This window comes from Salvelinus namaycush, chromosome 2, assembly GCF_016432855.1.
Source record: "Salvelinus namaycush isolate Seneca chromosome 2, SaNama_1.0, whole genome shotgun sequence".
NCBI classification, from domain to species: domain Eukaryota; kingdom Metazoa; phylum Chordata; class Actinopteri; order Salmoniformes; family Salmonidae; genus Salvelinus; species Salvelinus namaycush.
In genome coordinates, this window is record NC_052308.1 from 58,429,148 (window position 1) to 58,563,759 (window position 134,612).

At 42.8% G+C, this 134,612-nt stretch overlaps 3 protein-coding genes, 1 long non-coding RNA gene and 2 other non-coding genes across 8 annotated transcripts; 5 read left to right on the top strand and 1 right to left on the bottom strand.

Annotated features, from left to right (window-relative positions):
• The first annotated feature begins 8,371 nt into the window (after positions 1–8,371).
• Positions 8,372–11,243, top strand: LOC120026853. Its single transcript, XR_005473240.1, has 4 exons — positions 8,372–8,437; positions 9,575–9,642; positions 9,852–10,563; positions 10,730–11,243. It is a non-coding gene; the product is annotated as an uncharacterized LOC120026853 (long non-coding RNA).
• A 5,420-nt stretch (positions 11,244–16,663) lies between these two features.
• LOC120065022 (serum response factor-like) lies at positions 16,664–43,515 on the top strand. Of its 2 annotated transcripts, XM_039015674.1 has the most exons (8): positions 16,664–17,482; positions 27,956–28,225; positions 33,091–33,346; positions 33,923–34,084; positions 36,715–36,819; positions 41,893–42,069; positions 43,032–43,108; positions 43,224–43,515. In XM_039015674.1, the coding sequence occupies exons 1-8, from the start codon at positions 17,027–17,029 to the stop codon at positions 43,305–43,307; spliced, it is 1,587 nt and encodes a 528-aa protein (XP_038871602.1). In that variant the 5' UTR covers positions 16,664–17,026; the 3' UTR covers positions 43,308–43,515. The 2 variants fall into 2 exon arrangements, with proteins under 2 accessions (XP_038871602.1, XP_038871610.1); XM_039015682.1 differs by lacking the exon at positions 33,923–34,084.
• Positions 43,516–51,315: 7,800 nt separating this feature from the next.
• LOC120065038 (eukaryotic initiation factor 4A-III) lies at positions 51,316–59,231 on the top strand. The gene is made up of 12 exons (XM_039015694.1): positions 51,316–51,589; positions 52,134–52,206; positions 52,428–52,494; positions 52,798–52,860; positions 53,322–53,454; positions 54,279–54,359; positions 54,673–54,814; positions 55,460–55,598; positions 56,500–56,615; positions 57,434–57,541; positions 58,660–58,787; positions 59,005–59,231. The coding sequence occupies exons 1-12, from the start codon at positions 51,436–51,438 to the stop codon at positions 59,019–59,021; spliced, it is 1,221 nt and encodes a 406-aa protein (XP_038871622.1). The 5' UTR covers positions 51,316–51,435; the 3' UTR covers positions 59,022–59,231.
• On the top strand, positions 53,873–54,006 carry LOC120028457. Its single transcript, XR_005473453.1, has one exon. It is a non-coding gene; the product is annotated as a small nucleolar RNA SNORA54 (small nucleolar RNA).
• On the top strand, positions 57,121–57,254 carry LOC120028449. The gene has a single exon (XR_005473451.1). It is a non-coding gene; the product is annotated as a small nucleolar RNA SNORA54 (small nucleolar RNA).
• A 15,309-nt stretch (positions 59,232–74,540) lies between the features above and the next one.
• LOC120065044 (atlastin-2-like) lies at positions 74,541–102,626 on the bottom strand. 2 transcript variants are annotated; one of them, XM_039015708.1, is made up of 13 exons: positions 102,530–102,626; positions 88,336–88,619; positions 83,756–83,890; positions 83,302–83,406; positions 82,837–82,887; positions 82,211–82,267; positions 81,903–81,995; positions 81,107–81,245; positions 80,410–80,537; positions 79,899–79,955; positions 79,274–79,345; positions 75,829–76,260; positions 74,541–75,016 (listed from the first exon to the last, which is right to left on the bottom strand). In XM_039015708.1, the coding sequence occupies exons 1-13, from the start codon at positions 102,600–102,602 to the stop codon at positions 74,906–74,908; spliced, it is 1,737 nt and encodes a 578-aa protein (XP_038871636.1). In that variant the 5' UTR covers positions 102,603–102,626; the 3' UTR covers positions 74,541–74,905. The 2 variants fall into 2 exon arrangements, with proteins under 2 accessions (XP_038871636.1, XP_038871645.1); XM_039015717.1 differs by lacking the exons at positions 79,274–79,345; positions 79,899–79,955.
• Between the last annotated feature and the right edge of the window lie 31,986 nt (positions 102,627–134,612).

Sequence of the window (134,612 nt, forward strand, 5' to 3'; positions counted from 1 at the left end):
GCTCGATGCGAATGTTGCCTGTAATCCATGGCTTCTGGTTGGGATATGTATGTACGGTCACTGTGGGGACGATGTCGTCGATGCACTTATTGATGAAGCTGATGACTCAGGTGGTATACTCCTCAGTGCCATTGGATGAATCCCGGAACATATTCCAATCTGTGCTTGCAAAACAGTCCTGTAGCATAGCATCTGCGTCATCTGACCACTTCCGTCTTGAGCGAGTCACTGATACTTCCTGCTTTAGTTTTTGCTTGTAAGCAGGAATCAGGAGGATAGAATTATGGTCAGATTTGTCAAATGGAGGGCGAGGGAGAGCTTTGTATGCATCTCTGTGTGTGGAGTAAAGGTGGTCTAGAGTTTTTTTCCCTCTGGTTGCACGTGACATGCTGGTAAAGATTTGGTAAAACTGATTTAAGTTTGCCTGCATTAAAGTCCCCGTCCACTAGAAGCACCGCTTCTGGATGAGCATTTTCTTGTTTGCTTATGGCCTTATAGAGTTGGTTGAGTGCGGTCTTAGTGCCAGCATCGGTCTGTGGTGGTAAATAGACGGCTACGAATAATATAGATGAGAACTCTCTTGGTAGATAGTGTGGTCTACAGCTTATCATAAGGTACTCTACCTCAGGCGAGAAATGCATCAAGACTTCTTTAATTTTAGACATCGCGCACTAGCTGTTATTGACAAAAAGACACACATCCCCATCCCTGGTCTTACCAGACGTAGCATCTTTGTTCTGCCGGTGCATGGAGAATCCCGCCAGCTCTATATTATCTGTGTCGTCGTTCAGCCACGACTCGGTGAAACATAAGATATTATAGTTCTTAAAGTCCCGTTGGTAGGATAATCTTAATAGTAGGTCATCAATTTTATTTTCCAATATTTTCAATTTTATTGCATGTTAGCAAGTAGAACGGAAGGCAGTGTTAGTTTACTCGCTCGCCTACGAATTCTCAGAAGGCAGTCTGATCTGCATCTTCCTTTCCTCTGTCTTTTCTTCACGGAAATGACGAGGATTTGGGCCTGTTCCCAGGAGAGCAGTATATCCTTCTCGTCGGACTCGTTAAAGGAAAAAGCTTCTTCCAGTTTGTGGTGAGTAATCACTGTTCTGATGTCCATAAGTTATTTTCGGTCATAAGAGACGGTATCAGCAACATTATGTACAAAATAAGTCAAAACATAAGTTACAAACAACGCAAAATATATAACAAAATAGCACAATTGGTCAGGAGCATGTAAAACGTCAGCCATCCCTTTCGCCGCCATCTTAAAAATGTTTGCAGTGTAAACGAGTTGTATTGTGTTTTAGCATTGGTCAACAGTTCAATATCAACAAAAACATGTATGTGTAACTATTTGTATTTTTAAAGTGTTTTTAATGGTTGCAAAGGGACGCAAATGCCACTGCAATTCAAGAATGACCCGGCCAATAGCTACACTGAACAAAAATATAAACCCAACAATTTCAAAGACTTTTCTGGGTTACAGTTCATATAAGGAAATCAGTCAATTTAAATAAATCAGTTAGGACCTAATCACATTACTGGGAATACAGATATGCATCTGTTAGTCACAGATACCTTAAAAAAGGTAGGGGTGTCGATCAGAAAACCAGTGTGTCCACCATTTGCCTCATGCAGCACGACACATCTCCTTCGCATACAGTTGATCAGGCTGTTGATTGTGGCACGTGGAATGTTGTCCCACTCCTCTTAAATGGCTGTGCAAAGTTGCTGGATATATTGGTGGGAATTGTAACACGCTGTCGTACACGTCGATCCAGAGCATCCCAAACATGCTCAATGGGTGACATGTCTGGTGAGTGTGCAGGCCATGGAAGAACTGGGACATTTTCAGATTCCAGGAATCGTGTATACAGTGGGGAGAACAAGTATTTGATACAGTGACGATTTTGCAGGTTTTCCTACTTACAAAGCATGTAGAGGTCTGTAATTTTTATCATAGGTACACTTCAACTGTGAATCTAAAACAAAAATCCAGAAAATCACATTGTATGATTTTTAAGTAATTAATTTGCATTTTATTGCATGACATAAGTATTTGATACATCAGAAAAGCAGAACTTAATATTTGGTACAGAAACCTTTGTTTGCAATTACAGAGATCATACGTTTCCTGTAGATCTTGACCAGGTTTGCACACACTGCAGCAGGGATTTTGGCCCACTCCTCCATACAGACCTTCTCCAGATCCTTCAGGTTTCGGGGCTGTCGCTGGGCAATACGGACTTTCAGCTCCCTCCAAAGATGTTCTATTGGATTCAGGTCTGGAGACTGGCTAGGCCACTCCAGGAACTTGAGATGCTTCTTACGGAGCCACTCCTTAGTTGCCCTGGCTGTGTGTTTCGGGTCGTTGTCATGCTGGAAGACCCAGCCACGACCCATCTTCAATGCTCTTACTGAGGGAAGGAGGTTGTTGGCCAAGATCTCTCGATACATGGCCCCATCCATCCTCCCCTCAATACGGTGCAGTCGTCCTGTCCCCTTTGCAGAAAAGCATCCCCAAAGAATGATGTTTCCACCTCCATGCTTCACGGTTGGGATGGTGTTCTTGGGGTTGTACTCATCCTTCTTCTTCCTCCAAACACGGCGAGTCGAGTTTAGACCAAAAAGCTCTATTTTTGTCTCATCAGACCACATGACCTTCTCCCATTCCTCCTCTGGATCATCCAGATGGTCATTGGCAAACTTCAGACGGGCCTGGACATGTGCTGGCTTGAGCAGGGGGACCTTGCGTGTGCTGCAGGATTTTAATCCATGATGGCGTAGTGTGTTACTAATGGTTTTCTTTGAGACTGTGGTCCCAGCTCTCTTCAGGTCATCGACCAGGTCCTGCCGTGTAGTTCTGGGCTGATCCCTCACCTTCCTCATGATCATTGATGCCCCACGAGGTGAGATCTTGCATGGAGGCCCAGACCGAGGGTGATTGACCGTCATCTTGAACTTCTTCCATTTTCTAATAATTGCGCCAACAGTTGTTGCCTTCTCACCAAGCTGCTTGCCTATTGTCCTGTAGCCCATCCCAGCCTTGTGCAGGTCTACAATTTTATCCCTGATGTCCTTACACAGCTCTCTGGTCTTGGCCATTGTGGAGAGGTTGGAGTCTGTTTGATTGAGTGTGTGGACAGGTGTCTTTTATACAGGTAACGAGTTCAAACAGGTGCAGTTAATACAGGTAATGAGTGGAGAACAGGAGTGCTTCTTAAAGAAAAACTAACAGGTCTGTGAGAGCCGGAATTCTTACTGGTTGGTAGGTGATCAAATACTTATGTCATGCAATAAAATGCAAATTAATTACTTAAAAATCATACAATGTGATTTTCTGGATTTTTGTTTTAGATTCCGTCTCTCACAGTTGAAGTGTACCTATAATAAAAATTACAGACCTCTACATGCTTTGTAAGTAGGAAAACCTGCAAAATCGGCAGTGTGTCAAATACTTGTTCTCCCCACTGTAGATCCTTGCAACATGGGGACGTACATTATCATGCTGAAACATTTCAGATCATGAAACATGGGACCAACACTTTACATGTTGTGTTTATATTTTTGTTCAGTATAAATAGTACGTTTTTCCCATACCCCGAAACATCTGAACCCTTTTCTCAATGATCCACTCATTGTATGCCTAAGCCAGGAAGACACACAGTATGTGTGCATTCTATCTTTTTATAGTTTTGTAGTAAATCAAGGGTCATTTTCAACCAACTGATGGATATACATAGTTCAAAGAAACCCCAATTCTTAAAAAAAATAAAAATAAAATGTAGTACTGCACTTTAGTGTGTGTGGTTAGTTAGTTACAGTACCTATGGAAAGTCTACACCCACTTGAACTTTATCATTTTGTTGCGTTACAAAGTTGGATTGAAATAGATTCAATTGTATTTCTTTGTCATTGATCTACCCAAAATACTCCATAATGTCAAAGTGAAAATGTATAAAAAATATATAAGTAAAATGTAGTTGTTGCATAAGTATTCACACCCTTGTTTAGGCAAGCCTAAATTAGTTCAGAAGTAAAGTTTGGCTTAACAAATCACATAAGTTATATGGACTCACTCTGTGTGAAATAATAGGGGTTGACATTATTTTTGAATGACTACCCCTTCCTTTGTCCCTCATACATACAACATCTGTAAGGTCCCTCAGTCAAGTATTGAATTTAAAGCACAGATTCAACTACAAAGACTATGGAGCTTTCGAAAATCTCATAAAGAAGGGCAGTGATTGGTAGATGGGTAACAATAACAAATCAGACATTGAATATATCTTTAAAGCATGGTCAAGTTAATAATTATTCTGTTAATAATTATTCCGATGCAGTTGTCCTTCTGAACTAAGCTGCAGGACAGGAAGGAAACTGCTTAAGGATGTCACCATGATGCCATTGATGATTTTAGAACAGCTACAGAGTTCAATGCCTGTGATGTGTCACGCTCGTTGTAATGAGGAGACCAAGGCCCAGCGTGATATGCATACATTCTTCTTTTAATGAAGAAAGAACACAAAACAAACTAACAAAACGAACGATATAAAACGAGTGCTGACAGGCAACTACACATAGACAAGAACCCACGAAACCAAAAGGGAAAATGGCAACCTAAATAGGATCCCCAATCAGAGACATCAATAAACAGCTGCCTCTGATTGGGAACCAATTCAGGTCACCATAGACCTACAATACCTAGATTTACAAAAAAAACAAAATCTACAAAAACCCTAGACAAGACGAAACACGCATACCCACCCTCGTCACACCCTGACCTGACCAAAATAATACAGAAAACATAGATAACTAAGGTCAAGGCGTGACAGTATCCCCCCCAAAGGTGCGGACTCCCGACTGCAAACCTGAACTTATAGGGGAGGGTCCGGGTGGGCATCTACCCTCGGTGGCGGCTCTAGTTCTGGACGCCGTCCCCCATCTTTACACTGGTCCCTCCGCCTTTGTAGAGCTGAACCGTGGCTCATCGCCGGAGGCTCTGGACTGTGGATCATCGCCGGAGACCCCGGGCTGGGGACCGTCGCCGGAGACCCCGGGCTGGGGACCCTCGCTGGAGACTGGGGGTCCCCAGTTGGGGCTGCCTCTTGGGCTTCCGTACTAGCCATGTCCCCTCATATCTTCACCGTTCCGTTCCTACGCCGTGACTTTAAAATAATGACCTAAATGACAGACTCAAAAGAAGAATAAATATAAAGTAATACTGCAACAACAAAAAAGCACGTCAAAGTAATACACTTTTTGGCCAAAATGCAAAGCCTTATGTTTGGGGCAAATAAATACAACATGTCACTGAGTAACTGTCTCCTCATTTTCAAGCATGTTGGTGGCTGCATCATGGTATGGGTATGCTTGACATCGGCAAAGACTGGGGAGTTTTTCAGGATGAAAAGAAACGGGATGGAGCTAAGAACAGTGTTGTGAAATCTGTGAATGTATTGTAATGGTTTTAAAATTGTAAAACTGCCTAAATTTTGCTGGACCTCAGGAAGAGCTGCTGTTGCCTTGGTTGGGAGAGGAATTCACCTTTCAGCAGGACAATAACCTACAACACAAAGCCAGATCTATACTAGAGTTGCTTACGAAGAGGACAGTGAATGTTCCCCAGTGGCCAAGTTACAGTTTGGACTTAAATCTGCTTGTAAATCTATGGCAAGACTTGAAAATTGCTGTATAGTCATGATCCCCAACACCTTGACAGAGTGTGAAGAATTTTGAAAAGAAGAATGGGCAAATATTGCACGATACAGTTGGGCAAATATCTTATGAGACTTACATTACATAATATTTTGTGTAGATTGTTGACAAAAAATGACAATTGAATCAGTTTTAATCCTACTTTGTAACGCAACAACATTTTAAAAGAAGTTCAAGGCGGTGCAGACTTTCTGTAGGCACTGTCCGTCCAATGATGTGTATAAACCCTTGATTTTTCCAATGCTATGTAATGACCAATAAGAGGCTTTGAAGCCACCGGCCGCCATATTGGCACTCCCCAGAATGTGCAGTCCTCCATAGGAATGAATGGAATTCTACAGTATTTCAATAAAATGTGTCAAGGACAAAATTACATGTATTTAAATATTTATTTGTTGTAGTGGGGACAGTAATATTAGTACTCTCCTAAAAATATATTTTAAGGAATATGTTTATTGAGTGAATATGTTTATAAAAAAATGTAATGTTCAGTTCAATATAATTTAAAGTATGCGTCAAGGAGTCTGTAATAGAATATACTTGTCGAAAACTAATGTAGACAATTAATGCATGTCTCATCAGTGTGAGAAATTTGTCAGTGTGAGAAATTTGTTCACTTGAAAGGAGGCCTAAACTTCCTTATGCACATTGCAATAACACAACTAACAAGTTTTCTATTTAACCAATTCATAATTTAGGCATTGTCAACAACCTGTGAGAGGCAGCTATAACACTGAGGTAGATGCGGACGTCTCACTCGTTCGACATCCAGGTGCACTATACAGTCCGTCTTGGAGCCCTGGGACGTAACTGTCTCTTTCAACTTCCGTGTCCAGTTCAACATACACTCGAGGACTCCCCCTGGTGGGGCCGTCCTGGTGAGCTATACGGTCCATCTTCAGGGTCATGGCTAGAAGGGATGTGGAAGTGTAATCAGATCTGGACGGATTTGCATTGCCAAAATACCAAAGTATCCCTTTAAATTGAACAAGCCGCAGTATGGCTGTGATGGTGACCCCTGTCGTGCATCGACCCCTGACAAGCTGGCTGCCCTGCTGATGGAGAGGGGCGCCAAACTGGAGGAGGTCAACGATGAGGGATACATTCCACTCATAGAGGCTGCACGAGGAGATGGTGGCACTGCTTTTGGCACAAGGTATGGCCTTCTCTCTCTCCCTCCCTCTCTTTCTCTCTGGGAATTAAGCCAGTGCTTCTGTTTTCGAGATTTTACCTACCATGTCCAAGCTCAGTTTTGAGGCAAAATATAAAAAAACTCATTCGGAAACAAAATTGATTATATTCAGATACAGTTTAAAGCTCCTGATCTTATTGAGTTGACAAGCTGGCTTTTCCAAAACAACTTGAAATAATTTTCCTGGGGTCAATAGCCAACAGTGGGAATATATTAGTACTCCTTTAAAAGTGTGTTCCCTGCAAAACAATCTTGAATCCTCCCTCTGTTGTCTATGTTTTCTGCAACTGCCAACATCAACTGCTGGGGCCGACATCAAGCTGGGCTGCTCAACGTCTTGAGCTGAATACCTGCTGGATGCAGGTGAGCAGAACCTTTCCTAACTGGACTGCCTCTCTGTTAGGCTCTCTCAAACCAAACTACCAATCTCTATTTGAGATTCTCTCATCCTCAATTCATCCATTATCGAAATTCACTTGGCTATCACCAAAACCTCCAAAGTTTTGCTTTGTTAACATGATCACACACACAACCCTCTGTGTGTAATTTGACACCTGTGCTCTTGTCCTCAGGAGCCAATGTCCATGCCACAACGGCGACAGGATATACGGCGCTGACATAAGCCTGTGAGAACGGATGTGGCTGAGGTGCTGCTGCAGATGGGGGCTGACCTGGTAAGACCTCACCCTCTGGCCTCATCTCTATGGAAGCACAGTTCATGTCAATACACATCCTTTTTGCAAGAGTTGTTCACACGTTTTCATAAGTGTGGGTGTGCCTCCCGAATCTCACCATATTCCCTTCATAGTGCACTACTTTTTACCAGGGCACTCAGGGCTCAGGTCAAAAGTAGTGTACTTTATAGGGCATGTGTCAAAGACAAGGCCTGCGGGCTGAATCTGCCTGTGACACAATTCTATCCTGCCCGCGGCATGATTTGGGTTGTCAATTCATTTTGGCCCGCTTCCATACTGCCCCGCGATGCGCTGCACTACAAGCCACAGCAAGCACTGCCAACGTGATGCACGCCAAACAGCAATGCATTGCCACACACCTCCCAGACCCACACACACCCACACTAGAGCCAGCCAGTGCGATGTATCATATCATCACTAATGGCACTGACCAAATCTTCTACCGGGCCGAAAGTTTAAAGGGTTATAGGCTTAACATCCATGCCAAGTTTAGCTTCTGAAGAGTCATTGCTGTAGCCTACAGAAAATGTAATCTTGCTTGTCAACAAATTGTAAGATAAAGGATTCACACATGGGTATAAATAGCTACTTAATGACAATAGGACACACAAGCGACTATAAATGAGTCAACAGTTGACTCATCTACTTTATAAAATTACAGCCTGATGCGCTTGCATCTGTGAATTCAACGTCAATTACGCCGCTTTGTATGTCCTGTTACCAGCACGCAGCGGAGGGAAAGTGTACATAGATACATGCCACAGTCCTAGCTAGGCTACTAAAATGTTGCCTTCGGTTTTTAAACTTGACAATGAATAACCAAAAAACGGTATGTATTCATTTGTGAATGTTTATCACCCATTTCGTATAATATGTTACAAATTCAAAATTTGGATTATATGTTACGAATTTGAAAAACATACAATATATTACGAATTTGCAAAACGTATGACATGTTACGAATTCTAGCTAAGAGGCTAACGTTAGCTGGCTCGCTAACGTTAGCGAGCTGGTTAGGGGAAGGGTTAGCTAAAAGGGTTATGGGAAGTGTTAGCTAACATGCTAAGTAGTTGCAAAGTAGCTAAAAAGTAGTAAGTAGTTGAAAAGTTGCTAATTAGCTAAAACACTATAGATGTCCATGATGAGATTTGAACTCGCAACCTTTGGGTTGCTAGACGTTAGCATTGTACTCCCACACATCCACCCCAACCGACCACCCTATTTTGTTTTTGCCTTAAGTAAATCAAATGTATTTATATAACCCTTCTTACATCAGCTGATATATCAAAGTGCTGTACAGAAACCCAGCCTGAAACCCCAAACAACAAGCAATGCAGGTGTAGAAGCATGGTAACGTTAACCATCTGTCTTACGTAACCATACAGTACCAAACTTACCATATCATACTAAATTAAGTATTCCGGATTTACATACAGAATAATACAAAATGCTCTGAGACCAGGTTGGTGATCCATCCATACAATCCATAAAAACAATAAACATGTTTTATGTTTAAATGTTCACCAACCTAGCTATATTTTGGTTATTTGGAGTTTTGATTAGAGTCACAGCATATTATACACATCTAGCAACAAAGGCTGGACACATTATTTATCTCTTTTGTTTTAATATGCTAAATTGCTATATACAGTATCCTACAGCATGTACATAAGTAGACATTACAAAGGGCTATCTTTTTTTCTAACTAAACAATGGCCAGTTTGGGTGGCAGTTGTATGCATGTTGTTTTGTAAAAACAAACCTAATAGGCTATGTCTGGCCTGCAAATTTGTTGTGTTTTTCAATATGGCCTGTGTGCTGACTCAGTTTGACACCCTTGTTATAGGGAATAGGGTGCCATTTAGGGCGTAGGCTGGGTGTTGTTTAGATGCATGACTGCTTGAATACGCTCATGTGTTTCCATGTGTCCGTTTTACTCACTCCTGTTTTTCTGTTTGTCTTGCAGAAACATGAATCGAAGGGGGACAGAACCCCTCTAATGAAAATGGCGAAGTCATTTGAAGAATCCAAATTGTAAGCATTGTGTTTCCTACTTTTGTGTCAAATAGTTATGAAGAAATTGTGGTCAGTTAACAAATACTATGTCTAGTTTGATTTTTGCCCGGTGCTAGCCAAGGCCAATGTAAATATGCATGTATTTTTGCTAATAAAGTCTTACAATTGGTAACATTTTTAGCTGAATGCACATGCATTTAGATGTTATTGCGTGTTGTTTTTTTCAGTCACACTTTGGCATGAAAGGAGATCAATGAAGTTAACATCGACAGCATCTCTAAGCCTGAGTTCCTGTCGAGTAAACCTAAGGAGGGCTCACCTAGGGAACTCTGCACTCACAATTCCATTTAGTTCAGGAACTGAATGGCCATTCTTATGGGGAAATCAAATGTCTTATTCAACTGAATTGAGCTTAAATTGATCTGTAACTCTTGACTTGCTCTGGCTACTCCCAGTATTGAATGGGGCAGTGCATTTCCTCAAAATCAAGGTGGTCCCTGACAGTTGGAAGACGGACATGAACGAGATCTTAGAATCGTCCAGCAGCGACGAGGAGGACACGGAAGGAAAGGAGAGTGAAGAGGAGAAGGAGGTGCTAAGGTTGGTCACACCATTGTGGTGTCCTACCTCCTCAACTACCCCAACAACATCCTGTCGGTTCCCGCGCAAGACCTATCTCAGCTCACACACCCCTCCCATGACACCTCTCAGGTAGGGACCGCTAGTTTACTAACAGACAAATAACTACTGTACTTCTACAAACATGTTTGTTTATTTGTCTGGATGGAGTTGTATTGACACCAAGTTGATACCAAATATTGATACCAACTATACTTTTGTAATATCTCCTTACATCTTACGAGTTCCAAGCTCTGGCCATGGTGGAGCCAGACAGAGTATCTTCTGACATTACAACACCTGCACCCGTCATCACAAAAGGTCAGCCCAACAGTAAATATAGGTCTAACTGTTAATTCCCTGACCAAGAAGACAACTAGACATCAGTTGACTACACAAGGCATCAAAGCGTTATAATGATTACTGTAATATTAGATGGTACAACCTTGTAACTAACTAGTTGTGTTGTCCTGTGTGGCTGTCTCAGGTGGCCGCAAGCAGAGGCAGTGCCCCCTACAGGATAACCCTGTCATTGCAGACAGTCCAGACAGACATGCTGCCCCCATTCCACCCGTACCAGCCCTTGGAGTCCATTGTGAAAGAGACAGAGTGCAAGCTTATCTCCAGCCATAGAGAAGACCCAGCTGCAGAATAAGATGATCCTCAAGGAGCAGTAAACTAAAGAGTAAATGAAGGCCGAAGGCCTGAAGGATGACCCGGGCAGCCCCTTCTCACTTTGGCCTCCCAGCAGTCCAGACTTTAGTACAGCAGACTACCCCGACAGCTCCAGCCCTGACCTGCTGATGCTGATGGTGAGTCAGCAGTAGATGTTAGGGCAGCAGTTGACAGGCCTGGGACCGGCCTTCTCACCCAGGCCCCCGACGGACTACTAGTGGCCTTCCCCCTACAGATCGTCACAGACACGCCGGTTGACATCATGGCAGGTACAGTGCCTTCCGAAAGTATTCACACCCTTTTCAGCACATTTTGTTGTGTTACAAAGTGGGATACAAATTGATTTAATTGTCATTTTTTTGTCAACGATCTACACAAAATACTGTAATGTCAAAGTGGATGAAAAATTCTAACATTTGTAAAAAATAAAAATAAAAAAAAAAGAAAGAGAAAAAAAAGGAAAATAAAACACTTGATTAGATAAGTTTTCAACCCCCTGAGTTAATACACCTTTTGCAGCGTTTACAGCAGTGAGTCTTTCTGGGTAAGTCTCTAAGAGCTTTGCATACCTGAATTGTACAATATTTGCCAATTATTATTTTTTTAATTCTTCAAGCTGGTTGTTGATCATTGCTAGATAGCCATTTTCAAGTCTTGCCATAGATTTTCAAGCCGATTTCTAGTCAAAACCACTCAGGAACATTCAATGTCGTCTTGGTAAGCAACTCTAGTGTATATTTGGCCTTGTTTTTTAGGCAATTGTCTTGCTGAAAGGTGTCTGTTGGAAAGCAAACTGAACCAAGTTTTCCTCTAAGATTTTACCTATGCTTAGCTCTATTCTGTTTATTCTTATCCGATGACAAGAATACCCAAAAAATTATACAGCCACCACCATGCTTGAAAATATGAAGAATGGTACTTAGTAACGTGTTGTGTTGGATTTTCCCCAATCATAACGCTTTGTATTCAGGACAAAAAGTGAATTTCTTTGCCACATTTTTTGCAGTATTACTTTAGTGCCTTGTTGCAAACAGGATGCATGTTTGGGAATATTTATATTATGTACAGGCTTCCTTCTTTTCACTCTGTCATTTATGTTAGTATTGTGGAGTAACTACAATGTTGTTGATCCATCCTCAGTTTTCTCCTATCACACAGCCATTAAACTTTGCAACTGTTTTATAATCACCATTAGCTTCATGGTTAAATCCCTGAGCGGTGTCCTTTCTCTCTGTCAACAGAGTTACTGTCACATCCTGACCATAGAAAGCCTTTATTTTCTATGGTAGAGTAGGTCAGGGTGTGACTAGGGGTTAGTCTAGTTTATATTTTCTATGTGGGGTTCTAGTTTGTTCTTTCTATGTTGGTGTTTTAGTATGATTCCCAATTAGAGGCAGCTGGCTATCGTTGTCTCTAATTGGGGATCATACTTAAGTAGAATTTTTTCCACCTGTGGGTTATGGGATATTGCTTTTAGTAGTGCACCTCTGTAGTCACGGTTTGATGTTCGTTTTATTGTTTATTGTTTGTTGTTTGTTTTGCTAAGTTTCACTATTAAATATTATGTGGAACTCAACATACGCTGCGCCTTGGTCCGACCATTATTACGAACATCGTGACAGTTACTGAAGGATGCCTGTATCTTTGTAGTGACTCTGTGTATTGACAAACCATCCAAAGTGTAATTAATAACTGCACCATGCTCAAAGGGATATTCAATGTCTGATTCTTTTTTTACACATCTACAAATAGGTGCCCTTCTTTGCAAACCGTTGGAAAACTTCCATGGTCTTTCTGGTTGAATTCACTGCTCAACTGAGGGACTTTACAGATACAGTGGATTCGGAAAGTATTCAGACACCTTGACTTTTTCCACATTTTGTTACCTTACGGCTTTATTCTAAAAAGGATTAAATCGTTTTTCACCTTATCAATCTACACACAATACCCCATAATGACAAACAAAAACAGGTTTTTAGAAATGTTTGCAAATGTATTAAAAAAAACTGAAATTTCACATTACATAAGTATTCAGACCCTTTACTCAGTACTTTGTTGAAGCACCTTTGGCAGCGATTACAGCCTCGAGTCTACTTGTTATGAAGATACAAGCTTGGCACACCTGTATTTGTGGAGTTTCTCCCATTCTTCTCTGCAGATGTTCTCAAACTCTGTCAGGTTGGATGGGGAGCGTTTCTGCACAGCTATTTTCAGGTCTCTCCAAAGATGTTCAATCGGGTTCAAGTCCGGGCTCTGGCTGGGCCACTCAAGGACATTCAGTGACTTGTCCCGAAGCCATCTTGCGTTGTCTTGGCAGTGTGCTTAGGGTCGTTGTCCTGTTGGAAGGTGAACCTTCGCTCCAGTCTGAGGTCATGAGCACTCTGGAGCAGGTTTTCATCAAGAGTGTGCAAAGCTGTCATCAAGGCAAAGGGTGGCTACTTTGAATAATCTCAAATATATAATATATTTAGATTTGTTTAACATCTTTTTTTGGTTACAACATGATTCCATATGTGTTATTTAATAGTTTTGATTATTCTACAATGTAGAAAATAGTAAAAACAAAGATAAACCCTGGAATGAGTAGGTATGTCCAAACTTTTGACTGGTACTGTATTTTTGTACAATTTCAAGACAGATGCTGGATGTAACTCTGAACCGGATGCTGGATGCTGGATATAACTCTCAGCTGGTTGCTGAATATAACTCTGTGATAGATACTGGATGTAACTCTGTGATAGATACTGGATGTAACTCTGAGCCGGATGCTGGATATAACTATGAGCTGGATGCAAAATCCAACATCCAGTATCCAGCTCAGTGTTACAGACCCTACTGCAACCTGTCAGACCAGGGGTCTGTTCAGTAGGGTGCATTGTTACAGAACGTCAGCAGTTTAGATAGAAACATATTGCGTGAACAGGTACGCTATATATTCAAAAGTATGTGGACACCCCTTCAAATTAGTGGATTCGGCTATTTCAGCCACACCCGTTGCTGACAGGTGTAAAGAATCGAGCACACAGCCATTCAATCTCCATAGACAAACACTGGCAGTAGAATGGCCCATACTGAAGAGCTCAGTGACTTTCAACGTGGTCCCATCATAGGATGTCACCTTTCAAACAAGTAAGTTCATAAAATTTCTGCCCTGCTAGAGCTGATCCGGTCAACTGTAAGTGCTGTTATTGTGAAGTGGAAACGTCTAGGATCAACAACGGCTTAATCCCGAAGTGGTTCCAAACTGCCTCTGGAAGCAATGTCAGCACAAGAACTTCGTCAGGAGTTTCATGAAATGGGTTTTCATGGCCGAGCAACTGCACACTAGCTTCACCATGCACAATGCCAAGCGTTGTCTGGAGTGGACTCTGGAGCAGTGGAAACACTTACTCTGGAGTGATGAATCACGCTTCACCATCTGGCAGTCCGACGGACAAATCTGGGTTTGGCGAATTCTAGCAGAACGCTACCTACCCCATTGCATAGTGCCAACAGTAACGTTTGGTGGAGGAGGAACAGTGGTCTGGGGCTGTTTTTCATGGTTCGGGCTAGACTCCTTAGTTCCAGTGAAAGGAAATCTTAACACTACAGCATACAATGACATTCTAGACGATTCTGTGCTTCCAACTTTGTGGCAACAGTTTGGGGGAAGGCCCTTTCCTGTTTCAGCATGACAATGCCCCCATGCACAAAGGGGGGGGTGGTTTGTCGAGATTGGTGTGGAAGAACTTGACTGGCCTGCACAGAGCCCTGACATCAACCCCATCAAACACCTTTTGGGATGAATTGAAACGCCAACTGCGAGCCAGGCCTAATCGCCTAACATCAGTTTCCGACCTCACTAATACTCTTGTGGCTAAATGGAAGCAAGTCCCCACAGCAATGTTCCAACATCTAGTGGAAAGCCATCCCAGAAGAGTAGGGGCTATTATAGCAGCAAAGGGGGGACAAACTCCATATTAATGGCCATGATTTTGGAATGAGATGTTCGACGAGCAGGTGTCCACATACTTTTGGTAATGTGGTGTATGATTGTCTGTCAGGTAGAGTAGGTTAGAATTGAATACGAGACAAAGTGTTTTTATGAACTTGGTGCATGAGGTTGTAGGTCACACCACGTTCTTAAGGCATTAAGGCAGCATGTCTTGTGGCAGAATGACAATGCACAAGTGGAGGCTGCTGAGGGGAGGGCAGTTCATAATAATGGCTGGAACCGAGCAAATGGAATGTCATTAAACACATGGAAACCAATTGTTTGATGTATTTAATACCATTCCACTCATTCCGGTTCAGCCACTACCACAAGCATGTCCTCCCAATTAAGGTGCCACCAACCCCCTGGAATGCACATCTCGTTTGGAACCAGTGCTGGAGAAAGTGTTTGCAAGTTGCATCAAAATGCAGCATGAGTGCTATAACAGTTGTTGTATGTATGGTTACATGCAAAGTTTGCCTTGCATAAACCTGAACAAAAAAGGAACGTGGCTTGCCTTACAACCTCCCTGACTGTGGAAATCATACTTATACCGCCACCTTGTGGCTACAGCAAAGCCTGCAGTCTTTAGTGAAACTGAATTTGTTTGATTAATCTCTTCAAGACAACTCGTATAAAGAGACATTTGGAATACATGCACCCCAGAATTGTCTACTTCATGTTGCATGGTTGTTTTCCTTTTAATTCACATGGTGTCCCAAATATGGAATAAAAATCGATATGGGTCCAACACTGTTGACAAATGCAGTATGTCGTTTTATTTACTGTTCCAATATGAGTAAATAAAAAAGTACTGCTGTGATTAAAAATGCTAGAGAATTTATCATCACATTTACACTGACTTGACGTACTATTTTCAGAACACAGGAAAAGTTGGTAGTTTACGGGCAACACTATTCAAACGTCACTGGGGAAAAAAATACATTACATGGTTTGCCGTTTTAAAATAACTTTTATCCAATTAAAACACTCATTTTGTCTCTTTTCAATGACGAAACTATGTGGATGCATTTTCGTCCAATCACAACCAAGTTAAGGGCAAAGATTGTCTATTATATTTACAAGATAACCGAGTGGCCGCTCTTAACAATGGAAATACATGTCCTCAATGATTGAAGGCAGGCGAGATCAGGTGGGACCATTCTAGCAAATGAGAGGGCAGATACGCGTGATAATAACATGTACAACCACGTAGTTTTTCTCAAAGTTGCCGGAATGCCATATGCATCCACTTATATTAGTACATTTGTAACGGCCTAACCATGACGAAACTTCTATTCGATCAAATAAGCCTCACGCAATTCGACACTGGCATGGACCTTTATACAAAAAAAGGGCTGATCTCACGCAGACAGATTTTGGGCGGAGTAAATGCTCTCGCTTCTTCTCTTCCTCTCTGCTAGGGTTCGGAGCTATGACTCACCAAATAAGGAGCGACAACACCATAAAAGGAAATGTATGGCTGTATATGGCGGAAAGTAGATCTCGAAAGAACGTTTCCCCAGATAGAATTCATGCGCGCTAAATGTGTGACTCTTGTACATCTCAAATGTATTTTTAAAGGGAGACTATTTCCAGATGTTAATAACATAAATTATCTATTTTTGAAGAGAGAATGGGAATGGTCAAGCGTTTTCGTTGTGAACTATATGGGATCGCGGAGTAATACCAATGGGTGTAAATCGAAATGTCCTTATGTGGAGAAGAGTAGGGGGTTGGGTTTGATTGATTAGTTGTAGGCGGAAACAACTTCTAACTACAACTTTGCACAGTTATGGTAAATTATATGCCATGGACAATTTCTTTCGTTTACACTAATCTGTGCTAATTCATTTGATCGTGTTTCCTAAAGCTCACAGAGAACACGCAACAGCACTATATAGCTAGCTAGCTAGGCTTTACTTGTTGATAAAGTCGCTAGCTAAATGCCATTTAACTAGCTAGGTATCTCTCGGTTAGTTGGATTTCAAGGCAATTTGCACCAACAAATTGAGGAATGGACAGTTTTTGAATAATTTCTGTTCGATCACAACATCGCTCATTTACGCATAGACCCAGTGGGTCCATCGACCGCGGCGGCGCGAGAGGTTTGAAGGCCTGGGGGACAGGTTCGGAATGTTGGGGGGAAACGGGGCAGGAATAGGTACAAGAGCAGGGGGCGCACGACCTGGAAATGGGACTGGGTTGACCGCTCTGCAAGTTAATAACCCAGGAACGAACATGAGTGGTGCGGAAGGTGGAAGGTTTGACGACCGAATCAGAGAATATTCAGCCGAGGTAGTGTACAGCGGCTCTGAACCAGAGTCCGACTCCGGGGATGATGATGATACCATGGGTTCAGCCGGTGACCGAAGAGGGGTGAAACGGGAGAGAGCTGAGATGGAAGTCGCTGCATCGGCGACGTCTGTGGGGCAACCCCCGGGAGGTTATGGTGGTGTCACGGGAGGTGCAACTGGGGCAAAGCCAGGCAAGAAAACCCGCGGACGAGTCAAGATCAAAATGGAATTTATAGACAACAAACTTCGGCGGTACACAACTTTTAGCAAGAGGAAGACTGGCATTATGAAGAAGGTTAGTTGTCAGTAGTCTATCTCTGTTGTCATTGCAGACATGCTGCCAACCTGTGCTCATGCTCCCACACCTGCGCAGACGTTCCATTTCACAAGTGTTGGCGCTGTGGTAAAAATTCATAAAAACCTAAATGTGCTTTTTGGTCTTAATTTAAGGGTAGGCATAATGTTAGCAGTGGGCTTAGGTTTAAAATCAATTTTAAGAGAAATTGTAGAAATAGGCGGGGGCTATGGTAAAACCTAAATGTTGATGACCTGAAAGCTAACTAACGTTAATTGATTTAATCTTTATTTTATCACTGAGTCATACTGAGACCAAGGTCTCTGAATTGCATAAATTACAGGAAAATGCACATCAACATGCAAGCAGAAAGAAAAACACGGTCATAAAAAACAAACGCATTCATCAGTAATAAGGTCCTCAATCAGGTTTCTGAATTGCGCTAGAAGCACCAGAACATCACCTTTTGAAGATTGTTCAACAAATAAGGTACAAGAAAGGAAAATCAGCTTTTAGTTAACTCAGTAGAGACAGCCATCCCCGAGACTGGGTGTGGTAACTTGTATGACTCAAGTTTAGTAATGATGTTAGGTACAGTGGGACTTTATGTAAAAGGGCTTTATAAATGAGAACATAGCAATGTATCAACCTACGTGACATCAGAGGGCCAACCAACTTTCTGGTAGAGAATGCGGTGATGAGTACTAAAATTGTCGCCCGTAATAAAGCACGATGATAAACTACATCTAACGGCTTTAATGAAGTGGCAGCTGCATTCATATAGGTGATGTCGCCATAGTCTGTTCAGTCGACGTCGTCGGTCCTAATCTGCCTTCTACTATTTAGCGAAAGGCAGGACCTATTTCTATAGAAGCCCATTTTTCTCACCTAACTCATCAATATGCTTTTTAAAATACAGCTTTTATCTATCCAGATGTCCAGATATTTGTAAGCACGGACACGATCAATATGGACACCATCCAAAGTACATATGCTTAAATCATCAGACATTTTTTTTATGCGCTCTAGAAAACCACATATACTTACTTATAGCTGCATTCACTACTAATTTGACAAAGTTTTTCTGTAATACAATAAAGGCAGTCTGTGGTTCAGATAGAGCCTGGTCAACCGTGAGGGCAATAGCATACGCAACAGTATCATCGGCATACAAGTACAGGTAATTATTTTTACAGACAAGTCTATTGTTAATGTAAACATTAAAGTACAGGACCCAGAATCGACCCCCTGCGGGACACCTTTTGTAATTTCCAGGAAACCTGATTTTAACACCATCAATAGAGATTGAGGTCTATCTGCCAAGTATATTTATTTTATGTGGTAACTTACAGTGAACTCATTTGAGTTCAATGGCGCTATTATAGATGTTATTGATAACACAATGTTTTCATAAATGGTTCTTGATTAGGCTGTCCAGAGTAGCTACTTTTCATGAGCTGCTATATAGTTCCAGGACTTGATTAGCTTTGTAGAGCAATTCAGCTTCTACAGAGGATCAATAGAGACTGATGAGAAGAACATTTTAATGCATTCCAGCAATCACCTCCCCAAGTTATAGCCCAGTAAAAACCTGAGCATGCAAATACTTGCTGCCAAAGCCACTTTCTTTTCAAGGCAGCTCAATATTGTTTGATCTGGCCTGTTTGGTTAGGTATGACACTATTTGCGTTTAGGTTGGGTCATCATGTGTAGGCCGATAACCTCACCCTTGATAAGTCTGTCAAATGGGACTACAGGAGCAGCATGCATGTGTTCCTCAGGCCTGTGGTCACGTGTCAAGTTTTAATGTCACATGCACAAGTACACTGAAATGCCTTTCTTGCAAGCTCTACAAAATAACAAGGTAGAACAAAAACATGCAAAAGTAAGAAGCTGTATACAGGGTCAGTTCCAATAACATATTTACAATATGCAGGGATACTGGAGTGATAGAGGTAGGTATTATAACCTAAAACTTCTTACCTGGGAATATTGAAGACTCATGTTAAAAGGAACCACCAGCTTTCATATGTTCTCATGTTCTGAGCAAGGAACTTAAACGTTAGCTTTTTTACATGGCACATATTGCACTTTTACTTTCTTCTCCAACACTGTGTTTTTGCATTATTTAAACCAAATTGAACATGTTTCATTATTTATTTGAGACAACATCTATTTCATTTATGTATTATATTAAGTTAAAATAAGTGTTCATTCAGTATTGTTGTTATTGTCATTATTACAAATGTGTATATATAAATATCGGCCGATTTAATCGGTATTGTTTTTTTTTGGTCCTCCAATAATCAGTATCGGCGTTGAAAAATCATAGTCGGTCGACCTCTAGTGTAGAGTCAGTATAAATGTGTGTGCTGGAGTGTCAGTGCTATTTAGCAGTCTTATGCCATGGGGATAGAAGCTGTTCAGGAGCCTGTTGGTGTCAGACTTGATGCGGAGACAAGTCTTTGGCTTTGGTGGCTGGAGTCTAGCGATTTTCCTGGGCCTTCCTTTCACACCACCTGATATAGAGGTCCTGGATGGCAGGGAGCTTTGTCCCAGTGATGTGCTGGGCTGTCTGCACTACCCTCTGTAGTGCCATGCGATTGAGGGCGGTGCTGTTGCCATACAAAGCAATGATTATTTTTTAAATCTTTATTTAACTAGGAAAGTCAGTTAAAACTTCTTATGGCTGCAATCCCGGTAACGGGATGATATGACAACAGCTAGTCCGATTCTGACGTACAGTCTGCAAAGGCCTTCAGGAGTTAAACAATCCCGCTCAGGGCAGGGGTACTTCACTGATTTTTGTACCCAGGTGTGCTGTATGCAGCAGGGAGGGGCAGAAAAAAAGTTTGGCAACCTCTGTTACAAAACAGGCAAGGAAAGGGGCTACCTAAGTCAGTCAGTTGCACAACTGAATGCATTCAAACTGAAATGTGTGTTCCACTTTTAACCCATCTCCTCTGATTAAGGGAGTTGCAGGGGGCTGCCTAAATCTATATCCACTGCGCCCGGGGAGCAGTTGTCTTTGGGATGTGTTAGATAGAGTAAGGCGCTACTTTGATGTGCCACACATCTTTGAGCTATCACTGCTCCTCCATGGTGCACTGCCAACGCCCCCCCCCCCCCCCCCCCTCCTTACAGAGTGATACTGTGTGGGTGCCTAGGCAACCACAAGGTTTCTTCCCCTCTGCAATGCCACTTGTGCATATACTGTGTGGGAAAGGGTATACCTAGTCAGTTGGACAACTGAATGCATTCAACCAAAATGTGTCTTCCACATTTATCCCAAACCCCTCTGAATCAGAGAGGTGCAGGCAGCTGCCGTAATTGACGTCGTCAGCGCCCAGAGAGAAGTTGTTGTGTTGCTCAAGGGTGAACGGCAGATCTTTCCACCAAGCTGGTTCGGGGATTCGAACCAGCGACTTTTTAGTTATTGGCCCAACGCTCTTAACCACTAGGTTACCTGCCGACCCAGGGTTGGTGTGTGGGTGGGTGTCCGCACAAATGACAACCTACAGAAAGTGTTGCTGCAAAGTGGAGGGCACAGGAGAGCTAGGCCTGACTCGCTCAATCTCTTCAACTCTATATTCTCCTTCCTATCGTTTGCCACTTCCTGTCTTTGTAGCCTTCTTTTCTAATTAACACTGCTGGTTATCTGATGTCGTTCCAGTTTTATGAGCACCATAAAGTGCTTGAATTCATTGAATAGCATACACAGCTAACTGGCCAATGGCTGCTGCCAAAAAGATCCCCTCCCCTCCTACTACTATAGTGCCTGGGAGCCCTGAGCCATGCTTCCTGCTGCGTACACAGGCACAATGTTATGCATGGCTGTGGGGTTCCCCTTAGAAACAACAGCTTGTGCTCACCGAGATCCTGTTAAAAGCTTTTAAGAAATGGCTATGCATGGTGGAAGGAAGCTTGGTCTAGGCTGCATTAAGTAGGGCACTGGGTTGTGGTACTAATAGCCTGTGTAGAACAAACATGACCTTCTGACATGCTAAGTAAGGAATCCCGTTAGTTCTATTCATGACATTTCTATTTGCAATGTTCCACGACGTTTGCCATCTGGACTAGAGGTCGACCGATTATGATTCTTCAACGCGGATACCGCCACCGATTATTGGAGGACCAAAAAATGCTGATACCGATTAATCGGCCGGTTTTTATTTATTTACTTGTAATAATGACAATTACAACAATACTGAATGAACACTTATTTTAACTTAATATAATACATCAATAAAATCAATTTAGCCTCAAATAAATAATGAAATATGTTCAATTTGGTTTAAATAATGCAAAAACAAAGTGTTGGAGAAGAAAGTAAAAATGCAATATGTGCCATGTAAGAAAGCTAACGTTTAAGTTCCTTGCTCAGAACATGAGAACATATGAAAGCTGGTGGTTCCTTTTAACATGAGTCTTCAATATTCCCAGGTAAGCAGTTTTAGATTGTAGTTATTATTGGACTATTTCTCTATACCATTTGTATTTCATATACCTTTGACTATTGGATGTTCTTATAGGCACTATAGTATTGCCAGTGTAACAGTATAGCTTCCGTCCCTCTCCTCGCTACTACCTGGGCTCGAACAAGGAACACATCGACAACAGCCACCCTCGAAGCAGAGCAAGGGGAACAACTACTCCAAGTCTCAGAGCGAGTGACGTTTGAAACGCTATTAGCGCGCACCCCGCTAACTAGCTAGCCATTTCACATCGGTTACACCAGCCTAATCTCGGGAGTTGATAGGCTTGAAGTCATAAACAGCAGAGCTGCTGGCAAAACGCAAAAGTGCTGTTTGAATGAATGCTTACGAGCCTGCTGGTGCCTACCATCGATCAGTCAGACTGCTCTATCAAAGACTTAATTATAACATAATAACACACAGAAATACGAGCCGTAGGTCATTAATATGGTCAAATCCGTAAACTATCATCTCGAAAACAAAACGTTTATTCTTTCAGTGAAATACGGAACCGTCCCGTATTTTATCTAACGGGTGGCATCCATAAGTCTAAATATTCCTGCTACATTGCACAACCTTCAATGTTATGTCATAATTACGTAAAAGAGGAGAAGTAGGAGGAGAAGTGACACAATTTCACCTGGTTAATATTGCCTGCTAACCTGGATTTCTTTTAGCCAAATATGCAGGTTTAAAAATATATACTTCTGTGTATTGATTTTAAGAAAGGCATTGATGTTTATGGTTAGGTACCTTTTTCGCGAATGCGCACCGCATCGATTATATGCAACGCAGGACACGCTAGATAAACTAGTAATATCATCAACCATGTGTAGTTAACTAGTGATTATGATTGATTGATTGTTTTTTATAAGATAAGTTTAATGCTAGCTAGCAACTTACCTTGGCTTCTTACTGCATTCGCATAACAGGCAGGCTCCTCGTGGAGTGCAATGAGAGGCAGGTGGTAGATTGAATCCCCGAGCTGACAAGGTAAAAATCTGTCGTTCTGCCCCTGAACAAGGCAGTTAACCCATCGTTCCTAGGCCGTCATTGAAAATAAGAATGTGTTCTTAACTGACTTGCCTAGTTAAATAAAGGTGTCCAAAAATACCGCTTTCCGATTTATGAAAACTTGAAATCGGCCCTAATTAATCGGCCATTCCGATTAATCGATCAACCTCTAATTTGAACGTGGCCTTGCACTGCTCTAAGCAACTAATGCGCTTGTTCAGAAACATTTACCGCTTACTCTCCTCTAGCCTGACTCTCTCCACTCTTGGCCTTTGTAGGACCACAGCCCAGAGACCACGTTCATTGTTCTCTCCATTATCAATAAATACTTGTTAGTTAGAAGATGTGCTTGCTGCCACACCACGTTGCATCAGTGCTAAGGAATTCTGTGTGTTTGCGCCAAAACAGAGTTGTCAGAGCACATTTGTAGAATCTTTGCATTGAATATCAATGTGCTGTCATTTTGATTTAGGGATTAAGCTGGTTTGAAAAAGGAATAACTTGTCATACATTAGGGAAATGATTTGGGCTGTGTAGAGCTCAATGAAGCCAGATATGAGTGATTGTCTACAGGTAAAGGGAACAGTTTGTGTTGCTCATGAGTTTGTATGAAAGGTTTTGCATTTATATCAAATCAAACTTTATTTGTCACATGGCCGAATACAACAAGTGTAGATTTCACCGTGAAATGCTTACTTACAAGCCCTTAACCAACAGTGCAGTTCAAGAAGAGTTAAGAAAATATTTACCAAGTGGTCTAAAATAAAAAGTAACACAATAACAATAACGAGGCCATATACAGGGGCCACCGGTACCGAGTCAGTGTGCGGGGGTACAGGTTAGTTGAGGTAATTTGTACATGTAGGTGGGGGTGAAGTGACTATGCATAGATAATAAACAGCGAGAAGCAGCAGCGTACAAAAGGGAGGTGGGGGTGTCAATGTAAATTGTCCGGTGGTGATTTTATTAATTGTTTAGCAGTCTTATGGCTTATGGGTAGAAACTGTTGAGGAGCCTTTTGGTCCTAGACCTGGCGCTCCGGTACCGCTTGCCGTGCGGTAGCAGAGAAAACGGTCTATGCAGTCTCTGACAATTTTATGGGCTTTCCGCTGACACCGCACCGCCTATTATATAGGTCCTGGATGGCAGGAAGCTTGGCCCCAGTGATGTACTGGGCCGTACGCACTATCCTCTGTAGTGTCTTACGGTCAGATGCCGAGCAGTTGCCATACCAGGCGGTGACGCAACCAGTCAGGATGCTCTCGATGGTGCAGCTGTAGAACCTTTTGAGGATCTGGGGACCCATGCCACATCTTTTCAGTCTCCTGGGGGGGGGGAATGTTTTGTCGTACCCTCTTCACGACTGTTTTGGTATGTTTGGACCATGATAGTTCGTTGGTGATGTGGACAACAAGGAACTTGAAACTCTCGACCCGCTCCACTACAGCCCCATCGTTGTTAACGGGGGCCTGTTCGGCCCGCCTTTTCCTGTAGTCCACGATCAGCTCCTTTGTCTTGCTCACATTGAGGGAGAGGTTGTTGTCCTGGCACCACACTGCCAGTTCTCTGACCTCCCTGTAGGCTGTCTCATCATTGTCGGTGATCAGGCCTACCACTGTTGTGTTGTCAGCAAACTTGATGGTGTTGGAGTCGTGTTTGGCCATGCAGTCATGGGTGAACAGGAGGGGACTAAGTACACACCCGAGGGGCCCCAGTGTTAAGGATCAGCGTGGCAGATGTGTTGTTGCCTACTCTTACAACCTGGGGGTGGCCCGTCAGTAAGTCCAGGATCCAGTTGCAGAGGGAGGGGTTTAGTCCCATGGTCCTTAGCTTAGTGATGAGCTTCGTGGGCACTATGGTGTTGAACGCTGAGCTGTAGTCAATGAACAGCATTCTCACATAGGTGTTCCTTTTGTCCAGGTGGGAAAGGGCAGTGTGGAGTGTGATTGAGATTGTTTCATCTGTGGATCTGTTGGGGCGGTATGAGAATTGGAGTTGGTCTAGGGTATCCTGGAGGATGCTGTGGATGTGAGCCATGACCAGCCTTTCAAAGCACTTCATGGCTACCGACGTGAGTGCCACTGGGTGGTAATCATTTAGGCAGGCTACCTTCGCTTCCTAGGGCACAGGGACTATGGTGGTCTACTTGAAACATGTATTTAGACTCGGTCAGGGAGAGGTTGAAAATGTCAGTGAAGACACTTGACAGTTGGTCCATGCATGCTTTTAGTACATGTCCTGGTAATCTGACTGGCCCAGCTGCTTTGAATGTTGACCTGTTTAAAGGTTTTGTTACCGAGAGCCTCGTCACACAGTCATCCAGAACAGCTGGTGCTCTCGTGCATGCTTCAGTGTTGCTTGCCTCGAAGTGAGCATAAAAGGCATTTAGCTCGTCTGGTAGACTCGTGTCACTGAGCAGCTCGCGTCTGGGTTTCCCTTTGTAGTCCGTAATTGTTTTCAAGCCCTGCCACATCCGACGAGCGTCAGAGCCTGTGTAGTAGGATTCAATCTTAATCCTGTATTGATGCTTTGCTTGTTTGATGGTTCGTCTGAGGGCATAGCGGGATTTATAAGCGTCCGGATTAGTGTCCCGCTCCTTGAAAGCGGCAGCTCTAGCCTTTAGCTCGATGCTAATGTTGCCTGTAATCCATGGCTTCTGGTTGGGATGTGTACGTACAGTCACTGTGGGGACGACGTCGTCGATGCACTCATTGATGAAGCCGATGACTGAGGTGGTATACTCCTCAATGCCATTGGATGAATCCTGGAACATATTCCAGTCTGTGCTAGCAAAACAGTCCTGTAGCGTAGCATCTGCTTCATCTGACCACTTCCATATTGAGCGAGTCACTGGTACTTCCTGCTTTAGTTTTTGCTTGTAAGCAGGAATCAGGAGGATAGAATTATGGTCAGATTTGCCAAATGGAGGGCGGGGGAGAGCTTTGTATGGATCTCTGTGTGTGGAGTAAAGGTGGTCTAGGATTTTTTTTTTCTTCTCTGGTTGCACATGTGACATGCTGGTAAAAATGTGCTAAAACTGATTTAAGTTTGTCTGCATTAAAGTCCCCGGCCACTAGGAGCGCCGCTTCTGGGTGAGCATTTTCTTCTTTGCTTATGGCCTTATAGAGTTGGTTGAGAGCGGTCTTAGTGCCAGCTTCGTTCTGTGGTGGTAAACAGACGGCAACGAATAGTATAGATGAGAGCTCTCTATATACAGCTTTTCATTAGGTCTCAAATTACTTTGCATTGAGACGCTGTGAACAATAACTCTAGGCCTATATCCTAAATGCAATTTAGTAATTCATCCATTTTGTCTTACACCACTTATTCACTGCAACTGTAGGGTAATGCAATAGGTGCAGTATAGCCTATCACAAATGTTACAATATATTGATAAATATGCATGCAAGGGCCTGTATCTATTGACGCCCAACTGATGACCTCCGTATATCCATAGAAACATCAGTGTGCAAGTGCTGTTCGCCGTTAACGAAAGAAGTCTACTCAGACAAACGTCTGTCCGATGGGATTTTTCTTGATTACGCAGTTCCTTTTATTTATTTATGAGAATTTGGCTACTATTTCTAACATGTATATTGGCATTAAAATTGATCAATGGATGATTAATTTGTGCACTTACAATCACATTCTCTCTTTTTTATTGTGTTACTGTAGAGTGTATTGCGGTTTCAAAGGCATTTTAGCCCCTTACACTCCCGGAATTTGGCCTATGTGGATAGGGCCCAATTGAAATGTTTCTCACAGAAGAACTATAAAAAGCATATGCAGAACCAGAACACGAGATTATGGGGAAATTATTACATTTTGGTTATTTCAGATCAAAGGTGAGGACACAAGACTGAATCCAAACCCAATCACAAAACTGTTGATTTTGTGCATTTAAAATTTATTGTACTTTTCACAGCATTTGTCAATAATGACATATAATAATACTTGGATACTGCACATTCAGTAACATAATAATATTAATTTACATTTTGGAGTAGGTGCAAGATAAGAAAACGATTACAATGCTTTTGAGTGAGAGGTCGAACTGGTGTCTCCAAGAGGTCACACACCTCTCCAAACTGTGTACGGTTCCTAAGTAATTTCAATGCACTTTTGACTCAAGGAAAGAACTTTCAACTATTAAGGTGCTTTTTTTGAGCTCTCCTAGCTTTGCCATTGAGGAACTGAGTCAAGCACACTTGTAGTTTTTTATTTTTGAACACTGCTCTGTGTCCCCACCGTCAAACAATTTCTGTTTACATTTATATATCGCAATCTGGGTCAGGTGGGCATAATTTGAAAGCTTATTCTATTGCCAACATGGCTAGCCACGTTATAAAATACAATCTCAGTGTTAGGCTTTCAAAAGGCACTTCAGAGAAACAGATTGTAATTTTGGTGCATATAGAATCAGTGCATTCAAGTGCGTTTTCACAACACAACAAACATATAAGCTCATTGTGTTCAGGACAACCCAGGGTATAACGCATATCATCCTTGTAACTGTGGATCAAACATAGTGCTCATAAAGCTTGATACTGTAAATTACATGTCTTCAAATATGGAAATGTGAAGCCCACATCAAAGCGGTATTTATTATAACCCTCAACGTCTCATCTTTCAGAACACATCGACACCTCTCGATTTACAGCATTTCCCTCACTCAGACAACAAATGTGCAAAAGTAGCCCAGTTTAGCCGGAAGGATGGGGGGCATCTTGTTGTTGCGCACATGGTCAAGTTTAGAACAGCTGTCAGTCAACCCATACAGCGCTGTGAAGTGGTGAACCTGAGCTCTGTACCATGTATAGCATGTTACTCTACAGCCACTGCGTTCCGATGTAGGCACTTATCAATGACAAACTCTGCCATTTTTCAACCCGTATACGGGATGACAGGGACAGTGGGTGGAAAGGGCTACATTAAGTTTGATTTAATGCCTGACGCTCTCTCATCCCTCTTCCCACTCCCCCAGGCCTACGAGCTCTCCACTCTAACGGGCACCCAGGTCCTCCTCCTGGTGGCCAGCGAGACGGGCCACGTCTACACGTTTGCCACGCGCAAGCTCCAGCCCATGATTACCAGTGAGACGGGCAAGGCGCTCATCCAGACGTGCCTCAACTCGCCCGACTCGCCGCCCCGCAACGACCCGTCCACCGACCAGCGCATGAGCGCCACAGGCTTCGAGGAGACGGACCTCACCTACCAGGTGTCGGAGGGTGACGGCTGCGCGGAGCCCATCAAGGTGAGGTGGTTCGACAGTCTCCTGGGATTAACGCAACGGATAGCTGCTTCAGAGCACCTGGGTTACCACGCATCGAGTTGCCTAATGCTGTCTTTATGTGGTGATTTTAGCATAGCAGTTGCATGGAGGTGATTTTCAAACTAATAGATCAACAAACATGTTGATGTCACTCTTTGGCCTACTGTGCATAATAATAATGATAATGTGGAAGAGGTGTATTGTTGCTCTGTTCATTCTTTCTCCTGTTGGGAAATGGGTACAGGCTTCAGAACCGAAGAGGTTTGCTAGGTTACTATGCAGTGCCGGAAAGAGAACCAGTGTAGAATGTCTTAACTTGTAGTAGCATTCAGCATCCCTTGAAAAGGGGGTTGGCTGTCTTAATCTCAGACTGTGTTAGAATTAAAGGCACTCGCCAGTGGTAGTTTCACTTTCTTCTTCTGGTAAAAAGTGTGTGGGAGAACAAACTTTCCAGCCAGAGAAACCTTTTGTAGCCACCAAATAAATGTATTTACGCAACAACAAAAATTGTTGGATCAAAGTCACAGTACAACCTCACGGGATATAATATTGCTTAAACGGTTGACATCACTACAGGGTCCTTTAACCAAAGCTGACCGATGGGTTAACTGTTAAGTCTCCTTTAGACTTCACTGTTATTCATGAGCATATGAAAAATAAACACATCTGAAATGCTTCACAGCAGATTGATAAAAATAAGATTTGGCCTCTTTGTCCATATATGGGATGGTTTCCTCCAGTTCCTCTCTTGGCAGAGGGCTGCTTGCATTCCATATAAGCTGCAGCTGTTTTCAGTGTTGGTTGGAGACCGTGATTTTCAAGGAAACGTGGTGAGCTCTATGTTGAGGAGGTTCAGCGACGTACACCTACCCGAAGCTAAATCTTTTGCTTGAGTAAATAAAAAGGCCCTCGTTGGGCTAGTCTTGAGCTTTATTGTCCACTTGAGGTCAAAGTTTCATCTCTCACCTGGTTTAATGCAGAGGGGAAGAAATGGTAGCTTCCTCGGATGGTCATGTAGTTGGCTTCATTTACCAGGCACAGGCCTACACTTTCACTTTGGAATTATAGCGTGAGCTACACAAGTTCACATCAATATTTTTTTTATTCATGGCCGGCCCATTGACCCCCATTTTAGAGCAGAAAAGCTTATGACGAGTGGCAACAAATCATGTCATCATGATGCACAGTTAGTTTGAAATGGAAACTAATTCTGTGTTAGATTATCAGTGTTTGTGACTAGGATTCGGGGGATTTTTCAGCTCATTAAGCTTCTTTACTCAACCAAGAGCCAGACTTGCTTTGAAATACAGTTGGTTGTTGATGAACCACGGTACTACTTCGGCTCACAGCTGATGTGGCGGGAGGTATCCTCACTGTTCACTCTGTGGAGAGGAAATTGCTTTTTATACGAGGTTAAAAGGGTTGTCTGTCTGACTAGTCACCTCTCAGTCGTGGTGTTGTGCAAAGCACTGATAGAAAGACAGTACAGACGACGAGGTAGATCCGCACGCTGGTGCAAGGAAGCTATTGTCAGGAACACTGAAATACAGATGGCCTGGGACGCTATTCAGGAGCAAAAGTGGGCTTGGCTAGGGTTCTGGACTCAATCAATCAGACCACAGCCAGACAGACGCCCACAGTCAGTGTCATAACTAGAAACAGGCCATCCAACGCAAACTTAGTAGGGCATAACACTCGTAACCTAGTTTTTCATTGTTTGCTTTACTCTCAGTAAAGTGAGCTCGTTGCGTGGTGGTATTCCCTGACAGAAGGTGAGCCGCGAGGCCCCCGGGTTGTTTGTTTGCTAGTTTTGTCTCCTCATCTCTTTTGGAAGAGACTCGTTCAGCAAATGTTTATGGAGGAGGAAATGGACTTATGCTCAGAGGGATAACTTGTTCAAATAGGCTTTTTTTTCTTCTCGGTTAAGTCGGTTAAGAACACATTCTTATTTACAATGGCGGCCTACCAAAAGGCCTCCTGAGGGGACGGGGGCCTGGGATTTAAAAATTAAAAACAAATACAGGCTAATGTAGATGTCCTCGAGAAAGAAAAGGAAACCAAGTGCCCTAGACTAGAATGCACGATAATTAATGCGGTCAGTTGAGTCGGTTTCTTTTTGCAAATATGTTAGTACATACTAACTCAAACACTCCATTCCCCAACAGGATTGTGTTCAGTAGGGCACACCGTAGCAAAACGTTTTGCAAACAAGGAAAGCAACAATTTTTGTTCTAATTGGACACATTCGGGTAGTACACGTGTCAAACTCATTCCACGGAGGCCCGAGTGTCAGCGGGTTTTCGCTCCTCCCTTGTACTTGATTGATGTATTAAGGTCACTAATTTATTAAGGAACTCCCCTCACCTGGTTGTCTAGGTTTTAATTGAAAGGGGAAAAACAAAAAACTTAGACACTCGGCCCTCCGTGGAATGAGTTTGACACCCCTGAGGTAGTACCTCCCTGTGTGCCCCCAAAACGGCCATGGTTAAAATGTCCCATCGTTGAGAGTTTGATACAGGTTCATTTTACATGCTGTACCTTCAATTCGATAGTGTTTTCTAAAGATTTTTTTTCTTCTCCTTTTGTATTTTTTGTGTGTGTGTGTGTGTGTGTGTGTGTGAATCATTTAATTAGGTTTCTGACTGTATATTCAATAGAAATGAGTATCACCACTAACAAATGTTATTTTGACATTTCCATAAGCGCTTCAAACGTTCATTTTTAGCGCTGCTGGAACAAAGGTGCGGCTGAATGCAGCATTGCTGTCGGCACACTTGACATGTCCTGCAGTTGAGTAGTAGCCAGCCAGCCTACTGCCCAAGTATTGCTGTACAAGTTTCCCCTTTGCATGATCTTTTGTTGCGGTTTTTGTTTATTACTAAGTCAAACAGTCACATCTTAGTAGAACTGCGGTACACATCTGCATTTTCTCTCCGCTGCGCTACAAACAGGACACACGTTAACAATGCAGTTGACAGTGAATAAGTACATGGCGACTATTAAAGTGGCACTCCAGTCTCCTTTTCGTCTCATTTAACACCTGATTCACTTAAAGCTGCAATATATCACATTTGGGCGACCTGGCCAAATTCACATAGAAATGTGTGTTATAAATCTGTCATTCTCATTGAAAGCAAGTCTATGAAGCAGTATATCTGTTTTATATGTGCTATTTCTATGCTTGCTGTACTTAAGTTTTTTTTTGCGTCTTTGACTTAAAAACCTCATAAGGATCGTACCCTTTTTTTCTTTCCTTTTTTTCTCCCCAATTTCGTGGTATCCAATTGTTAGTAGTTACTGTCTTGTCTCATCGCTGCAACTCCCGTACGGACTCGGGAGAGGCGAAGGTCGAGAGCCATGCGTCCTCCGAAACACAACACAACCAAGCCACGCTGCTTCTTAACACAGCGCGCATCCAACCCGGAAGCCAGCCGCACCAATGTGTCGGAGGAAACACCGTACACCTAGCGACCTGGTCAGCGTGCACTGCCCCCGGCCCGCCACAGGAGTCGCTAGTGCGATGAGACAAGGATATCCCTACCGGCCAAACCCTCCCTTACCCGGATGACGCTAGGCCAATTGTGCGCCGCCCCTCAGAGTTCAGAAACATTTAGACATCAACTGTTCAGAGCAGACTGTGTGAATCAGGCCATCGTAGTCAAATTGCAGTGAAGAAATCACTACTAAATGGCACCAATAAGAAGAGACTTTCTTGGGCCAAGAAATCTGCTGAATCCAAAATTTGAGATTTGTCTTTGTGAGATGAGATGCAGTGTAGGTGAACGGATGATCTCCGCATGTGGGGTTCACACCGTGAAACATGGAGGAGGTGTGGACGTGCTTTGCTGGTGACACTGTCTGTGATTTATTTAGAATTCTAGGCACACTTAACCAGTATGGCTACCACAACATTCTGCAGCGATACGCCATCCCATCTGGGTTGCGCTTATTTCGGTAAAAAATAATAATAATAATTAGCAAACATTTCTAAAAACCTGTTTTTGCTTTGTCGTTATGGGGTATTGTGTGTAGATTGATGAGGAAAACGTTTAATTTAATCCATGTTAGAATAAGGCTGTAACATAACAATGTGGAAAAAGGAAGGGGTCCGAATACTTTTCGAATGCACGGTATATTATCTTAAATATATTTTTAATATATTTTCATTTTATTATTTACTAACCCTACCATCCCTCCCCTAATTGGAGTAAACTAATGGACAACACTACTTAGGCTTCTACTTTCAGCTTATACATACTATATACATTTTACGGACAGTATATATTTTTTACTTGACAATTGCTACCAAAGCAAGCGAGCTATTTGGCTTTGATCTTGGTGAGCTACATGAGCATATTTAACTATTTTCTTTGATAGTTTGCCAATTCAAGCGAGGGGTCTTACGCCTCAATTATTTCCCAGCATTGTTTGTTCGAAATTGAATCTCATCTCATCATTGCTGTCTCTCCCCTCCCATCCCCAGACTCAAATCTGCTTTGCTTGATTTTCATAAAGATAGTTAGCATGCCAGCTTGCTCACAAACTACTTGTGTCCAGAAGTTGAAGCTTAGCCCTTCAATGGAATCCTTGACGTGTGTCAGTCACTTGTCAAATCTAAAAACACTCCAACTGTGCTGACTGAGATGGACAGAGCGCATAATTTATCTGCAATCTTTTTCGGCATGAGAGAACTCAAATACATTTGGTTGGTACATCCCCTTATCTGTACAAATTTGCCTATCAAATTATCTACATATCATAACCTACGTAAGTAAATACTCTCTCCAAATGCACTGTTTACAGATCAGTATCGTAAATATATCTCTCCTGCTTTCTCCATTTCTCAGGACATGATGAAGCCGACGTTCACCATGGCCAATCTGTCTGCCGGTGTCAACACCCAACCCACGTCGACCTCCTCATCCTCCACTTCCTCCTCCTCCGTGGCCATGCACTTGCAGAACAGCATCCCTGCCACCTGCTGGCAGGTCTCGGCAGGCATCAATACTCACAGTGCCACCAGCAGTGCCAACGGCACGGTGCTGAAGACCTCGGCCACGTCAACGAGCGTCATGCTACCCGGAGGGTTCACCCTCATGTCCGGTGAGTGAAGGGGGGTCTCCTGTTTAAGATTTTTTTTTTCTCTCTCTCACTTTCTTTGCCTTATCATTTACCCCCTCCATGTTGCACCCAACTTTATTTACTTCTATTCACCCACCTGAATTGTTCCCTTGCTTCAGAATTGTCTTTTTTTAAATTATTGTTTTTGAGAATATTGCACCCCAATAAAAAAAAATCCTCTGGGGCTTTTTGGCTGTGTGTTTGTGCATGTGGTTTGTCTGTTTTGTGTGTATGGCTGTGTTTTTTGTCTGGCTGTGTTTTTTGTCTGGCTGTGTTTTTTTTTTTTTTTTTCTCTATAACGCTTTATTTTTCTGTGAAGATGTCTGTATTTTGTCTGAGGCTTTGTTCTGTCTGTGAGCCTGTGTTATGTCTGACTGTGTTTGAGTATGTTTTGTCAGTCATGGTGTGTTATCCGTGGCTGTTTTGTTTGTGTGGCTGTGTCCGTTTTCCCCCTCTCTTCGTCTTTCTCACTGTGTTGTGTGTGAGTTTTCTTGGTCTATGCGACAGTTCCACTGCGAGAGACCTGTGCACTGCTAATCTTCTTTGCGTGTCCTCTAGGCGCAACGCTTCCCCCTGGCACGCACACCATTCCTTTCAGTCAGCTGCAGGCCCTCCAGGGCCCTTTGGCCCAGACCAGCATCACCACCTCTACCGCAGGGCACACACAGCAGGGCCAGCAGACCACCCTGCTCCGCCTACCTGCAACTGTCTCGCTCACAGGTCAGGGGCTTCTTCACCCCGCCGTGTCGTGTTTTGTTTCCATGCCACGATACTTCCAAGCATCAACTCTCCCTGAATTACAAATCAACCCCTAGCTCCTACACTTTTGGCAAGAAATATGGCACCAATTCTGCCTTTTTAATGAAAGAAATGGTCTGCACAACATAAATAATCTTCAATTATTAATTTATTCTCTGTACGACCGCAGCCGCCTTAAGTGTACAGCTTAACCAATTTTGCTATTTTTTTGACCATTCTGCCTCACCTATCAGAGGACATGATGGAGCTACCACTATTGCTACACACATCCGATCTACAACAAGGGGTTGATTTGGGATTTAGGGTCTCGCTCTCTGTCTGCATGCATCTCTCACTCTAAGATTGTGTCGAGTGTCTTCAAATTGAGCCCGGTTTGTTTGCATCTAGGATCCCAGTAATTTCTCTGTAGCTATCTCTTGTTGCTGTTCAGAACTGTATCTCCCAATATCTCCATGCCTGTCTGTTAGCGTCCTTTTCTAGGTTTGTCTTTGCCTCACTGTCTCTCTATGCATCTCTGTCTCTCTCTGTCTCTCTCTGTATGTTTGTTTGAGCCTGCATCAGTGTCCCTTCCTGGGCTTTAGTCTGTATCTCTTTACATATTGATAAAGGCAAAAAAAACTAACATTTACAATGCAGTGAGAAAGCAGGTTTGAATGAACTCTTATGAGGTTTAAATATGGTGCTCTGCTTGCAAGCAGTCACAGGAGAGGCCTCATTTGTTGACGGGACAAAGGGTGGATAATAAAGAGTCATGGAAGGGTAAACGGTAGCTATATTTTAGGGACGAGGAGCGGGAGGAGTAGCAGTCAGTGTGTAGATAGGGACAGGAATATAGGAGAGAGGATATTTTGGTCTGTTCACTGGTCAGTGTTTGTTACTGAACGAGGGTGCGTGTGGGGGGGGGGGGGCGCATTAAGGCTGTTACTGATTGTGTGTCGCACCACTTATCACAAGAAATAGAAAAGATGGCTTTGTCCACATATGCAAGCCGACGCCCCAAGTTATTTTTGGAGCAGGGTTAAAAATACCCCCCCCCCCCCCCCCCCCCCCCCCCCCAGGGTTTTACCAGTTGTCTTAGCGAACGGAAAAAAGCGGGAGTTCCACACTTGTGTTCCACACTTGTGTTTTTTTTCTGCACTTGAGCGTTGTGAAAACTTACAGCGTACGGTTACTGTGAACACTGAGGCTGTAGCTACTTTAAGTTACAGTTTTAACAGTGGCCAAGTAGGCTACTGTGGCTATTTGCGCATAAAGTAGGCCTACCAGAGTGGCCTACCATCAAAAACAATGGAGAAAATGCATCCCATAAACTTTTAGCACAGAGATAGAACAGCTATCATTCAGCCTACAGTAGCAGCCAATGGGTGGTGTTCAATGTAGGCCTACATTCCATGAGACTGCAGGGTTTGACATTAACCTGTTTATCCACTTGTCCTTCAGACAAGGAGGTGACTGAAAATCTTGTTGTGGTGTTTGATGCAATAATGCACTTTACAAAATTAAATGCATTATAATTCCCATACCATTATTACAGAGAATCAGACAAAGTATGCTGCCTATTGGCTACTTAACTTATTCAAGCCTGTCTCAAAATATAACTCTACCCCTTTTAAGAATATGTTTAGAAATGTTAGAAACGTTTTGTGCTCTTGTAGGAAGCAATCACTACCATATTGCTGACTATAAATTATCTATAACTGGGCTAATAACTCACTAACTAGCAAAGGATATGAACAAAAAGGTGCTACATGCAGCTCTTGCTTTGATCTCAAAACAAGGTCATCTACTCAGTCGCTCATGCTGTAAACACAGTCCAGTTCAAAGTAAATTGCACAGATTGATCTACTGTATGGCAATGGTCTATTTGAATATAGGCCTACTGCAGCTCTGATTGGTTATGCTGCACCGGTCTGTGTAGAGTATGGGCTGAGTCGTGTGTCAATGCGATAGATTCCTACTCTGGTGCATTCTGCCTACAACAAAATCTCTTAGTTTGTTTTGCATACAAAGTCTTGCATAGTTTTTGTTTCGGTATGTTGCGTTAAAAGTGACTAATATTGTGTTGATTCGATCACAATTAACACAGTAAAGGGAAACAATGATAGTGTTAACGAACAGGGAAAACTCTAGAAAGTTGAGTCTCGTGCTTCTCTCAGCGGACGCGCGCAGCTTAGATGGAACATTGCTTGTGTCAGTTTTATATCTCACATGGTGTTCATCTTCATGAACTGTAGTGAAAGTAGGCTAACAGCTGTGCACATTCTTTAAAATTGTCAGTAGTAATATCCCAAGTACTTCATTTGTAAAATCACATTTTTGTGTTAAATGGCATATATGACAGCTGTATAGATGGGGATTCTGTGTTACTTTTCAGTAGGTCAGTTAACCCTTGCTCAGCCACTCAACTGGTCCACACCACTTCACTGGTACACACTCATAACTAACCCGTTCATATTTACCACCCAACTGTAGTGATGTACCTAGCAGAGGTAACATGCAAAGTTGGCCTCTATAATGAGTGTGCAAAAATAGAAGAATAGTTGAATGGAAAATTAATATTCTCACTCTAGGTGTGTGTGTGTCTTTCTCAGGTGGAGGGATGGGCCAGCAGCTGCAGGCCATTCAGGTTCACCCCAGCAGTCAGCAGAGCTCTGTGAGCCAGTGTGACCTCTCCCACATCACAAGCAGCTCCACAGGTAATCAACAACCATCATACAACAACACTCTCACAGCAGCCTGTCTGTGCTTATGAGCCCCTTTTACTATTATGCCAATGTGATTTGAGGGTGGGAAACAGCACTGCGATAATATTATTAGTATTATGAGGAGAGGGGGGAAAAGTTTCATGTTAAATTGCTATATGATGACTAGCTATATGATGACTAGTAGGCTATTTACCCCACTCTCAAATGCGACAAAGCAGTGGTCTGTTTACAAGTTGATGTAATAATGAAATGGGCTCCTTGATGGACCCAATCCAAAGGAGGAGGGTCTGGAATGACGGGTGCAGCAGAGCCGTAGCCCCATCTAGAGGGGAAAATAGAGAGACTGACATGAGTGCTACTTCTCAGTGGCAAGTGAATCCGAAATCGACCTCTAGGCTCTAGCTCTTCCTCACTAGGCATTCCTGTAGTTCTGAAAGGACTGGACAGGTATGAACATTATGGTAATTGCTTCTCCTTGCCTTCTCATAGGCAGAGATACTGTATATAATGATGAGATGGTCTTGTCTCCGCCCTAACAATGGGGGGAGTCCCAATGGCGATAAGGCAGGCGGTCTGCTTATCTTTGACAGATTTTGATGGAGTAAACTTCGCTATTGGGCCCAATTTTTCAAAACTTTTCTGATTTCGGCAATCGGATTGGATTAAATGTTCGATTTTGGTATTTCAAAACAGAAAAACTAAAATGATTCATATTTGGATTGGGATTTGGTAATCAAATCTTACCTTTAATCAAGATTAACCAATGACGTGTGTGTATATATAAACCCTGGATTGCTGATGCTATGTATTGACCAACGGGAGGCTTTGAAGCCACCGGCCGCCACATTGGTACTCCTCAGAAGGAGCAGTCCTCCATAGGAATGAATGGAATTCTACAGTATTTCATTAATGTTTCAAGGTCAAAATTATGCATATTTCAGTATTTCTTTGTGGACAGTAACATTAGTACTCTTTAAAAAAATTACGTTGAGGAATAGGTTTTTAAATGTTAATGTTCAGTTCACGTAATATAATTTTAAAAGTATGCATTAAGGTGTCTGTAATAGAATATACTTGTCAAATGAATGTCGACATTTAATTAATGCGTTTCTAAAGCAACCAAAATGGCTGCGTTGTGGCTTCAATACAGCGCTCCCTGTCAGTCATCCGGGGTTCATACACATCGTTAAAATTATTTAAAGGAGAAGTTTCCTTTTTTACAACCAAATCCCTATTTTGATGTAAATGGCATGTTATAGAAGGGTCCAAACACCTTTTTGTGTTTCACATGTTTTTGAGAAAGATTAGTGAGGTAAGGCAATAAATAGGCCGTAGTGGCGAAATGGTATGATATGTAAATAATTACCATTTTGCAAATTAACACTGGAGTGATAGATGTGCAGAAAATGAATGTGAAAGTAGAGATACTGGGGTGCAAAGGAGAAGATAATTTTTTTTATTTAAATGAAATAGATAACAATATGGGGATGAGGTAGTTGGATGGGGTATTTACAGATGGGCTATGTACAGGTGCAATGATCTGTAAGCTGCTCTGATAGCTGATGCTTAAAGTTAGTGAGGGAGATATGTCTCCAGCTTCAGTGATTTATTTGCAATTTGTTCCAGTCAGTGGCAGCAGGGAACTGGAAAGAAAGGCGGCCAAAGGAGGAATTGGCTTTGGGGGTGACCAGTGAAATATACCTGCTGGAGTGCGTGCTACGGGTGGGTGCTGCTATGGTGACCAGTGAGCTGAGATAATGTGGGGCTTTACCTAATAAGGACTTATAGATGACCTGGAGCCAGTGGGTTTGGCGACGAATATAAAGCGAGGGCCAGCCAACGAGAGCATACAGGTCGCAGTGGTGGGTAATATATGGTGCTTTGGTGACAAAACAGATGGCACTGTGATAGACTGCATCCAATTTATTGAGTAGGGTATTGGAGGCTGTTTTGTAAATGACATCGCCGAAGTCAAGGATCGGTAGGATGGTCAGTTTTACGAGAGTATGTTTGGCAACATGAGTGAAGGAGGCTTTGTTGCGAAATAGGAAGCCGATTCTAGATTTTATTTTGGATTGGAGATGCTTAATATGAGTGTGGAAGGAGAGTTTACAGTCTAACCAGACTAGAGGTCGACCGATTAATCGGAATGGCCGATTTTAATTAGGGCCGATTTTTCAAGTTTTCATAACAATCGGAAATCGTTAATTTTGGAAGCTGATTTTGCAGATTTTAAAAAATATATATATATATTTTTTTCACCTTTATTGAATCTTTATTTAACTAGGCAAGTCAGTTAAGAACACATTCTTATTTTCAATGATGGCCTAGGGACGGTGGGTTAACTGCCTTGTTCAGGGGCAGAACGACAGATTTTTACCTTGTCAGCTCAGGGATTCAATCTTGCAACCTTACGGTTAACTAGTCCAACGCTCTAACCACCTGCCTCACGAGGAGCCCGCCTGTTACGTGAATGTAGTAAGAAGCCAAGGTAAGTTGCTAGCTAGCATTAAACTTAATCAATCATAATCACTAGTTATAACTACACATGGTTGATGATATTACTAGTTTATCTAGCGTGTCCTGCGTTGCATATAATCGATGCAGTGGGCATTCGCGAAAAAGGACTGTCGTTGCTCCAACATGTACCTAACCATAAACATCAATGCCTTTCTTAAAATCAATACACAGAAGTATATATTTTTAAACCTGCCTATTTAGCTAAAAGAAATCCAGGTTAGCAGGCAATATTAACCAGGTGAAATTGTGTCACTTCTCTTGCGTTCATTGCACGTAGAGTCAGGGTATATGCAACAGTTTGGACCGCCTGGCTCATTGCGAACTAATTTGCCAGAATTTTACGTAATTATGACATAACATTGAGCAATGTAACAGGAATATTTAGACTGATGGATGCCACCCGTGAGATAAAACACGGAACGGTTCCATATTTCACTGAAAAAATAAATGTCTTTGGATTCGACCATATTAATGACCTAAGGCTCGTATTTCTGTGTGTTATGTTATAACTAAGTCTATGATTTGATAGAGCAGTCTGACTGAGCGATGGTGGGCACCAGCAGGCTCATAAGCATTCATTCAAACAGCACTTTCGTGCGTTTTGCCAGCAGCTCTGCTGTTTATGACTTCAAGCCTATCAACTCCCGAGATTATGCTGGTGTAACCGATGTGAAATGGCTAGCTAGTTAGCGGGGTGCGCGCTAATAGCGTTTCAAACGTCACTCGCTCTGAGACTTGGAGTGGTTGTTTCCCTTGCTCTGCATGGGTAATGCTGCTTCGAGGGTGGCTGTTGTCGTTGTGTTCCTGGTTCGAGCCCAGGGAGGAGCGAGGAGAGGGACGGAAGCTATACTGTTACACTGGCAATACTAAAGTGCCTATAAGAACATCCAATAGTCAAAGGTATATGAAATACAAACGGTATAGAGAAATAGTCCTATAATTCCTATAATAACTACAACCTAAAACTTCTTACCTGGGAATATTGAAGGCTCATGTTAAAAGGAACCACCAGCTTTCATATGTTCTCATGTTCTGAGCAAGTAACTTAAACGTTAGCTTTCTTACATGGCACATATTGCACTTTTACTTTCTTCTCCAACACTTTGTTTTTGCATTATTTAAACCAAATTGAACATGTTTCATTATTTATTTGAGGCTAAATAGATTTTATTGATGTATTATATTAAGTTAAAATAAGTGTTCATTCAGTTTTGTTGTAATTGTCATTATTACAAATAAATTAAAAAAATTGGCTGATTAATCCGTATCGGCTTTTTTGTCCTCCAATAATCGGTATCGGCGTTGAAAAATCATAATCGGTCGACCTCTAAACCAGACACCTATTATTTGTAGTTGTCCACATATATTCTAAGTCAGAACTGTCCAGAGTAGTGATGCTTGTCGGGCGGGAGGGTGCGGGCAGAAATCGTTTGAAGAGCATCCACTTAGTTTTACTTGCATTTAAGATCAGTTGGAGGCCACGGAAGGAGTGTTGTATGGCATTGAAGCTCGTCTGGAGGCTAGTTAACACAGTGTCCAAAGATGGGCCAGAAGTATACAGAATGGTGTCGTCTGCGTAGAGGTGGATCAAGGAATCACCCGCAGCAAGAGCGACGTCATTGATGTATACAGAGAAAAGAGTCGGCCAGAGAATTGAACCCTGTGGCATCCCCATAGAGACTGCCAGAGGTCTGGACAACAGGCCCTCCAATTTGACACACTGAACTCTATCTGAGAAGTAGTTGGTGAACCAGGCGAGGCAGTCATTTGAGAAACCAAGGCTGTGGAGTCTGCCTATAAGAATGTGGTGATTGACAGAGTTGAAAGCCTTGTCCAGGTCGATGAATACGGCTGCATAGTATTGTCTTTTGTCGATGGAGATTTATGATATCGTTTAGGACCTTGAGCGTGGCTGAGGTGCACCCATGACCAGCTCTCCCCCTTTTGACGAGGGAGATGACCGCGGCAGCTTTAGAGGTTGTACAAATGAAATTCTCATTCAAACTTTATCCGCAATGTTATATTCCCTTTTGTGTGTTTCTCAAAAACATGAAATCACAAAGGTGTCTGGACCACCTTCTATAATAGAGATTTGGTTGTGAAACAGTTTATCCAAACTCAAAGGTACTGATTAGGATAGTTTTGCTAACATAAATGTGGATAATGTTGATCCCACTGGAAGGGTGGATATAGAAATGTGAAAGGTACTACAACCGAGAAATGTCAATGTCACTAAGGTGGGGAGATCAAACAACAGTATTCCATCTGAAAACCAAAGGTAACTAATTGTATTAAATGCTTGATTGCGGTATGTATGTGGTCATTTGTTACATTGAGAAGTGTCAAAGAAATGTAATGTACTTGCAGTACAAGTGATATGCAGGCTCTGTTTTTAGTCTTAGTTGCCTTTTTTATGAACAGTTTTCTTTTTCACTATGACATGTTCTACATGTTGAAGTCACCATTCATAATTGTATAACTGAACCTTACAGAATATTGATATGCACACCTCATTGCCCGTGTTGTCCTGTCTCCCTGCTCCAGTGAGCCTCCCCACCACCATCGTCACGTCCTCGGTGCCCTCATCGATGGGTGGTCACATGATGTACCCCGGCGCCCACACTGTCATGTACGCCACACCTACGACCTCGTTGGGCGACGGCAGTCTGACCGTGCTCAACACCTTCCCACAGACAGCCCATACGCAGTCCCATGACCCCGGTGAGCCAATCAGAGTCCAGACACCACAACTGGCTTAACGGGGCGCTGATATACAGTGAGCTCCAAAAGTATTGGTACAGTGACAACTTTTTAGTTGTTTTGGCTCTGTACTCCAGAATTTGGATTTGAAATGATACAATGACTGAGGTTAAAATGCAGATTGTCAATAATAATTTGCAGGTATTTTCATCCATGCTGGGTGAACCGTTTAGAAATTACAGCACTTTTTGTACATTGACCCCCTCCGTTTTGGGGCACCAAAAGTATTGGGACAAATTCCCTTATGTGTATTAAAGTAGTAAAAATGTAAGTAGGAAGGTGTTCCTAGTGTTTGGTATAGTCTATCTATGTCAGCTGTAGAGAGACTTGAGCGCATGAGAAAACAACAAGTTTTGATCAGTCAGCTATAGGATAACAAATACCAGCGTTTAGGTGCAGGTAGAGCCGGTTAGCGCTAGCTAGTTGGAGTCAAATATCTATACTGTCGTCCAAAAATATTGCAATATGTAACAATTTTTTTTCTCCCCATTTAGTTTTTAGCGTGTCCGATCCTATAGAAATAGAGTTCGGATTTTGGTCCAGATCATCTGACATTTGAGAGAGGACATTCTGACCGGACATTTTATGCTGCTTCGGTGAAACTCTTAGCTCTGTCTACATTGTTCTCTTGCATTCTGTAAATATAACATTTATTGAAATGGGCTATAACAAATAGGAATATAGGCAATTTTCTCAGAATGTCACCCATGCACTACCCTGCTGTGTGCTACCTGACTCTGCTCTTTACTGCATGGTGGCATGCAGTCAAGTTGAAATAGCTTAGTCTCGTCTGTCATGTCATGATGTTGTCGCTGTCGACGATGGCTGTCAATCATCCTCAATAGACGATACTATCGTAATCTCGGCCAACCCTACTGGCTCGTATATGCACGGTTCATTTATTGGACTCTTTCCCCCCCCAGGTGCTGTATCGCAGGTGTTCCTCACAGGACATCCTGGGACAGTTCAGATCCCTATGTCAGCAGTGCAGCTCCACCCGGTAATGACACCCATGTCCCTCTGTCACCACAACTCTACTGTCATTACTGTCACCTCAACATTACTGTCACCTCAACATTACTGTCACCTAATCCCCTCACCTTTTTGACTTGTAGATGGTGATTGGTCAGCAGTCAAGCAGCAACCTCACAGAGCTTCAAGTGGTCAACCTGGATGCCCATCACTCAAAGGACGATTGACCCGCCCACATATAGACTGCTTTACCCAGACACACATTTGAATGCACACACGCCAGGGGATCACTGACGCCTTGCCAACAGACTGCCACCCGCTAATTATTACTGCCTTTTCACCGCAATCATTTTGTTTTTTTAAATAAACCTTGTAAGAATATGCACACACTTACAATGGTTTTACAGAGAATTGAGGTGTGGTGCCGCCATTTTACTTTGTATATTTGTCTTTTTCTTTCTCTCCAAGAGTTTCTTGGCTTGACATATCCACGTATTGCTGGAGCTACAGCTTCACATTTCAATCAGAGACGTGTAGTGTGTGCACATACCGGTTGTATGTATTTGAACTGAAGAGGTTTTGATATTTTGTTTTTCTTACGAGTGTATTCTCTTTTAAGCCCCCTGTGCATCCTAATGTTGATTACTTATATTTTTCTTATCTTGGCATATGAATGATAACTTTACAATACCAGTTGCTGTCATTAGGGTAATCATATTTTTATTTCATTTCTGGGGGGAAATGTGCAATTGATGCCAGTATCTACTCGCTGATAATGCTACAGGTAAGTAAATATGTACAGTTGAAGTCGGAAGTTCACATACACCTTAGCAAAATACATTTAAACTCAGTTTTTCACAATCCCTGACATTTAATCCTAGTAAAAATTTCCTGTCTTAGGTCAGTTAGGATCACCACTTTATTTTAAGAATGTGAAATGTCAGAATAATAGACAGGGATTTATTTCAGCTTTTATTTCTTTCATCACATTCTCAGTGGGTCAGAATTTTACATACACTAAATTAGTATTTGGTAGCATTGCCTTTAAATTGTTTAACTTGGGTCAAATGTTTCGGGTAGCCTTCCACAAGCTTCCCACAATAAGTTGGGTGAATTTTGGCCCATTCCTCCTGACAGAGCTGGTGTAACTTAGTCAGGTTTGTAAACTTCCTTGCTCGCACACGCTTTTTCAGTTCTGCCCACAAATTTCTATAGGATTGAGGTCAGGGCTTTGATGGCCACTCCAATACCTTGAGTTTGTTGTCCTTAAGCCATTTTGCCACAACTTTGGAAGTATGCTTGGGGTCATTGTCCATTTGGAAGACCCATTTGCGACCAAGCTTTAACTTCCTGACTGATGTCTTGAGATGTTGCTTCAATATATCCACATAATTTTCCAACCTCATCATGCCATCTATTTTGTGAAGTGCACCAGTCCCTCCTACAGCAAAGCACCCCCAAAACATGATGCTGCCACCCCCGTGCTTCATGGTTGGGATGGGGTTCTTCGGCTTGCAAGCCTCCCCCTTTTTCCTCCAAACATAACGATGGTCATTATGGCCAAACAGTTCTATTTTTGTTTCATCAGACCAGAGGACAATTCTCCAAAAATTACAATCTTTGTCCCCATGTGCAGTTGCAAACCCTAGTCTGGCTTTTTTTATGGCGGTTTTGGAGTAGTGTCTTCTTCCTTGCTGAGCGGCCTTTCAGGTTATGTCAATATAGGACTTGTTTTACTGTGGATATAGATACTTTTGTACCTGTTTCCTCCAGCATCTTCACAAGGTCCTTTGCTGCTGTTCTGGGATTGATTGGCACTTTTTGCACGAAAGTGCATTAATCTCTAGGAGACAAGTGTCTTCTTCCTGAGCGGTATGACAGCTGCGTGGTCCCATGGTATTTATACCTGCATACTATTGTTTGTACAGATGAATGTGGTACCTTCAGGCGTTTGAAAATTGCTCCCAAGGATGAACCAGACTTGTGGTCTACAATTTTTTTTCTGAGGTCTTGGCTGATTTCTTTTGATTTTCCCATGATGTCAAGCAAAGAGGCACTGAGTTTGAAGGTAGGCCTTGAAATACATCCACAGGTACACCTCCAATTGACTCAAATTATGTCAATTAGCCTATCAGAAGCTTCTAAAGCCATGACATCATTTTCTGGATTTTTCAAGCTGTTTAAAGGCACAGTCAACTTAGTGTATGTAAACTTCTGACCCACTGGAATTGTGATACAGTGAAATAATCTGTCTGTAAGCAATTGTTGGAAATATTACTTGTGTCATGCACAAAGTGGATGTCCTAACCGACTTGCCAAAACTATAGTTTGTTAACAAGAAATTTGTGGAGTGGTTGAAACACTTAGGTTGGAGTCCTAAAACCTAATTTATGTAAACTTCCGACTTCAACTGTATATATTACGCTCAGATACACACAGAAACAAAGCATTACCTTTCAAAATCAAGCTTATGTCAGATTCACATATTTGTACATCTATGACTCTGCACTGACTCTGCCATGTAGCTTGACTGTGCTATGCTAGAGTGGGCCGATACACTGACTTGCCCTTGTACACTGGCAGGGTACCACCACTGGTTTAGGTAATGCTCTATCATTCTGTAGGTTAAGGAATTACTTTAGAATTAAGGTTAATCTGGATGACTGACGCAGGCACTTTTTCCTCATTCTCTTCTCTGTGTAAATCTACAGCATTTGCTGTGTTGCTGCATAGATAGTACTGTATTTCCCATCAACTACTGAACTATTACCCCAATTTGTAAGGGGGTGTTTTCAGGATGCTGGTTATGATTTCAATATTGAAGGACATTGTCTTAGTACCTACTTACAGTATCATACCCTATGCCAGTCTAGATTGTCGTAGACATATTCCAGGATTTTGAAGATTTAACTATCTGTGTTGTGTTCCTTAGGCACCAAATGGAAGAAAAACTATCATATCAAAACCTGTTTAGCCCATATTTTAGAAATCTGCTCTGCATGTTGGGTGTTTAGTAGAACTGCACAAGTGTGGTTTTTAAAGAGGAAATCATCAAGCCAGTATTTATCGGTGTGGTTCTCTTGGGCTCAACCATTGCCTTCATGAGGGAAAAGCAACAACATCAAACTGTTTAATAGGTAATAATGTTAATTTACTTTTGTGCGAATCCTAGAAGGGCAAGCACCACTTTCTATCACTTGGCTTGCCTGAACAAAGACACAGCTTTATGCCCACATTCTCTACCACTTGAAGATCTTCTGAGATGATTTTTGACTGTTAACCATTGTCACCTATGTCAAATATCTATTCTTTAATTTAAATGTATGAATAAAAATGTTTGTAGTTGGTCACCAATATTTCCCCGCTTCCTGTATGAAACAAACTGAAAAAGAAAGACCGCTGCGCCACTCGGGAGCCCATATTATGGTCAAAGGCACTACAGACCCCGGTTCGATTCCAGGCTGTATCACAACCGGCCGTGATCTGGAGTCCCATAGGGCAGTGCACAATTGGCCCAGCGTCGTCCTGGTTAGGCTTTGGCCGGTGTAGGCCGTCATTGTAATTAAGAATGTGTTCTTAACGGACTTGCCTAGTTAAATAAATAATTTGTACACTTTAAGTACATTAATTTCCATTGGAACGCTGCGTTTGCCTTGCAGCATTGCCTTGCAGAGGCCGTTTCAGTGCTTTCTGTGTGGTGCATAGGTTGGGTTTATTCAGCTTGACAGAAATGGTAGCAGAAGGTGAATGTTGAACTTTTGTTGCACATCCAGTTGATATTGTTTACCATTTTGCGCAAATAATGCTGTTGGTGTGATCAAAGCGTTATTGTACTTCTGGTGTACCAAAACGCAAAAAATACTGTAGGTGTGATCAAGGCATAAACCAGAAACAATAAGAAGACGGTGGCAAAATAAATAGAACGTTTCATCATAAAGCCTGAGAGAAACATCTATTTGGAGGATTCCACAACGCATATTGCATGTAACACAGTAATATGACCGACAGCATGGTCAATCAAGTCAATGTTTCCCACATGTTCGGACTACTAAACAACTAATCCAGTACCATTTCAACATTATCAAATCGCTTATGCTTAGTCTAATACAGTGACAACTAAAATATACCAAAAACAATTTAGTCCAATCAACGTAAGCTAAATATCATGTGGCTGTCCATGTTCTGTGTGTGTGTGTGCGTGCCTAAGTAGAAAAACATGTTGACTCACCCTACTTGTAGAGAAACGCCAATGCCATCCTCGTCCTAAACTACCTGGCTAAAATGCTTGCTCGCTAGTCTAATTTTATTTAATGTGCAATGACGAGCAAGCTAGTTAACATCTAGCTCCAGTACCAGTCAAAAGTTTGGACACACCTACTCATTCAAGTTTTTTAAAAACTATTTACTATATTGTAGACTAATAGTGAAGACATAAACTATGAAATAACACATATGGAATCATGTAGTAACCAAAAAAATGTTAAACAAATCAAAATATATGTTATATTCTTCAAAGTAGCCACCCTTTGCCTTGATGACAGCTTTGCACACTCTTGGCATTCTCTCAACCAGCTTCATGAGGAATGCTTTTCCAACAGTCTTGAAGGAGTTACCACATATGCTGAGCACTTGTTGGCTGCTTTTCCTTTACTCTGCGGTCCAACTGATCCCAAACCATCTCAATTGGGTTGAGGTCGCGTAATTGTCGAGGCCAGGTCATCTGATGCAGCACTTCATCACTCTCATTGGTCAAATAGCCCTTACACAGCCTGGAGATGTGTTTTGGGTACTTGTCCTGTTGAAAAATAAATGATCGTCCCAATAAGCGCAAACCAGATGGGATGGCCATGCTGGTTAAGTGTGCCTTGAATTCTAAATAAATCACACACAGTGTCACCAGCAAAGCACCAGCACACCTCTTCCATGCTTCACGGTGGGAACCACACATGCGGAGATCATCCGTTCACCTAATCTGCGCTTCAGAAAGACATGGTGGTTGGAACCAAAAATCTCACATTTGGACTCGTCAGACCAAAGCACAGATTTCCACCGGTCTAATGTTCATTGCTCATGTTTCTTGGCCCAAGCAAGTCTCTTCTTATTATTGGTGTCCTTTAGGGGAAAGAGGGATACCTAGTCAGTTGTACAACTGAATGCATTCAACTGAAATGTATCTTATGCATTTAACTCAACCCCTCTGAATCAGAGAGGTGCGAGGGCTGCCTTAATCGACATCCACGTCATCGGCGCCTGGGGAACAGTGGGTTAACTGCCTTGCTCAGGGGCAGAACATCAGATTTGTACCTTGTCAGCCCGGGGGTTCGATCCAGCAACCTTTCGGTTACTGGCTCAACACTCCTACCCACCAGGCTACTTACCGCCCCTAGTAGTGGTTACTTTGCAGCAATTCGACCATGAGGGTCTGATTCACGCAGTCTCCTCTGAACAGTTGATGTTGAGATGTGTTTGTTACTTGAACTCTGTGAAGCATTTATTTGGGCTGCAATCTGAGGTGCAGTTAACTCTAGTGAACTTATCCTCTGAAGCAGAGGTAACTCTGGGTCTTCCTTTCCTGTGGTGGTCCGCATGAGAGCTAGTTTCATCATAGTGCTTGATGGTTTTTGCGACTCCACTCTCAAAGTAATTGAAATTTTCTGTATCATCTAAAAGTTTCATGTCTAAAAGTAATGATGGACTGTCGTTTCTCTTTGCTTATTTGAGCTGTTCTTGCCATAATATGGACTTGGTATTTTACCATATAGGACTATCTTCTGTATACCACCCCTACCTTTTCACAACACAACTGATTGGCTTAAACGCATTAAGAAGGAAAGAAATACCACAAATTAACTCTTAACAAGGCACACCTGTTAATTGAAATGTATTCCAGGTGACAACCTTATGAAGCTGGTTGAGAGAATGCCAAGGGTGGCTACTTTGAAGAATCTCAAATATAAAATATATTTTGATTTGCTTAACACTTTTTTTGTTACTACATGATTCCATATGTGTTATTTCATAGTTTTGATATCTTCATTATTATTGTGCAATGTAGAAAATAGTTAAACAAAAACAAAAACCCTGTTATTAGTAGGTGTGTCCAAACTTTTGACTGGTACTATACGTATTGAATCTCCATCCTCTCAGGCCAGTGGAACAATGTATGAATATATGGTTGGATCAGAATCACAATTATAATCATTGGCCAGTATAGAGAATCACATCAAATCAAATGTTATTGGTCACATACACATGTTTTGTGTTCCTAGCTCCAACACTGCAGTGATATCTAACAATACACAACAATACACACAAATCTAAAAGTAAAAGAATGGAATTAAAATATATATATTGCTAGCTATCTTGCCACCGGAGGACAACAACAGAATGAGATGCAACAATTCAAAATGTTTCTGTTTATGATGTTTGGCTTTTGATGTGATGTGATTGGTGTGAAGCTAAATCATGAAACACAGAGAGACGAAGGATACATTGATTTATTTTTTGGGACACATTTTTTTGTGGAAGCCTGGCTTCCCTTGGCATCCGTGAATACATGCCATTGACTGTCATTAATACATTTAGACTATTAAGATCTTGGCGAAAATAATAATGAACAGACTAAATGGGGTTCTTGATACCATAATAGAAAAAGAGCAAAGGGCGTTTCATGTGGGACAACATCTGTACGGTGAAAGATATTACTACATCCACATCTGAATTTGATTTCTACATTTTGTGTCTTGTTGAGAAAAATGCTTTTAATGATATTTCATGTGAACATTGACGGTTTGTAATGAAATGTTATGGGTTCCCAAGTCCATTAATTGATATGATTAAGTTACTGTATGCCGATCTACTGTCCAAGTTAATGTAAATGGTTTCCTGACCGAACCTTTTGAAATTGAAAGGGGGGTGAAGCAGGGTTGCCCACTTAGCACAGCCTTGGATGTAATAGCTATTAGCCCTCTCCTAAAGCGAATTAAAGAAGATCTAAGTATTCAAGGTACTATCACCAGCTCTAGACAGCCCATTGTCGCACTTGCTTATGCCGATAATGTGTATGTCATAATCAGAAATCAAGATGAGTTGAATAAATGGAACAATCATTTTAATTTATACAAAGAAGTCGCTGGAGCTAAATTGAACCAAGATAAAATGGAGGGTGTTTGGATTGGAACTCCAATAAACATACATGTAAGGGATGAAATTAGAATTTTGGAGGTATAAATATGTAAATTAAGCGCATATCGAATGGTCTGCTCTACCCATAACAGTCATTCAAAGCATAGGGTTGCTATATGATTGAAATTGGAAATGTAACCGTGAAAAAACTATGAAATTGCTCCCCAATACCGTCTGATGTATATATTTAAGGTATTACATGAATGGTGATGACAGATCTTACGAAATTTTTAACCGTGTTTTAATGCGATTTTTTCCAACCTGCTCCATGTATTCAATCTATTCCATTTCAAATTTGGCTCCTAGCGCGGCTTTACTTCCGGGCTATTATGAAGCATCTGACATGTCCTTCTCAGTATTGCCACGTTCCTGTGCTAGTCAGAACTAGGAAGTCAGAAATAGGAACTCTGACTTTTCTGATTTGCTAACTTGGTACAGTTATACACGTGCTGTGTTCAACCAGTTAGCAAGTCAGAAATGTTCCGAGTTTTCTTGTCCCGACTAGTACGTGAACGCCGCATATATTCCTAGTTCGCAACCAGGAAATGGCGGAGCGATTTCTGCATAGAACAAAGATATTTCACTGGATGTATAAATGTGAAGCATCCGGTTGGCATTTCCACTCAATATGGGAGGGGATGTAGTTTGGCCGACATTCTGCACATTTTCTCATCTATTAAACATTTGATCTCAATACAGTTTTCTGTTCGCAAACTAGAATATGTTATGAACAGAATGGACAAAGTTTTGTAGACTACCCTTTTCACACGTTTTTAAAAATCGCGCTGTTTAGAAGGAGTGCAGAGGAGAATTGAGTTATTGCACACCGGGACTTCACAGAGTAGGCCTTCCGTAACGGAAATATGCAAATACATACTACAACACGCCTATAGGATATAACTAGCGCGTGCTTGGCTCTGCCCATCTCCTTGTTTGTTCTGCCCACTCTGACTCATTTGTTTCCATTGGAAACGACAAGTTGTGGTCTATCTTGATTTACTTCTAAAAAATCTTTGGTACATCTTTACTGGTCATGCAAATTATTGTCTCTTGCTTACGGCGTCACTAAAGCGACGCATGCGGCGGTCTTTTTTCTACTTCCCGCAGCAGAACTCGAGTTGGTGAAGTTGTCGATTTCCTTATTTTTTTGTGAAAACGCTCACAAAAGTCATGGAAGTAGCCACCGTACCGCGCACGAGGCGTCTATTGAAGGAGGAAGACATGACCAAGATCGAGTTTGAGACCAGCGAGGAGGTCGATGTTACGCCTACCTTCGACACAATGGGCCTACGAGAGGATCTCCTCCGTGGGATCTACGCATACGGTAGGTCTGAGGTTTTGTTTGGTACAGTGGGCCCATATAGGAAACTACCCAAGTAAGTTATTTGGACACATTTTCTGTGCTTCATGACTCAGTTGCACACCCAGAACAAACACATACTACGAGTATTGTAATGGGAAAAAAAGCCAGAATGTTGTATTTGTTTTTCTTTAGTTAGTCAACTACCATGCTAACGTTAGCTTCTTAATTAGCTCCATTAAACCGAGCTAACTCGCTACCTAAGTTAGCTGATATTAGCTAACTGGCATGCTCCACCCCATTTAGTACATGTTGCATTTTCCTCACTTGTTGCTTTAATATTTGTGTGTGTGATCATTTTGCTCTACTTGTAGCGCCATCTGATCTAGCCAGTGCTAATACAATTTGACACTGTCTGCACAACAGGCAAAAATATTCAGTACTACCAGCTATATTTTCCAGTTTCTCAAAGGATTACATGAATAGTATGTAATGTTTATTGAAATATTTCACTGGAAAGAGTGTCATGGGCCTACATAATTAACCACCTTTTATTTATTATTCTTAGGTTTCGAGAAGCCTTCCGCAATCCAACAAAGAGCAATTAAACAGATCATCAAGGGTAGAGATGTCATTGCACAGTAAGTAGTGACTGTTTATGCTAGAGAACCACAACGTCCAGAGCTACAGACCAAAGATATGTTTATGCTGTTTGGAACTTTGGCTATTCACCAGGGGTGTATTCATTAGTCGGATTCTGTTGCAAAAACATTGTCTTTTGAGCCCTTGTTCAAATGTTTTATAGTGGCTGTTGAATACCATCTTTCTCTGTTCTGCAACACTCTTCTTTTTTTTCTTTCAGGTCTCAGTCAGGAACAGGAAAGACTGCCACGTTTTGCGTATCAGTGCTGCAGTGTCTTGACATTCAGGTATTTGAGTAAGGTTGTTGGTATGTGCAGACTAGGGCGTCTCAGAGTAGGAGTGCTGATCTAGTATCAGTTTTTCCTTTTGGATCATAATGAATAATTTTATATGATGAGATCCTAGATCAGCACTCTTACTCTGCGATGCAACATGAAGTCAAGCCCTGTTGTAGGTACTGCTGTGCCGTTATCACATAGCAGTTATGGATCATCCAACAACATTTTGTGTTGTGAAGTTTTCTCGCACTCTGAATATGTGGAGTTTGGACAGCGTGAGCAAAATATGATAATTTTTTGTTTTTGTAAAAGGTGCGTGAAACCCAAGCACTGATCCTGGCTCCCACCAGAGAGTTGGCTGGACAGATACAGAAGGTATGTGACTGAATATCAAGTGTCTTCTGATGGACTGGGGAAAAACTGCTTTGGACGATAAGGGTCGTGTTCAGTAGGGCACACAGTAGCAAAATGTCTTAAAACAAAGTGTTTCCATTGGACAGGTTCGGGGTCCTGTTCATTTGGAAACACTGTAGCAAATACTTCAAAACGCTGTGCAATGGAAAATGGGAACAAGTGTTTATTTGATATGTTTAGATAGTACCTCCCGGTTTCCCTCAGTTTCCAAAACGTTTTCTCCTGTTCTATGCCGACTGAATGCTGCCCAGATCAGAACACTGGCAAAGGATTTGGATTGGTGAAAGCCTTGGCTGGAGGGAGTTTCCACCATTGTTAAATCCATGACTGGGAGTGTGCAAGTGCACACTGGTAGAAAATTTGGACGCAGCCATTATCTCCTAATATTCAGATGTTAACCCCCCCCCCCCCCCCCCCTCCAGGTGCTCCTGGCCCTCGGTGACTACATGAACGTCCAGTGTCATTCCTGCATCGGAGGGACAAACGTGGGTGAGGACATCCGTAAACTGGACTATGGCCAGCACGTAGTAGCAGGGACCCCTGGGAGAGTGTTTGGTGAGTTCCCTGAACCCTAACCTTCTAGTGTCTATCTCCCATCCACAGGTATCTCTCAGAATTCTGTCACAGGATCAAAACTGAATTTCGCTGTTTCAACATTGTTTCACTTTGTGGGTTCAGTCTGGATCTGCCTTCGTTGAAACTTTTTGTACCTTATGTAATGAGCATACTCTGCATACTCAGGACAACAGTATATATATTTGTATTTATTAAACTAGGCAAGTCAGTCAAGAACAAATTCTTATTTACAATGACGGCCTACCGGGGAACAGTGGGTTAACTGCCTTGTTCAGGGGCAGAAGGACAGAATTTTCCCCTGTCAGCTTTGGAATTCAACCTTTCGGTTACTGGCCTAACACTCTAACCACTAGGATACCTGCCGCCCAAAAAGTAAAAGTCAAGAAAATCATCCTTTTTGCACTGTTCGTAACCTGGCTCAGTCCTCAGTGTGAGCTTTGGGTTCCATTCCAGTGCCACAGTAAAGCCCAGAGAGTGGCAGAGGTCCAGTACGTCTTGTACCGTTGCTCTGTTCACTCTCTGGTAACATGACGCCCCCTGTAACACACAGGGGAAAGAAGGATGGTAAATCAATGACTTAAGGTCCCACTATAGTCTACTGATCTAAAAAAAAATCATGATTTACCTGAGACCAGAACATTTCATTTCAAAGGAAGGTAACTAGAAAATATGCATGAGTAGACAATCATGAATTAGGCTCACTGTAGTCACCCCAAGGGTTGTGTATGAGTTGAGTAGCCTCCATTTTCCCACAGCAGGCAGACTAATGCAAGCACTGCTCTCTCTCTCTCTCTGTTCTTTAGATATGATCCGCAGGAGGAGTTTGAGGACGCGTGCCATCAAGATGCTGGTGCTGGACGAAGCAGACGAAATGCTCAACAAGGGTAAGCCAGACACGCTATTGTGCATTACTGAGATGACGTCTGCCAGTTTGTGTTTCTGGTCTCTCCTAAACAACAACAACGAGGTCTCATGGTAAAGCAGGATAAGTTACAGTGCCGCTTTGTCGTTCCCCCTGCACACATCAACAAGTTTCCTACTATCCCTACCTGTCTGCATCCCACGGCAGGCAGGGACACTTGGGCTCAGACACTTTTCAACAGGAAAGTCGTTTTGACGGTCTGCGTGACTTTTCCCTGGAAGTCTAGTGTAATATGAAGGGGGATACTGAATAGCTTTCCTTTAACCGTCCGGCAGGTTTCAAAGAGCAGATCTACGACGTGTACCGGTACCTGCCCCCCGCCACCCAGGTGTGTCTGATCAGCGCCACGCTGCCCCACGAGATCCTGGAGATGACCAACAAGTTCATGACCGACCCCATCCGCATCCTGGTCAAACGGTGAGTCAAGCGTTACTCGGCTGTATATATTAGGAAGTACCATCCACCCTCATCGCTGTTTTGAGAATGACCAGGCTGGTTCAACCAGGCTACCTTGTTCCTGGAGTTAGTCTGAATACATGTACTTAGTCTGAATACAAACCCTCATATAGTCATCAGAGAATCAGCCATGCTTAAATCAAAAAGGCCCTCCACCTTTCCTGTGGGACCTTTCAGAAGAGAAGGACGAAATATTCTATCTTATATATAAGATAGAATCAAGTAAATCTTTCTTTTTGGCACTGTTCGTAACCTGGCTCAGTCCTCAGTGTGAGCTGTGTGTTCCATTCCAGTGCCACAGTAAAGCCCAGAGAGTAGCAGGGGTCTCGTACGTCTTGTACTGTTTCTCTGTTCACTCTCTGGGAACATGAACCAAAACCTCCTGTCATGGCAAACTACATGCTGCTCTCCTTTTTTTGTTATTTTTTTGAAGGTATGGTTGTTATTTTTGGGGCCTTTGCACCCTGCCTAGAAAATATTTCTATGGGAAGAACGGAGTTAACTGGAATAGGAAGACCTCCACTCACTGGAAAAGGCCTTTGTGTTCCTTTAGCAGCAGAAGAGGTCCAATACCTAGTTAACCCCTCTTCCTTTTCCTTCTCCCAGTGATGAGTTGACTCTGGAGGGCATCAAGCAGTTCTTCGTGGCAGTAGAGAGGGAGGAGTGGAAGTTTGACACCCTGTGTGACCTGTATGACACCCTCACCATCACGCAGGCTGTCATCTTCTGCAACACCAAGCGGAAGGTCTGTACACAACTAAAACCAAGTTGCATGTATTGCAGAGTTGCCCCTAAACACTGATTTTCAGTTCGTTTTGCATTTCTCCCAATAATAGTTCAGATTAGGGGAGGGGAAGCTGACCCTAGATCTGTGCCTAGGAGAAACTACTTGGGTTGTTGGCAGCTGTTGATAGTTATTGTATGTTTTTCCTCCTAGTGAGTACGGTCTCCCTTTCCCTATATGTACGGGTAAGAAATAGGGATGGTCAGGAGTACGCCATTGAAGGTTTGTATTCAATCAGTAATGTGTACTTGGCATTTTAAATGCAACTATTTAGCAGGTAATTTATAAGCACTGTCAATGTCCCAACACGAAGATGTTTGTTTGTGGAATATGTCAAGCGCAGTGAAGATGTGTTACGTTTAGTTTTTCAGTTGTGTATCATAACAAAATACATTCTTTCAAATGCCCACCATTGTAATTATTCTGATTTTAGTTTAATAGATTTCTATGAAATGAAACAGAGGTCCCAGCGCTTCCGTCTCCCCGGGGCCAACATGCTTTGTTTGACATTGTTAGTTTGACAAATGAAGAATGCCAGTCTTTCTTCAACATCTCATTTATCTTGCCCATCACACCGATGAATGTCAAGAAAATCTTTGTTTGCACTGTTCGTAACCTGGCTCAGTCCTCCAGTGAGAGCTTTGGGTTCCATTCCAGTGCCACAGTAAAGCCCAGAGTGTGGCAGGGGTCCAGTACGTCTTGTACTGTTGCTCTGTTCACTCTCTGGGAACACGACGAGTCCTAAATGGCACCCGATTCCCTACATTGTACATTTCAGGGAGCATGTTTTGGCAGGATCCCTGAAATGCATTGTCATGAGTTTGGCCTGAGCCTCTATCTGTCCTCGCTCTGCTTGCGATAGGTTGACTGGCTGACTGAGAAGATGAGGGAGGCCAACTTCACTGTTTCCTCCATGCATGGAGACATGCCCCAGAAGGAGAGAGAGTCCATCATGAAAGAGTTCCGGTCCGGCGCCAGGTAATAATGATGAAATAGTGTTTTTAGCATCCCAATGAATCTTTGAAGGCTATTCAAGAATATTTGAGTGTATTTCTCTATTTTTTATTTTTTACATTTTGGGTGTATGACCACTGGGTCAATATTTATCAATAGTGAATGTGCTCTCGTGTCAGTTACTGTGTCATACTTCTATGATAAAGTAGAAGCTGGTCTTATACTCATTTATTTTTTTACTGTTTATAAAGGGTGCAATCACCAACAATTTGCACATGTAGCTGTGTAATCTAGAGTCGTGTCCATCTTGTGATGGCCAGAGACATTAGCTTAGTTGTTTGGACAGTTTGTTGAGTCTCTTAGCGGGAGGAACATTTAGATCCTATTACATGACAATGTACTGTATCGGGTGGATTCTTTCTGGTCCACCTGATATAGCATTTGCATTTCTTTCCTATACAATACCGGACAGTTTCCCACACTAGATAAAGCATACTAGTGGACTAAACACTTAAACGGACATTCTTCATTGCACTGTTCGTAACCTGGCTCAGTCCTCAGTGTGAGCTTTGGGTTCCATTCCAGTGCCACAGTAAAGCCCAGAGAGTGGCAGAGGTCCGGTACGTCTTGTACCGTTTCTCTGTTCGCTCCCTGGGAACAAGTCTACGCATTGTTCTTTTAAACCTCCCAGGGGTTGACGTGGGTCGTTTTTAATTGGTGCCCACCGTAATAAAACGTTTTGCAAAGTTCAGATAGTCCTTCCTTGTTTGTGCCCGTTCGGGTTCCAAGTGAAGACGACCTTGGTTTGGCCTAACATGGATCTCTTTTCTCTCCCCCCATAGCCGAGTGCTTATCTCAACTGATGTGTGGGCCCGAGGTCTGGATGTGCCCCAGGTGTCCCTCATCATCAACTACGACCTGCCCAACAACAGAGAGCTGTACATCCACAGGTACGTCTGGCTGCCCAGCTCAGAGAACAACTATAGAAACTAAGCGATATTAAGTATTTAATGTGGCTATTCGGTCAACAGTGAAGTCGAGGAAAATCATCCTTTTTGGCACTGTTCGTAACCTGGCTCAGTCCTCAGTGTAAGCTGTGGGTTCCATTCCAGTGCCACAGTAAAGCCCAGAGTAGCAGAGGTCGAGTACGTTTTGTACTGTTTCTCTGTTCACTCTCTCAGGACACTAGAAGCCGATTTAATTTTTATGGTCAATCCGACATCTGCAGTGGTTACAGCTAAGCGAATTCTGCAGAAGTCAGAGCATTCATACTGCTTGTGTTTCGGCGAGCTGTCATATATACGCATGCAATAAATTGGTCTCCACGGCACCACTTGTAGTGATTCAAAACCATCCCGCTAACTGTGAGCAACTGGCTAAACGAAAAGACAAGACCGTACCTCTTCAGATGTTGGAGTCCATTTCCCGGTGCTTGACATAGGAGCTCAGCCAAGATGGCATTAAGTAAAAAAGGCGTTTTTCCCACCTGACTCTCCCCATTGCCTCCCAGAGAAATGTGCCTACATTTAGACAGTTTGTGTATTTCATACTATGTTGGGTTAAAAATCTGAGTATAATGCTTGTTTGAATATCAACCCAAGTACATGTTCTTGTCATCAATCAACTGCATTAGTTTTAAAAAACACTGACTACTACCACAGATTTCTGTATGCTAGCTATGCTAGCAGCTTATACAAACGGAAGTTAGCATTTAGCAGTCACGTTTTCTAAACTTGGAAAGGGACAACTTCTAAATGTTACGCAGCGAAAACAGCCAAATATATCCAAATTGGATTTTAATAACCACATTGTGGTCCTGTTTAAAATACATCAATCATAACAAATTTGACATATCTGCATAGATCAGATTTGTTGAATGTAGGCCAATCCAGCGTCCTTCTCTCCACCATGGTCTGCATTCCATTGACCTCTTTACCGCATCTATCCTCTACCTCCCCAATCTCTTTCCAGGAGCTTCTGGCCCGCATAGCCGGATCAAGCAAAAATCGGTTTGTCAGGGCAAACATTTACTGGCGTTTTTGTCCCTCAACCTCTCCTCTCTTCATAGGATTGGCCGATCGGGTCGTTACGGCCGCAAGGGTGTGGCCATCAACTTTGTGAAGAACGACGACATCCGTATTCTCCGTGACATTGAGCAGTACTATTCCACACAGATCGATGAAATGCCAATGAACGGTAAATTAGCATTTGTTAATCTTCTGCCTGAATATTTAATTGACAATGTTGATATGTTTAGTATTGATGTTTTGGTTGTTCAAGCAACTAAATGTAAATTTTGTTTCAACCATATACTGGGTTTACAGATTTTAGGGCCATAAAGAACTGGGGTTCTTTTACAAAATGGGCATTGACATTAGGTGGTTGTCATTAACATAAAATATTTTCTCCTCAGTGGCTGACCTGATCTAAGGCGGTGGTGACGGAAGTGGAGAGACCGCTTTGATTACACTTTGGACCCCTTTTTATTTACTGTTGGAATTCTTGTCTCATTTGTTTTGTTTTTAATAGTAGCTTTGGAACAGCCTTTACATTTGTGATGACTATTGTATTCTTAGGGAAATGCCTACTGCAACCTTCCAGTTGTTTTGTAAATAAAGAACATTTTGTTTCCCATTTGAATGCCGGTTGATTTCTTTTCCCAGTTTTTTCTTTAAGGGCATTCCGGGATTTGAAAGTAACAAAATGGGCAACCCAACCATGTTTCGATAAACAGTTGAGGGATTGGGCTGGAGAAATGTAACCACTTTCAAATTCATAGAAAGAGCTATGCTATCAAAGTATAGTTTTAACCATGTTATGAGGATATAGTATTTGTTTTTAATTACATCGTTTTCTGATGGGGTATGACGGATGAACTAAGATCATGAGATATATTTCTAAGTTAAATTACTTTACAATCACATCTTCTGTTAGACTTCCATAGGCCTCCAGGTGCAACTGTCGGTCATGCCAGGATTCAATCCAATGTGCGTTATAGAGCAGTGCGTTGGACAGCCGACAAAGGCATAATTTAAATGCAGTTTTCCCAGGCGTTTGCAGTGATCCCTGTGAATGTCAGATCAAGCGTTGATTACCTGTTAAAATACACTTTATTGACTGTCCAATGCGCTGCTCTATAAAGTGCCTTGGATAGAAATATGGCCATGGTTTCATATTTTTGAGTTTATTTACCAGATCTGTTGTTTGATGATGATTAATGGGGGTGCATGTGATGCGGAGGTGGCTGTGACTGGGGTGATGGAGTTGGTAAAGCTGAGTCTAGTACTGTTGTACTAGATACTGGAAAATATGCATGAAAAGTTTAATCTATAGGGCAGTGGTTCTTAACTGATTTTGTCTCAGGACTCTCATTTCAGTGTGTCACTTCAGTAGTGACCAAATACTTGCGGAAATGGAAAATTCACCAAAGTTAGGTTTTGGGCCAAAATGCAATGTGGGAAACTAAACTCAGCAAAAAAGAAACGTCAACTGTGTTTATTTTCAGCAAACTTAACGTGTAAATATTTGTATGAACATAATTCAACAACTGAGACACAAACAGAACAAGTTCCACACACATGTGATTAACAAATGGAATAATGTGTCCCTGAATAAAAAGGGGGTCAAAAGTAACAGTATCTGCTGTGGCCAGCAGCTGCATTAAGTACTGCAGTGCATCTCCTCATGTACTGCACCTGCAAGTTCTCGGACATTTCTGGGGGGAATGGCCCTAGCCCTCACCCTCTGATCCAACAGGTCCCAGACGTGCTCAATGGGTTTGAGATCCGGGCTCTTCGCTGGCCATGGCAGAATACTGACATACCTGTCTTGCAAGAAATCAAGCACAGAACGAGCAGTATGGGTGGTGGCATTGTCATGCTGGAGGGTCATGTCAGGATGAGCCTGCAGGAAGGGTACCACATGAGGGAGGAGGATGTCTTCCCTGTAACACACAGTGTTGAGATTGCCTGCAATGACAACAAGCTCAGTCCGTTGATGCTGTGACACACCGCCCCAGACCATGACGGACCCTCCACCTCCAAATCGATCCCGCTCCAGAGTACAGGCCTCGGTGTAATGCTCATTCCTTCGACGATAAACGCAAATTCGACCATCACCCCTGGTGAGACAAAACCGCAACTCGTCCGTCAGTGAAGAGCACTTTTTGCCAGTCCTGTCTGGTCCAGCAACGGTGGGTTTGTGCCCAAAGGCGACGTTGTTGCCGGCAATGTCTGGTGAGGACCTGCCTTACAACAGGCCTACAAGCCCTGTCCAGCTTCTCTCAGCCTATTGTGGGCAGTCTGAGCACTGATGGAGGGATTGTGCGTTCCTGGTGTAACTCGGGCAGTTGTTTCCATCCTGTACCTGTCCTGCAGGTGTGATGTTCGGATGTACCGATCCTGTGCAGGTGTTGTTACACGTGGTCTGCCACTGCGAGGTTGATCAGCTGTCCAGCCTGTCTCCCTGTAGCGCTATCTTAGGCGTCTCACAGTACGGACATTGCAATTTATTGCCCTGGACACATCTGAAGTCCTCATGCCTCCTTGCAGCATGCCTAAGGCACATTCACGCAGATGAGCAGGGACCCTGGGAATCTTTCTTTTGGTGTTTTTCAGAGTCAGTAGAAAGGCCTCTATAGTGTCCTAAGTTTTCATAACTGTGACCGTAGTTGCCTACCGTCTGTACGCTGTTAGTATCTTAACGACCATTCCACAGGTGCATGTTCATTAATTGTTTATGGTTCATTGAACAAGCATGGGAAACAGTGTTTAAACCCTTTACAATGAAGATCTGTGAAGTTATTTGAATTTTTATGAATTATCTTTGAAAGACAGGGTCCTGAAAAAGGGACGTTTCTTTTTTTGCTGAGTTTAGTTAGAATGCTCTATTGATAATAAATGTAACATGAAAACAAAATGCTTTGCTGAAGGGCACTGCTACAGATTTTTTTATCTTTGTCAGCTCAGGTATTCAAACCAGCGACTTTTTGGTTAGTGGACCTAACACTTTAACCTTGAGGCCACCTGCCACCATATTGACTGGAGAAACCATTTCCATTTTCAATAATTCTGTACTGCTCAACCTCCCACCACTCAATTTTGGTTGAGAATCACTGCCTGCGCTACACACGGCTATATTGGTACGGGACTAGTAAAGGCCCAGTGCACTACCTTCGTGAAACTTTTTATTTTTTTTATTTCCGGCGGCTATGCTCATGTCCAGGGCCCCTGACCTCCGGGGGCCCCCACTGATTCTGTTAATCACTCTCCCTCAGATATATTAGTCAAGGCAAAATATGTAGAATTGCAGGAAATTTGCTTTTTAAACTGCAAACGTCTTCTGCTAACAGATCCCTCGTGTAGCGGCTAATTGTATAGCTAATAGGCTATGTTTGTAGATCGACTGAGGTGAATGAAGCTACAGCAGTCAATGTGATAATTTATTTTATTTTTATTATTTTAAATTCTGTTCTCCAAATAGCATTTTTAAGATTTTAAATTGTATAAAAATGCAGTAAATGAGCTTCTCTTAATTGTTTTTGTTATGTAGCTCACTCCTGCCTATGGATGTCACGTTCGTTTCACTGCTTAATCAATCAGCTTAAGCTGATCAAGATGGGTAACATTGTATCTGAAACCATTTTCAAAGTTAGATTTTCTAGTGATAAGGGATGGAAGACCAACACCTTAGTTGAGGCAGTGGTGGGAAAGTATCACATTTTCATGCTTGAGTAAACATAAAGATACCTTAATAGAAAATGACTCAAGTAAAAGTCACCCAGCTGATCAAGATGGGTAACATATTGTATCTGAAACCATTTTCAAAGTTGGATTTTCTAGTGATAATGGATGGAAGACCAACACCTTATTTGAGGCAGTGGTGGGAAAAGTATCACATTTTCATGCTTGAGTAAACATAAAGATACCTAAGATACATAAAGAAAATGACTCAAGTAAAAGTCACCCAGTAAATACTACTTGAGTAAAAGTCTAACTATTTGGTTTTAAATATACTTAAGTATCAAAAGTATAAATAATTTCAAATTGCTTATATTAAGCTAGAGTCACATTACAACATGCAGACATAATTTACAAACTAAGCATTTGTGTTTAGTGAGTCTGCCAGATCAGAGGCAGTAGGGAGGACCAGCGATGTTCTCTTTAAGTGTGTGAATTGTATTTAATTACTTAATGCTAATTAATGCTATATGATACCTTGGGTAGCCTACCTAGGTAAACGGGAGTTGGCATTTCGTGGCAGTGATGTGTGGCACTCATCAAACAGGTGTAACAGTTTAACTTTACGTCCGTCCCCTCACCCCGACGCGAACCAGGGACCCTCTGCACACATCAACAACAGTCACCCACGAAGCGTCGTTACCCATCGCTTGCATAGCAAGGGGAACCACTACTTCAGGGTCTTAAAGCGAGTGACGTAACCGATTGAAACGCTATTGGCGCGGACCACCGCTAACTAGCTAGCCATTTCACATCCGTTACACAGGCACAGGGACAACTATGTGGGACTATTACATGCCTTTGCTGAATTTTTTTTAGTTACCAACCCATTTAGAGGCCACCACCATGTTTGCTTTTTGCTCATGGCCTATGATGGAATTTTCAATGAAACTGATGCGCTCTTCCGTCTTCTGCAGAACAAAGTGATGGATAAGGATTTCTGCCGTACCTGTATCAGCGACACAATGAAAGCTTTAATCGTTTATATGATTTGAGCAGAAATGTAAACAGTCAGAGTAGAGAGGGTGCGAATCTACTATAACATACCGGACAATATCAATGTTCAGATGATAGCCACGTTTGACCACTTTGGTGAACTTAATTTCCTTGGCTTAGTGCAATGCAAAAAAATGTACAGCTGCAGCTATCGTTAAGCTGCTCAGATAGCTGATGCTTAAAGTTTGTGAGGGAGATATAAGTCTCCAACTTCAGCGATTTTTGCAATTTGTTCCAGTCATTGGCAGCAGAGAACTGGAAGGATAGGCGGCCAAATGAGGTGTTGGCTTTGGGGATGACCAGTGAGATATACCTTCTGGAGCGCGTGCTATGGGTGGGTGTTGTTATGGTGACCAGTGAGCTGAGATAAGGCGGAGCAAAGACTTATAGATGACCTGGAGCCAGTGGGTCTGGCGACTAGAGCATACAGGTCGCAGTGGTGGGTGGTATAAGGTGATTTGGTAACAAAACGGATGTTACTGTGATAGACTGCATCCAGTTTGCTGAGTAGAGTATTGGAAGCTATTTTGTAGATGACATCGCCGAAGTCGAGGATCGGTAGGATAGTCAGTTTTACGAGGGTAAGTTTGGCGGCGTGAGTGAAGGAGGCTTTGTTGCGAAATAGGAAGCCGATTCTAGATTTTATTTTGGATTGGAGATGCTTAATATGAGTCTGGAAGGAGAGTTTACAGTCTAGCCAGACACCTAGGTATTTGTAGTTGTCCACATATTCTAAGTCAGAACCGTTCAGAGTAGTCGGGCAGGAGGGTGCGGGCAGCGATCGGTTGAAGAGCATGCATTTAGTTTTACTAGTGTTTAAGAGCAGTTGGAGGCCACGGAAGGAGTGTTGTATGGCATTGAAGCTCGTTTGGAGGTTTGTTAACACAGTGTCCAAAGAAGGGCCAGATGTATACAGAATGGTGTCGTCTGCGTAGAGGTGGATCAAGGAATCACCCGCAGCAAGAGCGACATCATTGATGTATACAGAGAAAAGAGTCGGCCAGAGAATTGAACTCTGTGGTACCCCCATAGAGACCGCCAGAGGTCCGGACAACAGGCCCTCCGATTTGACACACTGAACTCTATCTGATAAGTAGTTGGTGAACCAGGAGAGGCAGTCATTTGAGAAACCAAGGCTGTTGAGTCTGCCGATAAGAATACGGTGATTGACAGAGTCGAAAGCCTTGGCCAGGTCGATGAAGACGGCCGCACAGTACTGTCTTTTATCGATGGCGGTTATGATATTGTTTAGTACCTTGAGCGTGGCTGAGGTGCAACCGTGACCAGCTCCAAAATAGAGGAGGGTTGTTAAACATTGTTTTTGCTTTGTGGATAGTTGTGTGTTTTTTTTTATTGGGCATAGTGGAGGGTAATGCATTTTTCCCCTGGTTTATATTTGCTCTTTTGCAGGTTTTACTATATAATTTCTTCCATCCTAGCCAAATTTCCTCATCTGCTTGCATTCACCTCCCCTATATCAAGGTGTTTTGGTACTTCCCTTATACCACAGGTCAATATAGTCTACCAGTCTAACGGTCTATCCTCCCCTCTATCCACCATTCATAGTGACAATAGTGCAGTGAAAATGTCATTTGAATAACGACGCAAAAGCCCTGTGATTTGAATGTTTCATTCGATTTGGACCAGTTGTGGATCTACGCTCAACAGTTTATAAGGTCTAGAAAGGCACAGTAGCAGGCCTGTCGGGCTGCATTTTTCCTTCTGATACTGAATCCTCTGTCTGTTACAGATCGTCATTCTCCCATGTTGTCCAATATACAATGTGGCCACGTGTTCCCGGCAGGCCCAGTTATTCAAGAAAAGCTTAACACAGGTCTGCCTCCTCTCCAATCCGAACGGCTATTCCTTGCGCGCCTAGAACCTTCAATATAGCCAAAATATTTATAATTTTACTTTTTCAATGTATTTATTACCTTTTATATGGGGCATCAACACAACCAGTCACTTTTTTTTTCTATCTGATTAGGCTACTTCAAAAGTCTCCTGTAGGCAGGTGCATGTTCATCCAAAATATAATTCCAGCGTCCTCAAAATGGCTTGATAACCAGGTTTCCATTCAACCTTTTTACGCTAGTTAAGTAGCCTATATGAATTTGACCTTTCTGGATAGGATTGATGAGTTTCATATGGAGAACAATTTTGGTGGGGTGAATAATTTGAGTGCAACAATCCCTACATCAATTTATATTATGAGCAATTTGAGGGATATGGAAATTACATCTACATTTTGACAAAGTCCTCAATCTTACTTGATAGCCTAGGCAGCCGATAGTGGGCGCTAGATCTGCATTATCATCTAGGTTTGATTTGCCCAGGTGGTAATACACTTGTGTCCCCCATGGATCAGCTCCTACATAAAGCATCATCACTTTCAGGCTGCAAAGGCATCATTTCCCTCCTTAACTAAATTTAATGGCGGGCCGACCCCCCCCCCCCCCCCAAAAACGGGGAAAATATTTGTACTGTCTTAATAAAACAACATTTTCCACCAACATTTTCGTTTTTTCTGACAATTTAGGATGTTGCACACCCTTAGCTTACTTGAGGTGGCTAATATTTGGGTTGTGACATCATTTCTACAAACCAAATAATATCCTCAAAACTCTATAATGTCATTCCTAAGCATATTAACAATAGCCTAAATAAAAAAGATGTATTGCTATGGAGTTGTTTTAGATTTTCTTTTCTACACTGAACAAAAATATAAATGCAACATACAACAATTTCAAAGATTTTACTGAGCTACAGTTCATATAAGGAAATCAGTCAATTGAAATAAATGTATTAGGCCCTAATCTATGGATTTAACATGACTGGGAATACAGACATGTATCTGTTGGTCACAAGGTAAATGGCCCCCCTCGGGTTCGTGCCGTGGGGGAGATCTTCGTGGGCTATACTCGGCCTTGTCTCAGGGTAGTAGGTTGGTGGTTGAAGATATCCCTCTAGTGGTGTGGGGGCTGTGCTTTGGCAAAGTGGGTGGGGTTATATCCTGCCTGTTTGGCCCTGTCTGGTGGTATCATAGGACAGGGCCACAGTGTCTCCCGACCCCTCCTGTCTCAGCCTCCAGTATTTATCCTGCAATAGTGTGTGTCGGGGGGCTAGGGTCAGTCTGTTATATCTGGAGTATTTCTCCTGTCTTATCCGGTGTCCTGTGTGAATTTAAGTATGCTCCCTCTAAATTCTCTCTCTCTTCTCTCGGAGGACCTGAGCCCTAGAACCATGCCTCAGGACTACCTGGCCTGATGACTCCTTGCTGTCCCCAGTCCACCTGGTCATGCTGCTGCTCCAGTTTCAACTGTTCTGCCTGCGGCTATTGAACCCAGACCTGTTCACTGGATGTGCTACCTTGTCCCGGACCTGCTGTTTTGACTCTCTCTACCGCACCTGCTGTCTCTAACTCTGAAGGATCGGCAATGAAAAGCCAACTGACATTTACTCCTGAGGTGCTGACCTGTTGCACCCTCTACAACCACTGTGATTATTATTATTTGACCCTGCAGGTCATCTATGAACATTTGAACATCTTAGCCATGTTCTGTTATAATCTCCACCCAGCACAGCCAGAAGAGGACTGGCCACCCCTCAGAGCTTGGTTCCTCTCTACGTTTCTTCCTAGGTTCCCGACCTTTCTAGGGAGTTTTTCCTAGCCACCGTGCTTCTACATCTGCATTGCTTGCTGTTTGGGGTTTTAGGCTGGGTTTCTGTACAGCACTTTGTAACATCGGCTGATGTAAAAAGGGCTATATAAATACATTTGATTGATTGATTGAGATACCTTAAAAAAAAGGTAGGGATCAGAAAACCAGTTAGTGTGACCACCATTTGCCTCATGCAGCATGACACATCTCCTTCGCATAGAGTTGATCAGGCTGATGATTGTGGCCTGTGAAATGTTGTCCCACTGTGCGAAGTTAGTGGATATTGGCGGGAACTGGAACACGCTGTAGTACACGTCAATCCGGAGCATCCCAAACATCCTCAATGGGTGAGTATGCAGGCCATGGAAGAACTGGGTAATGTTCAGTTTCCAGAAATTGTATACTGATCTTGTGACATGTGGCTCTGCATTATCATGCTGAAACATGAGGTGATAGTGGGGGATGTATGGCTTGACAATGGGCCTCAGGATCTCGTCACGGTATCTCTGTGCATTCAAATTGCCATCGACAAAATGCAATTGTGTTCGTTGTCCGTAGTTTATGCCTGTCCATACCGTAACCCCACCGCCACCACGGGGCACTCTGTTCACAACATTGACATCAGCAAACTGCTCACCCACACGACACCAGCTGCCCGGTACAGTTGAAAACGGGATTCAGCCGCGAAGAGCATACTTCTCTAGCATGCCAGTGACCATCGAAGATGAGCATTTGCCCACTGAAGTCAGGGCCAGTGGGCAAAGACCCTGGATAGCACGCAGATGAGCTTCCCTGAGACGGTTTCTGACAGTTTGTGCAGAAATTGTTTGGTTTCATCAGCTGTCCGTGTGGCTGGTCTCAGATGATCGCGCAGGTGAAGAAGCTAGATGTGGAGGTCCTGGACTGGCGTGGTTACACGTGGTCCACAGTTGTGAGGCCGGTTGAACGTACTGCCAAATTCTCTAAAACGACGTGGAGGTGGCTTATGGTAGAGAAATTAACATAACATTATCTGGCAACAGCTCTGGTGGACATTCCTGCAATCAACATGCTAATTGCACGCTCCCTAAAAACTTGAGATATCTATGGCATTGTGTTGTTTGACAACCCCATTTTAGAGTTGCCTTTTATTGTCCCCAGCACAAGGTGCACCTGTGTAAGGATCATGTTTAATGAGCTCCTTGATATCCCACACTTGTCAAGTGGGTGGATTATCTTGGCAAAGGAGAAATGCTCACTAACAGGGATGTAAACAAATTTGTGCACAACATTTTGGAGAAATAAGCTTTTTGTACGTATAGAACATTTCTGGGATCTTTTAATTCAGCTCATGAAACATGGGACCAACACTTCACATGTTGCGTTTATATTTTTGTGCATTCAGGAAATTTTCAGACCCTTGACTTTTTCCACATTTTGGAACGTTACAGCCTTATTCTAAAATGTATGAAATAGTTTTTTCCCCACAACAATCTACACACAATACCCCATAATGACAAAGCAATTTTTTAAAATGGTTGCAAATGTATTCAAAATAAAGAACTGAAATGTCACATTTACATAAGTATTCAGACCCATTACTCAGTACTTTGTTGAAGCACCTTTGGCAGCAAATTTCCCAATTCTTATGTTGAAGCATGTCGGGGTAGGTTCCTTATTGGTGAAATCAGCAGTCAGACAATATCTTCTTTAAGTAAATCAATCAAACCTTTATTAATGCAATTGCAGACAGAAGTTAACAATGGAAACACAGCATGTATGTCTCAGAGTAAGTTCTGCGACCAAGCAAAGGGCGCATCTGATTATATACCTGTTATCACTCCAATGAGTTGAGGTTATCTTAATGCAGATACCTAGAACAGTAGCTCCTCTAAATTCTAAGTATCATCAGCATTTTCCACTGTCGCACGAGATCAAAGTGGCCAACCTAGACAGTGTTTACTTCTCAGCTCTTTACCTAGTTCTGGTCTGTCTCTCACCTAGCCTGCAGGCACGTTCTTGCAACAGCTAGGCCGTAACCGCAATAACTAATATAGATAGCTTGTGCAAAGTATAGTGGCAGAGTTCAGACACATCGCAACAGTATAATAGTGAGACCTGCTATTATAAGGCCTGTACCAAGCATATGAGTCTTAAGGTCCCCTTAATCAATAATGGGGAGGGTCTTTGGGACCCTTCCCCTACAAGCACCTTTGGCAGCTGCCCCCACCATGCTTCACCGTAGGGATGGTGCCAGGTTTCCTCCAGACGTGACGCTTGGCAGTCAGGCCCAAAGAGTTCAATTTTGGTTTCATCAGACCAGATAATCTTTTTTTTCTCATGGTCTGTCCTTAAGGTGCCTTTTGGCAAACACCAAGCCGGCTGTCATGTGCCTTTTACTGAGGAGTGGCTTCCGTCTGGCCACTACCATAAAAGCCTGATTGGGGGAGTGCTGCAGAGATGGTTGTCCTTCTGGAAGGTTCTACCATCTCCACAAAGAAACTCTGAAGCATCGTTAGAATGACCATTGTGTTCTTAGTCACCTCCCTGACCAAGGCTCTTCTCCCACGATTACCCAGTTTGGCTGGGCGGCCAGCTCTAGAAAGAGTCTTGGTGGTTCCAAACTTCTTCCATTTAAGAATGATGGAGGCCACTCTGTTCTTGGTGACCTTCAATGCTGCAGACATTTTTTGGTACCCTTCCCCAGATCTGTGCCTCGACACAATCCTGTCTCGGAGCTGTACGGACAATTCCTTCGACCTCATGGCTTGGTTTTTGCTCCGACATGCACTATCAACTGTGGGACCTTATATAAACAGGTGTGCCTTTCCAAATCATGCCCAATTTACCAGAGGTGTACTCCAATCAAGTTAATAGAAACATCAAGGATAATCAATGGAAACATGATGCACCTGAGATCAATTTTGAGTCTCATAGCAAAGGGTCTGAATACTTATGTAAATAAACATTTGCTAAGAACCTGTTTTCACTTTGTCATTATAGGGTATTGTATATAGATTGATGAGGGAAAACATATTTAGTCAATTTTAGAGTAAGGCTGTAACGTAACAAAATGTGGGAAAAGGGAAGGGATCTGAATACTTTCCTAATGCACTGTAGGTAGGTGATAGAAATGGCTTATTATTCCTCACCAGGAGAGGGCGTACTCCCCTTGTGGGATAAAAAGTACTTGACCTAGGCCAAGGAGGATTGTGGAATCATTCATGTTCCAGACAGTCTTGAATGTAGCTATTGAAGTGATACGTTTAAGGTGAGCAGAGTTGTACTAAACATTCACCATTGACGTTAGAGGTAGCAGGTAGCCTAGCTGTTAAGCGAGTTGGGCCAGTAAACGACACTGTCTCTGTTTGAAGGTTGTGGATCTTCCAGAAGGATTACAATCCCAAACAAGCATCAAAAGCAACCTGGAATGGTTGAAGAAACACTGGACTGTTCTGGAGGGGCCAGTGAAGAGTCCAGGCCTGAATCACATCCATTATCTATGGTGAAAGCTGAAAACAGCAGTTGGTGGAGGGCACCCCTCAAACATTGAAGAATTAGAGCAGTTTTCTCCTGAAGAGTGGGCCAAATTGCCAGTAGAAAGGTGCAGCAAGGTCATTGATGGTTACAAGAAACATTTGTTGACAGTTATCTTGGTTGCACAGCCTTTGGCCAAGTATGAGTGCCCGAGGGACAATAATTTAGTCCATGCTATATCTTTATTTTCTCAATCCATATTCTAAACTTAAGTTTACAAAAAAAAATGTTCTGCCATGTTGAAAGTTCAATAGCAAGGAGTGGAGAATGTTTTTTATTTTAAATTTCAACTTATTTTAGAAGAAATAGGGGATTATTTAAGAAGGTATAGGGGTGCCAATATATTTGGAAGCAATACTGAAGTGTCAGCTGAGATTACACATAAACATTCTCCAAATGACTATGATGGATCAAACATGAATTTTGGAGAAGTCAATTCAAATATATTTATTTATAAAGCCCTTTTTACATCAGCAGATGTCACAAAGTGCTTATACAGAAACCCAGCCTAAAACCCCAAACAGCAATTAAGAGTACATGGCAATTAAAGCCTGACTGTTATTCAAGATGTTCAAACGTTCATAGATGACCAGCAGGGTCAAGTAATAATCACAGTGGTTGTAGAGGGTGCCAGACATAAATGTCTGTTGGCTTTTCATAGCTGATCATTCAGAGGTCAAGACAGCAAGTGCGGGAGAGAGAGAGAGTCAAAAACAGCAGGTCCGGGACAAGGTAGCACGCCTGGTGAACAGGCCAGGGTTTCATAGCCGCAGGCAAAACAGTTCAAACTGGAGCTGCAGCACAAACAGGTGGACTGTGGGCAGCCAGGAGTCATCAGGCCAATTAGTCCTGAGGCATGGTTCTAGGGCTCAGGTCCTCTAGGAGGAGAGGGAGAATTAGAGGTCCTGGCAGTTCTGTGCAGACTTAGGACAACTGAGCTTGTAGAAATAAGCAGATTCAAATATGAGTCCGTAATTCGCTTTCTAATGATCATGATCCTTTCGTCAAAGAAGTTTATGAATTCATCACTGCTGAAATGAAGGCCATCATCTCTTGGAGAATGCTACTTTTTTGTTAGCTTTGCGACAGTATCAAAAATACATTTTGGATTGTTCTTATTCTCAATTAGGTAAAAAAAAAAATTGGCTGATCGAGCAGCAGTGAGGGTTCTTCGATATGGCACGGTACTGCCTTTCCAAGCTAGTCGGAAGACTCCCAGTTTGGTGGAGCACCATTTCCGTTCCAATTTTCTGGAAGCTTGCTTCCAGGCTCGAGCATTTTCTGTATACCAGGGAACTCATTTCTTGTGACAAATGTTTGTTTTTAGGGGTGCGACTGCATCTAGGGTATTACGCAAGGTTAAATTTAGATCCTCAGGTGGTTAACCGATTTTTGTAATCTGACATCCATGGGTAGATGGAGGGAGTTTGGAAGGACATCTAGGAATCTTTGGTTGTCTGAGAATTTATAGCGCTGCTTTGGATAATCCTTGGTTGGGGTCGGAGCAGATTATTTGTTGCGATTGCAAACGTAATAAAATTGTGGTCCGACAGTCCAGGATTATGAGGAAAAACATTTAGATCCACAGGACAAAACTAAATCCAGGGAATCACTGTGGCAATGGGTAGGTCCGGAGACATGTTGGACAAAACCCACTGAGTCGATGATGGCTCTGAAAGCCTTTTGGAGTAGGTCTGTGGACTTCCCCTTGTGAATATGGAAGTCACCAAAAATGGGAATATTATCTGCCATGACTACAAATTCCGATAGGAATTCAAACATCTGCTTTCGCAGGATATGGGCACTAGTGTAACCAGGAGAGGCCTCATTTAACACAATCAATTCATCAGGCTTGAGCCATGTTTCAGTCAGGCCAATCACATCAAGGTTATGATCAGTGATTAGTTCATTGACTATAGCTGCCTTGGAAGTGAGGGATCTAACATTAAGTAGCCCTATTTTGAGATGTGAGATATCACAATCCCTTTCAATAATGACAGGAATGGAGTAGGTCTTTATTCCAGTGAGATTGCTAAAGCAAACACCACCATGTTTAGTTTTGCCCAACCTAGATCGAGGCACAGACAGTCTCAATAGGGATAGCGGAGCTGACTACACTGACTGTGCTAGTGGCAGACTCCACTAACATGGCAGGGTGACTAACAGCCTGCTGCCTGTCCTGCACCCTGTCTCATTGTGGAACTAGAGGAGTTAGAGACGATTATCAACTTCCTCACTATACGTTACACCATGAAGCCACAATTCAAGACAATTTCCCCAACATTCTTGCCCCGTATAGCTAAATTGTACAAATGACATGCAACCAGTGGAGGCTGGTGGGAGGAGCTATAGGAGGATGGGCACATTGTAATGGCCGTAATGGAATAGTATGAAACCACATTTGATGCAGTTCCATTAATGCCATGCCAGCCCTTACAATGAGCCCATCCTTCTATAGTATAGCCCACCAGCCTCCTGTGCGTACAACGGTTGTGATACAATGGAGTTTCTCTGCACAAAACTACAAGTGTCGTGAAGACACAAATGGCAGGGTAAACATTGCATAAACAAACTTGATAGTTTCTTCGAAAAAGTAGTTCACTACATCCTAAACTACTGCTTGATAAATGATATCGACAAATCGCAAGAACGGATCATGCTGGAGTCCGATGTTTACAGTGTAATTTTGCCTGTTAAAACAAAAACGGTTTCAAATGATAATTAGGCAGGTCTGACGCCAAAAAAGGAAATGGCCTACTTCACCTATATTTTATTTTATTTTGCAAAAAAAGGGCCTCCGTCTGTACAAACAAACCAATCAAGCATTACTTCATATACTGTAGTATTGTTTTAATCTCGTCTTGAAAAATAAATTAACGAAAATAACTTTAAACTGCAACAGAAGAAAATTAAGTTCACAGACATTCGTTGCCAGCAGGGGTGGAATTGCAGTGCTCAATGTAGATTACTTTACAAATGTATATAAAAAAGAATTTATTGGACATACACAAATCACGAAAGCATTCATTTAAATACAGTAAACTGCAGTGGCCTACCACGAAACCATTGTTCTCCCAGCTACAAAAAAGGTATAGAAAATGTATTTATATATGTATATTTCGTACACATGCCCCATTAGGGATGTGTTAAAAAATTAAATAAAAACTGTACAAAACAGCACACATTGGCGGTAATGGTCTGGATGGAATAATTGCAACAGAATAACAATTCTAATACTTCAATAGAAATATACAAAATGATTCACCTTAAGAGCAGCTGGTTGAGAGATGTAGTGGGAGGTGGGAGGGTGACGCTGAACTAATAGGCAGGCTACAACTAGCTATACCTCGATCGGTGTGTAACTGTGTAGTCGCGAAACGCCAATGACAAGTGTTAGTGAAACAGAGCAGTGGTTGTTCTTACATTGATTGATATTCCATTCACTCAGACAAGTAGGAAGGAAAACGAGAAAGCTCTTAGAGAAGACAAGGAGTACATTGTAGCTTAAATAGTCCTCTAAACGCTGCATGTCCCAGACAACCACTAATAAAACTACTGAGCTGTAAATTGGCCCCGCTTCAATAAAACTACCACAAAATGTCCTGTCACTATAACAATAATCAGTTTCCATTGGCTGGAGGGGGGAAGATGCATCTCACAAGACATCCAATCAGCAGTCTGATCAAAGAAAAGGAGGCGGGCTCATCCTTCTCCACACTGCCAACCGCTCGTAATACCGCCTTCTCATTGGGTGTCTGAGTTAAGTGACGAGCAGCTAGGACCAATTACAGAGGGTAAAGCTGTAAACTTTGGTTCTACGGGCGAGTTGGCAGTGTTAGTGTGGGCAGTGGGTCTCCCATTTACTCTAACTTGCCGTGCTGTGACACCGGCTCGCTCAGACAAGCAGAGACTGTTGACCACACTCAGCCTAATGTTACCCTCCATATAGTGATCGCCCAGAGGCTTCAACACCTGGGGAGAGAGACAAGAGTGGTGGGAAAGAAAAGGAGGAGGGGAAGACATCAGATGAAAGGGAGGGGAAAAGGATAAAACCTACAACTGGAGGTGGAGAGAAAGGAGCAAAGAAAAGAAAGCAAGCTTCATTTGTTTGTTCGTACATTCATCCATACCAAAAATGGAAATCGTGGCAGCTTATCATGAACGCGCACACACTCCCCGATGTCACCCTACCCACCCTAAACCCCACAACATATGAGAATTCAACCATGAAAGTGCCAACCTGTATTCTACATTTGTGGTGAGAACCAGGTATAAAATGCCGCTTTTAAATACTAAACCAGCATGGCATGGGGACCATGAGCTATCAAAAAAGAAAACATTTATATATAGTCCTAAAAATGGACACCGGAAACTAAGCGAAGGGGGGGGGGAACGGCAGGTGCTAGTTTTTCTTCTTGACATTGTTGTTCGAGGCTAGTCTCGTTCTCTGGGCCGTTATCAAGGAATCCAATGGGACTCGACTCCTCGCCACCTCAAAGAGTTTGGAAAAGATCTGAAAACAAGGCAAGGGAAGTATTGCGGCTGTGTTAATGACATTAGTAGTGACGTTTGAAGTTATTTCTGCCTCAAATGACAAAAGGAGCCTTTTTCCCCTCTGTCCACCTCTCACCTTTCGTGGCGTCCTCTGTGGCAAGCACAAAGTAATAAAAAAAGATAAAGAGGGAAGACTAATTAGTGGGGAAAGTAGTGAGGGAGGTTTTCCAATTCTTTCCCTTCTTCCAAAGTGTGCACTTGCACCCTCCCTCTCATGGATTTAACAATGGTTGAAACTCCCTCAAGCCAACGCTTACACAAATACATTTATTTTAAATCCATGGCGGGCGCACACTTCTGGAGAAAGGGTAAAGAATCAGGGTGCAACCAGAGAGACAAAGGCAGATAGGGAACAAGGAAAGGGAAGAGATAGGCTGATGAGGACAATAAACTTGATTTGGGAAGATTCTGGTTTGAGGGGGAGGAAAGAGATGTTTGGGTGAATCACATTTCGGTCACATCCAAGTAGGTTAGGAAAAGAACAGGACAAAGAGTTTGGGAGCAAACACTCTCTGTGAAAGAGTAAGCAGGAGAGGGACATGGTGTGAGACAGGGAAAGAAAAGGGAAGAGTGAGGGGGTAGAAAGAAAGAGCGAAAGGGAGGAAAAGAAAAGAGAAAGAGGCGTTACATTAAAAAGGGAGATAATAGGTGTTCAAATAGGAGTGAAAGAGCCCGAGCAAGAGAAACAGAACATGCATAATATTCTGATTGATCAAGAGACGTGCGGCAGTCATTTCTTGCCCCCCCACCCTCCACTCCCGGGTCACCCACCTGCTCCCACAGGGTCTCGGCCACCTGGTCGATGACACTGCCCACCTCGCGGAACTCGCCGGAATACTTCACATAGGCCCAAAGGCAGAGCGCAGCCAGTGCCACGCCCATAATGAGATTACACACCGTGGCCACTGTGTTGATACCCAGGAAGCCCGTGACCAGCGACGCCACGTACATGGCGAACATGACGGCGAAGAGCGTGGCGGGCGTGCGCGCCGCGTAGAAGATGTTCTTGCCATCGTTGTGTTTGATGAAGTTAGTGAAGGCCTCGTCCAGCTCCGCTTCCAGCTGCTCCTGGTAGCACCGGCAGAAGTCCTCGCCGCCCATTTTCTTGACCGAGCGGAAGTGTTTGACCGCCACCTGCCGCAGGTTCGCGTGGCCGCACTCCAGTTGATCGGGGGCCATGTAGGGCTTGTCGCCTCCGCACACCTGGGAGAAAGGAGAGTTCGCCATGAGGGACAAACATACTGCAACTCATTTACTTATTGACTATTCAGTGTTTATTAAGCCCATATGGGCTGGGCATCTGCCAGATGCAAGACAATTTAATAGCAATCAATTATACACGCATTTCCAATCGCAAATCAACCCGTACCCTCTAAGTCTAGACACGTCTCTTTGCCACTCAGATCTGGGAAAACTACAATACCGGTCAAAAGTTTTAGAACACCTACTCATTCAAGGGTTTGTTTATTTTTACTATTTTCTACATTGTAGAATAATAGTGAAGATATCAAAACTATGAAATAATACATGGAATCATGTAGTAAACAAAAAAGTATTAAACAAATCAAAATATATTTTATATTCTTCAAAGTAGCCACACTTTGCCTTGATGACAGCTTTACACACTCTTGGCATTCTCTCAACCAACTTCACCCGGAATGCTTTACCAACAGTCTTGAAGGAGTACCCACATATTGGCACTTGTTGGCTGCTTTTCCTTTACTCTGCGGTCCGACTCATCCCAAACCATCTCAATTGGGTTGAGGTCTGGGGATTGTGGAGGCCAGGTCATCTGATGCAGCACTACATCACTCTGCTTCTTGGTAAAATAGCCCTTACACAGCCTGGAGGTGTGTGTTGGGTCATTGTCCTGTTGAAAAACAAATGATAGCCCCACTAAGCGCAAACCAGATGGGATGGCGTATCGCTGCAGTAACCATGCTGGTTAGGTGTGCCATGAATTCTAAATAAAATCAGACCGTGTCACCAGCAAAGCACCCCCACACCACAACACCTCCATGCTTTAAAGTGGGGAAAAACACATTTACATTACATTTAAGTCATTTAGCAGACGCTCTTATCCAGAGCGACTTACAAGTACATACATTCATACTTTTTTGTACTGGCCCCCCGTGGGAATCGAACCCACAACCCTGGCGTTGCAAGCGCCATGCTCTACCAACTGAGCTACACGGGACTTATGCGGAAATCATCCGTTCACCCACACCGTGTCTCACAAAGACACAGCGGATGGAACCAAATCTCTCCAATTTGGACTCAAGACCAAAGGACAAATTTCCACAAGTCTAATGTCCATTGCTCGTGTTTCTTGGTGTCCTTTAGTGGTTTCTACGCAGCAATTCGACCATGAAGGCCTGATTCACAGTCTCTTCTGAACAGTTGATGTTGAGATTTGTCTGTTAATTGAACTCTGAAGCATTTAATTGGGCTGCAATTTCTGAGGCTGGTAACTAATGAACTTATCCTCTGCAGCAGAATTAACTCTGGATCTTCCTTTCCTGTGGCGGTCCTCAGAGCCAGTTTCATCATAGCGCTTGATGGTTTTTGCGACTGCACTTGAAGAAAATTTCAAAGTTCTTGACATTTTCTGTATTGATTGACTTTCATGCCTTAAAGTAATGGACTGTCATTTCTCTTTGCTTATTTTGGCTGTTCTTGCCATAATATGGACGTTTACCAAATAGGGCCATCTTCTGTATACCACTCCTACCTTGTCACATCACAACTGACTGACTCAAACTCCTTAAGGAAAGAAATTCCACAAATTAATTAACCTGTTAATTGAAATGCATACCAGGGGACTACCTCATGAAGCTGGTTGAGAGAATGCCAAGAGTGTGCAAAGCTGTCATCAAGGCAAAGGGTGGCTATTTGAAGAATCTCAAATATATTTTGATTTGTTTAACACTTTGGTTACTACGTTATTTCATAGTTTTGATGTCTTCACTATTATTCTACGATGTAGAAAATAGTTTAAAAAAAAGCTTGAATGAGTAGGTGTTCTAAAAACTTTGACCGGTAGTGTACACTGAACTAAAATATAAAAAGCAACGTGTAGTGTTGGTCCCATGTTTCATGGAGCTGAAATAGAAGATCTCATAAATGTTCCATACAAAGCTTATTTCGCTTAATTTCATTCACAAATTAGTTTATATCCCTGTTAGTGAGTATTTCTCCTTTGCCAAGATAATCCATCCACCTGACAGGCGTGGCATATCAAGAAGAGGATTAAACAGCAATAACCATTACACAGTTGCACCTTGTGCTGGGGACAATAAAAGGCCACTAAAATGTGCAGTTTGTCACAACAGCACCACATACATCTGAAGTTGAGGGAGCGTGCATTTGGCATGCTGAGTGCAGGAATGTCCACCAGAGCTGTTGCCAGTGAATTTCATGGTTAATTCTCTACCATAAGCAGCCTCCAACATTGTTTTAGAGAATTTGGCAGTACGTTCAACCGTCCTCACAACGTGTAACCACGCCAGCCCAGGACCTCCACATCCGGCTTCTTCACCTGTGGGAGAGTCAGACCAGCCAACCGAACAGCTGATGAAACTGGAGTATTTCTGTCTGTAATAAAGCCTTTTAAATGGGGAAAAACTCATTCTGATTGGCTGGGCCTAGCTCCCCAGTGGGTGGGCCTATGCCCTCGCAGTTCCACCCATGGCTGCGCCCCTGCCCAGTCATGTAAAATCTATAGATTAGGACCTAATGAATTTATTTCATTTGACCGATTACCTTATGAACTGTAACTCAGTAAAATCATAAAAATTGTTGCATTTCTATTTTTGATCAGTATAGCTCAATACAGAAGAAACAACGTAAATGTGAACATCAGCACACCAGACTACACAGGAGTGCTATACACGGGACTAAATCAACCAAATCCTTTCAGATCTACAAGGAGCCATCGCATAGCTAGATGTAGGAGCTAGGAGGGCACAACTTTGCTGAGGGCAAAAGCAGAGCTATTTCCCCGAGTTTATTTAGAGCCGTCTAATGAAGATTGATGGTTAAATGGACAACAAAAAAACAAAACAAAAAAGCTTTACGACTAAATCAATCTTGAGTCAAATGTAGCTAGTAACACACGCCACAACTCATCCGCACAGATGAAAACGCTTCGACTGCTTTTATTAGTCAGTCATATGCTAAATTGGATGCTTAATATGGAAAGTAATTGTTCAATTACCTGCTCCATGCCTTTGTTGTAAATGTCTTTTGCGCCTGCAACAGCTGCGAGGTTGTTGGCTTCAGCCGTTGCCTAGGTGACAGCGGGAGAAAGCAGGGGGGGGAAAGCAGCCGTCCTGAGATTAGGTTCCTATGGTGCATCAACGATCTCCTACAGTCACATGAAATTCTACTCAAGTTTTAAAGAGCCTATATGGAATACGTGTTGCCTCTGGAGGTATTCTTGAGCCAAAAGGGCCCTCTAAATAGACAAAAATTGGTCAGACATGACTTCATTAGGACAGAAAGGGGCACAACTCCCCACACCCATGAGTAAAAGCATATATTGTTTGCTAATCTCTCATTGACTAAGTAACATAAATGGTATCAAAAGGCGTCAGGATGCAATGAATGTTCATGGCACAATACATTTGGTCAACTACAAGTGAAAACATGAGAATGTTTCAGGGTTGTATTTACAAGAACATTTTGCAACAGAAAACAAGCTTTCTAATTGGATAAATTCAGCTAGTGCCTCCCCGTTTTACCCCTCGTCTCAAACTATTCTATTCCATTTTGTGCCTACTGAACACAATCCAGTTATTTGTTAGGGGAATTTATCATTGACTATCTGGAGAGTGAACTACCTGTAACATTGACTTGGGATGAGGCAGCTCCTCCCCTTGGTATATTTTCATGTATGCCTGTGTCGAAAAAAATAAACAAGCAACAATTCTTTCAGAAGAAGAAAAGGTATAGAGGAGGAAAGGGTATATGAAAGTTGAGGCATAGAGAAAATAAAATGTTATTGGTCACATACACATATTTAGCAGATGTTATGGCGGGTGTAGTGAAATGCTTGAGTTCCTAGCTCCAACAGTGCAGTAGTATCTAACAATGAACACGAATCGCAAAGTAAAAGAATGGAATTAAGAAATATATAAATATTAGAACGAGAAATGTCGGAGTGGCATTGACTAGAATACAGTATATACATATAAAATGAGTAAAACAGTATGTAAGCATTATTAAAGTGACCAGTGATTCCACGTCTATGTCCATAGGGCAGCATCCGCTAAGGTGCAGGGGTTGAGTAACTGGCCGGCTAATGATGGCAAGGTATAAGCTCAGAAGGAATGTTTGAAACGATCAACTTACTTTAAAATACTGTACAAGGTCTCGGCACGTCACTTTGGATCCTCCGATTTCTTTCTCCACCAAGTTCTCCGGGGACAACAAGATTGGCACTAGGTTGACTAGCTCAGTCTTGAAATCGTCATCAATATCTAGAGGGGGAGACAAGTGGGAAATGCATTTCTTAAAGGTCTGTTGACATTTTCCTTTTAAAAACACCATCGGACCTTAAATGCAACTATATAAAGGCAAATCTGTTTGAGAACTTTGAAAGGTGACCTTCGTATTGTAATAGATGGCATTTATGTAGCACTTCTCTAAGATCCAAAAATACAAGTCCGCAGTGAACCATCTTCCCTAGGCACACCTGGATATCTGAGATGATTGATAGAGCATTACGGTAATAGCTTCACCTTACCTTCTGATTGGCTAGGTAGACATTTGACCATAGTGATTAGACCTATCCAATCGCTTCAGATAGACAGGAGTGCCTTGGGGTAGGGGCTGGTTTATTTGGAATTGACAGAGTTGGCTAGGGGGTACATTGACTAAAGCCTGTTTTAACATGGGCAGCGCCATCAACTGTCAACACACTCAGAAGTAGAAGAGGAAATCGACTACTTTAAAATAGAGCCAGCCCTCAATGGCGCTGTTCATGCTCTGAGACAAGGTGCACAATCTTTCCACAAGGGTAATTGAGCAACCTTTTCCTTCAGCGTACCTGTGAGTCTGCCATCAAAGTTGGGGTTGGTGGCCACCTTGAGGCCGGGGTGGGGCAGGAGGAAGCAGCCAATGTTAGAGAAGCAGGAGTGGATGTGCTTCCTGACATTCTGCAGCTCCTCGTGCTGGTTCTGTTTCACCTGCACACAGTGGAGAGACCCTTGCTTATTCAAGTAAATGGTTGGACAAATATAGTTCGAATTGGCCTGGTCTCACATCTGTTTGCGCTAAAAAACATGACGAAGGCAGCATAGCTTCCATCTATTCCTTCAGAACCCAAGTGTGCAGCTTTTCCTCTCCATGTGCTGTATAGTCTACTACTGGTCGTTGTCACGCCAATGTCATGTGCTGTATAGCCTACTACTGGTCGTTGTCGTGCCAACGTCATGTGCTGTATAGCCTACAACTGGTCGTTGTCACGCCAATGTCATGTGCTGTATAGCCTACTACTGGTCGTTGTCATGCCAATGTCATGTGCTGTATAGCCTACAACTGGTCGTTGTCACGCCAATGTCATGTGCTGTATAGCCCACTACTGGTCGTTGTCGTGCCAACGTCATGTGCTGTATAGCCTACTACTGGTCGTTGTCGTGCCAATGTCATGTGCTGTATAGCCTACTACTGGTCGTTGTCGTGCCAATGACCATAGGAGTTGGCAAGACTGCACAAACATAGGACAACAGGCTGTTTGAACAGCGTATGCAAAATTAGAACGTGTGTAAGTGCTTTAGTTCCTGAAATGTCAGATGTTAAAGCTCTTATTTTCTTAGAATGGAGCAAGTGAAAAAAATACGTACTTGTAATCTCTTCTCCAGGAAACTCTTGCCTCCCTCTAAGCCGTAAGAATGCTCGTAAGGGTAGCTCCAGTCTCGTATAAGAAACATTAAAGTCTGTTGTGAAAGTCAAGGAATAAATATTAAACAAGATTCTACAGGACTAATGATTTCACAAAATGTCAAGTAATGGCGGCCATATTGAATAAGACTCTAGAGATGCCCATTAGCTCCATCACAATTACTTAAAAATCTCCTCTTCATTATTATCCAATAAGAACGGCATTGCAGGCCATTCATTCAGGAAAGGCAGCAGAGAAATGCGATCATACCTGAAAGGGTTTCTCATAGATTTCTTCCAAGGCCAGCCTTCCATATTCAGTAAAGAGCTAGGTAGGGGAAAAACAAAAAGTCAGGGATAAAGCAGAGTAATACTCCACGTCCTTGTCAAAAAGGTCAGTCAGTCAGTCAATCTATTAATAACAAGGAGCCGTCTTGCAGCGGACTGTTGCCATCTAATAGGATAGTCATGTCAATAACACGCTTCATTTCAGAGTCGTCTGTTGAGTAGGTTTTAAAGAGGCTATATATACACATACATATATAAATAACTTTTGCTTCTAGGGGTGCTCTTGAGTCAAAAGGGGTACAGTCACATTTCAAGTCAAAATGTGACGTTCATTTAGCGTTTCAAACGTCCATATCTTTAACAAGGGAGGAAGCAGCTATACACTTCCATACAAGCGCTCTAATTGTGACCCACTAAGTACAATAGTTCCAACTGCATGGTCGATCATCAAAGGAACATCATGTAGACATTTCCCCCCGGAGGGCTGTGATATAACCTCAAAGTAAAGATCCTTTTCAAGTTGTTTGTGGAGTTCAACAGTCCAAGGCAGTGTTGAGGATTGGATTGTTCTGGAAGGGGGACTTAACAAACATGGACACACACACAAACCTGGAGATGTTGAAGGTCGTCTTCCTGCACATTCTGAGACAAGTTGTAAACCTAACGGGTGACAAAACATCAATAACCTGAAGTCTACATAGATCACATTTTTCAATCAATGTTTTGCATGAATTGAAAAGTTGGTACAGGGAGGGGGAAAGTCTGGTATTCAATCATAGTCTAGAACTAGCACATGACAGTATAACTTCATCAACTGTTCATTTAGCATGCATTAACACGCACGTCTCAGGAAAATCGCACATTTTTCAATTCCTCAATCCAGATACTTACTGGCGAAAAGGGGGATAGGTAGAGTGACATTCCTCGTCCAAACAGCTTAGAATCACCCATTATTGTTTGTTCAATAATGGCAATTAAACATACGCACATTGTAGATCTCCCCTACTTCTTTGAGCAGTGAATACCTTAATATAAAGGGTACACAATACTGTGAGGGGCGGGGGGGCATCATACCTGTACAGAGCTGGTCATGGTGCTCAACGCAAACAGCGTCGCACAATCTTTGATGGTCGATTGGCTGTCGAAAGCCCCCTGTGTGTCGATTAGAAGAACAGCAACCTGCAGAGAAAGGATAAATCAATTAATAAGTTGTATTCTTTACCAATCAAGGGGTATTAAATCAGTTGAAATAACCAATGGACAACTGGAAATCTTAAAATCGTGTCTTTAAAGGGACAATGCACTCCAAAATCGAAGTTTGTAAATCTGTTTTGTAAATGCAGCTATATGCCGCAATCCAAAATGAATCGAGACAATAAACGGCATATAGTTTACACATTTTACTGGTGGTGTTTGATATGGACTCATCTTGATTGTTTTAGCGGTCTGAAAATATCAAACTAACTTTGATTTTGGAGTGCAAAGTCTTAACTCAAACCTTAGTTGGGAGAAGCGACTTTGTATTTACCTTGCTCCCGTCTGGCTTGTCCACCACAAACACCTCGCTCCAGGCCAGGATGCCCGTGGTCTCCCTCTCGCAGCCCCCCCGCCAGGTGAAGCCCGTCAGTGGCTCCTCGTGCCCACCCAGCCAGGAGCAAGATGTCTGAAGAGTACACATCAAAGCAGGAGATTGGCGATCATATGAGCCATGTAGCTACAGTACCACGACTCTCGTTGGCTGAAACAGTCCTCTCAGAAACAACCTCTAGCCATCTCCCCTAGACAATTCATGTAAAACTGAAAGGTATAAGCGAGCAATATGGTCAAGGCCCGACCAAGCCTATTAGAGGGCAAGAAATACTACCATCCACTACAGTACCTGCTTATACCCATCATATATATTCCAGATATCCTTGTCTAGAAGCAAGATATTTTCTCTCTGGACCCTACTCTCATATTGAACACCCCTAACCCAGGCCCTCCCGTTTGCTAGCATACCCGAGTGGCATATTGATGGCGAACCCCGCTCAAACCTTGAGGGCCACACACACAAAAGAAGCCTTTATGCCTGGAATAAAGTTCTTGCAAAAGCCGGCCACAGTCCCAAGCATTGTGCTGCCCAAAAATCAGCTATAAGCACAGCTCAAATGGATTACGGTCACCCACCCTAAATGAGTTATGAACAGCAAACAGGTTTAGCAAGTTGTGGCAGAAATCCTGATAAGTTTACTCCCTAAGCATCCAATGAATGGAGTGAATTAATTCCTCACAGCTTGTAGTTTCACTGAGTGAAAAGTATGAGGACAATGTTTTCCAACTCAAGATAAGCATCTCTGGTTGGTTGTGTGATTTAATCTAATGAGTTGTTTGAAGTCACTGTAACATTTTCAAGCAGGGCCAATAGTGTACTGAATTTCAAAGGACACTTCATGTTAGCAGATGTCCCAAAGCACCGCCAGGTAGCCCAACAGGCAATATTTTCAATAAGTGATACTGGATCATTTCACAGCGCATCTGCAGAAAATAGCTCTTCAATGCGGCGAAACACCACAGGTCATAAAGCACTCAAACTCACAAAGTTCACCAGACATGTGACATGAGCCGTGGTCCAGTTCTCACAAGGGTTTGACAATGGGTTTTCTCCGGTCGGGGCAAGTAGGCCAGACCTGTACTGGGTCACCAAGTGAATTTCTACTTGGAAATCTACTGGCGTCTATCTACTTAGCCAAAAGCATGAGTTTACTTTCAACAACAACAACGGGCGAGAGTTAATGTTGAACCCTGCCTCATATTCTAGTATGTTCCAGACTGGCAGGTTGAGAGCCACTGTGTTTGCATTGTAACCTGTGTATTTCCATATCTGGTGGGTCAGAGCAGGTGTGTTGTCAGTATAGGCTGCACACACAAACACGCACGCGGCCACATAATGTGTTGTGAAAAGTGTTTTAAATTGTATTTGCCTTAACTTCTTGAGGGCCGGGGGCAGTATTCGGAAATTCGGATGACTGACGTGCCCAAAGTAAACTGCCTGTTACTCAGGCCCAGAAGCTAGGATATTGGTAGTATTGGATAGAAAACACTCTGAAGTTTCTAAAACTTAAAATGTCTGAGTATAACAGAACTGATATGGCAGGCAAAAACCTGAGGAAAAACCATCAAACATTTTTTTTTTGTGGTCTCTGCCCATTCAAATCCTTGTTATTGGGAAAACCTCCCAGATTGCAGTTCCTAGGGCTTCCACTAGATGTCAACAGTCTTTAGAAAGAGTTTCAGGCTTGTTTTTTGAAAAATTAGCTAGAATTTGTAGTTTTTCTAGGTGGCTCCCATTTTGACTGTAGTATTGTGTCACGCGTGGATGAGGGCGCGCACTTCGTTATTTATCTCCGGTAATGAACATACTATTCTCCGTCTTAAATTTGATCGTTTATTTACATATTAGGGTACCTCAGGATTGATTAGAAACGTTGTTTGACTTGTTTGGACGAAGTTTATTGTTAACTTTTGGGATTCCTTTGTATACATTTTGAACGAAGGAAACAGGTGGATTACTGAATCAAGCGCGCCAACTAAACTGACTTTTTTGGGAAATAAAGGACTTTATCGGACAAAACGGACATTTGATGTGTAGCTGGGACTGCAAACAGAGGAGGATCTTCAAAAGGTAAGTGATTTATTTTATCATTATTTCTGACTTTTGTGACGCCTCTGCTTGTTTGGAAAATGTTTGTAATACTTTTGTACGCGGGGCGCTGTGCTCAGATAATCGCATGGTATGCTTTCGCCGTAAAGCCTTTTTGAAATCTGACAAAGCGGCTGGATTAACAAGAAGTTAAGCTTTTAAACGATGTAAGACACTTGCATTTTTATTAATGTTTAATATTACGATTTTGTATTTTGAATTTGGCGCGCTCCGATTTCACCGGATGTTGTCGAATTTGATCCCGTTAACAGGATTTCCGTACTAAGAGGTTAATGTTGCTGGTCCCCAGGAAGAGTAGCTGGAATCCTTAATAAATACAAAATACAACTAATTCTACATGTAACGATGTATGCCTATGTACATATACTACATAAGCCTGTGTGTTTCCTCTCCTGGTTGTAGGTCACATGTATAACAGTCCTGGTTATTAGATATAGGCCGGTGTGATGAGAAATTACATATTTACCTGATTTGTTTGATATTAGAGGTCGACCGATTATGATTTTTCAACGCCGATACCGATTATTGGAGGACCAAAAAAGCCGATACCGATTAAATCGGCCGATTTTTAAAATGTATTTGTAATAATGACAATTACAACAATACTGAATGAACACTTATTTTAACTTAATATAATACATCAATAAAATAAATTTAGCCTCAAATAAATAATGAAGCATGTTCAATTTGGTTTAAATAATGCAAAAACAAAGTGTTGGAGAAGAAAGTAAAAGTGCAATATGTGCCATGTAAGAAAGCTAACGTTTAAGTTCCTTGCTCAGAACATGAGAAAATATGAAAGCTGGTGGTTCCTTTTAACATGAGCCTTCAATATTCCCAGGTAAGAAGTTTTAGGTTATAGTTATTATAGGAATTATAGGACTATTTCTCTCTACGATTTGTATTTCATATACCTTTGACTATTGGATGTTCTTATAAGCACTTTAGTATTGCCAGTGTAACAGTATAGCTTCCATCCCTCTCCTCGCCGCTACCTGGGCTCGAACCAGGAACACATCGACAACAGCCACCCTCGAAGCAGCGTTACCCATGCAGAGCAAGGGGAACAACTACTCCAAGTCTCAGAGCGAGTGACGTTTGAAACGCTATTAGCGCGCACCCCGCTAACTAGCTAGCCATTTCACATCGGTTACACCAGCCTAATCTCGGGAGTTGATAGGCTTGAAGTCATAAACAGCACAATGCTTGAAGCATTGCGAAGAGCTGCTGGCAAAACGCACAAAAGTGCTGTTTGAAAGAAATACGAGCCTTAGGTCATTAATATGGTCGAATCCGTAAACTATCATCTCGAAAACAAAACGTTTATTCTTTCAGTGAAATACGGAACCGTCCCGTATTTTATCTAACGGGTGGCATCCATAAGTCTAAATATTCCTGCTACATTGCACAACCTTAAATGTTATGTCATAATTACGTAAATTTCTGGCAAATTAGTTCGCAATGAGCCAGGCGGCCCAAACTGTTGCATATACCCTGACTCTGCGTGCAATGAACGCAAGAGAAGTGACACAATTTCACCTGGTTAATATTGCCTGCTAAACTGGATTTATTTTAGCTAAATATGCAGGTTTAAAAATATATACTTCTGTGTATTGATTTTAAGAAAGGCATTGATGTTTATGGTTAGGTACACGGAGCAACGACAGTCCTTTTTCACGAATGCGCACCGCATCGATTATGTGCAACGCAGGACACGCTAGATAAACTAGTAATATCATCAACCATGTGTAGTTATAACTAGTGATTATGATTGATTGATTTTTATAAGATAAGTTTAATGCTAGCTAGCAACTTACCTTGGCTTCTTACTGCATTTGCGTAACAGGCAGGCTCCTCGCGAGGCAGGTGGTTAGAGCGTTGGACTAGTTAACCGTAAGGTTACAAGATTGAATCCCTGAGCTGACACGGTAAAAATCTGTCGTTCTGCCCCTGAACAAGGCAGTCATTGAAAATAAGAATGTGTTCTTAACTGACTTGCCTAGTTAAATAAAGGAGTAAAACAATTAATCGTAATATCAATAAAAAAAATATATAAACTAGTCAGACTCAATCTCACAGGCAGAAAGTCGCATTACCAAGGTAACCTGTGAACATTTGTCTCATCGGTGATATTTTTTGTTAAAAAATAACTCGGTCACAAACATATGAAATATACCACATTACTTCTTACTAGTAATACATATGTTTTAGAAACATTACAAAGCACGCGCAGCCATTTTAATGGGTTTTGTGTCATTTCACCGAAAAAATATTTTGGCTGGTCAAAAAAAAAATCTGGCTGGTAGATTTACCTGCCACAGCGACTGTTGGAACAAAAAGTTAATTTTAGGCCCTGATTTTAGGCCCCTCATGTAGCCTGTACAAGGAAAGCCTGTGTATAACCTCACCTGGTTGTACATGAAGCGCAGCATGAAGTCCAGCAGGAAGGACTTGCCCTTGCGGAAGGCACCGGCCACCGACACCACCACCACGTTGAGGTCGCGCACATGCTCCTGCAGCAGGATGCGCTCCAGCGCCGCCTCGTCGAGCTCAAAGGCGTGGTCGTCCTCGTGAGCCACAACGATCTGGATCGGCCTGGCCGACAAGGCATCTTCTTCATCTTCCTCCAACAACAGGGCCTCCTCTTCCTCAGGGCTCATCTTATGAGGCACACCCTCCACCCCATGCTCACCTGGTAGAGATGTTTAGAATCATTAAAGGGAAGATCCTCAATTCATAGAGAATGTCCACCCCAAATCAGAGTTTGTTAAACATTTTCAAACCTGAAAGTGGTTACTGGTTAGATAAAGTGGATATTGCACACAGATACCTGCATATGCCTACTAGTTCACCCACAATATAAATTAAACTCCTCTAACTCTTAAACTCCTCTAAGTTGTGTCATACTGCGGCACACCTTGCGGGCTGATGCAGCATGTTATTTGTCAGCCATTTTTTCTATTAATGCAAGTTATTACTAGTTTGACTACCAGAGGGCATCTTTGAGAAGCATTTGATAGTCTTCCGTATCGACATTACCAGAGAATTTAAAACCTTTTGTAATAACATCGTATTGATTTTTAAAAATGTAGCTTAATTAATATTATGGTGTTTCTAATCAGAGAAAAACGAAACCATCAGGGTTTCCGTTAGGATGGGAATGGAAAATATGGAGCTGTACAACGGGACGAAGGAGTAGGCTGTCCTTGTATATAAGAATTTGTTCTAAATTGACTTGCCTAGTTAAATAAATGTTACACTAAGAGCATAACATTTCTGCACCCTAATTTTCTAATTCTTGTCTAAACAATACCCATCTCATTGATTTATCAAGACCAGTCCCCATGCTTGTCTCAGAGGAGCACGAAACAGTGCTAAAATGTTTGTAGGCTTTTGCTTCTAACTTCAATATGCTCTTTAAAAATAAGACCTACAACATTTAACAGTATATCTATAAAAAAAAATAAAAAAAAAATAAAAATTCTATGATTACAATAATTAAATTTAAAGGATTGGAGGACTATATTAACATCTAACGGGCATTTTCCGTTAGATGTTCTCCGATATTCTCACAGATCCTAAGGGGCTTTTATATAATTCAAAATTAATTAATAATAAATCGCTTTGTTTAAAAAGTAACGATATTGGAGATTTCGTTTTCATTTAACCTGGAGTGAGCGAGAAAAAGGCCATTCTTTAACATGGGGTGAGACACTCACTAATTTGTAAATAAAACCAGTTTGTCATTTAGAATTATTTCTGGAGAAACCTAACTTGATTATTTAGCAGATATCACTTCCTTAAATTCAGTCAACACATATCTTAAGAATATTATGGAATATTTGAAATAGACATCCACAGCGGGAAGGCTATGTATTCTGTGCCCATTGGTGTTCTCTCTTCGGTTACACATCCTTGGAATAGCAGAACAGCATAACGGTCCGGGCAGCCCTTGTTGCGCCTGGTGAGCAGTTGGTCAAGTTTTGTTGTCAGAAGAGGAGTGGAAATGTCAGGGTGAACAGAAGACCTGACGAACCCGCCACGTATGTTGACTCTGCCCGTCGGAGTTGTAGTTCCAGAGCTCACAGTTGTGCCTGGCATGGATTGTGACTCCATCTCGTTCCTCGCCCTTTTCAACACGAGTGAGTCAATGATTCGTCTGACAAACAAAGAACTTTGTGTCCTGCAAGCCCAGGCATGGATCAAATCTGGCGGAGACATTCAATAACGTCATCTTCACAGACGAATCAACCGTGGCTTTTGAGCAATTTGATCAAAATTGCCAAAGAAAAAAAAGATCAAGAAGATTAACGAAAGCATAAAGACGTTGAACAAATGTTGTTTTGAGTTAGAAATGTAACACTTTAGAGTACTTAAGCATTGAATACATTTCAAATTGAGGGATTTTCACAACAGTAGCCGGGCTATAAAAAGTCTATTGTCCTGATAATAGGAAACATTTGCATGATGGGCTACATTATTGTAACCAATGTCACAAGTTGTATCTACCTTTCCAATTACTTTTAGAGTTTGGGATTTACAAATGTGCGCTTTCATTAATTAGTTACATTGTTTTAGTTCGAACGAGCAGATTCTTTAAATTATTGTTTTATGTAGGATGCTACATTTGACCAGTTGCAATTGTAAGTAAGCCAAATAAATAAAAACATCCTACTTCTATTAGGCTGTTAAGCCTCAGCCTACCACAGACAGTTAAGTTATTTTATATAGGTCTAGGCTCCGAAGAAATAGACTCCAATTAAGCCCTTCTGTTGTTTGTAAAGTCAAATTAAAATGAAGATAGTTGAAATGAATTGCTCGACTGGTGTAGGTTCTCCATCTATTGGTGTGCAACACTTGCATAACACGTTAGCTATATTTTAAGCACCAGGCACTGTTCTTCACTTATTGATTGCGCTGCGGTTGCAGACAGTTGTTTTTTGAAATTGAACCTTTATTTAACTAGGCAAGTCAGGTAAGAACAAATTCTTATTTACAACGACGGCCTACCGTGGCCAAACCCGGAAGAGACTGGGCCAATTATTCGCTGCCCTATGGCACACCCAATCACGGACGGATGTGATACAGCCTGAATTCAAACCAGGGACTGTGGTAAAGCCTCTTGCACCGAGATGCAGTGCCTTAGACGGCTGCGCCACTCGGGAGCAATGACCAAAATATATAACCACAACAAAAAAAAGAAACGTCCCCTTTTCAGGACCCTGTCTTTCAAAGATAATTCGTAAAAATCTAAATTACTTCACAGATCTTCATTGTAAAGGGTTTAAACACTGTTTCCAATGCTTGTTCAATGAACCATAAACAATTAATGAACATGCACCTGTGGAACGGTTGTTAAGACACTAACAGCTTACAGACGGTAGGCAATTAAGGTCACAGTTATGAAAAATGCTCAGGTTCCCTGCTCATCTGCGTGAATGTGCCTTAGGCATGCTGCAAGGAGGCATGAGGACTTCAGATGTGTCCAGGGCAATAAATTGCAATGTCCATACTGTGAGACGCCTAAGACAGACCTACACGGAGACAGGTCGGACAGCTGATAGTCCTCACAGTGGCAGACGACGTGTAACAAATGCACAGGACCGATGCACCCAAACATCACACCTGTGGGACAGGTACAGGATGGCAACAACTGCCCGAGTTACACCAGGAACGCACAATCCCTCCATCAGTGCTCAGACTGTCCGCAATAGGCTGAGAGAGACTGGACTGAGGGCTTGTAGGCCGGTTGTAAGGCAGGTCCTCACCAGACATCACCGGCAACAACGTCACCTATGGGCACAAACCCACCGTCGCTGGACCAGACAGGACTGGCAAAAAGTGCTCTTCACTGATGAGTTGTGGTTTTGTCTCACCAGGGGTGATGGTCGGATTCGCGTTTATCATTGAAGGAATGAGAGTTACACCGAGGCCTGTACTCTGGAGCGGAATCGATTTGGAGGTGGGGTCCATCATAGTCTGGGGCGGTGTGCCACAGCATCATCGGACTGAGCTTGTTGTCATTGCAGGCAATCTCAACGCTGTGCATTACAGCGAAGACATCCTCCTCCCTCATGTTGTACCCTTCCTGCAGGCTCATCCTGACATGACCCTCCAGCATGACAATGCCACCAGCCATACTGCTCGTTCTGTGCGTGATTTCCTGCAAGACAGCACATCTGGGACTGGTTGGGTCGGAGGGTGAGGGCTAGGGCCAATCCCCCCAGAAATGTCCTGGAACTTGCAGGTGCCTTGGTGGAAGAGTGGGGTAACATCTCACAGCAAATAAATGCAGTTGACAGTGAGAGGATGTTTGTGTTTTTGCAGAGTGTACACACACACTTTTTTCCCCCAGAACATTAACCATGTGTAGTTAGATGTGGAAAGATGGATACAAATGTTTTGTTGCAAGTTGGGGGGGGGGGGGGTTCACACCTGACTTGGCTATTAGATAATTATTTAGTAAAGGTTGAACAGTCTACTGTTCTGCTACGCTTGTGAAAAAGTATTATTCGTTTTTCCCCTTTCCACATGTTAAAGATTCCAATTCATAGTGTTTTTTAGCCACAATCGGCCCCAACATCAATTAGTACATTTTGGCACAGTCGATAGCATGCTGGACTTCGGGCTAAAATGATGAGGGTTCGAAAACCTGCTCCCTACTTGTTTCATTACATTATGCCGTCTCAGAGCAAATAGCCTGGATTGTTACTCCCATCTCATTCATCGTCCTCTTCCACGTGTCATTCTTCACCTGAGTGGCTCGCTTGTGGGCGTGCTGGCAGGATGTACTGTTTTTTATTCTGTATATATGAATTACAAATCAGCCTTTACTTAAATCATGTTTCTAGTCTATTGCATAGTTACAATGTGTAATCATTGATGTCCCAGGCGCGGTAAACACTGTTGAAGTGTATAATTGTAATACATACATGCAAACACAGCATCATTCAAATAATGGAGTTTGATACACCCGGTATTGGATATGGCTGAAAAACTTGCCAAATAGCAATTTCTGTAAATTAACTCGATGACAAAAAAATATGCACAATCATTTGTCTTGACATCAACTAACATTCCTCTCAATTGTACATTTTTTGCTTGACTCGTTATGACGTTATAATTATTTAAATTTGCTTCCACCGTAATGTTTTGTCAGCAATCTTTGCTGAAGAAAGTCACCATGGAAGGGTGGCTCGCGTCAAATTTGTCATTGGAACCACTCGATATGATTGGACATATAAAAACCTTGGGACCCAAAAGCATAATGAGTGCTCTAACTCCCCCTTGCGGTGGTCTGGAGCAATGAAGCAGTGATGCTGGTTACCTCTAAGTCCTGTGGTGTAAGCTCGCAACTTTTAAAAGAAAGTACCCCTGTACTCTGCAGTGAACCAGATTAGAGGTCGACCGATTAAATCGGAATGGCCGATTAATTAGGGCCGATTTCAAGTTCATAACAATCGGAAATCGGTAATTTTTAACACACCTTTATTTAAACATCAATGCCTTTATTAAAATCAATACACAGAAGTATATATTTTTAAACCTGCATATTTAGCTAAAAGAAATCCAGGTTAGCAGGCAATGTTAACTAGGTGAAATTGTGTCACTTCTCTTGCGTTCATTGCACGCAGAGTCAGAGTATATGCAACAGTTTGGGCCGCCTGGCTCATTGCGAACTAATTTGCCAGAATTTTACGTAATTATGACATAACATTGAAGGTTGTGCAATGTAACAGGAATATTTAGACTTATGGATGCCACCCGTTAGATAAAATACGGGACGGTTCTGTATTTCACTGAAAGAATAAACGTTTTGTTTTCGAGATGATAGTTTCTGGATTCGACCATATTAATGACCTAAGGCTCGTATTTCTGTGTGTTATTATGTTATAATTAAGTCTATGATTTGATAGAGCAGTCTGACTGAACGATGGTAGGCACCAGCAGGCTCGTAAGCATTCATTCAAACAGCACTTTCGTGCATTTTGCCAGCAGCTCTTCGCAATGCTTCAAGCATTGTGCTGTTTATGACTTCAAGCCTATCAACTCCCGAGATTAGGCTGGTGTAACCGATGTGAAATGGATAGCTAGTTAGCGGGGTGCGCGCTAATAGCGTTTCAAACGTCACTCGCTCTGAGACATGGAGTAGTTGTTCCCCTTGCTCTGCATGGGTAACGCTGCTTCGAGGGTGGCTGTTGTCGATGTGTTCCTGGTTCGAGCCCAGGCAGCGGCGAGGAGAGGGATGGAAGCTATACTGTTACACTGGCAATACTAAAGTGCCTATAAGAACATCCAATAGTCAAAGGTATATGAAATACAAATCGTAGAGAGAAATAGTCCTATAATTCCTATAATAACTACAACCTAAAACTTCTTACCTGGGAATATTGAAGGCTCATGTTAAAAGGAACCACCAGCTTTCATATGTTCTCATGTTCTGAGCAAGGAACTTAAATGTTAGCTTTCTTACATGGCACATATTGCACTTTTACTTTCTTCTCCAACACTTTGTTTTTGCATTATTTAAACCAACCATTATTTGAGGCTAAATTTATTTTATTGATGTATTATATTAAGTTAAAATAAGTGTTCATTCAGTATTGTTGTAATTGTCATTATTACAAAGAAATAAAAATTGGCCAATTAATCGGTATCGGCTTTTTTGGTCCTCCAATAATCGGTATCAGCGTTGAAAAATCATAAATTGGTCGACCTCTAAACCAGATCAAGATGCCCGGATGTCAAAGGTTTTTGTTTTCTAAATGTTTGGAGTGTTAGCTAGCAGCGAGTTGGTGTCTGTCTGGTGTCCTTTCTGCTTCCTGTTTCTCTACGGTGTGGTTAAGACAGGCAGTCTATGGTCTGAGAGGTAGTCTACGCCCACTCCGATCACACCAGTAAGGTTCTTGAAAGAGATGAAAATAGTTTAACTTGTGGGAACCGTCTTTTTAAAACATCAGAAACAACAGACTGCAGTCATAACAATAATGGGTCCCAGTCATAAGTCACAAGCTTGGATGTCAAAAGTTCTTGAAGCCAAAGTAACAACTTTCAAGTCAAATGATACGAGAGCAGTAATCATGAGTAGGCCTAAATGACTATCTATTCACGATTCATTTGATGGATGCAATTCAATGAAGTTGAACTACAATAATATGCTGATGTTCTCTGAATAGTTGAGCTGCTCTTTGGGTGAAACTGAGCTGAAAGAATACTGTCTCTGTACCATACGCTCACTGAAATGCACAACAGGAAACAACGTGGCCGGAACTGGGTTGCCAAGTTTGTGAATGGGTAAGAAACAAACATTGGTTAGAGCAGTTATAACACACACACACCTAGATTGCAGACTGTGCAGCCCTGCCAGCGCGACATCAACTCGGCCTCCTCGGCCCATTGTTTCGTTAATAAAGTCTGTGGGCTCTGGTTCAGTTCCCCCTTGTCCTTTCAAGGACAGTTAGCCCATTGGGGGGGGGCACACGCAGCCACCCTCATCACATTACAGTAGATGACACTGCAGTAATCGCCAGCCAGTCGGGGAGGATGGGAGACAACTAAAGCCCCCGTCGTTTCAGACTACATGAGTACGACATTTAAGGGGGTTTAAAGGCAAAGCAACCAGTCATGTGCTAATCGCTATGCTAATCGAACAACTTGATAGACATCTACACAACAAGCAACTGTTCATCATATCCATGGCCTTGACTGACCATGACAGTGGGGGGGGGGGGGGGGGGGGGTTTTGACCACCATGACCGGACCCATCGTATATACTTCATATGGGCAATAAGGGTGCTTGACTGGGCAACTCAATGGGCATCTATTAGGCTTCAAATAAATACTTGTCTCAGACCAAGTCAATCAATCAAAACACATAAGTCTCAGACCAGGGCACAGCAGGTAACATCCGGACAATTCCGACACAAACCTAAACCTGAACTAAAAAGCACGTTCAATGGAGAATCCTGTGGCCGGAAAATGTCTGTAGAGGCATAGGCCGACACCTAGCGTGGCACCAGAATGGGCATCCACAGCCGTGGAGGGTTCAAAGTGTGCCTTTGTTCGTGACCAGCACCAGCTAAACGCACCTGGAGTCGCACTGTTACAACTGGAATGGAACAAAAACCCGCACACGGCAGCCCTCCGGGAAACCTAATCTAGAGTAACTGCCAGAGGATGACCATTCACAATGTCTCCATCTGGCTAGGCTGCATTCCAAACTTGAAAGCCTACTCACTAGCCTCCGTCACTGTCTACTCCACCTTCAAAGAGCTGAAAGGACTGAATGTGTTTAGGCCTATGCCATAGCTGGCTGGGCAATATGGCTTTCAGATTGCAAGGGGAGTTGGAAGATGGACTGAAAAGGGTTAGCAGAGGGAAGGAGATTTAAGATGGGATTCGACACAGTTTCATAAAACTGGTGAACTCATTGGTTCTAACAGTAAAACAAACCCCCTATGAGGATAAAAGCTCCTTTGGCCAAATTAGCAGCTGGAGGTCAATGCTGCTGGGAGGAGCGAGTGATGAACGATTTGACTAAGTACAGGATGAGAGCGAGTTCTCATGGCTGAGGACGACTTTCTGCATTATTTAGAGCGCTTTGCTCATATACCAACGTGTCATCATGCCAAACGTCAGGGGACCAGCCAAGATGGGTGCGAGTCACAAAAGAAGAGCCAACTAGAAGGTGCTTTTTTTGAGCTCTCCCAGCGGTGCCGCTGAGGAACTACAGCAAGCACACTGGTTTTGTTTGGAACACCGCCTGCATCCCCACCATCACGCAATTACTGTTCACGCAACCCAAAAAACATCTCATTATAAATAGCGCAATTTGGGTCAAGTGGGCATAATTTGAAAGCTTGTTCTATTTATTGCCAAGTTCTAAGATACGATCTTAGTTTTAGACTTTCACAGGGCAGTTCAGAGAAAGCGATCGTCATTTCAGTGCGCATAGAAAGGAGTCATGTCAGTAGTGACAAGGGCAAGAAAAGAAAAAAAATCTATACAGTTACATTATTTGAACATACATATCGTTTTGATATTATTGCAGTATTATTTTTTTGCACTAGTTGCCTGTACCTTCACCAAAACTCCAGGATACTTCCTTCATAGCTTATAGCCCTCTTTTTTAAAATAGGGAACCAAATGGTTTCCAACACTTCATTTCCATGACTGATTTTCTCATGGTTCCCTAGTCCCTCTGCAGCAAACATATGGTGATCAATAGCCTGTTTAGTACGTCGCAATAAAAACCACAGTATAGAATCGCAATACATATCGTATCGACACAAAAGTATGATAATATTGTGAGGTCCCTGGCAATTCCCAGCCCTAGCATTCAGATGTGTTCTGTGGCAAATTTTCTTTACAATAGACAAACTGAAAAAAAAGCGCAGTGTTCAGAACAACCCAGGATATGACGCCATGTCATCTTGTAACTGTACATCAAACATAGCGATCATAAACACTGACACTGTATATGACGAGTTTCATGATACGGAAATGTGAAGTGCACATTTGGACTCATAGCTGTTTGGCTGAAATGACATCAGTGGCATGTATTATAGCCTAATCTTCAACATCTCCTCTTTCAAAATACTGGTCTCTTAAATTTACAGAATTTCCCTTGGACAACAAAACATTTGCAAAAGTCGCCCAAATAGCGGGAGGGACGGGAACAACTTGTCTCGTGCGATGCTCAAGTTCAGAACGGCAGTCAGTCAAAACCCACACAGTGCTTATGGTGAAAAAAAATACATAATTATCAGTCTCCAAATATGCCATTTTCAACCCCTATGCGGGTACGAGTGTAAAGGGTTGGAGAAGTCCAGGTGTTCTATTGATCGGTGTAGAGGGACGTGCATCATTCCCCTTCAAGACGATTTGATATGCATCTAGATACATGGGCTCTGATACAGGACCGAGACATTTAAATTTGAAATGATTTGGTGCGATTAGAGAAAAAACCTAGTGGATGCACTAACACATTGCATAAACATTCATTTTCCAGTCAATTTTTTTTTATTAAATCGGCTGCTGATGCAGCTCATGAGCTGAATCTGTGAGCTGACGTGTGTGTATAAATTATGTAGGTCTATGGTGTATATGTGTACCGTGAATTATGTATGATTATAGCGTATGAACCATCTAGGCACCTGATCTGAGCCATAAAAGGAGATTATGCATCTACCACCCCACCACCACTGTCAGATTAGGGGGAGCAATTTAGTCTGGTTTTTGTTGCTCTATTTTGGTTCTGAAATCACCCACTAATTAACTTCTCATTTTTGCAGATTAAGTGTTTGAGCTAGTAATGTATGAATATTTATCAATAACAATAAAAGCTATGACATAGCCAACGAATATATAGCGCAACTTTGGATTTCACCCCATCTCAAAATCAAATTGTTTTGACCGTTTGGAAGTTTAGTGAGCTATTTTCTCGTCCTGCTGCTTTGGCCATGCAGAGTGCCTCGCAAAGTGATTGCTGTCTACGTTATGAAAAAGGTCAACATTACCCTGTATATCTAAAAATGACCATATACACGGATTGCTTAATGCAAAACTACCAAAACTATTGCTGATGGTGAACCTGAACAATCAAAATAAAATTAAGCCCTGTTCAGCAGGTAGCCTATAGCCAGATGAGAGTTGTGTCTACGGTAGCGTACTACACAAAATGTTTAACAGAGCATAGATAAATTACATAGGTTGTCACTAATAAAGCCAAATATTGCGCAAGCCATTTTAGCATTTCAATGCTGAAGATGTGCAAGGTCAGGAACAGGCCACCTACTGCACGTTGGTCAGCGTGCGAAACTGGGCACAGTTTGAATAGGCTACTGATAATCACTGGGGTTGTTTGGCATGCAAAATGACTTTTAGATCAATGACTGTCAAGCACAGTTACATGCTTAGTTCGATACTGAAGGAGAGGACCGATCAGTTATCACAAAACAGGAGGACTTAGAGGTAAAAGGTAGAAAAGTAATGAGCAATAGAAAGTGAATCGGTGAATTATAACATTCAAAAATCTATTTTCTGACCAATGCATGCTACATTTGGATCGGTTTTGGGACCGATGCAGTCTTAGCGCAAACATTTGAAACGGTGAATCGTGACATACCTAGTGTAGAGCGGGACTGGTTTTGTGAGCTTTGGAAGAGTGCCTCATCAAGCCCTTTATCCAAAGGGCATCAATCAAAACGCATCAACACCAGAGAGAGTTGTCAAGGTGGGGAGAAAAAGTACAGGAGGGATACAGTGATGGCAGTAAACTCTAGGCTGCTGCGCAACTAGTGAACAGCAGTCGTCGCCACAAAGCTGAGAAATCGATATCGATCAAATACCATAAACATGAAGCAAGATATTGGGCAAGATGAGACCTATAACCCGTATTACATCTCAACATCAGAAAAAAACTGGGAAAAAACGATCTAGGCTAGAGTTCAATGGCACTTCAGATGTGCTGGTATGACTCCCTGCCAACAGTCTAGAGGAATCAACCATTCTTAATATGTTAGTGCTATGAGCTATTCTTGGGACATCCCTACCCTAAACACTAACCTTAACCACTTTAAAAGTTAAACGTCAATGGGGTAGGGACGTTAATCTGTTAATCCAAACGAAACCGAACAAAATCATACCATAGGTCAAATGGAGCTAACCTAGACCCTGCAATGTTGTTCACTTAGGCCAACGTTCTCTTGCTCACTTAAGCACTCTGTTCAGATGCATGCGAAGATACCAGTGTCGGCCAAAGTTGCAGACATTGCTCTCGTTCAGTTTTGTATTTTCCCTACTAATGGTTAAGGTTAGGATTATGAGGGGAAGCTGATCCTAGTCAATAAAATGCATTTATAGAGCCCTTTTTCATCAGCCGATGTCACAAAGCACTGTACAGAAACCCAGCCTAAAACCCCAAACAGCAAGCAATGCAGATGTAAAAGCCTGGTGGCTAGGAAAATTTCCCTAAAAAGGCCGGAACATAGGAAGAAACCTAGAGAGGAACCAGGCTCTGAGGGGTGGCCAGTCCTCTTCTGGCTGTGCCGGGTGGAGATTATAACTGAACATGGCCAAGATGTTCAAACGTTCATAGATGACCAGCAGGGTCAGACAATAATCACAGGTTGTAGAAGGTGCAACAGGTCAGCACCTTAGGAATAAATGTCAGTTGGCTTTTCATAGCCGATCATTCAGAGTTAGAGACAGCAGGGGGGGTAGAGAGAGAGTCCAAAACAGCAGGTCCAGGACAAGGTAGCACGTCAAGTCAACAGGTCAGGGTTCCATAGCCGCAGGCAGAACAGTTGAAACTGGAGCAGTAGCATAACCAGGTGGGCTGGGGACAGCAAGGAGTCATCAGGCCAGGTAGTCCTGAGGCATGGTCCTAAGGCTCAGGTCCTCAGAGAAAGAGAGCGATAGCAAGCAATCCTAGAGCCAGAGATCTCTTCCATCAGCAGTTGTCCACTGAGACAGCTGTGTCAGAGATAAATGCCATGTTAGGATGATGACGGGACTCCCTTTTTAAGAGTCTGTGCCTTGCAGTGATGCAACTCGCACAACTGGAACTCGCCTCAGTCAAGCACAATTTATTGCTAGTCAGTAGACAGTCTAAGCGCACAAATTAAAGCATACTCCGTCATTACTGCAGGGGAGGTATGTTGGTTGAGAGAGTAAGCTAGGCTAAATGCCTACTCCAACTAAGCTAGCTAGCTCATAAAATGTTTGCCAAGAGGTGCAAAAGCTTGGCCTAGGTCTTAAAGGTGGAAATGGGGAGAAAAATTGGATAAGAAAACATTTAATTGGACAGCCAGACAGAAGACCGTAGCCTCAAGTTGCCTATAGAAACAGGAGATGGGCTCCTGCCCTATGGTCCATCCTAGCTTCTTAGACGGAGGCAAAAGATCCCAATAATAGTTTTCCTATTGCCATCCCCTTAATCTCCCATGCTTGGATGGATGGTCAGACAGTTCTCTCCTTGTATAGGAACATTTCTATTCCTAACAATTCGAAAAAGTTTTAATTTCTACACCTCTGACCTTGCCTCATTTCAAGAAGTCCAAATTAAGAAGTCCAAATTAGCAGAACCAACTTAAAGGGATACTTCAAGATTTTGGCAATGAGGCCCTTTATCTACTTCCCCAGAGTCAGATGAACTTTTGGATGCCATATATATTTTAAAATGTAAATATATGTTAGTTTGAAGGAAGTTGCTATTACAATTACTAACTAACATTATCACAATGACTGGAAGTCTGTGGGTATCTGCTAGCCAACGCTAGTTAGCATTGGCTCACAAAACTACCTCTAACTTCTTCATACTGGACACAGATAAAAATGGTATCCACGAGTTCATCGGACTATGGGGAAGTTTCCCTTTAAAATATGAGCTCGAGCGCCCCCCCCTCCCCCCCCCCTCCTCCTCCCCCCCCCCCCTCCATCCATCAACCATGCAATCCCATGGTATGACTGGCTAGGTCAATGTTCAAAAACACACCATGTAGAATAGCCCCTAGACTTGTGCAGCAAAGCAGCGGAAACAACTGCTGCAAGTAAACAAACGTGTTCTCTAGGGCTTAGTGGAAGCAGTGAAAGTGTAATGGCCTACTTCAATGCTTGTTTGTATGCAGTCAGTACTGAAACAGTTAATGATACAGTAGTTGGCAAGCTAAAGTATCACAAGTACGCACAGTATTCCAACATCGATGGTCAACTGGCTAGGCAAACTAGCTAGCTAATCCTCTTGAGAGGTTGCGTAAGAGAGATGATCAGCAACTATAGCAGCTAACTAACGTCTAGCTGGCCAAATTAATTCCAAGTAGGCAAGACAGTAGACTAACGTTAGAGCATAGGGTCCTTGGCCTCTTTATCTTCTAACAAACCTTTAACAGGTTAGCTAGCTATCCATTTAAATTAGCTAGCTAACTACACAAAACACTTATGCCACTTGTGTCATCCTGTACTTAGGCAGATCATTCATTTTAAACTAGGCAATAATACTAGCTAGCTAGCAGTCTCAAACGTTTACAAACTCACGATGGCTAATAGTAGTAACGTTAGCTATCTAATAATGGCATTGACACCTGAAGAGTACCGTTAGCTTTGACAATCATCATATATGATCATGCCTTCACATATTGTACGGTACCAGTGTTGGCTAATTGGTAGTTCGCTAGATAGCAAAACAATTAGATTAGCTGGATTTACTAAAACTAGCAAGTAAGACAGAAAATGGTCAGCCACCTAACATCAATTAGCTAGCATTACAAAAAGGAACACCCAGCTTATTGTGTAGCGCTAACTTATTATTAACTGCTAGCTAGCTTTGACTTTGTTGGACCGAGACATTTGGGATATCATATTTAGTTTGACACAAACAAGATGTTAATGTTAATTCAATATTTTCTTCGCAAAATTGAAACGTGATGTTGAGTAGGAAACGAATAATGGGATGGGATGCTCTACACTGGAACTCGATAGCATTCCCTCGTCCATGATAACGTTAGCTCAGAATGAAAATAACAGGGCTATTATCGTCAATCCCACAAAACAACCTAATTGTATTCATGTATTCATCATTTACTACCTAAGGACAAATAATACCTTCGCCGAAAATGCTGTTTTTGCAATTTTGCGGAGAGTGATTCCGATGCTTCAACCTGCTCTCCTCCGCCATCTTGACCCGTTGAAAATAATCAAATTCAGTTGACGTCAAAAAACCCAAACTCCCACTTGCCTTTATCAAGTTCAAACGATGAGGTTTTCCGCGGGGTCCTAAAAAAATGAATGGAATATGTAGAAGCATTGTTTGCGCTTTGATTGAAAGCCTCAACCTTCTGATTGACTTTAGTATTTTTTTTAATTATGGTCTGATAATGGGCATTGTTCTTGCCACACACACACACACACACACACACACACACACACACACACACACACACACACACACACACACACACACACACACACACACACACACACATGCCCAAACTAAATTTAAATATATTCAATTTATTAAATATCCTTTAATGAAAATCATGTTTTGATGTTCTATTTGATGTTTAGAGATCTAGGATGGTAATGAGTGATTATTGAGTTGCCCATGTGATCATGCATTTTTCAGTTGATGTCCCAATTACTGAACCATGTAGATTGTATACTTTTCGTAAATGGGAGAACAAATTAATGACAATTTCCCCCCCACAAAATATATAGACAGACTGTCGAACGTAAAATAAAAATATACAGAAATAGTTCAACTCCAAGTCATTTATCACCAACTCCACAGGTGTACTGAAAGAGAAATAGGCTGAGTTTACTATAATCCATTATTAGATATGGGCCGGTATTGTGAGGGTAGCGAGCTATCAATAATCTAGCACATGTGAACCAATATAACAACCTAAAGCATCATATTTATATAACTAGGCTACATTCATTTTCATCCCCTTAAAACTGTGGTACATAAAGCAAAGCAAGCAGGGGATTGTAATGTTGTGTTTCACGCTTCACTGACTAGACACGTTAAACCGGTCAATGATGTAAAGATTGACTCAGTGGTCTTCCCATATTGATCCAAAATGTTCTTTTTTTTGTCACATTTAAATTGTTGATTAAAGGATTAAAACCTACAAAGTCAAGCGTGCATCTTCGTGGACCATTGTTAGTTTGTGGGACGAGCTAAGTGGAGGACGCCATGTGATGCAAATAAGTGGTGTTAGGAAAAGTCCTTGCAAATGCACTGGCCATTTCACTATCAAAGCACTCAGACCTTTTAGATAGAAGCCGATGAGTACATTTACACGCACACTAATAATTCGATATTAAACTGATTATGGCAGAAAGCCGAGTATGGCATTAGTCATGTAAAAACCTTACTCTGCTCATCTTAATCGGTGTAAGGTCCTAATCGAAGTAAGCATGCGCCGAATAAAAAATGTGGTTTTCTGAGAACTATTTCGAATTATTAGACATGTAAACAGTTTAATCGACGGTCCAGCGGTGTATCTGATCTGCGCATGTGCAAAATACTGTACGCGCGAGTGAAGTTAGTTCAGAAAAACTGAAAGTATGCATCTTATAAATAGTTTTCACATTCAAACTTTATATTAACACAGAATCAAATAGTCTTAGTAAAAACGAATATGGTCACTGTGATTTCAGATGTGTCCATGTAAACAGGATTATTAGGAAAGTCATTCTTCTTGCAAAGCATGTTTTAAACGAGCTATTATATTAACCTGACTATCCATCACAGTAATCGCACTATTGTGTACATGTAACCGTGCACGATGAGTCTGATTGCCTCTTAGGGATCGGTCGAAATTTATACAATTATTACCCAGAGGAAAATGGGGGAGGGTCGTGCTTTTTCAATTTCACTCAGGGGAAGGGTTTAGTATTTTTTGTATTTCATCCATGGGAGGGTAATGTAATTTGTTATCGATTAAATGTCAGCATTTGTCAGCATTTTGGAATTTAAGTATTGAATTTGACTATGTATAACTTTGGTGTACAACCCTCCCAGCTAGCAATGAGGAATCTGCCCATAAACGGGGATGGAATTGATTGAATTGGCCCGGGAAGAGTGTCGGACTCAGGAATCAAAATTAATGTCTGCCCAGAATCGGCCCAAGTACACTGGGCCGTTTCCGTCTACCGGAATTCAGCCGACTTTGCCGGCATTTTACCAGAATACCCCCAGAAGCGGCCTGATGCAAATTTAAATAAATCTATACAAAATTAACCGATTTAGTAATTTTAAATATTACTATTATACATTTTATGCATACAAATTATATCCATCCACCCCAAAAAAGGTTATGTTGGAGGAAACACGTACACCTGGTGACCGCAGGCACAGGAGTTGCTACAGCCCAATGGGACGAGGACATCCCGGCTGGCCAAACCCTCCCCTAAATCGGACGACACTGTGTCAATTCTGCATCGCCTCATGGGCCTCCTAGTTGCGGCTGGCACGGGTATCAAACTAGCATCTGTAGTAACGCAGTTTGCACTGTGATGCAGTGTCTTAGACCGCTGCGCCACTCGGGAGGCTTCATCTACATTTGTTTTTAATACTTATCAATTGCCTTGCACAAAGTATCAAAATACTAAAATACAACTTAAACACGACTCTTAAAGAATTTCATTTAAATGTTAATTGTATTTTTTGATCACAGAAGCAATGAGAAAATATGGAAAAAATAAAGAAATGTTAATTATATAAAGCAACCCGTGTAATCATCTGCCAGAGAGTAGCCCCAATCGGCCCGAGACCCAAGTAATACATTTGGGCCAGATAACTCACACCGGAATCATCCTGAGCTCAATCACATGATGTAGGCCGAGTCTGACTCAGCCGAGTGCCTCGACTCTCAGCCGGAATCGGCCCAGATCCACTGTGCTAGCTGAGCTGCTCTCTCTCTCTCATGCTTTCTCTTGCTTTTTACCTTTTCATTGGCTGTTCAATCAGTCCCTCTTTGTGCTTGGCCTATCCAGCACATGGGCATGTAGAGTATCTGGCGAATAAAGTAGTGCGAGTAGTAATGATTTAGGGGTCTAGTGCGCAACAGAAATGCTGCATTCAAAACAACTGGGAACTCTGAAATCGAATTTATGCACTTATTTCAGCATGAAGCATTAAAAACATGGCATTTGAGCGGTTATTGTCTTGTTCTTCACTGTAATCAGAGGGCTAATATCAATACTTTGCATGCCAGTCTCTCTTGGCTAAAAGTAAAGGAGAGACCAACTGCATCACTTTTTGTTTTAAAGTAAGAAGCATTAATGTAGTTAAAGAAAATTGTGATAAATAAAAAAGTATACCAGTTTCATTTAAGGACCAAAAAATTGACAGCTGTGCCATATAGACTGAAAAGTAGTTGGGAAGAAATTTTCGATGTATCAATTCCATGGCACACGGTTTATGAACTGATACGCAACCAATATAATGTTATATATATATATATATATATGAGGGATACAACCTTCCCAGCTCAGCAGATTTTGCTGCGAAGAGACAGAGTCATTAGATCATTTATTTTGGTACTGTCCATACTGTATGCAGCTTGTTTTTGGTCACAGGTCCAGGAATGGCTAAAGAATTGCAACATTTACCTGGAGATAACACTGCAGATAGCACTACAGGTTGATTTGAAAAGTCCATCGATCAATAATATAAAAATACTTTTAGGAAAAAAAATGTATCTTTCATTTACAATCTGTAGAAACTATGAGAATAGAAAGGTTCAGAACTTTTGTGGAAAAATCACAGCACAGTTGAAGAATATATGGCAATTAGATGTCTAATATGGATGGTGTTAAGAGACAGATGGGAGGGGCTGAATGGACCTGAAGGGTGGGACTAATAACAACAAGATAGCTCATGTAAAATATACTGTGTCCGTAAAATGTATATAGGTTCAGAACTTTTGTGAAACAGCACAGTTAAAAATATATGGCAAATATAAATCAAACTGGGTGGACATCAGAAATAGATGAGAAAGGTTGAGGGTAGAGGAAGAATAGGACTAAAAACAAACAAAATGTAACTATTAAACTATATAGCTAGTAAAATAGATTGTGTCAGTAAAAGGTATATAGTATGTATAAGCTGAAAGTAGAAGCCTAAGTTGTTCATTAGTTTACTGATACACCCTGATCTGTTTCACCTGTCTTTGTGCTTGTCTCCACCCCCCTCCGGGTATCGCCCATCTTTCCCATTATCCCCAGTGTATTTGCATCTGGGTCTTCCCTAAAACGTGATAAAAGGAAAATATATTTTTAAAGGTGTGGTGTGTGGTGTGTGGTGTGTGTGTGTGTGTGTGTGTGTGTGTGTGTGTGTGTGTGTGTGTGTGTGTGTGTGTGTGTGTGTGTGTGTGTGTGTGTGTGTGTGTGTGTGTGTGTGTACAGTACCAGTCAAATGTTTGAATACACCTACTCAGGGTTTTTCTTTATTTTTACTATTTCTACATTGTAGAATAATAGTGAAGACATCAAAACTATGAAATAACGCATATGGAATCATGTAGTAACCAAAAAAGTGTTAAATCAAAATATATTTTTGATTCTCCAAAGTAGCCACCCTTTGCCTTGATGACAGCTTTGCACTCTCTTGGCATTCTCTCAGCCAGCTTCACCTGGAATGCTTTTCCAACATTCTAGAAGGAGTTCCCACATATGCTGAGCACTTGTTGGCTGCTTTTCCTTCACTCTGCGGTCCAACTCATCACAAAACATCTCAATTGGGTTGAGGTCGGGTGATTGTGGAGGCCAGGTCATCTGATGCAGCACTCCATCACTCTCCTTGGTAAAATAGCCCTTACACAGCCTGGAGGTGTGTTGGGTCATCGTCCTGTTGAAAAACAAATGATAGTCCCACTAAGCGCAAACCAGATGGGATGGCGTATTGCTGCAGAATGGTGTTTGTCTTATTAATCCATGGCTTCTGGTTGGGGTATGTACGTACAGTCACTGTGGGGACGCAGTCCTCAATGCACTTATTGATGAAGCCAGTGACTGATGTGGTGTACTCCTCAATGCCATCGGAAGAATCCCGGAACATATTCCAGTCTGTGCTAGCAAAACAGTCCTGTAGTTTAGCGTGTGCTTCATCTGACCACTTTTTTATTGACAGAGTCACTGGTGCTTTCTGCTTTAATTTTTGCTTGTAAGCAGGAGTCAGGACGATATAATTATGGTCAGATTTGCCAAATGGAGGGCGAGGGAGAGCTTTGTACGCATCTCTGTGTGTGGAGTAAAGCTGGTCTGGAATTTTTTCTCCTCTGGTTGCGCGTTTAACATGCTGATAGAAATGAGGTAAAACTGATTTAAGTTTCCCTTCATTAAATCATAGCGCTTGATGGTTTTTGCGACTGCACTTGAAGAAACTTTCCGTATTGACTGACCTTCATGTCTTAAAGTAATGATGGACTGTCATTTCTCTTTGCTTATTTGAGCTGTTCTTGCCATAATATGGCCTTGGTGTTTTACCAAATAGCGATATCTTCTGTATACCACCCCTACCTTGTCACAACCCATCCAAAGGAAAGAACTTTCACAAATACATTTTTTACAAGGCACACCTGTTAATTGAAATTCATTCCAGGTGACTACCTCATGAAGCTGGTTGAGAGAATGCAAAGCTGTCATTTCATAGTTTTGATGTCTTCACTATTATTCTACAATGTAGAAGATAGTAAAAATTAAGAAATCCTGTAATGAGTAGGTGTCCAAACTTTTGACTGGTACTGTATATATTATAGGCTACTAGTAGGCTACTAAATAACATTTCCAGTGGCACATTCACTCATCTAATGATGAAGATGAAGCCATTGGCTATTTCTGACGGTGATGGATGATGTGCTTATCTTGAAAATAGCCCATGTCAAGATGACTTACTTTGAAAAACAGTGCTGCTGTTTCTATTTTTTCTAAAAACAGATAAGTCCTCTCTTTTCAGCAATAAGTATTTGCTTTCCAAATGGAACGTTTTTCCCACGATTGCAAACAGACAGCTGCAACCAACCATAGAAATGTAATCCATAGATGGCAGTTCCCATTCAAGTCTTGACTGGCAGCCTTTGCGAGTGTACCCTTGAGTTCAATAGTCAAATTGCCAGGGTTAGGGGATCCAAAGCCCGTCTATGGATTGATTATATGTCTATGGCCACAATGAAACAAATTGTATGTTTTGCTAGCATGCTGGCCAAATTGCAGCCTTTCCGACTGTAGGCAACCGGTAACTGCCAAAATAAAGGAAACACTTGAGTAAGTGAGGGATAGAAATAATATGTTATGGTGTGGGGTGCATTTTCCTGGCATGGTTTAGGTCCACTTGTAGACTCTGCCAAGGCGCATTGAAGCTGTTCTGGCAGCTTGTGATGGCCAAACACCCTTTTAAGACACTATGTGGGTGTTTCTTTTATATTGGCAGTTGCCTACATGTGCTTGTGATAAAATTGTATCCACAGTAAGTTTTTAGAAACTATTGATCCTATGTGGCAAAATTATGCTCTCTGTTGTATTTTGAACATTGACAGTGGGCTCCTGTGGTTGGGTCCCCTTTAGGATTGGGCCCAGCCCCTGACTCACACAATTGATGTATTATGCAGTTTTCATTTGTCGTCTTTTATGAATCAGTTACCCAATCAAGGCACGGCCCCCCAGTTACCATCGTGTGCCCCCTACCTCCTCTACTCCCCCCATCTGACGAAAAGCAGAGCGGCAGCAGGGAGGCGCAGGCTCCTGAATCCTCCTGTGCATGACGGTTGCAGTAAAATATATATATATATACACTACCGTTCAAAAAGTTTGGGGTCACTTAGAAATGTCCTTGTTTTTCAAAGAAAATCAAATTTTTTGGCTATTAAAATAACATGAAATTGATCAGAAATACAGTGTTAATGTTGTAGATGACTATTGTAGCTGGAAACGGCAGATTTTTAATGGAATATCTACATAGGCTTGCAGAGGCCCATTATCAGCAACCATCACTCCTGTGTTCCAATGGTACGTTGTGTTAGCTATTCCAAGTTTATAATTTTAAAAGGCTAATTGATCATTAGAAAACCCCTTTGCAATTATGTTAGCACAGCTGAAAACAGTTGTTCTGATTAAAGATGCAATAAAACTGGCCTTCTTTAGACTAGTTGAGTATTTGGAGCATCAGCATTTGTGGGTTCGATTACAGGCTCAAAATGGCCAGAAACAAAGACCTGTCTTCTGAAACTCATCAGTCTATTCTTGTTCTAAGAACTGAAGGCTATTCCATGCGAGAAATTGTCAAGAAACTGAAGATCTCGTACAACGCTGTGTCCTACTCCCTTCACAGAACAGAGCAAACTTGCTCTAACCAGAATAGAAAGAGGAATGGGAGGCCCTGGTGCACAACTGAGCAAGAGGACAAGTACATTAGAGTGTCTAGTTTGAGAAACAGACACCTCACAAGTCCTCAAATGGCAGCTTCATTAAATAGTACCTGCAAAACACCAGTCTCAAAGTCAACAGTGAAGAGGCGACTCCGGGATGCTGGCCTTCTAGGCAGAGTTGCAAAGAAAAAGCCATATCTCAGACTGGCCAATAAAAATTAAGATTAAGAACACAGACAGAGGAAGATTGGAAAAAAGTGTTATGGACAGACGAATCTAAGTTTGAGGTGTTCGGATCACAAAGAAGAACATTCGTGAGAAGCAGAAAAAATGAAAAGATGCTGGAAGAGTGCTTGACGCCATCTGTCAAGCATGGTGGAGGCAATGTGATGGTCTGGGGGTGTTTTGGTGGTGGTAAAGTGGGAGATTTGTACAGGGTAAAAGGAATCTTGAAGAAGGAAGGCTGTCACTGTATTTTGAAACACCATGCCGTACCCTGTGGACAGCGCTTAATTGGAGCCAATTTCCTCCTACAACAAGACAATGACCCAAAGCACAGCTCCAAACTATGCAATAACTATTTATAGAAGAAGCAGTCAGCTGGTATTCTGTCTATAACGGAGTGGCCAGTACAGTCACCGGATCTCAACCCTATTGAGCTGTTGTGGGAGCAGCTTGACCATATGGTACGTAGGAAGTGCCCATCAAGCCAATCCAACTTGTGGGAGGTGCTTCAGGAAGCATGGGGTGAAATCTCTTTAGATTACCTCAACAAATTGACAACTAGAATGCCAAAGGTCTGCAAGATTGTAATTGCAGCAGATGGAGGATTCTTTGACGAAAGCAAAGTTTGAAGGACACAATTTGTTATTTCAATTAAAAATCATTATTTATAACCTTGTCAACGTCTTGACTATATTTCCTATTCATTTTGCAACTCATTTCATGTATGTTTTCATGGAAAACAAGGACATTTCTAAGTGAACCAAAACTTTTGAACGGTAGTTTTTGTAAATGTGATGTTTGAGGTTTTATTTTTAATACGTTTGCATACACTTCTAAACCTGTTTTTGCTTTGTCATTATGGGTTATTGTGTGTAGATTGATGAGGAAAAAAACTATTCTATCAATTTTAGAACAAGGCTGTAACGTACAAAATGTGGAAAAAGTGAAGGGGTCTGAATATTTTCCGAATGTACTGTAAGGCCATATATGGTCATAAACAATTTAAACATTGCACCCAACGACCACATGGCAACACACCTGTCAATAAACACCAATCATTGATCAAATCAATAAACCACATCATCCTACCCTTGGAACACATTAGTAACATCACATTATGTGTCCAAATCGTAAATACTAGCATCAGTGCCCTCTGGTTGACCTTCACCCATGTCCGTGTTCTCTTTGGACATACAGAGGAACAGGGTGTTTTCACAGGCTTTTCTGTGGTGGAGAATAGAGAATAGAGTCGTAATGGCAGCCATTTCACACAGTGCTGACTTGGTTTTCGTGTTTTCCTCTCTCTTAGTGGCCTGGGGCACTAGGAAGCCCTGTGCCCATGTCATGTGATGGGGGCCCGACCTGGGCAAGTGAGGGTGATTGAATCATACCGATATACTGAGAAATGTCAAGGCCCGGAGCTGTCCTGATACACACGCACATCCACACACAAGGACTAACAGACACACGCACACACACAAAGACATTTACCAAAGCAACATTTACACAAAGGCTTACTCACAAAGGCTTACTCACAAAGGCTTACGCACGGAGCCCTCAAACTCCATTGAGAGAAAATGTTTGGACAGGGAGATTCGATTAGACGTGAGCGAACCATTCTAAAGGCCACCACTTTCATGCTACAGCTGTTACTAATGTAATGGACATTTTAGTTAGGTACTTAGGTAGCCCTTTTTCCCACCTGTCTTTGTGGGAAGTTGATTTTGTTCATGGCACATAGCCTTTAGCTTCACGGTTTGTTTTGTAGTGTTTATTGTTTTGTCGGCGTATTCACTTAAATAAAGGAATATGTACGCTCACAACGCTGCGCTTTGGTCCAGTTCTTTAGACGGCCGTGACAGAACTTCCCACCACCAACGGACCAAGCAGCGTGGTAAGGAGGAGCAGTGTGTTCAGGATTCATGGACTTGGGAGGAAATCCTGGACGGTTAGGCACCCTGGAGGCAGGCTGGGGAGTATCGCCGTCCACGGGAGGAACTGGAGGCAGCGAAAGCAGAGCGGCAACGTTACGAGGGAACACCGCTGGCAAGGAAGCCCGAGAGGCAGCCCCCACATTTGGGGGGGGGGGGGGGGGGGGGGGGGGGGGTACACGGGGAGTTTGGCTGGAGACCTGAGCCAACTCCCGTGCTTACCGTGGCGGGCATCGTACTGGTCAGGCACCGTGTTATGCGGTGGAGCGCACAGTGTCTCCAGTGCGCGTTCTTAGCCCGGTGCACTACATTCCAGCTCCCCGCATCTGCCGGGCTAGGGTGAGCATCCAGCCAGGACGGGTTGTGCCAGCCATGCTCTCCAGACCTCTAGTGCGCCTCCTCGGCCCAGTATATCCTGCGCCGGCTCTGCGCACTGTGTCTCCGGTACGTCTGCACAGCCCAGTGCGTCCTGTGCCAGCGCCCCGCATTTGCAGGGTGAAGATAACCACCCAGCCAGGACGGGTTGTGCAGGCTCCTAGCTCGAGACCTCCAGTGCGCCTCCACGGCCCAGTGTATCCGGTGCCTCTGCCAAGGACAGGGCCTCCTGTATGTCTCTCCAGCCTGGTGAGTCCTGTGCCTGCGCCCAGAACTAATCCTCCAGTGTGTCTCCCCAGCCTGGAGAGCCCTGTGGCAGCTCCACGTACCAGACTGCCCATACGTCTCCGCACTCCAGTGATGATCCATGGCACGAAGCCTCCAGTGATGATCCATGGCACGAAGCCTCCAGTGATGATCCATGGCAAGAAGCCTCCAGTGATGATCCATGGCACGAAGCCTCCAGTGATGATCCATGGCAAGAAGCCTCCAGTGATGATCCATGGCACGAAGCCTCCAGTGATGATCCATGGCAAGAAGCCTCCAGTGATGATCCATGGCAAGAAGCCTCCAGTGACGATCCATGGCACGAAGCCTCCAGCAACGGTCTCCAGTCCGGAGCCTCCAGCGACGATCTCCAGTCCGGAGCCTCCAGCGACGGTCTCCAATCCGGAGCCTCCAGCAACGGTCTCCAGTCCGGAGCCTCCAGCGACGGTCTCCAGTCCGGAGCCTACAGCGACGGTCTCCAGTCCGGAGCCTCCAGCGAGGGTCTCCAGTCCGGAGCCTCCAGTGACGGTCTCCAGTCCGGAGCCCGCGACGAGGGTGCCCAGTCCGGGGCCAGCTACGAGAGTTCCCAGTCCGGGGTCGGCGACGAGGGTCCCCGCACCAGAGGTGCCACCAAAGTGGGGTGAGCCAGTGGTGGAGCGGGGTCTGCGTCCCGCACCTGAGCCGCCACCGCGGATAGATGCCCACCCAGACCCTCCCCTATAGGTTTAGGTTTTGCAGCCGGAGTCCGCACCTTTGGGGGGGGGGGGGGGGGGGGGTACTGTCACGCCCTGACCTTAGAGATCCTTTTTATGTCTCTATTTTGGTTTGGTCAGGGTGCGAGTTGGGGTGGGTATTCTATTTTCTATTATTTGTATTTCTATGTTTTGGCCGGGTAGGGTTCTCAATCAGGGACAGCTGTCTATCGTTGTCTCTGATTGAGAACCATACTTAGGTAGCCCTTTTTCCCACCTGTCTTTGTGGGAAGTTGACTTTGTTTATGGCACATAGCCTTTAGCTTCATGGTTTGTTTTGTAGTGTTTATTGTTTTGTCGGCGTATTCACTTAAATAAAGGAATATGTACGCTCACCACGCTGCACTTTGGTCCAGTTCTTTAGACGGCTGTGACAATGTATTTAAAAGTACAATTTATTATTTAATTAGTGTTATCATTATTATTGTTTCATTCACATGGAGCTCTGAGCTTAAGAATTTCACTGTATCCTGCAACTAAATCTGTGACCCTGTGCACGTGACTAATAAAATCGAATCTAATGAAATTAACAGTGGATTTTCACATTTGGAGGAATTTAGCTGCCCATCGATATGAATCTTGGTAGATAACATGTATGTATAGCAGTATTATTCAGTATACGTCTGTAGCTGTATATTTGCAACCATTCTCATCATTATTAGACAATCATTTGCAACAGCATGACCGTGATTACTGTAATTTGCTGTATATTAGATTGGATTAGATTTAGGAAAAGTAACTTTATATTGGTCAGATTCATTTTGTTGTTATAGCATAATAAATATAATTGTTGTCAAATTAATTGGATTAGGGTGTTTGTTCAGACATATTTTCAGAATTTTCAAAGTAAGTGAAATAAAGATCCAACATCTGTATCAGGGATAAGACTTCAACCAAGTGGAACACCCTTTAAAACACTACAGCCAGCATAAAAACACTTTTTCTAGACTCCCGTCTCTGAAGTCCAACCCCATTTACAACAATAACAGAGACATCTTCCGTCTTCCTCCGAGGTGAAGTCAATGTGATTGGTCACATGGACTGGGGATGAAATACTCACGGCCTAGTATTTATCTGTGACCTTTGGTGCATGGGTGAGTTCATTAGGATAGTGATATACAGTGGACCGGTAAGAGATCAATACCAACATTATGTTCCAAATGGCACCCATTTCACTACTTTTGACCAGGGTCCATAGGGCTCTGGTCAAAGATAGTGCACAATGTAGGGAACAGGGTGACATTTGGAATGCACACAGGTCTGCTGACGTGGTGAGGGCAACATGGAGTGGCACACTTTCCTTGCCGTTATATGTTGTTTTCAGTAGCTCCCTATTGATCTAGCTTGGCTAATGACCTCAGGGTTGGCTAAGGCTCTGGTCTTAGCTCGTTAAGTAATACTGCAGAACTCTGCATGGACCTGTGTAAAACTGGTGTTAGGGTTCCAGGGACATAGTGTATATATACAGCCTTCAAAACCTTAATTGTTAGTACAAGTTTTTAAGCCCCTTTGCTCAGCCTAGCCTGGGGCGGTATGAAACAAGCATCTCATAGTAGGAGTGTTGATTTAGGATCAGTTTTGCCTTTTCGATTATAAACAATAAGACTAATTGGACGGTGGAGGGCTTGCAAACCATTACAGACTACAAAGGGAAGGACAGCCGAGAGCTGCCCAATGACACGAGCCTACCAGACAAGCTAAACTACTTCTATGCTCGATTCGAGGCAAATAACACTGAAACATGCATGAGAGCATCAGCTGTTCCGGAAGACTGTGTGATCACGCTCTCCGCAGCCGATGTGAGTAAGACCGTTAAACAGGTCAACATTCACAAGGCTGCAGGGCCAGACGGATTACCAGGATGTGTACAGCGAGCATGCGCTGACCAACTGGCAAGTGTCTTCAATGACATGTTTAACCTCTCCCTGTCCGAGTCTGTAATACCAACATGTAATACCACCATAGTGCCTGTGCCCAAGAACACTAAGGTAACCTGCCTAAATGACTACCGACCCGTAGTACTCACGTCTGTAGCCATGAAATGCTTTGAAAGGCTGGTCATGGCTCACATCAACACCATCATCCCAGTAACCCTAGACCCACTCCAATTTGCATACCGCCCCAACAGATCCACAGATGATGCAATCTCTATTGCACTCCACACTGCCTTTTCCCACCTGGACAAATGGAACACCTATGTGAGAATGCTATTCATTGACTACAGCACAGCGTTCAACACCATAGTGCCCTCAAAGCTCATCAAAACGCTAAGGACCCTGGGACTAAACACCTCCCTCTGCAACTGGATCCTGGACTTCCTGACGGGCCGCCCCCAGGTGGTAAGGGTAGGTAACAACGCATCCGCCACGCTGATCCTCAACATAGGGGCCCCTCGGGGGTGCGTGCTCATTCCCCTCCTCTACTCCCTGTTCACTCATGACTGAATGGCCAGGCACGACTCCAACAGCATCATTAAATTTGCCGATGACACAACAGTGGTAGGCCTGATCACCGACAACGACGATACAGCCTATAGGGAGGAGGTCAGAGACCTGGCCGTGTGGTACCAGGACAACAACCTCTCCGTCAACGTGATCAAGACAAAGGAGATGATTGTGGACAACAGGAAAAAGGAGGATCGAGCACGCCCCCATTCTCATCGACGGGGCTGTAGTGGAGCAGGTTGAGAGCTTCAAGTTCCTTTCTGTCCACATCACCAACAAACTAACATGGTCCAAGCACACCAAGACAGTCGTGAAGAGGGCACAACAAAACCTCTTCCCCCTCAGGAGACTGAAAATATTTGGCATGGGTCCTCAGATCCTCAAAAGGTTCTACAGCTGCACCGTCGAGAGCATCCTGACTGGTTGCATCACTGCCTGGTATGGCATCCGCAATGCTCGGCCTTCATCCGCAAGGCACTACAGAGGGTAATGCGAACGGTCCAGTACATCACTGCGGCTAAGCTTCCTGCCATCCAGGACCTCTATACCAGGCGGTGTCAGAGGAAGGCCCTAAAAATTCTCAAAGACTCCAGCCACCCTGGTCATAGACTGTTCTCTCTGCTACTGCACGGCAAGAGGTACTGGAGTGCCAAGTCTAGGTCCAAGAGGCTTCTAAACACATTCTACCCCCAAGCCATAAGACTCCTGAACATCTAGTCAAATGGCTACCCAGGCTATTTGCATTGCCCCCCCCCCCCTTTTCACCACTGCTACTCTCTGTTGTCATCTATGCGTAGTCACTTTTATAACTCGACCTACATGTACATATTACCTCAACTAACAGGTTCCCCCACACATTGACTCTGTATCGGTACCCCCCTGTATATAGTCTCGCTATTGTTATTTTACTGCTGCTCTTTAATTACTTGTTACTTCTATCTCTTATTGTTATCCGTATTTTTTTTAAACTGCATTGTTGGTTAGGGACTCGTAAGTAAGCATTTCACTGTAAGGTCTACCTGTTGTATTTGGAGCATGTGACTAATAACATTTGATTTAATTTGATTTGGAGAGCTGATCATATATAAGCACAATTTGCTTGATACTGTACATACGGCCCCTGGTCCCAGATCTGTTTGTGCTGTAGAGCAAACTCCTGTGGTCATTATCATGTTGTGCACCAATATCCCTTTTAAAAAAGGCAGCAGTCAAAACTTCAGGGCTGGATTAGATCATGATTTCAATCAAATATATATATATATATTTTTTTGTGTGCAACCTAATTCAACTATTTGCATTATTATGGTAGTTTGCTACCATACGGTCACTACAGGCGTCACTACAAACCCTGTAGTGAGGCGTCATTAAAGACCCTGGTTCGATTCCAGGCTGTATCACAACCGGCCGTGATTGTGAGTCCCATAAGGCGGCACACAATTGGCCCAGCGTCGTCCGGGTTAGGGTTTGGCGGGGTAGGCCATCATTGTAAATAAGACTTTTTTCTTAGCTGACTTGCCTAGTAAAATAAATAATTTTTTAAATAAAAAACAGCACAAACAGATCTGGGACCAGGCTATTAGCCCAATGCTCCGGCCAGCAGATATCCCTTCCTTAAAGTGACATTCCAGTCTCCTTTTCCTTGATGTTTGCAGTTGTCTATAAAAAACACTATTTTGCTCAAAACTTTTTTTTTTGTCTTTAGTATGTGTACTTTACTGTATTTATACTTGGGATATCGCTCTTCAACGAGAGAGCTTTACGAGCTTTACGGCTCTGTATCAGGGGCTATTTATATGGACGGTCACAGACTTAAGCGGTCAGGGGTTTGAAGAAGGCCACACTGGTCCTAAGACCAAGGACTTCAACTACGGTCAATGGGACCATGATCCTGTGTGGCTCAGTTGTTGGGCACATGGCACTATCAATGCCAGGTTAGTGGTTTCGATTCCCACTGGGGACACATACACAAAAAATGCATGCACTCACTGTACTGTACATTGAATTGGGTAAAGTGTGGCTATATGGCATATTTTATACATTATGGGGTGGTTTCCCAGACACAGATTAAGCTTAGTCCTGGACTAAATAGCTATTTCAATTGAGATTCTCATTTGACAAGGCTTTTTAGTCTTGGGCTAGGCTTAATCTGTGTCTGGGAAACCGGCCCTAAAACATTCAAATAGCATCATAGTGAAGCAATGAGTGTATATATGAATGGACAAAGACATCGATCGCGTGACAACATTCATTCCTATGTGAAAAGTCAATTGCGCACTGAAGCCAAATTAAGTTGATTAAGATGGCGTCTCATGGGGTGTAACGAATAACATAAAACTCTATACTTAGTTTTCCGGTGACGCAACTTAGGAAATGGCTGCCTAGTTTTTCGTACTGCACATCGGTTGGGAATTTCCCCCCCAAATTCAAATATTTACTCTGAGCATTATAATAACTTACGCAAAATGGAAAAGGGGAAAACAAGAAAAGGTCGTGGAGCTACAACAACAGCCCGTAATAAGACAGCAGAAGATATAATCGTCGATGAACCCGAAATGGCTAATGCTAGCGCAAATAAGATAGCAGCAGCAAAAGAACCCTCATTTCGTGAGGTGATGAAGGAGGAATTGCGCGAGGCGCTCACAGGCTTACGAGAGGAACTTCGAGAAGATGTAAGAAAAGAACTAAATGAGTTCAAGAAGGACATTAACCAGAAACTGGAAGAAAACAAATTAGAACTTCACAGCATATCTACAAGAATGGGGGACGCAGAACAGCGCATTGGGGAAACGGACACATGGAACTTCGCAGTCAAGGAAATACTTGAACAGTCACTGAAAAGCCAACACGCACTACAGGCAAAAGTGACAGAACTCGAAGGTTTCTCACGTCGAAACAACATTAGACTTTATAACGTAGTAGAGGGCGCAGAAAAAGACTCTATGCCCAACTTCGTGGAGGGTCTATTCAAGGACATACTTGACGACGACACTGACCTGGGAATCGAGAGAGCTGTCACGTTCCTGACCGGTTTTCTGTTATTTTGTATGTGTTTGACGGTCAGGGCGTGAGTTTGGGTGGGTAGTCTATGTTATGTGTTTCTATGTTTGTTAAAGGGTGACCTGATATGGTTCTCAATTAGAGGCAGGTGGTTTTCATTTCCTCTGATTGAGAGCCATATTAAGGTAGGTGTTTTCACATTGATTGTTGTGGGTGGTTGTTTCCTGTGTCAGTGTTTGTCGCGCCACACGGGACTGTCTCGGTTTGTTTGTACGTTCGTTCTTTTGTGTAGTCATTTTCCTGTTCGTGAGTTCTTCGTTTTATGTAAGTTCGCATGTCCAGGTCTGTCTACTCCGTTTTGTTATTTTGTTAGTTACTCAAGTTAGTTCGTTTTTTGTCTTGTTAAATAAAGTCATTATGTCCTATTCCAACGCTGCATTTTGGTCGAATCCTTGCTCCTCCTCTTCGGATGAAGAGGAGGAGGAAATCCGTTACAGAACCACCCACCGAACCAGAACCAAGCAGCGTGAGTTCGAGCAGTGGCCTACGAAACAGGAATCCTGGACATGGGAAGAAGTATTGGAGGGAAAAGGACACTGGGCTCATATTGGGGAATATCGCCGCGCTCGTGAGGAGATGGAAGCAGCGAGAGCCCAGGAGCGGTGGTATGAGGAGGCAGCAAGGAGACGTGGCTGGAAGCCCGCGAAGAAACCCCAAAAATTTATTGGGGGGGGGGGGCTAAGAGGTAGTGGGCCAAGGGCAGGTAGGAGACCTGCGCCCACTTCCCAGGCTAACCGTGGAGAGCGGGAGTACGGGCAGACACCGTGTTACGCAGTAGAGCGCACGGTGTCTCCTGTACGTGTTCATAGCCCGGTGCGGGTTATTCCACCTCCCCGCACTGGTAGGGCTAGATTGAGTGTTGAGCCGGATGTCATGAAGCCGGCCCTACATATCTGGCCACCAGTACGTCTCCTCGGGCCGGCTTACATGGCACCAGCCTTACGCATGGTGTCCCCGGTTCGCCTACATAGCCCGGGTGCGGGTTATTCCACCTCCCCGCACTGGTCGGGCGACGGGGAGCATTCAGCCAGGTAAGGTTGGGCAGGCTCAATGCTCAAGGGAGCCAGTACGCCTGCACGGTCCGGTATTTCCGGCGCCACCTCCCCGCCCCAGCCCAGTACCACCAGTGCCTACTCCACGCACCAGGCTTCCAGTGCGTTTCCAGAGCCCTGTTCCTCCTCCACGCACTCTCCCTATGGTGCGTGTCTCCAGCCCAGTGCCTCCAGTTCCGGCACCACGCACTAAGCCACCTGTGCGTCTCCAGAGCCCTGTACACACTGTTCCTTCTCCCCGTACTCGTCCTGATGTGCGTGCCCTCAGCCCGGTGCCACCAGTGCCGGTACCACGCACCAGGTCCATAGTGCGTTTTGAGAGTCCAGTGTGCCCTGTCCCTGCTCCCCGCACTAGCCTGAAGGTGCGTGTCCTTAGCCCGGTGCCTCCAGTTCCGGCACCACGCACCAGGCCTACAGTGCGCCTCATCCGGCCAGAGCCATCCGTCTGCCCTGTGCCATCTGAGCCATCCGTCTCCCCAGCGCCATCTGAGCCATCCGTCTCCCCAGCGCCATCTGAGCCATCCGTCTCCCCAGCGCCATCTGAGCCATCCGTCTGCCCAGCGCCGTCTGAGCCATCCGTCTGTCCCGAGCCATTAGAGCCGCCCGTCTGTCCCGAGCCGTCAGAGCCGTTAGTCAGTCAGGAGCCGCTAGAGCCGTTAGTCAGTCAGGATCTGCCAGAGCCGCCAACCAGACAGGATCTGCCAGAGCCGCCAACCAGACAGGATCTGCCAGAGCCGCCAACCAGACAGGATCTGCCAGAGCCGCCAACCAGACAGGATCTGCCAGAGCCGCCAACCAGACAGGATCTGCCAGAGCCGCCAACCAGACAGGATCTGCCAGAGCCGTCAGCGAGCCATGAGCGTCCAGAGCCGTCAGCCAGCCATGAGCGTCCAGAGCCGTCAGCCAGCCATGAACGTCCAGAGCCGTCAGCTAGCCATGAGCGTCCAGAGCCGTCAGCGAGCCATGAGCGTCCAGAGCCGTCAGCGAGCCATGAGCGTCCAGAGCCGTCAGCGAGCCATGAGCGTCCAGAGCCGTCAGCCAGCCATGAACGTCCAGAGCCGTCAGCCAGCCATGAGCGTCCAGAGCCGTCAGCGAGCCATGAGCGTCCAGAGCCGTCAGCCAGCCATGAGCGTCCAGAGCCGTCAGCCAGCCATGAGCGTCCAGAGCCGTCAGCCAGCCATGAGCGTCCAGAGCCGTCAGCCAGCCATGAGCGTCCAGAGCCGTCAGCTAGCCATGAGCGTCCAGAGCCGTCAGCCAGTCATGAGCTGCCCCTCAGCCCAGAGCTGCCATTTATCCAGAACTTCCCCTCAGTCCAGAGCTGTCTCTCTGTCCGGAGCTGCCCTTCAGTCCGGAGTTGCCCCTCTATCCTGAGCTACCTCTCTATCCTGACCTACCTCTCTGTCCTGAGCTATCTCTCTGTCCTGAGCTACCTTATCCCGGTGCTGCCCCTTGTCCCGGTGCTGCCCCTTATCTTAAGGTTACCATTTAAATTAAGTGGGTGTAATATGAGGGTGGTCATTCTAAGGGGGAGACGTAAGCTGGGATTGACTATGGTGGGGTGGGGACCTCGCCCAGAGCCTGAGCCACCACCGTGGTCAGACGCCCACCCAGACCCTCCCCTAGACTTTTGGTGGTGCGTTCGGAGTACGCACCTTGAGGGGGGGGTTATGTCACGTTCCTGACCGGTTTTCTGTTATTTTGTATGTGTTTGACGGTCAGGGCGTGAGTTTGGGTGGGTAGTCTATGTTATGTGTTTCTATGTTTGTTAAAGGGTGACCTGATATGGTTCTCAATTAGAGGCAGGTGGTTTTCATTTCCTCTGATTGAGAGCCATATTAAGGTAGGTGTTTTCACATTGATTGTTGTGGGTGGTTGTTTCCTGTGTCAGTGTTTGTCGCGCCACACGGGACTGTCTCGGTTTGTTTGTACGTTCGTTCTTTTGTGTAGTCATTTTCCTGTTCGTGAGTTCTTCGTTTTATGTAAGTTCGCATGTCCAGGTCTGTCTACTCCGTTTTGTTATTTTGTTAGTTATTCAAGTTAGTTCGTTTTTTGTCTTGTTAAATAAAGTCATTATGTCCTATTCCAACGCTGCATTTTGGTCGAATCCTTGCTCCTCCTCTTCGGATGAAGAGGAGGAGGAAATCCGTTACAAGAGCACACCGAGCTCTGGCCTCAAAACCCCCCAGCGGCGCCCCACCAAGATCCATAGTAGTACGGTTCCTAAAATTCTCAGTCAAAGAGAAAGTTTTACATGCTACCTGGAAAAAACCTGTTAACTTCCAAGGCCAACGAGTGTTCTTTGATCATGACTACGCGGGAGAGATACTGAAAAGAAGGAAAGAATACACCCCCATTAAGAAAGCACTTAAAGAGAAGGGTATTCGCTTCCAAACACCATACCCGGCAAAAATACGGGTATTTCTGAAAAATGGCCCGGTTACATACGAGCATGCAAACGAGGCGGCTGAGGACCTGAAGTCAAGGGGCTTCCCAGTGGAGTATACCGCCAGGAGAAAGGCGACATCACCAGCGGAAAGACTCGAGCAGGCTCTCCCATGGGTCGTTGTCAACAAGCAAGGTCATGGAGAAAGAGGGAAACCATCTCGGCGAGAGGACGTTCACATCCGAGAGAGACTCAGGCATTTCCAACGGGAAGATGAAAGACACTGAATCGGATTTAACAGAATTAATAGTTACCACAGCTGTTAAGACTTTGGGTTGTTACGGTTGGCATTGCAATAGATAAAATATCTCCCCTATTTTCCCCCAATGCTGAACAAGGGTGAGTGTGTTCTTTATGAACACATTAAGTAGCGTCACGTTAATAACATATATATTAGCTAAGGATTAATGACACACTGACAACGGGGCGACAGAAGGGCATATCAAGGGGAGGATTCATGATATGCACGCATGACCGATATAGTTTTCACTTGTAATTAACTGATGTGTATAAGCGACGAAATAGGCGCCCTTATTATTTTCGCTTCCACCTGGTCTTGTTTGTGACTACGTCACGCATTTTCATATCTGAGCGAGGGGCCCATCCTGCGGACAGGTTCATCCCCTCAAACCCCAGAGGCAAGAGACAGTCCTCTTGACATGGGAGTCCAAATACCAAAGTATTTTCCCACTTTGGTTTACTTTATTATCGTTCTTGAATTTTCGTTCATTTTTAGGTTCATGATAAGCAGGCAGATACGGTGCACAGTTTTTTAAAATTTATATCGATGCATCATCGGGAATTTAAGGTCATAAGTCTCAATGTAAACGGACTGGGGAGTGCCATCAAGAGAAGTAAGGTAATAGCAAAGATGAAACGGGAGAGAGTTGACATACTATTCTGGCGGGAAACTCACTTATCCACACCTGAACACGAGAAACTCAAGAAAATGGGATATAGGAACACTTTTTTTTCTTCTTACAAAATGGGTAGAAGGGGAGTTGCAATCTTGATCCCAAATTCAGTTAATTTTGAGTTTATGTCAGAAATAAAAGACAAGGAGGGTAGATTTATACTTGTTAAATGTAAACTGGATAACAAGGAAGTTACATTATTTAATGTATACGCACCCCCAGGGAGTGACATGGTCTTCTATAGGAAGGTGTTTGATTTAATTGCCACAGAAACCACTGGCACTCTTATCTGTGGAGGGGATTTTAACACAATTCTAAACTCAAAATTGGACAGCACAAATCAAAATAGGAAAATGAGCCTAGTTGCCAAAAAGATCAATAGGATACTGCAGGATCTAGGACTGCTCGATGTATGGCGTGACACCCACAAGACCGATAAGGAATATACTTTTTACTCAGCCCGCCACACTGAATACTCCAGGTTAGACTACTTTTTTATGTACAGTGCAGATAGACACAGGCTTAAGGATTGTAGGATCGGGCAGAGCGACTTATCAGATCATAATGGAGTTTACCTCACTTTACACCTTGATAGCAAACCAAGAAATACTACATGGAGACTTAATACAAGCATGCTGAATGATCCAGCATTCAAGGAATCAATAAAGACAGAATTGAACATCTATCTGGAGAATAATGATAATGGGGAAGTATCTCCTGCTATATTGTGGGATGCAGCTAAGGCGGTTATTAGAGGAAAGATCATAGCCACATCGTCTCTCAAGAAAAAGATTAAAGCACAGAAACTGCTGAAATTACAGGAAACCCTAAGAAACTTAGAACGATCTCATAGTCAATACAAAGACCCTCTTATATTACGAGAGATTCAAAAGGTAAAACAGGAAATTGACCAGATTTATAGAGAAGAAGTAGAGAAAAAGCTTGGGTTCCTGAAACAACGATATTATGAAGCAGGCTCAAAGGCAACCAAATTACTAGCATGGAGACTCAGGAAACAACAAGCACAGAATACCATTTTTAAAATAAAAGACCCCAAAACAAAAAAGATCACATGCAAATTAGATGAAATACAGAATGCATTTGAATCATATTACACAAATCTGTACAAGCAACCAGAGAAGGCAGATGCACAGACAATAGAGCACTTTTTGAACTCACTTGATCTCCCCTCAATTGGGACAGAGCAAAATGATAGACTAACTTTAGAAATATCCACCGAAGAAATTAATAAAGCAATATCTCAACAAAAAGTCAACAAGTCTCCAGGCACTGATGGCTTCCCTTCAGAATGGTTCAAGACCTTCAGAGAACAACTACACCTCTACTTAAGGCCTGTTTTAACTGGACTCTGAGGGAGGGTGGTCTCCCACCGTCATGGTGGGAGAGAGGCCATCATATCTGTAATCCCAAAAGAGGGTAAAGATAAGAAAGAATGCAGTTCATATAGACCTATCGCAATTCTTAACACAGATTATAAACTATATGCATCAATAATAGCCAAAAGAATGGAGAACATAATCCCAGAATTGATTGACGGAGATCAAACTGGTTTCATACAAAATAGGCAGACACAGGACAATATAAGGAGAACACTACATGTCATGGACCACATTACTCAGAATAAGACAAGTGCAATATTAATCAGTCTAGATGCAGAAAAAGCATTTGATTCAGTGGGATGGGATTACCTATTCCAAGTTATGGAAAGATTTGGTTTCAACAAAGAAGTGATACAGTGCATCAAAACACTGTATTCATGTCCGACCGCTAGGATAAAGATAAATGGACATTTGACACGAACAATAAAATTAGAGCGAGGGGCTGTAAGGCTGTAATCTTTCACCCACGCTCTTCTCCTTGTACCTTGAACCATTAGCACAGGCAATAAGACAGGACCCAACCTTAGAGGGAATAACAATAAGAGACAGTGAACATAAGATATGCATGTATGCGGATGACGTTCTGTTATTCCTTAAAGACCCAGGCTCAAGCGTACCTAGATTGATGGAGGTTCTACAAACATTTGGAACATATTCAGGGTATGTGCTTAACGTACACAAGACCCAAGCCCTAGTATATAATTATACCCCACGGGAAGAGCTGAAGATTAGGTATAACTTCACCTGGACCTCTTCATCCATTAAATATCTTGGAGTATACCTACCAAAAGATACACCCAAACTTTATTGCATGAATTACGATCACATCAACAAGAAAATATATGATGACCTAGACAGGTGGAACTCACTTCCCTTAGATCTTAGTAGTAGAATTGAAACAATCAAAATGAACATCCTGCCGAGGTTATTGTATTTGTTCCAATCACTGCCCATAGAAATCCCACCTAAACAGTTTAGGGAATGGGATAAACGGATATCAAGGTTTATCTGGAACAGTAAGAGACCAAGAACTAGATATACAACATTACAATTACCAAAAAACTGTGGGGGTATGGCCTTACCAAACCTTAAAGATTATTATGTGTCAGCCCAATTGAGACCCCTGGTTTGTTGGTGCAATTCAGAATACGAATCCAAATGGAAAGACATCGAGACTACTTTGACAGAGATACCCATACAGTCAGTTTTGGGAAATAAGGACATGGTAAAAGAAATATACAATAGACAAAATCAGTGGATTAATTTCTCTCTGAAGACATGGTTTAGGGTAGTTAAGCAAAATAATTTAGACAGAGAGATCAAACTGCTGAGTTGGCCCGCATACGACCCCAGCTTCATCCCTGCAACTCAGGACAGCAGATTTAAACAATGGACGCAGAAAGGCATCACATCATTCAGTACAATTATAAGGAATGGGAACCTAGATAACTTCCAGGACTTAAGTAAAAAACATGGCTTGGATAAACAAGATTTTTACAGATACCTACAAGTCCGACACTATTTCTTAAGGGAGATAAAAGTGACTGACCCTCGAGCACCTCCAAAATTAATCCAAGTATTCACTAACGCATACAACTTGGGGAGTAACAAAAAAACGATTTCAAATCTCTACTTGGGTATTCAATCCTCAAAGAAACATTCTACAAACTATATTAAAAAGAAATGGGAGGAGGAACTTAACATTGAAATAACTGATGAAACATGGTTGAACATATTAGAGACTCAACAAAGCTCCACCAACTCAAGGTCATGGAGAGAATTCTGTTGGAAGAATGTTATACGTTTCTTCATAACACCTAAACTGAAATCAAAACAGACTGGCTCACCACACCCTTGTTGGAGAGAATGCGGTCTATTGAGGGCGGGCCACTCTCATATCTTTTGGCCCTGCCCCGCAATCGAAACTTACTGGGGAGAAATAAGATCTAACATTGGAAAAATAATGGGATTTGACATAGAACAAACATTCATTTCTTTGTACTTGGGTGAAATACCAGATAACTTACACAATAGAGAAAAGTACCTCTTGAAGGTCCTACTGGCAGCCAGTAAAAAGGCTATCACTAGGAAATGGCTACAAAAAGACCCTCCCACAGTGACACAATGGATAGACATTGTAGAAGAAATACACCACATGGAGCGTATGACCTTTGCTTTAAGAACTCAACAGGAGAGAGGTCAGGAATACTGGGAAAAATGGGTTTCATACTTGGAAAAGGTCTAATTCAAAGATGCTAATGTAACTAATATGATGATATGATGATGATGAAGGTATGAAGTGCACTGTAACTGCCAGATCATTTTTGTTCTTTTATTTTACTTTATTTGTACTTTCTTTGTGTTCCTACAATAAAAACAAAGTATAAAAAAAAGATGGCGTCTCATGGAGACATAACATACGTAGTTTGAGCTACTCCAGGAAGTGACGTTGCAGGGTAGCTCAGTGTTGCTTTCTGTCATTGAGTAACTCAAGTAGAAGGCTGGCCAGGGTACTGCAGGCTGCTATTAGCAACTATATAAAACTTATTCTGTGTGATTTTTAAATAATCGGTTCAAGTATTAGAAGCAAATATTGGTAACTATTGTACCATGACTGTCTTAAAAATATATATTATTTACACGAAGATTGACCACGAATATAAAAAAAAATCCTTTCACTATAACGGCGGATCTTGTGTCCTGCTAACAATGCCTGCAGTACTGCGGTCTGCCTTAAACGACCGTGGCTTCAATGAGAAGGGGCAGTCGTTCTCCCTTGCAGTGAAGACACATGTTTATTTATTTACAAGACATAGAAAACTGCTTCGAATCTGCATGCCTCCATTTTGGTAGGGACGAGATATGGCCTGGTTACACTCTGATCCCAAGACAGGTATGAGTTATCCTGGGGTGGGCTGAAGTGTGTCAGAGGAGTATGTTTTAGCCCAAGTATTAATGTCCTTGTTCCACTGCCAGAAGCAGGGGAGGGGGACTCAATGATTAAAGACATCAGGGAAGTGCTCATCAACTATTCCCTGCCTGTTTCAGTCCATTGTCTTCTGTTTGGTACATAATGACCACAACCCTGAGTTTTTACCCCTTTTCGTGATATCCAATTGGGACAAGAGTCTTGTCCCATCGCTGCAACTCCCGTTCAGAGGTCAAGAGCCATGCGTCCCCCGAAATAATACCCTGCCAAACCGAACTGCTTCTTGACATTGCCCGCTTAACCCAGAAACCAGCCGCACCAATGTGTCGGAGGAAACCCTGAACAACTGGTGACTGTGTGCATGCGCCTGGCCCACCACAGGAGTCGCTAGAGCGCGATGGGACAAGGACATCCCGGCCGGCCAAATCCTCCCCTAACCCGGACTACGCTGGGCCAATTGTGCATCCATCGCAGCTGGCTGCAGCACAGCCCAGGATCGAACCCGGATCTCTAGTGACGCCTCAAGCATTGCGATGCAGTGCCTTAGACCACTGCGCCACTCGGGAGACCATGAGTAGGATAATCTAAAGAAAGCCTAGTGTATACTAGATACAAACCAGGTGTGTTTTTACCTCCGGCCAGTGAAGATGAAGATGACTGTTCAAAGGGCTGACAAAAACTACTGTAGCAGAAGCCAATAGGGTGTAAACTAAGAATCGATATTTAAGGTGAGAATGTCTTTATATATTCTAGATATCGTAGCGATCCTCGCTATATGAGCCACGTTACAATCCCCACCAAGTGGGTTAACCCAATCGGTGCGATGCATAGGGTATTTGCCTTTCACGCCATCGACCTGAGTTTCCCTGCAATGTTGCACGTGAGGCTATCGGAGAGGCGTGTACACGTGAGGAACTTGGTATAGAAAAGTGTATGACGACGCACTCCTGAAAGAATGGGGGTAATGTAGCGACCTTAACACAACACCTACCGACCTCTTTCAGGTTTTGACCACTTGGCGTAAGTTGTTGGCTTGGCAGTCGCTGCACCAGTGTTCGAGTCCCGGTCAGGGGTACCCTCCAAATTCGCTAGAATATACAGTAAAAGATTATTAATTTGACATTTTATTCAAAAAAAATTCCCCTATATTTCTTGTTAGTCCACCAGTAGTATTATCTCAAAATACAATAATTTTGCACACACAAGCCTCATAGCTATATTAATCTCAGGCCTGTGTTTACTTCCTGGAAAAGTCTCTTGATGATGGAAAAAGGAATCATCATAAGACTTTTTTCCTCTTGCTTGATTTTTGGGCCCAGTTAAACAAAAACATTTAAACCAGATCAAAAGGATCCTGTGTTGAGTTATATTCTGCTCCCCCTTCAGATTTGGTCGCTCCTTGTTTTTTGGTGTAAATTTAAGCGATAGTTTAACCACAACTCTAATATACTACATCATCTGCTGCAACAAAGATCATGTTATAAAATCTCATGACAATTGAAAATATTTTATTTCTGTGTCCAGGGAACAGAATTTAATGGGGGATCAGGATTTAGAAAACACAGGATCACTTTGATGTGGATTCAATGTTTTAGAAAACTGGGCCCAGTAGGCTGAAAGTAATATCTTAAAAACTATAACAATGATATGTTGGACTGTATCAAAAGTGGACTAATGAAAAACATACAGTACCAGTCAAAAGTTTGGACACACCAACTCATTCAAGGGTTTTCCTACATTGTAGAATAATAGTGAAGACATCGAAACTATGAAATAACACATATGGAATCATGTAGTAACCAAAAAAAAGTGTTAAACAAATCAAAATACATTTTATATTTGAGATTCTTCAAAGTAGCCACCCTTTGCCTTGATGACAGCTTTGCACACTCTTGGCATTCTCTCAACCAGCTTCATGAGGTTGGAATGCATTTCAATTCACAGATGTGCCATGTTAAAAGATCATTTGTGGAATGTCTTTCCTTCTTAATGTTTTTGAGCCTGTCAGTTGTGTTGAGACAAGGTGGGGTGATCTACAGAATATAGCCCTATTTGGTAAAATACCAAGTCCATACTATGGCAAGAACAGCTTAAATAAGCAAAGAGAAACAACAGTCCATCATTACTTTAAGACATGAAGCTCAGTCAATCTGGAACATTTCAAGAACTTTGAGTTTCAAGTGCAGTCGCAAAAATCATCAAGCACTATGACGAAACTGGCTCTCATGAGGACAGCCACAGGAAAGGAAGACCCAGAGACCCTCTGCTGCAGAGGATAAGTTCATTTGAGTTACCAGCTTCATAAATTGCAGCATCAACTGTTCAGAGGAAACTGAGTGAATCAGGCCTTCATGGTTGAATTGCTGCAAAGAAACTGCTACTAAAGGACACCAATAAGAAGAAGAATCGTGCTTGGGCCAAGAAACACGATCAATGGACACTAGACTGGTGGAAATCTGTCCTTTGGTCTGATGAGTCCAAATGTGAGATTTTTGGTTCCAACCGCAGTGTGTTTGTGAGACGCGGAGTAGGTGAACGGATTATCTCCGCATGTGTGGTTCCAACTGTGAAGCATGGAGGAGGTGTGATGGTGTGGGGGTGCTTTGCTGGCGACACTGTCAGTGATTTATTTAGAATTCAAGGTACGCTTAACCAGCATGGCTACCACAGAATTCTGTAGCGATACGCCATCCCATCTGGTTTGCGCTTAGTGGGACGATAATTTGTTTTTCAACAGGACAAGGACCCAAAACACACCTCCAGGCTGTGTAAGGGCTATTTGACCAATGAGAGTGATGGAGTGCTGCATCAGATGACCTGGCCTCGGCAATCACCCGACCTCAACCCAATTGAGATAGTTTGGGATGAGTTGGACCGCAGAGTAAAGGAAAAGCAGCCAACAAGTGCTCAGCATATGTGGGAACTCTGTTGGAAAGCATTCCAGGTGAAGCTGGTTGAGAGAATGCCAAGAGTGTGCAAAGCTGTCATCAATGCAAAGGGTGGCTACTGATTTGTAGAACACTTTTTTGGTTACTACATGATCCCATATGTGTTATTTAATAGTTATAATGTAGAAAATAGCAAAAATAAAGAAAAACCCTTGAATGAGTAGATGTGTCCAAACATTTGACTGGTACAGTATATCTTTTCTATTTTGAGTAAAGTGCCCCTTTAAGGGTTACACACCCACCATCAACAATTAATATTACCAAAAAGCTTCCAATAAACATGTTTTCTGAAATAATAACCTAATGGTTTCGGGAACTCATTGTGATTGTATATTACGAGTAAGGTGCCACATGTAACAGAGAAAAAGAGAGTTGATGGGTGACTGAAGGCCATAATCTCCTTCGCTCTCTCTCCCTCTCTCTCTCTGATGGCCCAAGAGGACTTCTTTTCACTTCTCATCTTCTCTCTATCAGTACATTGAGTACATTTTTACATCTCAAAGGGGTCAGGCATAGTCTACGAAGTCACGCCACATTAGTAGCCCATTTTGGCTACTCACACTATAGGCTAGCTAGGCTCTCTCACTGCCGCGGGGGGAACCCAGGTTATAACTCAAAAGCCAGCGCAGTAATGGAAACACACCGATGACGAGGCATGTCGCTGCACTGTAAACAAACATTGTCTGACACTCATCCCATATGTAAATCGACCTGGTCCCCGTGACTGCTGCTGATTTACTTAAGATTCCCAGTGCCAGGGCAGGTGTAAAAAAAAAAAAACACATTTGTGGCACTAGGCCTTTGTCATTTTAGAAATTTACAAAGGCCTATTGCCGTCGACGACGGTAGCAGGTTGAGGTTAATTTAGAGCCAGATCATCCAATCTCAGGCTCCCACAGCTGGGTCGTATACATTAGTGCAAAATATAGCTAAATATGTTGGAACGGATTTCAGTCTGTTTTCTTCCGTTTGTGCCAAGTGAATATGACCCTGGTGAGAAAAACATGGATTGCCACAGCCAGGGAAGTGTGAAAAAAGAGAAGAGGGAATTAAGGGAGGCCAGACGGTTGCTTTTCATGCTTCACTGAAGCACACAGACATGCTGAGTGGGTTTGGTCTTTTAGGGACAAAGCTGTGTTTACCCCACACACATCTTCTCAAGACCCCAAGACCAGAGGGGCAGCCGGGCAGGACACACTACCATGGGCTGCCGTGGTTATAGTAGAATACAGAGCAGAGATACAGATGGATAGTCTCCAGATCATTTTTTCCCAGCATCAGTGCTTAACAAACCTCTGCTCAAGGACCCCCCGCTATTCCACATATTGGATCTAGTCCAGCACTAGCACCCCTGATTCAACTAATTAAAAACGTGATTAGTTGACCAGTTGAATCAGGTGTGCTGGTACAGGAATTTATCAAATAAATGGAACAACTGGGGGTACTCAAGGAAATGTCTGGGAAACACTGTTCTAGATAACGCAACCGTGCATTCGGGAAGTATTCAGACCCCTTGACTTTTTCCACATTTTGTTACGTTACAGCCTTATTCTAAAATCGATTAAATACATTTTCCCCCCCATCAATCTACACACAATACCCCATAATGACAAAGTGAAAACAGGTTTTTAGAAATCTTTGTAAAAAACAGAAACACCTTATTAACAACTTGATCGGAGTCCACCTGTGGTAAATTCAATTGATTGGACATGATTTGGAAAGGCACACACCTGTCTATATAAGGTCCCACAGTTGACAGTGCATGTCAGAGCAAAAGCCAAGACATGAGGTCGAAGGATTTGTCCGTAGAGCTCCAACACAGCATTGTGTCGAGGCACGGATTTGGGGAAGGGTACCAAAAAACTTCTGCAGCATTGAAGGTCCCCAAGAACACAGTGGCCTCCATTATTCTTACATGGAAGAAGTTTGGAACTACCAAGACTCGTCATAGAGCTGAGCAATCGGGGAAGGGCCTTGTTCAGGGAGGTGACCAAGAACCCGATGGTCACTCTGACATAACTCCAGAGTTCCTCTGTGGAGATGGGAGGACCTTCCAAAAGGACAACCATCTCTGCAGCACTCTAACAATCAGACCTTCATGGTAGAGTGGCCAGACAGAAGTGACTCCTCAGTAAAAGGCACATGACAGCCTGCTTGGAGTTTGCCAAAAGGCACCTAAAGGATTCTCAGACAATGAGAAATAAGATTCTCTGATCTGATGAAACCAAGATTGAACTCTTTGTTCTGAAAGCCAAGTGTCACGTCTGTAGGAAACCTGGCACCGTCCCTACGGTGAAGCATGGTGTGGTGGCAGCATCATGCAGTGGGGATGTTTTTCAGCGGCAGGGACTGGGAGACTAGTCAGGATCAAGGGACATATGAATTGAGCAAAGTATAGAGTCATCCTTTATGAAAACCTGCTCCAGAGTGCTCAGTACCTCAGACTGGGGCAAAGGTTCACCTTCCAACAAGACAACGACCCTAAGCACACAGCAAAAACAACACTTGAGTGGCCCAGCCAGAGCCCGGACTTGAACCTGATCGAACATCTCTGGAGAGACCTGAAAATAGCTGTGCAGTGATGCTCCCCATCCAACCTGACATAGCTTGAGAGATCTGAAGAGAAGAATGGGAGAAACTCCCCAAATACAGGTGTGCAAAGCTTGTAGCGTCATACCCAAGAAAACTCGAGGCTATAATCGCTGCCAAAGGTGTTTCAACAAAGTACTGAGTAAAGGGTCTGAATACTTATGCAAATGTGATTTTTCAGTTTTTTATATTTTATACTTTTGCAAACATTTCTAAAAACATGTTTTTGCTTTGTCATTATGGGGTATTGTGTGTAGATTGATGAGGGGAGAAAACTATTTAGAATAAGGCTGTAAAGTAACAAAATGTGTAAAAAGTCAAGGGGTCTGAATACTTCCCCGAATGTATTGTATATTGATAGTTTGGCAATTGCTTTTCCAAGCAAGACGCTTTGCAAACCTCTTCACTGTGGGGACCAGCCGAATGCCAAGATGCGACCAAAATCGATGACGACTATATCCTCAAATCATTTTGCTCATAATCATAATATGATTTGCCTGCTCAATTGCTTCCACATAACTTCAAATGGTCTAAAGTGTAAAAGTGGTTTCCATAACCCTGTGACCTAGATGTCAGGACACCAAAATCTAGGTCAGGAACTGCCAGTCCAACTTTGATCTGGCTAAACTGCTGAATTTCCCTCTCTGTATCATGAAACATGACATTGTTCAAATTCAATTTAGTAGCGATTTAATGTTCTATAAATGTTTAATTAAATAATAAACAAATTATAACCCCTTAAAGGTAACCTTATTGCAAAGTGTTACCAGAACTGAATATATAATAGAATGCTAATTGGATAGGCGCCTATCGGAATGAGAATAAAATGACATCGTCGTGTATCGACTGGCAAATGTTTTAATGACTGCACATGCTCACAGTGAATTCTTCAGACGTGGTGGTGGTGGGCCAAGTACAAACATGGAGACACAGTATAACTAGGAACACTAAACACATCCAACCCGCATGGACCTTCAGGGTTTGGAACGCTTGAAACACAGTTTGAAATGTCTTCTTCAAAAAAATGTAGTCTTGAGAGAAGACAGACGTCTCGTAGCGGCTGAGTATTTTCCAACCCTAGATCCAGGGACCGACATGGCGGGTTGCTGCTGACTATCAGATAGTAAGCTGACAGTCTCAAGTGTTCATTTTAGTTTTAATTCAAATGGCCCTCCAAAGAAGAGGACCATTGACAGAAAAAGTTTAGAAACACCCCTTACAGAAAAACCACCTGATTTCACATGTGGAAAATCATACGATTTGAAATCACATGGAAATGTTTTTTCTTGGAACAATTCACATGTGAAATGTAGTTTTTTTCCATAAGGAACTGCTCTTATTAACATAGTGCCCGGACACCCACTCAACTGCTATACACACATATGTACAATATAATGTGAACGGGTTGTTCATTTACAAACACTGAGTAATCTCTTATATTGCAGAGTTAGGCACACGCATTTCCACTAGTTTCCACCAGTGTTTCCCC

What these genes read in the sequence shown, in the direction of transcription:
- LOC120065044 (XM_039015708.1), bottom strand. Translation starts at nt 102,602, where the DNA reads ATGGCGGAGGAGAGCAGGTTGAAGCATCGGAATCACTCTCCGCAAAAT. An exon ending in CCATGACCAGCTCTGTACAG is followed by an intron (nt 82,888 to 83,301) that starts GTATGATGCCCC and finishes GTCACCCGTTAG; the next exon opens with GTTTACAACTTGTCTCAGAA. An exon ending in ACCTTGTACAGTATTTTAAA is followed by an intron (nt 79,956 to 80,409) that starts GTAAGTTGATCG and finishes TTTTCGACACAG; the next exon opens with GCATACATGAAAATATACCA.
- LOC120065038 (XM_039015694.1), top strand. Translation starts at nt 51,436, where the DNA reads ATGGAAGTAGCCACCGTACCGCGCACGAGGCGTCTATTGAAGGAGGAA. An exon ending in CCGTGGGATCTACGCATACG is followed by an intron (nt 51,590 to 52,133) that starts GTAGGTCTGAGG and finishes TATTATTCTTAG; the next exon opens with GTTTCGAGAAGCCTTCCGCA. An exon ending in GACCCCTGGGAGAGTGTTTG is followed by an intron (nt 53,455 to 54,278) that starts GTGAGTTCCCTG and finishes TCTGTTCTTTAG; the next exon opens with ATATGATCCGCAGGAGGAGT.
- LOC120065022 (XM_039015674.1), top strand. Translation starts at nt 17,027, where the DNA reads ATGTTGGGGGGAAACGGGGCAGGAATAGGTACAAGAGCAGGGGGCGCA. An exon ending in AGGGTTCACCCTCATGTCCG is followed by an intron (nt 33,347 to 33,922) that starts GTGAGTGAAGGG and finishes CGTGTCCTCTAG; the next exon opens with GCGCAACGCTTCCCCCTGGC. An exon ending in CAGCAGTGCAGCTCCACCCG is followed by an intron (nt 43,109 to 43,223) that starts GTAATGACACCC and finishes TTTGACTTGTAG; the next exon opens with ATGGTGATTGGTCAGCAGTC.